The sequence below is a fragment of the Leopardus geoffroyi genome, chromosome A1 (assembly GCF_018350155.1).
Source record: "Leopardus geoffroyi isolate Oge1 chromosome A1, O.geoffroyi_Oge1_pat1.0, whole genome shotgun sequence".
Taxonomy (NCBI): Eukaryota; Metazoa; Chordata; class Mammalia; order Carnivora; family Felidae; genus Leopardus; species Leopardus geoffroyi.
In genome coordinates, this window is record NC_059326.1 from 187,710,739 (window position 1) to 187,854,224 (window position 143,486).

General features: G+C 43.2%; 4 protein-coding genes, 1 long non-coding RNA gene and 1 pseudogene across 17 annotated transcripts; 3 read left to right on the forward strand and 3 right to left on the reverse strand.

Moving 5' to 3' along the window:
* Window positions 1-16,448: 16,448 nt before the first annotated feature.
* LOC123604661 lies at window positions 16,449-18,039 on the reverse strand. Its single transcript, XR_006715439.1, has 3 exons — window positions 17,682-18,039; window positions 16,999-17,069; window positions 16,449-16,599 (listed from the first exon to the last, which is right to left on the reverse strand). It is a non-coding gene; the product is annotated as an uncharacterized LOC123604661 (long non-coding RNA).
* Window positions 18,040-38,038: 19,999 nt separating this feature from the next.
* PTTG1 (PTTG1 regulator of sister chromatid separation, securin) lies at window positions 38,039-45,898 on the reverse strand. Of its 6 annotated transcripts, none has more exons than XM_045502875.1 (6): window positions 45,773-45,898; window positions 45,274-45,374; window positions 44,712-44,893; window positions 42,962-43,055; window positions 38,946-39,104; window positions 38,039-38,179 (listed from the first exon to the last, which is right to left on the reverse strand). In XM_045502875.1, exons 2-6 carry the CDS (start codon window positions 45,362-45,364, stop codon window positions 38,103-38,105), a joined length of 603 nt encoding a protein of 200 aa, XP_045358831.1. In that variant the 5' UTR covers window positions 45,365-45,374; window positions 45,773-45,898; the 3' UTR covers window positions 38,039-38,102. The 6 variants fall into 6 exon arrangements, with proteins under 6 accessions (XP_045358831.1, XP_045358804.1, XP_045358822.1 ...); XM_045502848.1 differs by having other exon boundaries at window positions 44,712-44,896; window positions 45,773-45,897; XM_045502866.1 differs by having other exon boundaries at window positions 44,712-44,896; window positions 45,274-45,401; window positions 45,773-45,880.
* Window positions 45,899-49,199: 3,301 nt separating this feature from the next.
* On the forward strand, window positions 49,200-65,983 carry SLU7 (SLU7 homolog, splicing factor). Its single transcript, XM_045502897.1, has 16 exons — window positions 49,200-49,329; window positions 51,217-51,402; window positions 52,790-52,943; window positions 53,285-53,365; window positions 53,658-53,822; window positions 54,714-54,782; window positions 59,262-59,309; window positions 59,495-59,626; window positions 59,883-59,980; window positions 60,403-60,470; window positions 60,604-60,743; window positions 61,631-61,792; window positions 63,091-63,195; window positions 63,353-63,424; window positions 63,745-63,861; window positions 64,471-65,983. Exons 2-16 carry the CDS (start codon window positions 51,233-51,235, stop codon window positions 64,648-64,650), a joined length of 1,761 nt encoding a protein of 586 aa, XP_045358853.1. The 5' UTR covers window positions 49,200-49,329; window positions 51,217-51,232; the 3' UTR covers window positions 64,651-65,983.
* Window positions 65,984-67,306: 1,323 nt separating this feature from the next.
* On the forward strand, window positions 67,307-73,663 carry ZBED8 (zinc finger BED-type containing 8). Its single transcript, XM_045502910.1, has 2 exons — window positions 67,307-67,759; window positions 71,225-73,663. The coding sequence occupies exon 2, from the start codon at window positions 71,274-71,276 to the stop codon at window positions 73,056-73,058; it is 1,785 nt and encodes a 594-aa protein (XP_045358866.1). The 5' UTR covers window positions 67,307-67,759; window positions 71,225-71,273; the 3' UTR covers window positions 73,059-73,663.
* Window positions 73,664-89,858: 16,195 nt separating this feature from the next.
* On the forward strand, window positions 89,859-111,435 carry C1QTNF2 (C1q and TNF related 2). 8 transcript variants are annotated; one of them, XM_045502926.1, is made up of 6 exons: window positions 89,868-90,002; window positions 90,327-90,470; window positions 99,301-99,376; window positions 100,146-100,225; window positions 106,710-106,962; window positions 110,664-111,435. In XM_045502926.1, the coding sequence occupies exons 4-6, from the start codon at window positions 100,181-100,183 to the stop codon at window positions 111,275-111,277; spliced, it is 912 nt and encodes a 303-aa protein (XP_045358882.1). In that variant the 5' UTR covers window positions 89,868-90,002; window positions 90,327-90,470; window positions 99,301-99,376; window positions 100,146-100,180; the 3' UTR covers window positions 111,278-111,435. The 8 variants fall into 8 exon arrangements, with proteins under 8 accessions (XP_045358876.1, XP_045358882.1, XP_045358907.1 ...); XM_045502944.1 differs by having other exon boundaries at window positions 89,886-90,002; window positions 90,372-90,470; XM_045502951.1 differs by lacking the exon at window positions 99,301-99,376.
* Window positions 90,027-94,190, reverse strand: LOC123580140 (annotated as a pseudogene).
* Window positions 111,436-143,486: the final 32,051 nt, after the last annotated feature.

Consider the following 143,486-nt stretch of genomic DNA (forward strand, 5'->3'; position numbering starts at 1 on the left):
AAAATGCCAACCATAATACATGGTTCATAGCAGGGTCCAGAAAATGACAGCATAAAATGATCACCTACTAAGTATCTTGGGATTTCTTGTGTGGCCTTTCTCCAAGCTGGACTCCAGACAGCTATCTCAATCAAACTTTGCACAACAGGGTAAAGAGAGCACACCACCCTGTTATATAAACAAGCAGAAGACAATGATGATGCAAATTTGCATTCCTGCATTCAGATGGTCTGCTCCTGAAATGAAAATGTGTGAGCAGAGAATCAAGACTTCCTGGAGGTGGGAATACCACAGTGGGCCCCGAAGACAAGCAGAGCATCCCCACCGCCAGCAGGGGACAGAAGCTGGAGCACTGACACACTGGGACCCAACAAATGAAGGAAGTCATCAATAACATAACAAAGATTTAGCCAAGCAATGCTCAGGAGTAAAGCTGTTTTAAAGTCAAAATACTGGCAACAAATCTAATCATCCCAAATAGGGAATTGATTAAATAAATTACAGTGCATCTACCAATTAAGCATATCTACTCTATTTTAAATGATGATGATAGGGGTGCTAGGGTAGCTCAGTCAGTTAAACATCCAACTTTGGCTCAGGTCATGATCTCACAGCTCATAGATTTAAGCCCCGCATTGGGCTCTGTGCTAACAGCTCAGAGCCTAGAGCCTGCTTTGGATTCTGTGTCTCCCTCTCTCTGCCCCTCCCCCCTGCTCATGTTCATTCCTTTTCTCTCTCTCTCTCTCTCTCTCTCTCTCTCAAAAGTATATAAACATAAAAAAATAAAATGATAAAGAATTCTTGATAACATTTTTTAAAAATCTTCCAGAGGTCTTTCAAGAGGGAAATAATCTATAAAATGCTTGTTGTCATGTAATTTCTGCAAGAAAAAGTGAAAGTGACACACCAAAAAGATAAGAGTAGTTATTTATAGAAGATGTGACTATGTGAGATCTTTCTGACATTCTCATCAATGCTTCTACTTATATAAAAAAAAAAAAATTCCAAGTGTACTACTTGTATAAAAAGGAGGGAAATGTCAGGGTGCTTGGGTGGCTCAGTCAGTTGAGCGTCCAACTTTGGCTTAGGTCATGATCTCACGGTTTGTGGGTTCAAGCCCCACGTCAGGCTTTGTGCTGACAGCTCAGAGCCTGGAGCCTGCTTCATATTCTGTGTCTCCCTCTCTCTCTGCCGTCCCCATGCTCACTCTCTGCCTCTCTGTGTCTCTCAAAAAGTAAATGGACATTAAAAAAAGGGGGGGGGGATGTTAGTTTGAGAGAGAAAAAGGAAGAAAGAAAAGGAGGAGGAGAAGGGGAAAGGGAAAGGAGGTCAGAAAGCAGGTCTGCATAAACATCTTCCCACCAAGCTGCTTCCCCTCTACAAACATTTCTGCTCTGCTTCCTTTAAAGCTTTGGCTGGGGAAAAACAACACTAGCCATGATGCTGGTGAAAGATTGTAGATAAAAGGCTAGCAAAACATATACAAAGCATTAACAGAGTAAATATTTATAGATCAAAGTAAAATTTAAGAGTAATTTTAAGCCAAAAGTACTTTGCCTTTCCCATGTACTCTTCCTAAAAGCATAAAAGGACCCTAAAACTACCCAACAGCTTTCAACCAAGTGGAATGATCCAGAGCAATATAGGAACATCATCTTCTTCAAAAAGCATCCCAAGACAAAATACCATTTACAGTAAATGGTATTAAGGAAATGATTTTGTAGAAAATTACTTTAAGTCCCAACATGGGTCTGGTAAAAACCATGGTATAATATTGAAGCAAAGGGTCTGAAGCTCAGGTTGAATTTCTTCACTTCTACTTACCTAGGGGGCAACTTACTTGATCTCGTTCCCCTCTGTTGCTTTATCAGGGATAGAAAAAAATTATAGTATCTCACAGGGTTTTCATTAGCACTAAATGAATTGGTATGTGTAAAATGTTTAGAACTATGGCCAACATATTGTAAGGTACTCCATAAATGAATGATTCATTATCCTCGTAGATGGTTATTATGGCTGCCAAGCATTCATTTCCCTTCCAAACACTATTCCAGAGTGGAATTGATCCTATACTCCCCTCCAAAGGTGGTCATTGACTGGTTTAAATCACAAAAAAATGATGATTGGCTCAGGAAAGGACACATGACCCATTCAGGCCAATGAGAGAGGAGCAATTCTGAGGCTTGAGAAGAGTCCCCAGAAGAAACCCTCTCTCACCTGCTAGACAATATAGTATACGGATGTGGAGCTGTAGCTGCCATAGCCATTTGGCTACCATAAGGAGAAGTCTGGGGCTGCCAGAAAGCCCCAGGCAGATAAGAGCTGAAAATGAAGCCATCACTAAAGAAAGCTCTTGATAATATCACTGGAATCCCTGGATCAGGCCCACCTGAGGCTAGCCTGCTGCTACACAATTCAGTTACATGAAGCAATAAACTGTTATTTAAGCCAATTTGGTCTGGACTTCTGTAACTTGCACATAAAAAGCTCTAATTGATTCACTTTTCTGAGATGAATAACCCTTTGCATTTCTTTCTCTTTGCATGTTCTAGACATTCTCTACATTAGAATTTGATTGAGTCTCAGACCCTCTTTCTCTGAAAAAATGAAAGAAAATAAGCCTTCAACTACTGTCACCCTTTCTTACCTCAACTATTTCAACCCACCCCAATTTCTAAGGTACCTTCCAAAACCATGACTTGAAAAATGGTCCAGGTATTTAGACTAAGAAAAGCACAGAAACTAAATCGAATGAGTAAAACTCTATGTTGTGTGTATATGTCTTTTAATGCAGTAACTACTCAAGAAGAGAAAACAAGAAATATGATTTGCAACAATATATTTAACCATTTTGATAAAATTGCAGTATGAAATTGATGTCTCTGGGATTCTATGATGAGCTACTTGAAGGACAGGGCACGTTATCACACAACTTTAAAGCACCACAGCACCTAAGCCAGTGTTTCCCAACTAATAGACACCAACCCTCACTTGCCCATGAAATGCCCATCCTTTAGGCTACACCCTGCTCAGACCACAACTGCAGCCATTTAGTGAGCATCGACTGTCCACCAGGCACTTTGCCGGGCAATTCACACATGTTCTCTTAGATAATTTACCTCAAAGCACATCTGCATGGTAAATACTAAACTCCCATTCCTATTTATAGAGGAGGAAACAGGGCCAAATTGCCCCAGGGACACACAGGTAGTAAATGATAGCACTAAGATTAGAACCCTGACCTAATATGTAAAAGACACATTGACTGTGAAACACACATCACATGAGTATCAGGAGAAGAACAAAAGATCATGTGGTTGCAAGATGTAAAGGTCAAGGGTATTTGAGGTGAGAGGCAGTGTGATGTAGAGGAAAAACGACTCGAGCTCACATCACTCTGCTATGATAGAGCTTCGTGACCTTAAATAAGAAAAAGAATCATTCATCTGTTTGTTCAACAAATGTTCGTTAAAGGTCTACTATGGTGCTTAATATTGAAGAAACAATAGTGAATAAAACAAACATGGTTCCCTTCTCCCTGTGGAACTTGCAATCCCATGAAGATCCTAGAAAGGGAAAGCCCTTTCAGGTTCACCCACTCCAATTCTCCCTTTGACAGTTGGAAAGACTGAGACCCGAGCAAGGGAAAGACTTGCTCAAAGTTACACAATGAGTTGGTGAGTGGCAGAGCTGGATGAAAGCCCAGCTTTTCATATGACCTACTGCAAAGTTTCACAAGTGGGAAGAAGGTTAACTGGCTGCCCCCGTCTCATAGGACTCCCCAAACAGCCGAGATGGAGTATCTGAAAGCAGCTGAAAGGTATAAAGATGTTCATGGCACACACAAGCACACACATACAAAGCACCTTATATGTACTCCAGTTAGAGATTGTTAAGTAAACTATGGCACATTCACATGATGAATGTTTTTGCTACTACAACAAGTAATGACAAATGTTAGTTTTGTTGGCTAGGTCTGGAGAATGGCCATGGGGTTTTGTGAAGCAGGGGGGCAGGCAAGTTGCATAATGAACATAACATAATCCCATTTCTTGTTAGCTTTTTCATTTCAAGAAGAAAACAAAGATGTGTTTCATATATTCATATTTGAAGATAAGAAATATGTGAAAAAATACACATCATTGGTTTTCTCAGGGGGTAGCACTGGAAGAGAGGAGTAATTCTTAACTTCTTTACATACAAACTTTACTTCTGATCATTCTTTTTTGAATAGGTAATATATTGGCATGGCTCAAAATTCAAAAGAGAGAAAACTATGTAAGGTAAGAAGTGTCATACTCATTCTCCAGAGGCTCTAAGTTCCCATGGACTGCCAGTTTCCTATGTATTTTTTAAGAGATATTTAATTCAAACACAGTGATCTCTGTATTAATGCAGGATACAAAACACTGCACCTTGCATTTGTTCACTTGACAACAAACACATCTTAGATATCATACTGTCTCAGTCGATTTGGGCTGCTGTAACACAATACCATAGACTTGGTGGCTTCAATAACATTTATTTGTCACAGTTCTGGATGCTGGAAATCCAAGATCAGGGTACAAGCACTGTCAGGTTCTTGATAAGGACCCTCTTCTTGGTTTCCAAATGGATGCCTCATATGATAGAGAACAGAGTCTCTTCTCCTAAGGGCACTAATCTCATCACAAGGGTTCTACCACCATGACCTAATTACCTCCTTAAAGGCCTCATCTCTCAATGCCATCACATTGGATATTAGGCTTTCAACATGCACATTTGAGGGCAGAGGGGATACAAATATTGAGCCCATACCACAGATCCCATTCATGCAAAACAAACTTTCTTTTCTACAGCTGGATTTATGTGACCAATGCCTTACTCATGGTCATCTAAGTTGCTTCCTAGTTTTGTCTCAATGACCAATGCTGAAAAGAGTAAATTTTTTAAATTACTGTTTTAAAATTACATCAGATTATGTCACTCTTCAGTCAAACTATGTCAAAAATCTTCAGTGGAACCTGGTTTCATTCAGAGCAAAAGTGAAAACCCTTCCAGTGGCCTGTATGACCCAGTGAGATCTGCACCTACCCCGCCTCTCAGCTCTGGGAGCTTATTTTCTACCATCACCCCTGCCCTCTTCAGTGAGTGACAAAGGCCTCTGTGCTGTTCCTGAGAACTTTCTTCCATCTCCACTGCTCACTCCATCATAGTTCTGAGCAAACCTCACCTTCGCAAGGAGGTGCCCCACAGTTTGCATAGCACACACACCCCAGGACCTCCTATCTCCTGTATCCACATGCCACCATGTTTCCACAGTATTTATCACCTTCTAACATATCATATAACTTTCTGGTTTGTCATGGTAGCTGTCATCTGAACAATGGCATACAGGACACACTTAATGGATATGAGTGAATCACACATAGGTGTGAGCATATTTATTACACATCTTTTTAACAATTAAAGGATTTTAGAGTATAGAAAAAAGGAAAGACATACTGTATTTGGAGAAAGGAGCAGGGGAGTTAGAGATACAGTCACTTTTCAAAACAAGACCTTTACCTATAACCATAGGGCACATTGCATGTGATTTGTTTGAATCACCTTGCACACATCTCAGGCCATCCTCATTATAATCTGTGAGTTAAGTGAGTACAATTGTTACTTATTCCCTTGTAGGACTGAGGGACTTGGGCTCAGAGCAGTTCAGTGATCACACAGTGATCACACAGTGGGAGAGGGGAGAGTCCACAGCATGGATTCAAATACAGTCACCCTCGGGGCGCCTGGGTGGCGCAGTCGGTTAAGCGTCCGACTTCAGCCAGGTCACGATCTCGCGGTCTGTGAGTTCGAGCCCCGCGTTGGGCTCTGGGCGATGGCTCAGAGCCTAGAGCCTGTTTCCAATTCTGTGTCTCCCTCTCTCTCTGCCCCTCCCCCGTTCATGCTCTCTCTCTGTCCCAAAAATAAATAAACGTTGAAAAAAAAATTTTTAAAAAAAAAAAAAACAAATACAGTCACCCTCGTTCTAGAACCATGCTTTTACCTACTAAGCTTCAACTAAGATTTCCATTCAGGTCAGTGGCCTCTTGAATGCATTTGGGATTCACTAGCACTTAGTGAAATCCTAGAAAGTCACTAATAAATCACTACAATACGAAATCTTTAGCTTTATTTTCACATGAGCACACAATGTCCAGAGAATCACGAGCCTGCTCCAGGCTGAGAAGTAACTCCCTGAAGGTCACACACCAGAGTGCGATGCAGGTACCATTTGAATCCAGATATTTTTCAGTTTTGGGCTTACCCTTAAGTACCATATCACGCTGTCTGCACATGGGCCACAATGAAAAAAAATAAATAGGTGGGTCATGTGCTCATAAAGTCCAAAGAGCTCCCAGGAGGCTCTTTGTCCCCAAGGACTCACAGCAGCCACTCAAGCTGCCATGCATGATCTCTGGCAAGCTTTGACTTGTAAGGTTCTTTCAACAGGAAGCATTGCCAGCTCAGATCTTACCTTGATCGGTACAGAGGCTGGGAACTCTTAAAGCCACGTCAACAGGCATGAGAGAGATAATACCATAGCCAGCCTCGAAATGTTATCTGAGAGGCAACAGATGGTCATCCTCCAGGCCATCAGAGTGCCTGAGTGACGGGCAGTGTCAGCACACACCAGGCCCCGGGGGACCGAGTGACTGTCGCTCTCCACATCTCCCAACAGGACAACGTAAATCATACATCCCTCTTGGGTAATGCATCCTTTCAGGGCAGAGGGCAGCCAACATTTAACATGTCATCGACCTAGAGCAGGCTCATGAGGCTCTTGATGCTGTTTGCTCTTGTGAAATAAAAATAAAGCATTAGGGCTACACTTCTATATGGGTGGTTGCCTAGGGTTTCACATACTTAGAAATGCCACCAGCCCAGGAGTTGGGAGGCCTGTGTTAACACAGTATCAATTATTTTCTGACAGCCACATGACATCTGAGTCTCAGTTTGTTCATCTGTAGAGTAAGCAGCTGGCCAAGGGCTGTGAATTTAGGCTCAGTTCCACCCTGAGCCCTGGCCCTGGTTGATCCCAGTGCCTAGGACCCACTGTTCTCCTGCTGCATCATCCCTCACTCTAGCCAGTGCTGGAGGCAAGCTAAGCCCCTAATTAGGGTCTCAGAAAAAGCATTCCAAACAAGGAATGCTTTAAAAACAATAGATGCTTGAACAAAAGCAATCAGGTGGTCCCTGTGGGGAAATATCTGAACTTTTTTTGTTATATTCATTTGTGATTTTTTACAAATGGGGGGGGGAGGGGGTAACCATAATCATTCCATGTTAATAACCTTATCTGACCCTGTTCTGAAACCTAGAGGCTTCTGACCTCCTCCCTTCCTTCATTGGAGAAGATCTTTTAAAACCTTTGTGCCCTTGGGGCACCTGGGTGGCTCAGTCAGTTAAGCGGCTGACTTCAGCTCAGGTCATGATCTCACAGTTTGTGGGTTCAAGCCCCACATCAGGCTCTGTGCTGACAGCTCAGAGCCTGGAGCCTGCTTTGGATTCTGTGTCTCCCTCTCTCTCTGCCCCTCTCCCACTTGCACTCTGTCTCTCTCAAAAATAAACAAACATTAATTTTTTTTTAAATAAAATATAAAAAAATAAATAAAACCTCTGTGCCTTGGTCTCCTATTTTTAAAAGGGGAACAATTGCCCAGAGTTACCCCATAATGGTACATATTTATAGGTGAGGAGATATAGATCACTCACCATAAGGTAAGAAGGGTGTGACAGGGTATTCTTTACAGCACTGTTTATAATAGTGCAATAGGGAAAACAAGATAAATGTCCATCACCACAGGGTTCATTAACTTGATCATGAGCACATTCATTCTCTAGAGTCCTAGGTGCCCTTAAAGTGAATACAGATCTGTACGTGCAGAATAGAACATTCTCGAGAACCCATTTCTAAATGAAAAAATCAAGATGCAGAGCAGTGCATAGTAGACTCCCACTTGTGTTTCTTTTAAAGAAATCTATATTCACATATGCTGATTTATACATGGAATATTTCCAGAAGGATAAACAAGAAACTGTTACCAGAGGTTGGCTCTGGGGATTAGACAAGGCGGCCTGAATGAGAGGGAACAAAGCCTCATTTCCATTCTATATACTCTTGTACTGTTTAATTTTTCTATTACTCACATGCAGAACTTCTATTTAAATAAACAAAAGGGCCACATCTATGTACCATATTGCTATCAATATTAATGATGGAAGATAATGAAAGATCATATTCTGTCAATACTAATTAGAGAGAACTCCCTCATTTCAAAGACTGTGGATCATTGACTGTGCAATGACTATGGGCTAGCCATGTGGAGAGGCCTGGGGCTGGCTCCTTCCTTACTAGGGCATGGTAGTTACCAGCTCACACATTGGAGGGAAGTGGGGTAGACTTGAGGTGTGCCAAGCATCTACCACTGGGAAACTGTGGGGAAATCAGGTCACCTCCCTGAACCACTGTTTCTTTATCTGTGAAATGAGGATAAAGAGCCTGCTCCCCAGCCTCACTCCAAACTGCTGTGGTGAAGAATGAAGGAGATAAGGCAGGTGAAGTGCCCAGCCCTGCTTCTTAGCAAATGGCAATGAGCACAGGCCACCGCTATGACAGGTATCTTTCTCTATTTGAACTCTAGCTACTCGTTCTTCCAAAATCAGGAACCTCATAGTTTATGGTAATCCATACCCCTTCCTATCCAAACTTGCTATCTGAATTCAGGAACAAAACAGATATGGAGAGGAAGGATTATTCTCACTCTTAGGAAGCTTAGAAGAGAAATCTAAGCTAAGACTTGCAAGATAGGTTGGCAGGTTCAGTTGGAATGAGAGGGGAGACCTCCTTGCTGAGGAAGCAGTATGCATTAAGAGAATGCAGCACCAAGAGCCTGAAGAATGGCCAAGAGCCCAGTGTTGGTACCCTCATCCCATGAGACCAGTGGACCCATCAGGGTAAGACTTCAAATGCTGTGAGGAGGAGCTTCCAAAATATACTGATTCTGAAAGTTGAGGAGCAATGGAATTTCTTGATCTAACAAAGCGTGATGAGGGCAGTGGCAGTGTGAATGGAAAAGGGAAGATGAAGCCTGAGAGAGCCCAGGATGTGGACTAGCTAAGGTTTGGATGTTTTGCTGGGGAAAGTGAGGAGGAAGCTGAAGACAAACTCCAGATTTCTAGTTAATGCAATAAATCTGAGTTTTCCATACTAGGTGGAGGGAACAGTGGGGGTACATGTGAATATAATGTTGCCAAACACAATCCACTCCTTCTGTTTTAACTTCCAAACCATCAGGAGATCTGAGCAAGCTTCTCTTTAATTCATCCCATAAATATTTATCGAGCACTTACTGTGCATCAAGTGCTATGCCATGAGCCAGAAAGGTAACAGTTAAGAAAATACAGTGATTCCGGGTGATGTATGGAATTGTTGAATCACTATACTGTACACCTGAAACTAGCATAACACTGTATGTTAACTAACTGGAATTGAAACAAAATTTTTAAAAAGGGGGAAAAAAAACGAAAACCCAGTGCTTGATCTTATAGTCCTTAAAATCTACTGTGGACTCCAGGCAGGTTAACAATCACAATCGTGCTGGGACAGGAGAATTCACGGGAGATTGAGATTTCAAGTAGGGGCACCTTCTCCAAACTTGCGTGTTGGTGAAGCCTTAGGAAAGGACTTCAAAGCTGAGAAGAGAAACAGAAGGATTTAAGAGGACAAAGAGTGAGAAAAGAATATTCCAGAGTAGACAGCAAACATAATGGTCAGCAGATGTGGAGGAGGCAAAGAGGCACGATTTGGGGGGATGGAGATGGGGCAGTGAGGAATGAGAAGAAAGGAGGCCACAGTGGGACCAGGTCATGCTGGAAGGTGCTAGGACTTTGCATACAGGCATCAGTCTCTGGGCATTTTTCATGCACCAGCATGACCTAGTAAAGACCTTACCCTTGCAGCTCCAGTTTGTACACTCAGAAGGATCGCCTCTGGGCACATGGCCCTGGGAGATGCTCCACCATGTGCAGAAGCAATAGTCAGGCCAATGAGTTGGAACCAAGTTTGGATTTGAAAACAACGACTTTGCTTTTGTATCAGATTTCTGACTAGGGATTTTTTTTTTTTTTTTTAGCCCCATCAAAGTCATGTGCACTGAGTTCCTTCTTTCACTCCCTCTAAAAACAAAACAAAATAAAACAGTAATGCAAAATCCACGTGAAGGTGGATATCTTGTTGTGACAAGGTGGGACATTCGTAAGTTACAGAACCTTTTCTACAGACTTCTCCCATCCCTTCCTTGGACAATAATAGCTCCCAAAATTCTTATAATCATTCTCTCACCCTCAAGACCTAGAAAGTTAAGAGCTGGTTTTATTCCAATGTTGGTTCTGATGCTTGAAAATATTTTGTAACTTGCCCAAGGTCATCTAGCATTTTGTGGGTCTACAGGCAGGGCAGCTTGACTTACTCTCTTTTTCTACTTCTCTCTCCTACTCTCTTCCTTTCATTTTCTCTTCTCCTTCCCCACTCTCAGTTGCACATAATGGAGACTCACTTGTTTGCCTTTAACGTGGAGGTGGGGGAGAAAGTGCAAGGGAATTAATAAGGCTGGTCATGACCTGCAGTGGGAGCAGCAGGAGGAGCTGGAGCCTTCCACAGACACTGGCCCTGGATCCAAGGAGGCTGCAAAAATAGCAGAGCAGGAGGTGGTCCTCGCCCTCAGGTCTCTACCCTGCCATTGCTGTGACTCAGCTCTTTTAAGGGAATTTCACTCTCTCTCCTCCCCCTACCAACACTTCTCACAGCAGTGTTTTGCAAAATTTGATCCCTGGGACATTAAAGAGACATGACAATTAAGTGGAATTCATGACCCTGGTTGGGCTCCTGGGCTGGATAAAGAAGACACTATTCAAGAATACTGATGAGATTGGAAGAACGACTCAAGAGGAAAGAAGAGTACTTTATCAGTGTGAGAGCTCCTGAATCAGGGCACTCTACCATGGTTGTTTAAGAGAATAGCCTTCTTCTTAGGAAACACATTCTGAAGGTTCTAGGAATAAAGGGGCTTGATGTATACAAACTACTTTCAGTTCAGGGAAAAAAAAAACTTTTTGTGCATCTTATATGTGGAAAGGGTGAGAGAGAGAGAGGCAAATGTGGTAAAATGTTTACAGCCAGTCAATCTGGTGAAAGGTACACAGAATTTCTTACAACTATTCTTGCAACTTTCCTTTAAGTTTGAAAATGGTTTTTTAAGTTAAGAAATAAAGCTATGGGAAACAAATTAGTTTTTAAAGGAACAAAAACGTGGTCCTGGACCAGACAAACACATCAGAATCTCCCAGGGGGTGGTTTAAAATACCATACAGTTCCCAAGTCCCAACCCAGAGCCATGGAATCTGCAATTCCAGGGCTGAGCTCTGCGAACAGGCATGTCAAATAAGCTATCTCAAGTGACTCAGTATGCACTAAAAAGGGTAACTTACATCTGCTACATCAGGACCAGTCTGGGTTCCTCTCATATATTTCTTACATCAAAACTCTCAGTAAAGAGAAACTCCATTGGCTTTCCCCATCTTTTCACACCAGGCTCCATTACAAACTGCTACAAACCTATCAATTGGCTACTTTGGGGTCAAATGTCTGGTCCAACATCATTGACTAAGGACCAGGGTACCATTGTCCTCTTTAGGATACCTTTTTTGACCAAACTAGATTTATCCTTTAAAAGATGTGCTGACAGCTCAGAGCCTGGAGCCTGCTTTGGATTCTGTGTCTCCCTCTCTCACTGCCCCTCCCCTGCTCATGTTCTGTCTCTGTCTCTCTCAAAAATAAACCTTTTTTTCTAAGTTTAAAAAAAATACAAAGATTAAAAAAAAGGTGATGAGGGGGCACCTGGCTGGCTCAGCTGGTGGAGCATGGGAGTCTTGATCTTGGGGTTATAAGTTCAAGCCCCACATTGACTGTAGAGATTACTTAAAAATAATTTTAAAAATCTTTAAAAAATGAAAAATAAATAAAAGGTGATGAGAAGAAAAGACCTGTTATTGACTCATCTAGTACAACTTTAATAATGACCCAGGGCAAAGCCTTTTTCAACAGATGCCATATGTGTCCTTTTGCAAAAGAATATTGGCTTGGTTGGTGGGGGGTGGGAGGGAGGGGAAAGTGGGTGATGGGCATTGAGGGGGGCACCTGTTGGGATGAGCACTGGGTATTGTATGAAAACCAATTTGACAATAAGTTATATATAAAAAAATTAAAATTAAAATAAAATAAAATACAAATAAATTTAAAAAAAAAGAATATTGGCTCTGGAAACTGCAGGTAATAGGGAAGAGGTTTTAACCAATCTAATTGTAACCTTTGAAAAGCAGAAACTTGAGAAGTCTATACAACTTTAGAACAAATATTTTCCCCAAGTACCAATGATTTTATTCTGTATTCATTGACCATGTTATGCATTTGAGTGAATGAAGTACAAAGTGGCCAACAAGCTTATCAAGGCTTCGTGAACATCCAGCTTTCCAATGAGGAAATACTACCTGGATGATGCCATTTGGCTTTAGGAACTATTTCCTTTCTTTTTTTTTTTTTTTTAAGCTTATTTATTTTGAGAGGGGGGTGGAGGAAAGAGAGAAAGGAAAGAGAGAGAATCCCAAGCAGGCTCCATACTGTCAGTGCAGAGCCCAATAGGGGGCTCAAACTCACAAACTATGAGATCATGACCTGAGCTGAAATCAAGAGTCAGATGCTTAACTGACTGAGCCACCCAGGCACCCCTCGGAACTATATTCTTGAAATACTATATTGCTGGCTTAAATCAAGAGGTTGGTTTAAACCCCAGGAGGCAACAGGTCAAGAAGGAGAGATGAGAAGACCATCCTAATTCCTTTGTTTCCTCTCCCACCGAAACTCACACCCATTCCTGCCCATCTAATCCACCAGCCAGTCATGTAAATTCTACTTATGAAACAAATTGCCAAGGCAACTGCTTTTCTCCAATTTCACTGTCACCAGCCAATTCCAAATGACCATTCTTTCTCCCTCAACCATATGTCTCCTGCTTCTATTCTTTCCACACATACAGCAACTACATTTTTTTTTTAACTTTTTATTTTAAATAATGCCAAACCAACAGAAGAACATCTACTTCTGGCCACAATGGAGTAACTGGAACTAGATTTACTCTCCCACATGAAACAACTGAAAAACCAAACAAAATATATGAAACAAAGGTTTTCAAGACCCTGGGCATGACGTGATGAAAGTCAGTGATACCTTAGAGATGGGAAACAGTTGAGGGAAGTCCCACAGTTGCCCCAGCTCACTCCCTTTCTAAACTTTCCAGGCCATGACATGGGAAGGAACAACCCAGCAAACTTCTCACCTCCAGCTGAGAAAACAGATCTGAGAGTGCTTTAAGTCCATAGTGGCTAGAGGTCACAAGAGACACCAGAGAGAAAGAGGTACACAGAGCGAGCCCCAGAGCTCTACACAGCATCCCGCTTGACTGTTCAGGAGAGTACTGATCGTGGCAGGCAAGTGAGAAAGCTATTCAAGGCTGGGGGAAGAACTACCAGAAAGGAGTCAATTGAACAATAGCTGTCATTCATTCGGCATCAGCGTAACTAGTGCCTGCCCGCCCCACCAATCAGGCTGGGAAACATCATAATTCATGGGGCATTGGTAAAATAAAAAGAAGGGTCTTACCTTAGTAGAGACCTATAATTAGCACTAGACTAGATGCTGCCCTGGTCCTAACAACTCTTAAAAGCTCTGAGAGGATTAAACTATTTCCAAGTAACTGCATCCCAGAGCCAAGCTCAAGACATTTCCTATAGGAAAAGAAAACTATCCAGCACCCAAAAAGTTAAAACTCACAATATCTGGCATCCAATAACAAATTACCAGGCATGCAAACAAGCAGGAAAATGCGACTCATACAGAGGAGAAAGAACAATCAGTTGAAACTCGTGCAGAATGGACAAATACATTAGAATTAACAAAGATGAAGACAGCTACTATAACTATGGTCTATATATTCAGAGTTAAGTTGAGTCAGAGAATGTATTTTTAAGACTCAAATCGAACTTCTAGATTTAAAAACTATATATGAAAATTATACTGGATGGGATTAGGAGCAGATTAGAAAAAATGAATACTTCTTCTGGATAATCATATTTGTCTGTAGATATTTCTTTTTTCCTCTATTCTTTCTCCACAGTCCTTCCCTTTCTAAAAAAAGTAATCAAGACATATTTTTAAAATTCATTGTCTTAAACGAGTGCAAAGAAGTCAAAAGAGGCTAATGGATTCCCTCAAAGTTTCATAACTATTTAATAATAGGATCCAAACTAGAATCAAGGAATACTGGCATTCAGAGATATTTCCCTGTTATATAAAAGTGCTTCTTCTTAGGATTAGTTATGTAATAATAAAGCAGTAATGAAATATTTTGATACAAATTATTAGATAAAACAGTTCAGGTATTGCTCTTAGAAATGGACCTCAATTAACACCAGATGAAGCTGTTAAAGATCTAAGAAACTGTGTGCTAAAATTAAAACATAATGATCATCCAAAAGGGCTCTTAGAACTATTTTTCCTCCTGAAATCTTTAAAAGAAGGATATTTTTTATTCCAATTTTGAGGAATAGTTTAGGCAAAATCATGCTTATGGGCACATTGTTTCTGCTTTGTTGTTAAAGAGAAATAAAAATGATATTTTCTAATATTATTTATTTATTTATTTATTTATTTATTTATTTAAAGAGAGTGCACGCACATGCGCGCACAAGTTGGGGAAGGGCAGAGAGAGAGAGAGAGGGAGACACAGAATCCGAAGCAGGCTCCAGGCTCTGAGCTGTCAGCACAGAGCCCAATTCGGGGCTCAAAGAACAAACTGTGAGATCATGACCTGAGCCAAAGCTGGACACTTAACTGACTGAGCCACCCAGGCGCCCCTTGAATATTATTTATATGGCAAATTTTATCATGATAATTTCTGGCAGTTTCAAAAAGACACTTTTAAAAAATCTTCATTATAATTCTCCACCCTTCCAGGCGCCTGGGTGGCTCAGTCACTTAAGCGTCCAACTTTGGCTCCAGTCATGATCTTGAGGTTTGTGTGTTTGAGCCCTGTATCGGGCTCTGTGCTGACAGCTCTGAGCCTGGAGCCTGCTTGGGATCCTGTGTCTCCCTCTCTCTTTGCTCCTCCCTGACTCGTTCTCTCTCTTTCAAAAATAAACAAACATAAAAAAAAAATAAAACGAATTCTCCACACTTCCATATGGTTTGTTCTAACGAAGAGTTAATACTAATGATTTTGGAAAGATATAAAATCATGTGTCCAAAAAAGGGGGAGAGATTAAAAATTCTGGAAAAAATATTAGTAAAACAGAAGACACAGTAATAGAAATCATACGAAATGGAAATGCACAAAGTAAAAAGCTGGGAAAAATGAAAAGAGCATCAGTGGACTATGAGACAGCTTCAGAGACCTAAAATACATGTAATTGGAGCTCCAAAGAAGGGGGGGGGGGTCACAGAAAGAAAAGACTATTTGAAAAAAATGGATGAAAACTTTCCAAACTTGTTAAAAACGATAAACCCAGAGACATGAGAAGCTAGAAAACCCCAAACAGGAGAAATATGAAGAAAACACCATAATCTAATTGTTCAATATCAGTGACATGGGGGTGGTTGGGGGCAGGGAGAAGTAGCTATTGAAAGAAAAAGCCATTAGGCACAGAGCAAGGATAAGAATAATAGCAGATTTCTCCTCATTGAAAAACATGCAAGATGAGAAGCAGTGGAATTTCATCTTTAACGTATTGAAAGAAAGAGGAAAAAAAAGCTGTCAACCTAGAATCCTACAATAAAGACTTTTTCAGACGTACAAAAGCTGAAGGGATTCATTACCAGCAGATCCACACTTCAAGAATTATGTTGAAGAAGTTCTGCCAGCAGAAGAGAAGAGACCCCAGATGGTCATCTGGAACTCACAAAGGAGTGAATAACACTGGAGGAGGGGTGGGGGGGTAAGGGGGCAGGGGAGGGCATGTTTTCTGATGTAAATCTCTTTAAGAGGTGACTGTTTAAACAAAACTAATGACATTGTAATATGGGGTTTATAACATATTAGAAGTACAAATGTATGACAGTAATAGCACAAAAGGCTGGAAGGGGAAGAAACACAAGTACACTATCCGAGGTTCTTACACCATACATGAAGTATCAAGTGATATAATACCTCAAAGTGGAGTGCAATGAGCTAAACGTGTATACTATAAATTCTAAAGCAAACACTAAAAAAGAAGAAAAACACATACACAAACACACATACGGTTATAGCTAATAAGCCAACAAAGAAGTTCATTAAAAAAAAAGAAAAAATACTGGTCCAGGACCACACAATGTGCTCCACTGCCACAGCTCTTTAATGTGCAACCTCTTCCTCAGTCCTTCTTTGTCTTTCGTGACCTTGACATTTTTGAAGACTACAGGCCAGTTGGGTTGTCTTTGTTGTTTACTTTTGTTTGGTTGTAGAATGTCCCTCAGTTTGTGGTTCTCTGATAAAAACAATGTTCTTTTACTGTAAGTCAGATCACAACGGGGCCCTACTGAAATGGCTCCCATGGCTTCCCCACCCCTTGCACTTAGATCAAGCACGTTGTTACAGAGCCTTTCCTGATGTGGCCTCAGCCTTCCCTCCACTTTTATCTCCCATCACACTTACCCTGCCATGCTCCAACCACATGCTGTTTCTTTCTTTCTTTCCTTCTTTCCTTCCTTCCTTCCTTCCAGCTTGTTCTCACCTCAGGGTTGTTCCCCACGCTCTTCCCTCTAGTCCTTCCTATCTCAGTTCCTAACCACCACCCCAGAGGCATCTTCCCTAATCACCACTTCAAAGCAGCCCTCCCCCATAAACAGCCCCTGCCACTTCCGTTTAGTTCCTTCCGAGCACTTACCACCATCAGAAAGCATCTTGTTTGCTTGCTTTCTACCGAAATGAAAGCCTTGGCCAGAGAGTTCTCAGCACCTACAATGGTACCAGGCACACAGAAGGCCTTCAGTACATATTTCTGGGGAAAAAAATGAACGAAGAAGGGACAGGGGGAGCCAAGAAAGAGAAAGAAAAAAAGAGGAAAGAAATACACTTTGGAAGAAAGGAGATCCCAGGGACATAACCAATATCTGTTGAAAGGCTTCCAAACGCTGAGGCCTCTCCTAAGCACTGTACATGTACCAACTCATTCATGGGACAGTCAGAATCTGAAGTCACTGAACTTCTGAGACCCCAGACCCTCCACCAGTAGTATGAGGAAGTCCTCTAACTGCAGCCTCAGAGAGACGTAAGGAGGGATGCTCAGGCTCCCTAAAGCGATCTCCACAGTGGGTGAAAACCATGTAGAACAACAGAGACCCATCCTGAGTGGCCAGAATGAAGGTGTAAGGGGATTGCGAGCTGCCTCTTGTGCCTAGCTCTCCTTCCTGGGAGGGACCCTGAGAGTTCCAAAGACCCCATTTTTTTTACCACAAGATTTTGCCTCCTAAACTGAAAAATGTCGAAATGCAGAGAGAGAAAATGAAGGAGCAGCACAGAGATGCAGAGATGAGATCTGGGGAAAGAGTTCTGCTGATTTTCAAGTACCTGGTTCCAGGCCATTCCAGAAGTCTGGCTTCCCTCCTGCCCTTGGTGCCATGAAACACACTGTAGCCTCTAAGAGTCCTTTTTACTGAAGCTAGCTCTGGCTGGTTTCTGTTTCTGCAGAATGTCTGTTGATTTCAGAGAGCTGCCTTCAATTACTTGGAGGGGACCTCTCCCCCTTCAGGGTCTTGGTGGGAGGCAGAGAGCACACCCTCTACAGACTGGGAAATGTCAGTCATTCACTTTTCCAGTGTACCTTGCAGCTGGGAGGGTTAAACACGTGACCCAGGTTCACCAATTATATGTGCATATGCAGTGAAACAAGGCCCTAGAGAATCCATTTTAGCTGGAGTGGTGACATCTTTCACTCCATCATCCCTATGGCAGCAGCATAAGCCTGGTATCTATGCCAGACTGGGGCTGTGTCATCACACAGACTGCTGTTGTGACGGACACCTGATCTCCCTTGTCACTGCCCTTTATCTTGTGCCTGGGCTGTAGCTTTGCTGACATTTCTGTGACCCACCTGACATGCTTTCAATAAATTCCTTTTCTGCTCAAGTCAGCGAATTGGTTTCCATTACCTGCAACTGAGAATTCCAATGAATCCAGTTACTTTCCACAAGAGTCGTAATTCAATTTTTTTTTTTCAACGTTTATTTATTTTTGGGACAGAGAGAGACAGAGTATGAACGGGGGAGGGGCAGAGAGAGAGGGAGACACAGAATCGGAAACAGGCTCCAGGCTCTGAGCCATCAGCCCAGAGCCTGACGCGGGGCTCGAACTCACGGACCGCGAGATCGTGACCTGGCTGAAGTCAGACGCTTAACCGACTGCGCCACCCAGGCGCCCCAAGAGTCGTAATTCAAGGAGCTCAGTCTTGCCTGAGTTTTCTTTAAGTTTATATTGGGCTAGCCTTCTTTCCAGCCGCTAATTAATACTGTCTACTGAGCCCACAAAGGGAGAGCAAGCCCTGAGGTGGAAAGTCCCCTGCTGCATCTTATATTTTGGTGCACAATTACACGTTGCATAATCTGCTGCTGGCCCATGTCCCACTTTTGTGTGAATTAGGAAAAGGCTTGGCCATCAGCTGGGGACACCTTGTGCAGGGGATAACCTGCATAGCATGTGCAAAGGACCTGGTGGCACATCTCTCCACAGCCCTGCTGAGCTGCGGCTGGCTGGACTGGAGGGGAGAATGTGCTAAGCACTTGTTTACAAATGGACAGATTCTACATTTGCTTTGGGCTCAGTAGGGAAATCAACTTGGAAGGCATGGGCTTCACAGAAGCTTGTAAGATGAATGAAGCACAAAATGGTTTGCAAGCTGGAATCCAAGGGTGGGTTTCCAGGGGAGTCTTAAAACATCCTGAATTTTATATAAAATGTGTGGGGACATACATTCTTTGTAGAGAAAGTCTAATTATCAGCTTGTCTAAGTGTTCTGTGACCTACCTACCACACACACACATAAATTATAACTCTAAAACCACTGGTATGACCTGATCTTTCATTTTACAAATAAAAAAAGGAAGAAACAGAAATGTTCAGAAAGGTCACAGAACTCATTAGTGGTCAAGTCAGAATGAAAATCCAGGTCCACAGCTTAAATAACAGAAATCTCTCTTTAGGTAGCATTTAGGTAGCATTCACATGGTCATGCCAACGAGGTGTCTTCAGTAAGAGAATTCCACCTGGTCTGGAATGTACCAGAAGTGGCAGGAAGCATGAGCAATGCTGGTGTTCCAGACACCAGGCTCCCAGTGCCCCAGTCACCTTGCCCACCCCAACCTGGCCTAGAACAGGCCTGCCTTGGTGGTAGGGCACATCAAGGGCCACCAGGGATAAATCGTGCCCCACTACTGTTCCCCCGACTCTCCTGTTCACACACTTGCATGTACCTACACCCAGGGGCCAGAGACATAGGAAACCTGTCGGCTGGAAAGTCACAAGTCACCCAGCTAGTGCTTCAAAACAAGGAAAAATAATGTTTTTAATTTTTTTTTAAATCCTAAACCCACACAGATATACTTGGCCCCCACATTACCATCAAGGCCATGTGTGGGTGGGACAACCTCGTACATTCACATTCACCTTTCTCAGACAAGGCCTTCCTTTCTTGGGTGCCTATGATATTCATTTATCAGCTTAAAAATATTGGGAACAGGGCTCCCAAACAGCAACCCCCAATGGCTTGTTTCTAGAGTTTACTGATTCCTTTTTCACAAAATCGTAGGAATTACCCCAACAAACACGACTAACTGCTAACATATGGGCCAGGTACTGTACTAAGTACCTGACATACATATTATAATTTCATCTTCACACTAAGGATAAATACTATTACCATCCCTATTTTATAGATACAGAAGTAAAGCCAAAGAGGTAACTTGGTTAAAGTCACAAAACCAGGAAGAGGCAAAGCAAGGATTTATATCCAGGTCTCGTGGACTCCAGAGTCTCAGCTCTTAGCTGCTCTGCTATGTTAGGCTAAATTGCCTCTCAGGAGAGGGGGTGCTGGTTGGGGTTTGTGAGAATCCTTGACTTTCTCCAGGGCCCTTCATCAAAAGTTCTAAACACAAAATGGAAGGATGCCTTCCTTAAGTCCTAGGTCTTCCAGTGAAAATAGGGCTTCAGAGAGTCTTCAACTATTGGTCCTGAAGAACTTCAGAGGTTTCTTCTAATCTTCTTATATTACAGGTGAGGACATAAAGAATCAGAGGGAATAAGTGACATGTGTGGGACACACAACTAGCAGGTGGTCCCTTGACCTGCCAAACCAGGGCCCCAGAGTGGGAGACATTTTGTCCACTGTTGTATTGGGGGGGGGGGGTGATTTTAGGGGCACACAGACAAAGCTTTAACTAATGTGGATTCTCAGGGCAGCTGGGTGGCTCAGTCAGTTGAATGTCTGACTTTGGCTCAGGTCATGATCTCATGGTTCATGAGTTAGAGCTCCACCTCGGGCTCTGCACTGCCCTCTCTCCATCAAAGTAAATGATGAATGAATGAATGAATGAATGAATGCAGTGGGTTCTCTTACTGAGAAAAATATCCCTAGACTCCTCTGTTAGTCCTGATTAAGGAGAATCTGTCCATTCAGTGTGTGAATATGTCTGCAACAGTTCTTGAAAACTTGTTAAACTCCCTTTTTACAGAGAGAAAGGCCTTTGGTGGGAAACAGTATAAGAATCAGCAAGAATGTGGCAACATTGTTGTATTTGGTTTTTTATAGGTTACCCTATAATTATGCTAGGTGATACAAGTTTTCCATTTATACCTTAATTTAAAGTTTCCATTTAAATATATGTACCTAGGTTAAAGAAAAATTAAGTCAATTTAAGAAAAACATTAAATGAATATTGGCCGCTTGCTATGATGCAAAGTAACCTCGAAAATTTAAAAGAAAGTGCACATTACTTCATCATCACTTTTTAAGCAAATGACAATAACTACAATTTTAAAGCAGACGAGGACTCTAATCATGGTGTGTTCACGGGACCAGAAATCACGCTACGTTGGGCTTCAGCTCCATACTCTGACTTCCTGTCTTTATAACCCCGCCCTCATCACTCACGGGCCTTCAGGGAAACTATTAGGCCACCTTGGGAGGAGTCTCGAGGACAGGGACGGAGCTGTTTACAGCAACAAAGAGGTGTGCCGCCCCCTGGTGGACAGCTTGGAAAGCTGGGTCGCCAGCTTTAGTGCGTATGCGCATAGGTAGGCCTGACACTGAATTGTTATGCGGTCCTTTCCTGTGTATTATACGTAAGCACATATGTAAACATAAATCTGTAACTGTCTTTGAATTTCACTTCAGGACAGTAAAAGGGGTTTTATGTCTGCTACGACTGAGAACTACTGTCCTAGAAAACTAAGACTTGCTCCCTACTTTGAGGGCTTACTTACAGCCAAGGCTGAGGAGCCCCTAAGGCAGATTTCATTGTACCAAGTGTTATTCCCTTGCCTAACCAAATGCTCTCTGGTCTTCTGTCCAAATCCTGCCTCCCACGAGGCCCAGGCCTCCCTCCCTCCAGCTCACAGCTCTGGCCCTCCTCTGCAATCAGCACACACTTCTCCATAGAATTAATCAACCCCACCTCTGGAGCCTCTTCATCCAGGATCACTGTAAACACTCCCTTTTCCAGAATACCAGGACTTGAACTAGATCCACCACAATGAACTTTGTACAAGTTACCTAACCAATCAGAGCCTGGTTCCCCAGCTATTAAAAATACCCCTTGGTGCTGCTCTGAGATTCCACTAGACGATTCACATGAAGCACTTAGCATGGTCCTGGCAGGGAGTAGATGCTCGGAGATATCAGGGGATGGTGGAGGTAACCGACAGCATCCCTTCCACCAACCCCTTTCCCCCAGTTTTATTTCAAGACGTGTCAGTAAATGTGTACTGACTGATAAAAACAGTGTCAGGATTTGCAGATAGAACTTACACATTCACCAAGCTGACACAGTATCTGCTCTTGCCATCCAATTCAGCTAAAAGATTTTCAAATTAGAGAAAGCAGCAAATGAATAAATAAGAAGGCATGGGGTGCCCTCTAGTGGCATAGGAGGAAAAGTGCACTCTGGAAATGGAAAACAGAGAAAGATTTAGCATAATTATTAAGGAGAAGGACAAGTGTTAAACTGAGCCACACAGTAATGCCTGAGAGATACAAGTGGGAACTTACTCTCTCCTCAGTGGACCATTGTGGATGACTTTATTACCTGACTTTACCCCATACGAAGTGGTTCACTCAAGGTCAGGTCATTAGTCAAGGGTAGAGCTGGAAATTTAAACCAAAGATGCCAACCACAAATCTGGAAATCTCTCCCCTATTGGGGGGCAACCGCTCCAGAGTCAGAGCCAAAACTTAGGCATTTTACATCCTTCACAGGACTTAACACAGTCATGCATAAAATAGATAGTTGATCAGTTATATAATGAAATAGAAAACACTTACGAAATCATTCTGTGCCCAACACTGTGCAAAGTGTTGTTAATAGATTACTCTATTTGTTGTTCATAATAACTGTATGAGATAGCCTACTTTACAGATAAGAAAACCAACTCTGTAACTTGCCTAAGATCACAAAACCTGGGCTCACACCCAACCACACTAACTCCAGAGCCTGGTCTCTTATCTACTAAACCACTAGTTTTCAAACTGTTTGGTCTCAGGATTCCTGTATGCTTAAAAAGTAATAAGGACCGCAAGGAGCTTTTGTTTATAAGGACTATGCCTATCAATATTTATTGCCTTAGAAAGTAAAATGGGAATTTCAAAAATATTTACTAATTGATTTAAACACTGCAATAGCCCTCCTAATGTTAATATATTTTTGTGAAAAATAACTCTATTTTCCAAGATTTAAAAAAACCATCTAGTGAGAAGACTGACATTGTTTTACATTCTTATGGATTTCTTTACTATCTGGCCCTAAAAGGACAGCTAGTTTCTCTCTATCTGCTTCTGTGTTCAGTCTGCTGGGATATCGCACTTCAATTAGCTTCTGCAAAACTCCACTGTTCACTTGTGAGAGAAGAGAATACAAAGGGCAATAACATCTTAGTATTATTACTGAAATACTCTTGACCTCTCATGCACCCCTGAAAGGGCTCCAGGGACCCCTGGGATCTCCAGACGCTCTTGCAGAACACTGCCATCTATAGGGCAAATGAACGAAGGGCCCTGCCTTCCTGAGAGTCACTTCTGCAGGGAGTTCATTCCATCTGAAACACTCCTATTGACTTTTCACATGCTTTTTCTTCCTTTTTCCTTTTTTTCCTCCATTCTTGTTCTTTTCCTGGTAAGTGCATGCATTCTAAGTCAACTTTTTCTTCCTCTATGCTCTGGATGCAGACCATCAGGGGGATGATGAACCTTGACACAGCATCCTACAAGCAGTAAAGACGGGCTTTGTTTTAACCCTAGATGCCTCTAAAGACCTAGTATAAACTTTTAATTCCTATTATTCCACGTCTAGGCAAAAGAACTTCTGAAATATCCTCACTCAACTTCATCCAGACTAAGAAACCTAGTACTGAGCAGTGATACTTCCAGTCAGGTTTCACTAAGAGAAATAGTTCTTAGCAGCAGAAGACAACCATACCTCACACCTAGAGGGAATCTTGGCTCCCAGTTGCCAACCCTCCCCCAGCCCCCCATCAGCATCAGGGCAGAGGGTGCCCCCCTCCACCTCCACTGCCTCCAGTGATCCTCACTGCTGCTTCCAGACTACACTCCATTTCTCTGTCCTAAAACCCAGCTCAGAATGTCACATCCAGACTACATAATCCATGTGTCTGTCTTGTTGCAAAGACTGGGGTCACTTCCTTCCGCTCTTGGAGATTTTGGCTCCCAGCTCAGTGCCATTCTAATACCACTCTGTTTATTCCTTCCAGGACCCTGCTCTCAAAATTACTGGACCATTCTCCCATGAGCTTGTCCCCCATCTGCCTGCCACTCATTCCTGTGGTCATCTGTTAAGACATTATCACTACCAGTAACTTCAAATTCTCCACAACCTGACCTGCAAGCACCCCAGTCTCCACCTCCCCAGCTCAACACTACACTATTCTCAACAATCTTTTGGTCCCCCAGGGATCTGCACTTAAAATCCAAACTCATTTTTATGGCCTGTAATGTCCTACATGATTTGGTGCCTGCCTACCTCTCTGGCATTGTCTCCTAACCTTCTCTCTACTACTCACCATGCTCCAGCCCCACTGACCATTCTGCAGTTCCTCAAACATGCCAAATCCATTCCTACCTCAGGGCCTTTGCACTACTCCTCCTGGAGAGTCCTAGCCCTGGATGTTCTTTGCCCTCCTTTCTCACCTGCTTCAAATCTTTTTCAAAAGTAACTTCTTAGTGAGGACCTCCATAACCTATTTAAAACTTCAGCCCATCCATCCATCCGCTCACCCACAGAACATTCCCTCTTCCCTACTTTATCTTTTCCATGGCACCTATCACTTTCCAGCATATGGTATAGCTTACTATTATTTTGCAGATAGTTGGTTTCTTCCAGCTAGGATGAGGGCAGAGATTTTTATCTGTTTCGTTCAGTGCCATATCCTTGGTACCTAGAACATGCCTGGCACATAGTGACCGCTCAATATTTTCTGCACAAATGAAGGGAACTGGGCTGTGCAGATTTGAAATAACAAAAATAAGAGCTTGTTAAGTCATCTTATACACAAAATTTTAAACAAAGTACCCACTCTCCCTCTTTACCCAACTGTCCCCTTCAGCATCTCTCCACACCATCTTCAGCCCTCTGCCTCCACCTACAATGCCAGACTGAAGGACGATTTGTTTTACTAGTTACATGCCCAGTTTTCAACCTAGGAATGCAAAACACTGTGCTCAACTAGCTTTTGATCTTTCTAGGAAGATGAAGCTGCCTCTTAGGCACATCTCTGCTGGATACCTCCAGGTTGGTCTCCCATAGAGCCTCCGACAGGCTGTCCCTTCCAGTGTCAGTGCAAGTGTGCAGGAAACCAAAGGCCAGCTGTGGCCTGGTCTCTGAACTGCATACCAATGGCAGGAAGCTCCCACCTCCGCAGTGGCCCTGCAAGATGGAGGGGAGGGATGACACGTGCCATCACCATAGAAACCCCTCCCACTCCTCAGGCACCAGAGGAAGGCTGGGCCTGCAGTCTGTTCCACTGTGTGCTCAGAGAAGTGGCTCGTCAATCTGGCCTCTTCTTACAGGAAAAGAGGCCTCTTCATAAGGAGTGTAGTCACAGATCCTCCTGGGAGCCTGCGCATACAGGGAAACAAGCAGCCACTTTGCTGCCATACTTCCTGTTGTAATTCAATCCCATGAACTGTCTGTCCCAGGCAAGGCTGTGAACTTGAAGACTACAAAGATAAACATCCCCTTGGCCAATGCTTACTCTGTCTGGAGGAGAGGAATGGAAGATCTGTTGCTTGAGCGCTTGTGGCTAAGGTCTCCAAAAGTCACCAGATACAGCATGTCCTAAAGGTAGTTCTGTGCTTGCTGAGAGATGCAGAACCAGCCATCAGGAGACAAATGAGGCCTAAGAGAGGAGGTGGTCAGCTTTGTGTGTGCAGGGAAAAGCCATGTCCACCATGGGAGAGAGGGGTTCCTCCCCCTCCTACAGCCAAGAGTAGCTCCAAATGAACCACACCTGAGGACTGGGACCTCCAAGACAGGGAGAATGGCATTTTGTCCCCCAGATGTGTGCCTATTGTAGGCCAACCTGGTGCCATCCACAGAGCCAAGCAGGGCTCTTAGGGGAGCAGTCTGGGAGCCTGAGAATCTGGTTCCTTTTCAGCGCTCTTACCAAAAAAAAAAAAAAAAAAAAATGGAAAGGGGGGATCACTGGCATGTGGGGACTTGATCTTAAACACTGTTGCCTGCTCCTGGTACAGAGATTTCTCACCTGCTAGAATAGTCCAGGACTGTAGGGCCTGAAGATCCTCAGATGTAGTATGTCCAGGAAACCACCCCATCCTGTCCTCTGTGGCCCTCAAAGGGTATGGAAAGAACTCTGGTGGTTATTAAGGGAGGGAGCCCTGGACAAAGCAATAGGAGGCCCCACCCAGGAAAGCCATAGAAGAGGCAGGGCTGCCAATCTTCTCAGAGGGCCAGAAGCTCCCCCGCCATATGGAAACATGTGGTCACACACGCCTGTACACAGAGTGGATGCCACCAACATTGCACAGAGCTCCACGCCTAGACCGAAGCCAGGACACTGACCATAACCAACATGCAACCTGTCGCATGAACAGAATCTCTTCTCCCCCCAGATGGCCTCCCTGGCACTGGGCTGCAGGAGGCCCACATGTGCCCAACATGTGCAGGGAAGAGGGGAGGAGTGTTCACCACCCACGTTTCAGTCCCAGCTCTAGCCCGTGCAGGAGGAGAGAAGAGCCTGCAGTGAGTTTGAGACTGAAGTTTTATTTGGTTTTGTTTTAATGTTTATTTATTTTTTGAGAGAGAGATAGTGAGCGGGGCTGGAGCAGAGAGAAGGGGGTACAGAGAATCCCTAGCAGGCTCCGTGCAGTCAGCGCACAGCCCAATGCGGGGCTCAAACTCACAAACCGTGAGATCACAACCTGGGCTGAAATCAAGAGTTGGACACTTAACTGACTAAGCCAATCAGACGTCCCGAGACTGAAGTTTTAAAATGATCAGGACTGAGGCTTACATTCAAAGTCAAAAATTAATTTTAACAAGAAGTAACCTAATTTTAACAAGAAGTAACCTTCTAACAAGAAGAAAGCTATGGAATCCAGTAAGATGCTGTTAAGCATCACCCACCACCCAGCAGGGAGGAGAAACCAACAAAATACGGTCAGTAGCAGTAAAAAAGGAAAACCAGTTCTCACACCCACCCTGTCTACACAGACCTTCAGAAGAACACAAATAGGACTGGAGCTGCCTATCAGGTCAGGGGGCAGGAAGCTGGTCCCCTGGGCTTGTGCTCTGCTCCCACCACCCCTCCCCCCTACCCGGGGAAACCTGGAATAAAGGCAAACTCCCTGGCCCTGACTCTGCAAGATGCTAACAGTGGGCGTAGTGTCATCATTGGGCTTCTAGAACCTGGGTCTCCAGGTACGGATGACATATTCATTAATTTCAGCAAATACCTGAGCACCCAGCATACGCCAGGCACAAGAATGTAAGAGCAAACAGGGCAGACCCGAGCCAGCTCCCAGTGTAGAAGGCAAGCCAGACAAATGGACAGACACAGCCTAGCATGTGAAGTATGAGGAGCAGTTTATGTGTCTGCAGCTTAACTGAGCAAACAAGAGGGAACCTAGCCTAATCTGGGGGTGTCAGGAAAGGCTTCCCGTCAGAAAAGTAGCTCAGTAGCGAGCAAACAGATGGGTAAGTGTGAGCCAGCAAATCAGAAGAAGACTCATACTTGTCTCCCTCAGAACCACCATGCAGCCTTGGGAGTCATGCGGGCTTTATCTGGAGGGCAGTTGGGCATCATTTAAGAATGCAATGAGGAATGACTGCTTAATGGGTACAGGCTTCTTTTTTTTTTTTTTTTTTTTTTAAGTTTATTTATTTTTGAGAGAGAGACAGAGCATGAGTGGGGGCGGGGGCAGAGAGAGGGAGACACAGAATCTGAAGCAGGGTCCAAGCTCTGAGCTGTCAGCACAGACCCCAATGCGGGGCTTGAACTCATGGACCGCGAGATTGTGACCTGAGCCAAAGTCGGACACTTAACCGACTGAGCCACCCAGGCGCCCCATTGAGTACAGGCTTCTTTTGGGGAAGGATGGAAATGTTCTGAAAATAGGTAGTGGCCATGGTTGTATAACACTGAATGTATTAGAAGCCACTGAATTGTGCACTTCAAAATGGTTGAAATTTTTAAATGGTGAATTGTGTCATATGAATTTTACCTCAACTAAAAACAAAACGTAAATGATGCCTGCAGGGAATTTTCAATTCCAACCAAAATGGAGTAACAAGAACCAATTTACCTTCCTGTCAGTCACTGAAAACAATACATGGGAGATGGTTTCCAAGAGAATACATATCAAGCAACAAACGACAGCAGTCCCTGAGGAATGGGAAATAAATGAAGTGAGCCCCACCCCTGATTGCCCAGGTCACTGGTTTGAGAGTTTCTAGGCCAGAGTGGGGAAGAAAAAGAGCCAAGCCAACCCCTTGAGCTGGAGACACAGCAAGTGAGGGAAGACCACGGCAGCTAGTCAGTGGGCCAGAGCACTAGAGAGGAGAGCACTGCTCAGAGAGAACCCTGGAACTGAGTTCCCTCTAGGACTTCTGTGCTTGTTCGTGAGAAAACCTCCCAAGGGTTAGAGGGAAAAGCACCAGAGCTCACACAGAGCTGGGAAGCATGTCCGTTCCCAACAGCCAGGCTGGAAATTCTCACAATCCAGGAACTGTGGACAGAGTTTTAAGAGTCTTACCTCATTCCTCAAAACATTTAAAATAGAACTACCATATGATCTAGCAATCCCACTTTTGAGTATATAACACCCAAGGAACATGAACACAGCATCTGGAAGAGATACCTGCACTCCTGTGTTTATTGCAACACTATTCACAACAGCCAAGATGTGGAAACAATTTAGGTGCTCATCTACAGACAAATGGACAAAGAAAATATGGTACAGTATGTGTGTGTGTGTGTGTGTGCATGTATGTACACACACACGTATATATACATATACGTATACATATACCTATACACACACACACACACACACACACACACACTGTAACACTATGAAGGCATGAGAAAGAAGGAAATCCTACCATGTGCATCAACACAGACAAAGCTTGAGGGCATTAGGCTAAGTGAAACAAATCAGACAGAGAAAAACAAATATAATCTCCATTACATATGGAATCTAAAAAAAGCCGAATTCATAGAAACAGAAAATAGAGTGGTGGTTGTGAGGGACTGTGGGATGAAGGAAACAGGGAACTGCTGGTCAAAAGGGGACAAACTTCCAATTAGAAGATGAACAAGTTCTGGGGATCTAATGTATAGCATGGTGATTATGGTTAATAATATTGTATTATAGGGGCGCCTGGGTGGCTTGGTCAGTTGGGCGTCCGACTTCGGCTCAGGTCATGATCTCACGGTCCGTGAGTTCAAGCCCCGCGTCGGGCTCTGTGCTGACAGCTCGGAGCCTGGAGCCTGTTTTGGATTCTGTGTCTCCCTCTCTCTCTGCCCCTCCCCTGTTCATGCTCTGTTTCTCTCTGTCTCAAAAATAAATAAACGTTAAAAAAATAATAGTAATAATAATATTGTATTATATAATTGTAAGTTGCTTAGATCTTACCACAAAAAATGGTAATCATATGATATAATGAAAGTGTTAGCTACATATATACATGTCTCAAATCAGCACCTTATACACGGGTGTATGTCAATTGTATCTCAAAGCTGCGGGGGAGGAAAAAGCATGGATATTGGGGCTAGACAGACATGAGTTTGATTCCAGACTCCAACAACCTATCAGCTGTGTCACTTAAATTTTGAGAGCCTCAGTTTCCTCGTCTCTAAGATAGGGATTCATTTGGTACGCCTGGGTGGCTCAGTCAGTTAAGCATCTGACTTTGGCTCAGGTCATGATCTCATGATTCGTGGGTTTGAGCCCTGCATCAAGCTCTATGCTGACAGCACAGAGCCTGGAGCCTGCTTCGGATTCTATATCTCCTCCTCTCTCTGCTTCTCCCCAGCTTGTGCTCTGTCTCTGTCTCTCTCTGTCTCTCTCAAACACTTAAAAACAAAGAAAAAAAGATAGGGATTCATTTAACAGTTGTAAAGATAAATGGAAGAATATATGTTTGTTTGCTTTTTTTAAAAAAAAAGTATTATCTCAGTAGTAGGGGAAAATTAGCCCTAGTGTTGCCTAACAAACTTAAAAGCAAGTTAAGCCTGCTTAAGACTCTCTCTCTCTCTCCCTCTGCTCCTCTCCGCCATTTGCACATGTTCTCTAAAATAAAAAAAAAATAAAAAAAAATTTAAATAGTAAACAAACTGTTTAAAAAAAAAAAAGAGGGGCGCCTGGGTGGGTCAGTAGGTTGAGCGTCTGACTTTGGCTCAGGTCATGATCTCACTGTCTCTGAGTTTGAGCCCCGCGTCGGGCTCTGTGCCGACAGCTCAGAGCCTGGAGCCTGCTTCCGATTCTGTGTCTCCCTCTCTCTCTGCCCCTCCCCTGTTCACACTCTGTCTCTCAATAATAAATAAATGTTAAAAACATTTTTAAAAATAAAATAAAATAAAATAAAATTTTACACAAAAATAAAAATACCCAGCGCGCGTGCGCACGCGCACGCGCACACACTCACACACACACAAACACACACACACACAAAGGTAAAATTCATGTCTGGCATCCAAGAAAAATTTCCAAGCATAGGGGTGCCTGGGAGGCTCAAGTCAGTGAAACATTGGACTTCAGCCCAGGTCATGATCTCATGGTTCATGAGTTTGAGCCCCACATCAAGTTGTCTGCTGTCAGTGCAGAGCCTACTTTGGATCCTCTGTCTCCCTCTCTGCCCCTCCCCTGCTTGCTTGCACACATGTGCTCTCTCTCAAAAATAAACATTTAAAAAATAAATAAACAAAAATTAAATTTAAAAAACCCATTCATGGGGCGCCTGGGTGGCTCAGTCGGTTAAGCGTCTGAGATCAGGTCATGATCTCACGGTTCATGAGTTCAAGCCCCTCATCGGGCTCTGTGCTGACAGCTCAGAGCCTGGAGCCTGCTTCAGATTCTGTGTCTCCCTCTCTCTCTGCCCCTCCCCTGCTCACAGTCTGTCTCTGTCTCTCAATCATAAATAAACGTGAAAAAAAAATTTTATAACAAATAATTCATTAAAAACCCATTCATAGTAGCAACTAAAAATATTTTTCAAAAATTGCCAGGCATAGTAAGCCATAGGAAAACACAACCTGTAATGGGGTGGGGGTGCAGGGCAGGGACCAAAACAACTGAAACTGAAACTGACCCAAACTGACACAGATGTGAGAATGAGCAGACAAGGACATTAAAACAGAGATAACTGTATTCCATATGTCCAACAAGTTAGGCAGAAACATGGATTTAAACACACACACACACACACACACACACACACACACACACAAAATCAAGCTTCTAGAGTTGAAAACTACATCCGAAATTAAAAGGAAACGATACCATCACATTTGCTGAATGGGAAAACTCACCCTGGCTACCGCCGGAGAATGGCTTTGGGGAAATCATATTAAAATGGGTATAAAAAGCTGTTAGAACATCCCAGGGGAGAAACGGTGGCCTGAAAAGGAAGAACACCAGCATTGGAAAGACCTGAGCCTTTTTGGAATATTTAGGCCGTGGAAGTGGCAGGACTGGGTGACTGCTCAGGTGATCAGTCGGGGTGAGGAAGTCAGGAGGACCATGGGACACAGCAAGCAGTTCCTCAACTCCAGAGCACCAACTGTGCCTCAGGTGGGATCAGCAATGGGCAGAGCAGATGCAATTCAGGAGGCAACAAGGACTCATGCTACCTGCAGGGGCCATGCCAGGGGCAGGAATGGTTCCTGAAGAGCTGAAGGGCAGGGGAGGAAGCCTGAACAGGGAACAAGCACCGGGAGGGGCCCAGATCATGCAAAGCCTCACAGGCCAAGGAGGTAAGTTCACATGTCCCCCAACGTACAGTGAGAACCTACTAAAAGACTTTAAGTGAGGGACGATTATAGTTGCATTTAAAACATCACTCTGGCAATGGTGGAGAACAGGTAAGAAGGGGCGTGAGCAGAAGCAGAATGGCCAGTTAGAGGGCTGTGGTCATCACAAGAAATCATAGTTTGGGTTGATGGGGGGTGGGAGGGAGGGGAGGGTGGGTGATGGGTATTGAGGAGGGCACCTTTTGGGATGAGCACTGGGTGTTGTATGGAAACCAATTTGACAATAAATTTCATATACTGAAAAAAAAAAAAAAGAAATCATAGTTTGCATTTAAGGGGTGGAAAGAAATGAACTAACTAGGAATATAAACTAGAAGCAGAAACCTCAGGCTGGTTGTGGGGATGGATGTGGGAAGAGAAGGAAGTAACAAAGACAGCTCCCAGGTTTGTAACAGGAGTAAACACGCCATTTACTGAGGTAGAGAAGGCCAGCAAGGGACAGATCGCAGAGGGAGAAAACTAGAGCTCCAGTTTAGACATGTTAGATTTGAGATCTAGTAAGCAACTAGAGAGAGTTCAGGGGAGAGACCTGGGTTAGAGATACCAATGCAGCACAGAGGTGGGATTTCAAACCACGGGAATACAGAAGATCATACAGAGTTTGTGAAGAAGTGAGGCCAAGACTGAGCCCTTAGGGTCGGACACTGAAGAAAGATGTGGCAAGGAAGAAGGGTCTTTAGGTACAGAAGGAAGACTATAGAGTCTGGAGGCCCCACCAAAAAGCAAACACATGCAAGAAAAGGCGGGAGGAGATAACCAAAGAGGGGAGGTGACCCAGGGCAGATGTCAAGGGATGACAGGGCGAACACCTCTGTTGCAAGATGCAGGTGGCTTGTAAAACAAACGGCAGCAAGAAGAGGACATTCCTGACTGTGGGCTCCCACATGCTCTACGAGGGGAGAGGTTCAGCACTTGAGAGACAGGGGTGGAAGCAGAAACAAATAAGTTTAAAGAGCAGAGCAGTAGGAATACAGCAGACTCACAAAGGAAGAATGGAGATTAGGTAAACCTGCCAGGCAACGCTGCATGCCCAGGTCAACACACAAAGTTGGTTGATCCTGAACCCGTACAGATGCCCACTGACCCCACTGGGTCATTTTCCCCAGGAATGATCTTCAGCTCTCTAAAGGCTCCCATGCCAAAGCATCATATCCCACCCCAGCCTCCTTTCAGGCTGTTTCAAGGTTTATTTATTTTTGGGACAGAGAGAGACAGAGCATGAACGGGGGAGGGGCAGAGAGAGAGGGAGACACAGAATCGGAAACAGGCTCCAGGCTCCGAGCCATCAGCCCAGAGCCTGACGCGGGGCTCGAACTCACGGACCGCGAGATCGTGACCTGGCTGAAGTCGGACGCTTCACCGACTGCGCCACCCAGGCGCCCCAGGCTGTTTCAAAATCAGCTCCACCAGCCCAACCCAAGTCACAAACTGGGTGTTCAGGCTTCCCAGAACCTTAGGGGCTCTAGGTAAGGCTCAAACCTGATGCACCCAACCCCACAATGAAGCCTGTGGGGAAGAAGATAGGGATTCATTTGACCATTATAAAGACAAATGGAACAATAGATATTTTTCTTTAAAAAAAAAAAAAAAAGTATTACCTCAACCTCTCCAGCCTCCAGAGAAAATAGCGCTTTTTCTTTTTTTCTTTAAGTATTTATTTTTGAGAGCAAGAAACCGTGAGTCAATGAAGGGCAGAGAGTGGGGGACATTGGACCCTAAGCAGGCTCTACACTGACAGCAGTGAGCCCAATGTGGGGCTCAAATGAACAGTGAGATCATGACCTGAGCCAGTCAGATGCCCAAGCAACTGAGCCACCCAGGCACCCCACATTTTCTCTTTAGGTGGTATAATCCTATTAATATATAAATTTTTATAAGTTTAAACAATGCTAGTCTTCCATAGACACATGCAAGATTAACTCTGGTAAGGAATGAATGGATAGCTTTATGGATATTTTTACACTCACAAATAAACCTAACCAGAATAATAACTAAGAGGTCAAGCCCATTTTGAGTGTTCGTGCATTAGCTCATGTACTCCTAACAACCTTTCAAGATAAATTCTATCATGGGTCTCATGAATGAAGAAAAAACAGAAGTTCAAGGAGATTAAAGGACATGCTCAAGGTCGCAAACAAAGTTGCCGAGCCAGGATCTCACTTTTTACTCCTTATCACTATGCTTTTCTGTCTCAAACATATTTAAATAAAAGGGATCCCAGGCATCAAAGTAGCTCAGTCAGTCAGACATCCAGCTCTTGATTTCAGTCCAGGTCATGAACTCATGATTTGTGGGATCAAGCCCTGCATCAGGCTGGGATTCTGTGTGTGTCTCTCTCTCTCTGCCCCTTCCCCGCTATGCATAAGCACATTCTCTCTCTCTCTCAAAATAAACTAAAAAAAAAAAAAAAGTCATCCTAAATATAACTCACTTGGGATACTGAAAAAGTTCCATGGTTATCTCTCCACGTCCACATACATAGTTCCTTTTTAATGAATACATTCCATCCCAGTGTACCGTCTGTATCATATTTACCCATTATAAACTAAGCAGCAATAAACATCTTTGTGAACACATCTGAGCACCCTCATGTGAGGGGTATCCCCATGCATTGTTGATGCTTTCCTGTGCCTTCTCTCCACCATTTGCCACCCTGTCAATGCCAATTCCTCTTGAAGCCTTACTGTTCTCTGCCATCACTTCTTCAAGGCCATTTCATCATCTACGGCAGACTCCAAAATTGGTCTCCCCGCCTCCAGAGTGAAGTTCTGAAACACAAAGCTGGCCCTGTCCCTTCCCTATTTAAAACTTTTTCATGGCACCCAACACCCCTAGGACAGACGCTAAACCCCCTTCCATAGTTTACAAAGCCACGTGGCCCTAGTTTAACTCTCCAGACTTTTTTGTTACCAACTATGCTCCTTGCCCAAATCTCAAGTAGAAAAAGGGGGAAAAAAAAGGGGGGGGTCATCTAATAGGCTGTGTTCTCTTGCCTCCTGGCACTTGCAAAAGCTGTTCCCTCAGCCCAGAACACTTCTCTTCCATCAAGTGTTCATCCATATGTTCCTCCTCAGGAAGCCTTCCCTGCCCTTCCCTAAACTGGGCTGGCAAGCACTCACCAGCAACTGGTTCTTCCTGCCCCTACATTCATCTTCCTATATCATGATAGCATTTCATGCCATTCTCCCCCACTGGACAACAAGCCCCTGAGGGCAAGGGCAACGTGTTACTTAACCATCACAGTCTTGGTCCCTAGCACAAAAGGGCCTGAGTAAATGATTGGTTAAAGTAATGGCAAGAACAAAGTCAACTTGGGAATTTCCATGGTTGTACCAACTCTTTTGTGACTTGATAATGTTGCTCAGAATTAGTATGATAGACAATATTAACATTAATATATTTAAAAAGCTTTGTGTTCCTATTGAAGGTTAATTGGAACTTGAAACCTGAAAAATGCCAGTAGAAGAGTATGCTAGGTATGGGTGAACTTTATGTAGGTCAGAGCACCTTTAAGATCCAGTGTGGTACAACTGTCCAACTTGACAATAATGAACTTTAATCTTAGAGCATCATCAGTTAGACAGACTGGAATTGCAAACAGGGCTTCTCATAAGCCTTTTTTTTAATTTTTTTAACATTTATTCATTTTTGAGAGACAGAGACAGAGCATGAGCGGGGGAGGGGCAGAGAGAGGGAGACACAGAATCCAAAGCAGGGTCCAGGCTCTGAGCTGTCAGCACCGAGCCCAACGTGGGGCTCAAACCCACGAACAATGACATCATGACCTGAGCAGAAGATGGACACTAAATGAACTGAGCCACCTAGGCACCCCAAGCCTTTTCAAGTAATAAAGCCAAACACCTTATATTTAGGAAACTGTATACAAAACAGCAACAAACCCCACAAAATAAAAATTATATTAACGAAGAAGCATCTGTTTAAAGTTCAAGTTTCAACCAACATTAAGTGCTTTGTATTCTGATGGACAGCAGATGAAGAGAGATTACTCTATGTTCAGTCTGACCAAGGACAGTTAACTAGCTGGGAAAGGATTGACTAGCTGCCATGCTCTCAGTCCTTTGCTCACTCCACCACAAGAGATCCTTTCCCAAAGTTTCTGAGTTTATTGTGGAGTATGAAAACCACTCAATCATGCTCTGCTTTTCACATGGCCCTGCTATATCTGAGGATGCTAGATCTAATACTCTTCCTTAAAGCCATGTGTCCTAGTAGCCCTATTTTATGTTCTTTTAAAAGTCTTTTTAGGAGCACCTGGGGGGCTCAGTTGGTTAAGTGTCCAATTTCGGCTCAGGTCAAGATCTCACAGTTTATGGATTTGAGCTCATCATCGGCCTCTGTGCTGACAGTTCACAGTCTGGAGCCTGCTTCAGATTCTGTGTCTTCCTCTCTCTCTGCCCCTCCCCAACTTGTGCTTTCTCAAAAACAAACATTTTAAAAATTAAGAAAAAAAATTAAAAAATTAAATTAAAAAAATGTCTCTAATTCGAGTCAGACTGATTCAATTATATTTAAAAGATAAAAGTTTTAATCATAGGTTTAAAATTTGTTTATATTTGAGACAGACAGAGCTTGAGCAGGGGGAGGATCAGAGAGAGCGAGAGAGAGAGAAAAGCAGAATACAAAGCAGGCTCCAGGTTCTGAGCTGTCAGCACAGAGGCCAACACGGGGCTCAAACTCACAGGCTGTGAGATCACAACCTGAGCCAAAGCCAGATGCTTAACTGACTGAGCCACCCAGGCGCCCCTAAAAGGTAAAAGTTTTAAATTCAGCATCAGTGTCTATATGCGTTCCTGGTATTTCATGTCTATCTTGCCACTTCCTGGTTTGCTTCCTAATAATGAAGACAATAAAGTACATGCTGAGAGGTGTAGGTTTCAGGGAAAAGTGGCAGCTTCTAAAATAAATTGTTAAAACAAACTGAAGGGTTTTAAGGTAACTTTTTCAATCAAATAAACTATTATCAGATTACAGACCTTTGTTAAACACTCCCACTAGTTTTCAGTTTCAAGCAAATTGCATAGGATACCAGCAATGATGGAAAAGAAAGGTTCAAATTTTAACTTGACTATGTATGTTACAGACCTCTCAGGGGAAAGACTTCCTATATAGGTTGGTATTAAGCAAGGATCAATTTAATTGCCTACATGGACCAAGCAAGTAAAGTGATCAGAGAAGAGACAGAAGCAACACTTGAGTTCTCCTTTCAGGCCATCTCGCAAAGGGTCTGTAGGACAGAAAGCCCACACTCCACCTGCAAGGTAGCCCACACTCCACCTGCAAGGTAGCCCACACTCCACTGCCAGTCTCAGTATTGGAAACAAGGGCCAAACTATTACCAAATCTGCTTTTCCAAGAGAAGCTCCAAAACCAAAAGGTATGTGAAATTTTGGAATTTTAAATGGGGGCAACATTTGTTTTTTTTTTGGGGGGGGGGATCATCCCTCTCATCCCCCCCAAAAAGAAAATCCATGAGCAACTGTTTGTAATGTAATATTTTGATTCCAATCACAGATTTGGAATCAAAGTAATAACTCTTCATGTCTCTAGCCTATCAATGAACTTCTAAGCTTCACTGTCCTCAACTGAAAAATAAGTATTATTGTGTTTATGACCCTATTATAAACACTTCAACCAGGTCACAATATAGTGTAAACAACTAAACGGAGTTTCCTACAGGTGAAGAGTGGATATTACCATCCGTAAATTATCTGCTGCAATCTTTAAAGCACCTAATTGAAGATCTCAGAAGATTTAGAGCCTTTCAAATTCTGATTACTGAATACTGAGATTTAAAGTCATTAGAAACCAAACAGAACCAGCAATAAAGAATGCTTAGCAATAGATATTTAACGAGCTGGAAGTGGCTCTTCTAATTAAGAGATCTAATAACTGTCACTAGTTAATAGCCACAGAAAGGCAATAAAGTACACATTTAGGGATGTATGTTTCAGGGAAAACGGCTTCTGAAGGGAAGCAGTTGCTAAATTCACGATTAAAACAAACCAAAAGGTTTTAAGGTAAGCTTTTCAAGTCAGATACACTTCCATTGTCCGATGACAGGCCCTTATCAAACACTTCCACTAATTTTCATACTGTTTTAAGTAAATTCCACAGAAAACCAACTACAATATTATGAAGAGTCTATTAAAGAATTTCTTTATTAATACAAAACATACAAACTATTAAGTGCTAAGAAATTTAAATATCTAAGTCATAGCAAACAGGTGGCAATTCAACATCCAGGGTCGACAGAACGCTTGGAGACTGCAACAGATCTAGAAAACAGGAATTTCTTATTCAATATCTGCAAACCCTTAGGTCATCGTCCATCTCAACATAGACATTAGTTGTCAATTTTATCTTCTTATTTTCCCCTTTGCATATTGAATCCCTACCCCACCCCAGTTAGACATTGCATGCATGCATGCATACACATACACACTCACACCCACACACTGCTTTGAATGTGGCTAAGATCCCAGAATTAATCTTCATTAGGAAATGAATCTTAGACATGCCTGAAACTATTGTTTTTAAGGACCCACACAAGAGCCAACAATATCACTAACTTATAAAATAGAATACGCTATCCCATCAGAACAAATAGAAAACACACTGATGGTTTTTGATCACCAGTTTGAACCAAGGCCTCAAACCTTGGCCATAAGGTTTTGTCATTCTATGCTACTGTGCTCAGGGGTCTTGGTTCTAGATTAGCTTTAGATAGAACTTGGAACTCTCATTCCAAGCAAGTTTGTTATACTTCAAAATTATAACCTAAGAAGCCATAGGCTAAACTTAATCTTGTTTTCTGTATCTAAGACTGTCTATATTCCAGAAGGACTTAATTTTGGCTGGGCATTTGAGACTGAAAACAGTACCAATTGAGAGTGTTCATTACTCTGAAACCCTATCCCTGAAGTTTGAAAGACAGAAATTACCTGTAGGCTAACCTTCCATACAACTCTGCCCCCCACGATAATGAAAGTATTATGACACAAGTAATTTGCAGCTCTTCTAGAAGGACACTTGTTCACTTACTAGACTCCCATGGTTGAGAGGGCATCTTCAGAGGTGAAGGGGGGCCCAGGTGTAACAGCTTTTCAAGTTCCCTCTCCTCATCAAGGATCATGAGAGGCACTCCATTCAAGGGGAGGTGTGCAATCTGGTGCTCTTCAGGCAGGTCAAAACTCTCAAAATCTGCCACAAAGACAAAGCACTTTATCAGAGCAGTGGTTCTCAGGGTGGTCAGTGGACCCCTGGGGATCTGAGACCCTTTCAGTGGGTGCATGAGGTCAAAATATGTTGTTAATAACATTAACACCTTCTTCCACTGTGCTGACATTTGCAATGATGGTACAAAAGCAGTAATGGATGGAATTGCTTGCTGTGCCTTAGCACAAATCAAGGCAGCAGCAATAAACTGTATTTTGTAGTCCTTATATTCCTCAATACCACTGGCTTGCAGTAAAAAATGCCAGCTTCACATATCACTTTACCACATGCAGTAAAAAGTATTAATTTTGTCAGCTCTCGACCCTTAAGAACATGTCTTTTTAGTATTCTGTATGATGAAATGAGAAGTACTCCATAAAGCACTTCTGCTGCATACTCAAGTACCACGGTGAGCTCAAAGAAAAAAGATTTGTGCCATTATTTGGTTTTCAAGCTAAACTAGAGGCCTTTATCCTGAAACACTGTTTAGTTGAAATAACAATGGAAAGACAAACTGTAGTTGCTTAGACTTGGGTATTTGTAGCACATTTCCTTAGAGGAATAAAGAAGTCCATCACCTCAAGGAAAACAGTATCTGTTGCCAACGACAAAATACACAATTTCAAGGAAAAAAAAAAAAAAACACTAGAATTTTGAAAAACTTATCTGTAATCATTAGCTTGACAACTTCCTAATATTACACTTTTCCAATGAGATCAGTGGTGACATTAATGAGTGCATATCTGACATTGCATAATGAAACACTTCAACATTTGGATGATCTACATTTCCCCGTGAATCATCATTTCTAAATGATCAATGTGTGATTAAATGTATCTTTTATTTTTGCATTTAAATGCAGAACAGCCCAATGGATTTTATTTTCGGAGTACAAAATGTTCACTGACAGGGTTTCAGATTACACATTTCAACCATACATTCAGAAATTGCCACTTGTTAGGTGTTAGTGTTGTAGGAAAGAACTCTCCACACTTATCTAAAAAGACTATTAAAATGCTCCTCCCATGGGGCGCCTGGGTGGCTCAGTCGGTTGAGCGTCCGACTTCAGCTCAGGTCACGATCTCGCGGTCTGTGAGTTCGAGCCCCGCGTCGGGCTCTGGGCTGATGGCTCAGAGCCTGGAGCCTGCTTCCATTCTGTGTCTCCCCCTCTCTCTGCCCCTCCCCCGTTCATGCTCTGTCTCTCTCTGTCTCAAAAATAAATAAAACGTTAAAAAAAAAATTTTTTTTTTAAAATGCTCCTCCCTGTCCTAACTACATATCTTCAGGAGGCCAAATTTTTTTCCATGTACTTCAACCAAAACAAGAGATGCAATGGATTGAATGCAGACTTACAATACAGATGTTTTATGTTAAGCTAAATTAACCAAGTTTTCAAAAATATAAAACCAAAAAAAAAAAACCAAAAAAAATGTGTATGTATACACACACACACACACACACATATATACATATATATAAAACCATGTCATTCTTCTAGATGTTTTAGAAATGTTTAAAAAAAAAGTTACGTAATGGGGTTTTTTTTTGAGGGTTTGTTTGTTTTTTTTTAATCAGTGTTAATTCCCAATACAGGAAATTTAAACAACACACAAAAGGTCTTTGGGGTCTTCACTAACTTTTAAGAGTGGTCACAGACGTAAAAAAAAAAAAAAAAAAAAAAAAAAAAGATGAGAACCATTTTGCTAAGTAACTCTCTTTATAATCCAAGTGTCTTACTTCTTACTTCTTAGAATTATTTCAAAAAGATTTTCTTAGGGCACCTGGCTGGCTCAGTTGGTAGAGCATGCAATTCTTGATCTCAGGGTCATTAGTACGACCCCTATGTTGGGCATGGAGATCAAAAAAATTAAAAATTTTAAAGTAATTTTGAAAGAGAGGGGGGAGAGAGAGAGAGAAAGCACACACGAGTGAGGGAGGGGCAGAGGGAGAGGGAGGGACAGAATCCCAAGCCAATTCCATGCTGGACTGACCATGGAGGCTCAATCCCAGGACAGACCATGAGATCATAACCCAAGGCAAAAATCAAGAGTCAGATGCTTAACCAACTGAGCCACCCAGGTGCCCCTAAAAAATTTTAATTAAAAAAATACAATAGATTTTTCTTGACAGTAACAAAACTAGAATTTAAATATTGAGTCTTTCCTTTTTTCAAGGGGGTTATCATTTCCTCAAAAGAACAAAGATGGGGGAGAACCATTATTTTCTCTAGTCTGAAACTTCTCTAACGCCTAAATACTAGGAATTACCCTACTCTTTCCAAGACTGCTAAAACCCAGAAGTTAAAAAGGAACTGCGGGATGGTGACTACTTAATCTGAAACCAATGAATTATAAAGGAAACCATAAACAGACAAAAGACTCCAGAAGACAAAGTCTGCAACCTAATAAAGCTAATCTCCTTTATCCACAAAAGCTGCTGAAAAAGTCATTATCAAAGGAAAACAAAGATACAAACAGGAAGTTAAAAAAACTATAGAAGGCCAATGATCAAATATGCTCACTACATGGACATGCACCCCAATTTAAAACCATGAGATACCCACTGCCTTTTTGATAAGGTTAAGAGTTTTTAAACATTTGCCGTTAGAGACTGTAGGGGAAGCAGGCATCCTCATCCACTGCAGGTGGGTTCAGTAATTTATGCTATTTTGGGGGGCAACTTAGTAGCTCTTTCCTCAAACACAGCATATTGTAGTCATCCTTCTTGATCAATATGCATAAATCTACCTCACCATTTTCCTTAATGGCTGAATTGCAATCATTAGCATGGAAGCACTCCATTGTATCAAAACTTAATCACCTCCCCTTTGAGATGACTCAGCAATCCTTCAAGTCCACTCTCCAGCTATCCTCACAAACTCACAGTACAATTTCGAGGACACTAACTGCAGAATTGTATTATATAAAAGCCAGGGACAAGCTGGATGTGTACAGGATGACTAAATGCCTTTGGATGAAAGGCCGAAAGTTCCAGTTCAGAAATGTAGAAGGCTCTGTGTGACCTTCCCGAGTTTGATCCGTATTGTCCTTCTCTTTGCCTTCATTTCCCAGAACCCCTCCAGTCCTCGGCTCTACCTCAGCATCTCTGCACACACTTCTGTGCTGTGTTCTTGCCCTGCCCCTCCCCTTTTTCACCTGGCTATCCCCAGATAGCCTTTAAAACTCAACTTCTGTCACTTCCTAAAAGAAACCTTCCCCACTCTTCCAGGTGAGGTTCAGTTCCCCCTAAGGGACCAGTTTTTCTCCTTGCTCACTTACAGTGAGAGGATTCGTTTGGTGTTTTCCTCCCAATCATGGGCTCCCTCAGGGCGGGACCTTTCTTTGTTAACCACTGCACCCAAAGCCTGGATACAGTAGCCTCTCCTCAAATGGGAAAAGCTTGAAAAGGTGGTTCTGTAACAGAAAATACTTGATTCACATAGCAGGTTGAAGGAGTAGAAACACGTTTTCACAGACTATGTGGATTTTTTCAGACATTGTTCAACTCGACATAAAACCCATTTTCAAAAACCCTTGCCAGGAATAATGTCCACTTTACACTTGTTCACTATTAGTGAACATATCTTATCTCCCTTATGTGGGAAGTTTTTGAGGTCGGGAACAATGTTCTCCACACCTTCACACCAATTCCCCTTCAGACCTCAGAGGTTCCTTACAAAGAAATCCACCACCAAATACATTTGTGCAAAGACCAGATTCAGAGAGTCTTATTACAATTTGGGGTCAGAGGTCTATTCATATCAAATTAGAGCTGAATAGGATCCTAAGAGAAACTCAAGACTAAAGCATTTTTGTAATACAAAAAAAAAAAAAAAATACTACCTAAAGGATTGAAGGGAATGAATTTTTCTATTTCAGGATAGGTGTCATCCGAGGCTGGAACAGTGCTTTTTGCTTTGACAGTCTTCTCAGTTACCTAAAACCACCCAAGAAAATATGAATGAGAGTGGAAACCTTGTCAATAGATTAGTACAAGAGATCATAAGTCTTCCAGACATGTGACTGCTTCACCACTTTCACACGGACTTCTAAGCAACTGTAATCCTTAGTTCTCATTAATTACATACAAATACAATTCAGCAAGCAATTCTAGTAGCACGGCTAAAGAGTTTAGTCTGTTATTTAAGTATCAGCAACTCTCAGCCTAAGTTACCAAGAATACAGAGTTAATTCAGAGCTAATCAACTCAATCACTCAACCTGACACAGAAAATGGGCAGGAGTCACCCAAATAGAAACTAATCCTAGAAGCCATTTTTGGCTTTTGGAAGTGTGCTTTCCATTTGTGTTTCCATCAGTGTCACCTGATTTATTTGCTTAGTTAATATTAAGTTGAAATACACACTGAGTAAGAGCCAACAAAAGACAGTCAAGGACTTTAGTAGCCTGGATAATTCTCTAGCCTAAATTGGGCAGGTAGGCAGTCTACAATAGGCCAAAGCAGAAACCTACGTATTATTGATTTAATCTTACATCATATGTGTATACTAAATATTTTCTTTAATTTATTTAGAGAGAGACGGGGGGAAGGAGGGGTAGAGAGAACCAGGCTGCCAGAGTAGAGCCCAATGAGGGGCTTGAACCCAAGAAGCCCCGAGATCATGACTGGAGCCAAAACCAAGAGTCAGATGCTTAACCGACTGAGCCACCCAGGCACCCCTAGAGAAAATCTCTAAAGTAGGGTTTCCCACACTTCAGTGCTACGTCACATTCTCATTATTTTTGTCATAGCCTTGCAATACTTGAATTTAACATTTCTTACTCAACTTAGTTTTTAAAAAAGACATCTTGGCGGCGCCTGGGTGGCTCAGTCGGTTAAGCATCACCTGACTCTTGATTTCGGCTCAGGTCATGATCTCATGGTTCGTGGGTGCAAGCCCCACATCAGGCTGTCTTGGCAGCACAGAGCCTGCTTGGGATTCTCTGTTTCCCTCTCACTGTGTGCCCCTCTCCTTCTCTCTCTCTCAAAAATAAACATTTAAAAAAAATAAAAATAAAAAACATATCTTGTCCTAAACCACATTATAAGTTTTATTTTGATCTAAATTATTAGTGTTCTTCCTAATATACATTAAGACAATTATTCAAATAAAATGTTAATCTACATGCTGAAGTCATCTTTCACAGCAAAGTCTTCTTAGTCTGGGATGCACTGACCTGCTACTCATGCACACACACAAAAGGTCAACATGTTTGCAAAGTAGAGTACCTGGTGCTCACTCTAGGAGACTGGGAGGAGGGTGGCAGCACATGAGCTATTATATTAGCTATGTGACCTCTTGCAAAGTACCCTCCCTCTCAGTACTTTCTGTATCTGTAAGTAGATACCACCAACCAATCTGCTTCAACGCTAGTTAAGAGCAGGTGAGGCAACAACATTCACCAGCTGCTTGTGAGACTTCTAATCTTGAGGCACAGAGGAAGTCCACAAAGAGAACAGGATTCCCTCCTGCTAATTGGTGTTTGGTAGCCTGTATTTCCTTCTACTCACAAGAAAGGTAGGGTGCCTATAGTCATTTTAAGAGTCAAAAGTGCTAAAGTGTTTAGACAACCAGTTTGCAGCCAACACTTACCTTTTTGGCAGAGAAGTTTGGCTGCTTCTGTTTGAGAGGTCCATTGTTCTTTACTGAATTTTCGGTGGCTCTGTTGACAGTTCCCAAAGCCTTTCTGGTAACTTTAGGCAAGGTTGCTTGAGCATCAAACATTTTGCCTACACGTGGTGTTGAAACCTGAGATCTCCCATCTAAAGTTTTGACTGCTGAAGAAAAAGTCTTACCATAAGATTATTCAGGCAGTAAAACCTGCCCAACTTGAAGACTGATTGTGTGTATAAACTTGGCCTAATTCTCATCCCCAGACTCAATCCCAATTTTTGACAGTGGCTTGGCCATATGCCTAACAGTACTTCAGTTTTGTACGCTCTTAAATAATCGCTTAAGATACTTAATTAAGATACTCTTTCACGTAAAGAGTTAAAAATAAATAAATAAAAGAAACCCAACATAAGCAAATCGCAATAGGAGCATTCCCCAATACTTGATGCCTCCCCTCTGCTCCCGACTCCAAGGCACGCCCACAATTGATTCCGGTGACTCTGGACTCAACGGTGACTCCGACTGCAGCCCGTTTACTTACGAGGTTTAGACCGCAGCTTCTGCCCGTCCTTGGGAGCCACACGGGTGCCCGGTTCTCCATTTTCCTTATCAACAAAGATCAGGGTAGCCATTCTGGATCAGCTGCGGGTGCGAAATACATATTAGACCCTGGGGGTTAGGAAGATGAGAGAAGCGATGATGTAGGTAGCAAAAACCAAACTTTCTACCCTGGGCACGCCACTCAAAAACTAGAACTAAGGAGACAGCGAAGCCCGTTCTTCAGGCAATAGGCATTTAATCCAGCTCTTAACTCCTGAAGCCTGGGTCAGAGGCTCTAAGTTCCAGAAGAGTCGGCGGTTTAGGGCTGGCACAGGTCCTAGTACTCATCAGAATCGAACTGCCGAGGGCTGCGTCTGCGGTCCCAGTCCGCGGCTCAACCTAGCTCGGCGCTATTGACGATCCCGGGAAGCCCCAGGTCCTCCCACCTCCAGCTCCCAGCCCACCTCCTTCCTCGCGGGCCTCGCGCGCCCAACACTCACGACCACTCGGTTCGCCCACGTAAGAGCCAACAGCCAAACTCTTCCAAGACAGCCTGCCGCGGTCGCGCCAGACCCGGCGTTTAAACCACAACTCACGCCCCTATTGGTTCATCCGCCCAGGAGGCGGGACCGTGGGTGGGGCTCCAGGAAGAACCAATGGGAGGAATCTAAGCTCCTCGCTCACCGCCTGGAAAGCTTTTTCCGGGAAGTTAGTAGCTTGCTTCCTGGGAATAAAAAAATCAAACCTGCTGACACTTTTACTTGTAGGTGTTTTTAACATGCTCCTCACAGAGATAGAAAGGGAGTGAATATGGTCTTCTATTCCAGTAAGTAAATGATTATCATGATATCAAGATACAGAGATTTGGGGTTTTTTTCCTGAGACTCTAGGACAGCCAGGAAGTTCGTAAATGATTGTGAGGTTCAAAAAATCAAGGCAAAGTGGCAACAGAAGTATTTTCCTAAAGTCTTCAATTAACTATTTGTCCAAAGAGTAAATTGACCAGATCAAATAAAAAAGAAGAGGCAGCACTGGAGGAAAGGCATTGCAGTCATTAGAAAAATAACTGAAGAACTATGGATACATACAGTTGTATTTCAACAGATGTATGAAAAAAGAAAAAAACAAACATATAGTCGAGTGGGAAAACAACTTATTCCCTCTAAGGAACACCAGAAGAGCAGAATTAAAAATTAAGAAGCAGTGTAAATACAGATAAATCAAACAGCAATGTTTGTGTCATTCCTTTAGGTTTGTGATTAAGAATAGACTGATTATTCCCTAATTGCAGAATAACCCTTAACATTTCAGGCTAGGATGCCGCGTCAGGAATCTGGCTCATGAACAAAATGATGATCCTCATGAATACATAATTCAGGTTTCCTTTCAAATTCTATTTTTAATAGGATTATTTTAAACTTCTGACATCTCAACAATACAGTCATCAAAGCTACCTAGAAGGGCCTGGTGGGAGAGGGAAGAAAGATGAGAAAAAGATCTTGGGAATAATAAAAATACAGAAAAGGAATTCTAATTTCCAAGTTGAGAGAAATTATGCTTGGAAAAATTAATGACCTTTTCCTATTTCTATAGTAAATGGAAACAGATTGAACAAATACAAGGTAAAGGAATAAATTCAAAAGACCAAAGTTGACCAGTGTCATCCAATCCCTACTCCCCACAGGTCACCAGATACATTCTAACTTGGAGGTAAGTTGGGAGAGAGCAGTTGAGCCTACATTATTTCACAAAAGGTTTCACACTACACTTGGCATAGATGCAGTTCTCAATATATGTCAGTTCATTGGCCCTTTTTCCCTAGCATTTCAGGACCAGAATTGAAGGATTAATTCGTTCAATAAATATTTATTGAATGTTAACTAAATGCTAGACACTGAGCTAGGCATCAAGGAAAAAAGATCCTAACTCAAGAAGGTAAAGAGGACAAAAAAACATTTATACCTTTATTGCCCCTTCCCTGTCCTTGTTCTTTGATTCCTACTCCTCCCCTTATTTTCACCCTGTATCTCCTCCTAAATGTTTCAGCTCCATATTACATCATCAGCACACAAATGTGTTCATTTTGAAACCAATCTGTACAGTACTAAAGCTTCAAAGTGGGGATTCTCTATCTCCTTAGGTCTTTGGGTGCAAGATTTGTATCTCCCCAGGGTCAGTCTTCCCCTACAACAGGAAGCATGGTCTCCAAAGGTCATGCAGTAAATGTAAAATGCTATAAACCACTCTCTGTGTGATCACTGCTTTCTCACCAGTGATGCCCCAGACTCTCTACTATTATTGGAATTACCCAATTAGTAAATCACCCTCACCTTATAACAGCACCTAGATCCTAATCAATCCCAGTTAATTCTAATTGAGATTTACAAACAGCAACCCATCTAGTACTGACCCTTGCTTCCCTACAACTCTCCTCAAAATCCTCCAGAAGGAACCCAAACCTTACAAAATACTCTTCCTTCTTGTCCAGCATATTTCACAATTCCTCTAGAAGATATGCTTCCTGGATTGTGCCTGTTTGTTTGTTTTTGTTTTTGTTTTTTGGGTTTTTTTTTTTTTAAGATTTCATTTTTAAGTAACCTCTACACCCAACATGGGGCTCAAAATCACAACCCCAAGATCAAGAGTTGCATGCTCCACCTACTGAGCCAGCCTCATGCCTTGTGCCTGGTGGTTTTAAACAGGCCTCAAACCTTCCAAGCAAATTGCAATAATTGTTTTAAAAGATAAAAATAAAACATAGGTGATTCAGAGACTACTCGCTTTCAGGCCATTCTCTGATCTTTTCTATCCCTTCACCACTGCCCTGTAAAATCAAAATTAGTATTTACGTTCTTCAACTCTAGGCACTGCAAAGTTTTAATAAGAAAAAAATAGATTACGATTGGCTCCTATTGAGGCAAGGATGTTAACTATTTTCACTTTTACTGTTAAAAGCAATACATGTTGAGGCGCCTGGGTGGCTCAGTGGGTTATGCTTCCCACTGCAGCTCAGGTCATGATCTCAGGTCATGATCTCCCTGTTGATGGGTTCCAACCCCCATGGAGCTCTGTACTGACAGCTCAGAGCCTGGAGCCTCTTTTAGATTCTCTCATTCTCTCTCCTCTCTCTCTCTCTCTCTCTCTCTCTCTGCCCCTCCTGTACTGGTGCTCTCTCTCAAAAATAAATAGGCATTTAAGAAAAATTAAAAAAATAAAAGCAATACATGTTACTTTGAGGAAGAAAAGATAACAGCACAAAGAAAACACAAGAAATTCCTCCAAAATGACTGCTTATTTTCCAGTATTTTATCTTACTTCATATGTGCACTTTGAAAGGAGGGTTGGGATATCAGATACTATTGGTTTCCTTAAATAGAAATTGTTTTATAGTGGTTTTTTTTAATGGTAAAACACAAGATCACTTGGGTGCAGAAAGTCACAATTACCTATTATTAGTCCCTTATGTTCTCATAGCACCTGGTATTCCTTTCACAGCGACTTTTTACAACCGTAAATTATTTGAAATTATTTTAAGTGTCTTTTCACTCTGCATGACTAAATTCGAGGACATAAAGTCACTTTTTCTTCACCACGTCCCCAACGTGTTACACAATACGCGGCTACTAATTAATACTAATTGTAACTGCCTTTTTTTTTCCCTTAATACGTCACGAACTTCCCCATTCATTTTACAGTTCTGTAGAAAAACTTAAGCTATTGCCTTTCCTACGGACTTTTTTTTTTAACATCCTAAGATTCTGCGATTCTAAAAGAAACAATAATTCAAAAGCAGGCAACAGGAAAACAACTGCTGAAACTAACTCCCTTCACAGTCCTGGGGAGGGTGGGGGTGGCAGGAACCTCGAGATCTCGCGATTTCAACGTCGCGTGGGAGCCTGAGTTCCCTCCCCTCCACAAGATGTTAATGCGCATGTTGCCGCTCGTCCGGAAACTACCGAAGTGGCTGCCGGGAGAGGGCGGAACAATAGGAAGTAAACATTGACGGACTGATCTCGTCTCTGTCGGAAGCCTTTGGGGTCCGCTGTGGCCGGACTGGGTGAGGAAATGTGGGAATTTGGGGATCGAGAAGAAGTGAAGCTAGAAAACTCTGGAAAATAGGCTGAAGGCTCCTAATTCTTAGATATATCCTTACGGAAGTGATGAACGCCAGGTCGAGGGGGAAACGGGGATTGGGGACCGAGAAAGAAGCCGCCGTTCTAGGCCTCAGACACTTTACTTGTGCCCAGCCAGACCAGGAGTGCGTCTTCAGTGGTTTTTAGAGTATGAATTATCAGATGTTGGAGGTGCACTGTCCAGCTGTTAGGGGACAGTGTTGTTGGCGATTAGTCTGAATACCTATAAAATCTGTCAGATTTTAAAGACTTAACTTAGTTTCTCTTATATTAAGAGAAACTGCTCTTTTTTTACTGTCTTAATATGACTACTGGAATGCTTAAAATGATGTATGAGGCTGGCATTATATTTTTCTTGGACAGTGCCACATTGAAGGATTTTAAGCTTGTGCAGTAGTAGGACATGGTATGATTAAATACGTGTTTTGAAAAAATAACACTGCAGTGTGGAGAACTGATTGGAGAGACTGACAGAAGACCCATAAGAAAGGAAAGTAATAACTTACACTGAAATGGTAGCATTGAGAATAGAGAGAAGTAGATAAATTTGAGTGCTATTCAGAAGGTGAAAATAACAATACTTAGTGATGAAATAGATGTGGAGATTAGCTGGGACACATATGTAAAGGAATGAGTGGTATTTTTCATTAAGAGAGGAAACAGGGGCGCCTGGGTGGCTCAGTCGGTTAAGCGTCCGACTTCAGCTCAGGTCACGATCTCGCGGTCCGTGAGTTCGAGCCCCGCGTGGGGCTCTGGGCTGATGGCTCAGAGCCTGGAGCCTGCTTCCGATTCTATGTCTCCTTCTCTGTGTGTCCCTCCCCCGTTCATGCTCTGTCTCTCTCTGTCTCAAAAATAAATAAACGTTAAAAAAAAATTAAATAGAGAGGAAACAGTGAATAGAGATGAGATTTCATGGAGGAGATAATGAGTTTCAATTAAGATTTGTTGAGTTTAGGTATCACTAAGACCTCTAAGTGAAGATGCTATGAAGTAAGCAATTGGAATATATGTATATGAAACTCAGATAAAAGATCTGGAGAGGAGATGTAAGTTGGAGAGCCAACAGTGATATATTGTGGCTATGAAGCCTTAGAAATAGATGACCTAGTCCACTGATGGAGTCCTGAGTAATGAAAGAGACTCTAGCACTGAGCCCTGTAGAATGCGAAATCAAATAACTAGGCAGACCTAGATGAACCTGCAAAGGAGCCAGGAGCAGCAAGAGAGAGTCAAGAGAAAACAGGAGAGTATAGTGTTACTTACGCCAAGGGATAAGAATATTTCAAGAGGGAAGGAACAGAACTGAAAAATGTATAGTGGATTTAGTACATTGATCATTGATAACTTAGTGGTAATTCTTTAGAGAGGTAGGGGATGGAAGCTAAATTAGAGTGGTTGAGGAGAGAAGTAGAAGATGAGGAAATAGAGTCAGCGGATATAGATAATTCTTAAGGCATTTCGTCTTTAAGGAAAACAGGACATTGTTTACTCATGTAAGGTAATGTGTTGGTAAAGTCTGAGACACACATAGAAAGAAATTCAGGAATGTTAATGAAAGAGTCTTATGAAATTTTGAGTACATGTCTATATATTTCTCTGCATTTATAAATTAGAGTTGAGGGAGGAACTACAGATGGTAAATAGAGACTTTGTGGAGGGGAACGAGACCCTTCCCTTACAGATACTATAAGAACTTATGAAATATATAAGCCAGACTGTAGTATATGTTATTAGGATGTACTTTTAATAGTTCTACTGATGAATTCATGAAGGCCTACTTTATACTAATATGTATTTCATTCTTTTCATAGAGGGGTCCAGATAACCATGTCAGCTGCAGCTGTAGATGCAGTTAATGCGGCCCCCCTGTCGGGGTCCAAAGAAATGAGTCTGGAGGAACCAAAGAAGATGACCAGAGAGGACTGGAGAAAGAAGAAGGAGTTAGAAGAGCAGCGGAAACTGGGTAATGCTCCTGCAGAAGTTGATGAAGAAGGAAAGTAAGTTCTTTCATTATTTGCATGATCTGTTCATTCAGAATTCAGATTTATGGGGCGCCTGGGTGACTCAGTCGGTTAAGCGTCTAACTCCTGGTTTCCATTCAGGTTATGGTCTCAAGGTTTGTGAGATCGAGCCCCATGTCTGACTCTGCGCTGACCCCACGTAGAGCCTGCTTGGGATTCTCTCTTTCCCTTTCTGTTTCTGCCTTTCCCTCGTGCACATGTGCACGTGCTCTCTCTCTCTCCCTCTCTCTCAAAGTAAATAAATAAACATTTTTTAAAAATTCAAATTTATGTCCACGTAGTTGAGTAATTTTTTATCCTTTGCTTTGACAGGAAGCTATCTTTACCATTTACCTTCTTTTTGTTTTTATTATTTTATCAAATTCATATATGTAAGGTTTAATAAAAAAACATTGAAGGACTTACAATGAACAGCAGTCATCCCTTTCAACCCCTCCCACTCCTTGTTCCACCTCTGCAAATCTTACTTCTAAATCTTTCTGTTTTGAGTTTTTCTGGTTGATACTTCCACATCTCTAAATAATGTACGTACATCATTGTTTTAATCAACTCTAGACATTATTAGCTAGCTTCTTACTCTTTTATAAGACATTATTTACTAACATACATCCGTGTCTTCCATATCTATCTCCTCACTTCAGTTCTATCACTATTCTTAGTTTCTATATTGGAATTTTTTTCAATCTAAAATAAAGTATAAATTACTTTGCTTATTTTTCTTTTTTTTTTTTTCTATATTATAGAGATACCAAGCATATTCTCTTCCCTTTCCCTCCCACTGCATTATCTCTGGCCTTAGAGTCTATAAAGGCTACCTTTGTAATTGTAATATCAACTATTTTCAAACTTTTTTCCTTTTTTACATGTTTATTTATTTTTGAGAGAGAGAGGGAGACAGCATGAGTAAGCACAAGTGGGAAGAAGTGGAGAGAGAAGGAGAGAATCCCAAGCAAGGTCCACATTGTTAGCACAGAGCCCTGTGCAAGGCTCGATCTCATGAACTGTGAGATCATGACCTGAGCCAAAATCAAGAGTCAGACGCTTAACCAACTGAGCCACCCAAGCACCCCTCAAACTTTATTCTTTTTTTTTTTTTTTTTTTTTAACATTTATTTATTTTTGAGACGGATAGAGACAGAGCATGAACAGGGGAGGGTCAGAGAGAGAGGGAGACACAGAATCCGAAACAGTCTCCAGGCTCTGAGCTGTCAGCCCAGACCCCAATGTGGGGCTCGAACTCACGGACCGTGAGATCATGACCTGAGCCGAAGTTGGACGCCCAACCGACTGAGCCACCCAGGCGCCCCCAAACTTTATTCTTTAAAAATATATATATATATTTTTTTTTTTTTTTTAATTACAGAGACATCAACCCTCATATACCTCAGTATATTTCTTCAGTGCCATGGTATATTGATCCATCAAAAAGACCTACTTTAAAGCACCAGAGACCACAACCAGAGAAACAGAAGCAATACAGCTCATCTGGAGAATGGTACAAGAGGGGTGTAAAAGAGGTATGTGGGCAACTTTTATATATATCCTTTTGGAAATGGAGATTTTATTTTAAGAACTTCATATCAGAACCTTCGATACTATGTTAAATTGAAACAGATTATATAATCTTTTACCTGGGATTAAAATTCACAATACATACTATTTTAGTCTGTGTTTTCTTTTATAAATTTTGTGTTGCTAAAGTACTTAATTTTCTCATTTATAAAGTATGGAGACTCTAACTCGTTTTTCTCTTAATGAGTCAGTCACTTCATTAGATAATATAGTAGTGAGAGCCAAAATTATTTCTAATTTATTCAGATAATTAGAATATTTTGTTTTTCTTTATATCCATTTATAGAATTCCATAACTACTAAGTACCGCAAGGGAGCATGTGAAAATTGTGGGGCCATGACACACAAAAAGAAAGACTGCTTTGAGGTAAGCTCACCTTTGAGAATTTTAGAAACTTGTCAGAGTCTCTTTTATTCTTCCTTGTCAGATTAATTCTATTTTTCTAAAATTACCTAAATTTTGGTACAAGTTAAAAAAAAAATTAATTTGAGTGAAATTAGATTAGCACCATCAGAATTTACTGCTGGGAGAGTAACTGATAACTGAACAGACCATAAACTCCCATGGTGTGTTTATGCTTGCTTTGTAAAGGTCATCTGAAATTTTCCTCTGGGCTACAGGAACTTAGGGAAAGACTTTATTTTATTTTATTTCCCAGAGACCTAGGCGAGTTGGAGCAAAATTTACAGGTACTAATATAGCTCCAGATGAGCATGTCCAGCCCCAGCTGATGTTTGATTATGATGGGAAGAGGGACCGGTGGAATGGCTACAATCCAGAGGAACACATGAAAATTGTAGAAGAATACGCCAAAGTTGATCTGGTGAGCAAAGTTCCCTGCTTTCCCACACTCCTTAAAGAATGTACATTTTGCTGTATCACTGGTTTAGCAACTCTATTTTTTGTCTTCAAGCAATATAAAAATGGTAGCATTTTTATAATAGTAGTAGTAGGCCTAATGGAATAGTGAAGATGAAGTGGGCTAGCCCTATTGGCAGCAGTGTCTTATTTGATTCTTATATTGTTTTTTGATTCCTGAGGTTGCAGAAGATATTGGAAGCATGAGAACAGATTAGTATCTAAAGCTTTTGGCTTTTTAAGGTTATAAACTCTTGCCCCCCCCGTACACACACACACTGCATCTTGCCCATGGACCTATTTTTACCGTTGTCTCGCATAGCATTTGAGAGAGGTGAGAGGGGAATAGGATAACTCATTTCAGAAAATCGAATTTTATTTTAATTCAACTTCAGTTTTTTTCTGTTATGATTTTACCTACACATCCCCATTCCTTAAAATCCATAGTCATACTGCCTTTTTCTTTTTTTTAAGTAGAGTTTACATTTAAAAATCATGGGATTTCGTATAATGTAAGTTTCATCTATTCTTGAACAATGATATGGTAATCCTGGGTCTGCCTGGCAAGAGTCAGTCATCTGGAGTCAGGTGACAGCTGCTCCTTCTGGACTTAGCTTGTTCTCTGCAGTTTAATCACTGCTGCTGTTTGGCTCAGTTTATATTAATGCCTGGTTCAAACAGGAGTTTGTAACTCCTGTTTAGAAACCATATATCTGGAGCTACAAGAAATCCCAAAGAGACGACCTTGTTTAGTGAACTTCCTGAATGCAATAAATTTGTTGACTTTAAATATAAAAAAACTAAATGTTCATTTGAATGTTGTAAAGTTAATTTCAAATGTTTCCTTTTTTATTAGGCAAAACGAACACTGAAAGCCCAGAAACTCCAAGAAGAATTAGCCTCAGGGAAATTAGTGGAACAAGCTGTAAGTAATAAAAATGATCAATAAAAAAATTCAAACTCTTAGTAAACAAAAACGAAAATTGAAACAAGAATTCATTTTATCTCTCCAGTTAGAAAAGATTTTAGCAGGGGCGCCAGAGTGGCTCAGTCAGTTAAGCATCCAACTTCAGCTCAGGTCGTGATCTCTCACGGTTCATGATTTCGAGCCCCACATTCAACTATCTGCTGTCAGCACAAAGCCCACTTCAGATACTCTGGCTCCCTCTCCCCTGTGTGCACATGCTCGCTCTCTCTCTCTCTCTCTCTTCTCTCCTCTCCTCTCCTCTCTCTTCTCTCTTCTCTCTTCTCTCTCTCTGTCTCTCGCAAAAACAAAATAAACATTAAAAAAAAAAAACAACAAGATTTTAGGGACAGAGAAGTGCTATTGAGAGGAAAGAGTAAAACTGGCACTCATACCATTCATGAGAATATACCTTGACACAATCATTTTGTAAAGAATGTTGCCATAAAATATTTATATACGTTTTCTGGAATTAAATTAGTAGATCTTTCAATCCTAAAGAATTTTCTAGTAATCAGGAGAAAATCATATATGCAAAGATGTTCATTGTAGCACTTTTTAAGATAGCAAGAAATTGAAATAGCTTAAATAGGAATGGGGAATTGGTGAAGTAAACTGTCCTGCATCTGCATGATAGAATGGGGCATGGCTCTTTTTTTAAAATTTTTTTTAATGTTTATTTTTGAGAGAGACAAAGCGTGAGCAGGCAAGGGGCAGAGAGAGAGAGAGACACAGAATCTGAAACAGGCTCCAGGCTCTGAGCTGTCGGCACAGAGCCCGACGTGAGGCTTGAACTTATGAACCACGGGATCATGACCTGAGTCGAAGTCAGATGCTCAACCGACTGAGCCACCCAGGCGCCCCTGGGGCATAGCTCTTAAAATCTTTATAACAACAGTGGGTAACACTTACATTTAAATAACACATGAAAAAATATTGTAATACCACATAGGAAAAAAGATAAGAATACTAATTCTCATCCGGTGTAGAATTAGTAAATTTTTCTTTGTATTTTTACTATTGCTTTCTACATTTTCCATAATGACTATAATAATTTTATAGGTGAATAAAACAAAATTTTTGACTAAAAAAATTTTATAGTAAAAAGATGTATTGTAGCCAATTTTTTATTCATGACAACTTAATAGTTAATGTATATTATGCTTATTAAAAGTTTTTTTTTTTTTTTTAACAAATTTATGGCACACACAAAAAACATTTGGAGTTTAAATTTCTAAAAGGAATTCTTGCCAAGTATGAATTAGAAACAGACCTAAGTAAGCACCAAGCGAACAGTCCCTGAGGCCACTTAGCGAACAGTCCCTGAGGCTCACAGCACAGGTTAACAGATAGATGCTAAAATCCAGCTCTGTCCTTGGCTAGCTAGGTGATTGTAGAAAAATTAATTTGCTTCTCTGAGCCTCAGTTTGTCATCTCTCAAACAGAGATAACATGTACCCTTCAGGAGGTTTAGCATTCATATCACATAGTAAGTAAACATTTGGTAATTCATAACTGTTGTTACCACCAATTCTGGAAAAAGGAAAATGGCCTGTTTCTTTTGTTCTGATATATTCTCTGTTGTTTATCGTAAACATAGTATAATTTAGTTCCCCAGTAAGCATACTTAAATGTATACAGGGAACTGATGATTTTTGACCACTTCAGTACTTGGATATTAACTACATACATAGGAGAAAAGTCTACTGTAGAGATTGAACTTTCTGTACAGCATTATAAATTTTTTTGTTATTGAACTCGCAACTTGTGGGAATTCCAAAAAACAATTATTTTTTTTAAAAAACAGAAGTGCCTGGATGTCTTAGTTGGTTAAGCATCCAACTCTTGACTTTGGCTCAGGTCATGATCTCACAGATCATGAGATCAAGTCCTGTGTCAGGCTCTGTGCTAATAACACAGAGCCTACTTGGTATTCTTTCTTTCTCTCTCTCTCTCTCTCTCTCTCTGCCCCATCCCTGCTCATGTACACTCTCTTCTCTCTCTCTCTCTCAAAATAAATAAATAAACTTAAAAAATAAAACAAAAAATGGGCACCTAGGCAGCTCAGTTGGTTAAGTGTCTGACTCTTGATTTCAGCTGAGGTCATAATCCCAGGGTCATGGGATCGAGCCCGACACCAGGCTCCACACTCCACACTGAGTGTAGAGCCTGCTTAAGATTCTCTCTGTCTCTCTGCCCCTCTCCTCCTCTCTTATTCTCTAAACCAAAAATAAAAATCACTGAAGAACATTTAAAAGAACACATAATTCTGGGACGCCTGGCTGCCTCAGTCATTAAGGCTTGTGACTCTTTATCTCAGGCTTGTGAGTTCGAACCCCATGTTGGGTGTAGAAGTTACTTAAAAAATGAAATCTTTATTTAAAAAAAAGATTCTGAAAGTAACACATATGCAGTGAAAGAAATTTTAGAAAAATTATAAGGAAGAAAGTCAGTATCTCCTATTTTAACTATTAACATTTTGAGGTAGGCCTTTCTAGGTCCCACTCCACCTACCCCCATATATCTATATATGTGTGTAATGATAATACAACTTGTTTTTTATGTGGATTTCATCTTTGCATACTTAATTATCACCTCTTTCAGTTAAACGATAGAGGCAATGAGATCATGTTTTCTGTGTAATTTAATAAATATAGACCTATTTATTTTTATATAAATTCACATGGTATTATATAAAACTCAAAGTAATTTAAGAAGATATGCAGTAAAAAGTCTCCCATCCTTGCCACCATTCATCCTATCTCAAAACCTCACCACCCCCCCATAATCTGTTTTTCTTGTGGATACTTTCAGAGTTTCTTACGTAAATACAAACAAAAACAAATATATAATGTTATTCCCATCTCTTTCTCCCTTTTTAACAGCAAAAAAAAATAACAGCAAAAAAGAAAGGAGGGTAGCAAATTATATGTTTTTTTCCTGCAGATTGAATAGAATCACTTCCACGGTTTTTTGGGGGAGGGGGGAGAGTTCAAGCATGAGCAGGGGAAGGGCAGAGGAAAAGAGAGAGAGAGAGAGAGAGAGAGAGAGAGAGAAAATCCTAGGTAGGCTCCATACCCAGTGTGGAGCCAGGAATGGGCTCAGTCTCATGACTGTGAGATTATGACCTCAGCTGAAACCAAGAGTTGGACACCTAACTGACTGAGTCACCGAGGTGCCCCAGATAGAATCACCTTAATGGATGTTCAGTGTTCATCAAGTACAGTAATGTATATAACCAATTATCTATTATTAAGTTGATTTTCTTCCCAAATTTTTGATACTATATACGACACTATAAATCACATTCTTGTACATCTCTCTTTATATAATTGATGTATTATTCCCTTAGAGTAAATTCCTTAATGTGTAGTTGTTGACACAGTGTTTTATTTAATATTTTGGTGTCATATCACTTAGATACCATTCAGGAGAGCTGCTCAAATTTATGCTCTCACCAATATATTGTATATGTATCTATATCTATCATTCTATTTATATAGGGAGAATAGATAGATAGATAGATAGATAGATAGATAGATAGATAGATAGATTCACACACACATATATTTCCATATTCCCCCACTATACTATAAGGTACTCTTTAACCTTTGAAGATTTTTAAAGGGACATGATAAAATACTGATTACTTTGGTATAGGCATTTTGTAGAATTAGAGAAAATCCTGACCAGTTGCTAATGAAGAAAGAGTATCTTTGTGCCAAGGATCTCACCCTTCTTAAATTACAGTATGGTGTCATCTGAGTAGATTCCTTCATTGCCTAAATTTTACATAAGCTGTTCTGGTTCTAAAGATACTTATTACATGATCCTGTAACATTTTCTTTTTGGACTTGATAGAAAACTAGTAAGGTTTAGCAAAAATGGTGTCTAAAGGTTAACATATAAGAAATGAATATATATTGATTACATTGGTCATCTTGATGTTCCTTCTACCCTTGTGTGATTATAATCCTGTATCATTGAAAATTCTCTAGAAATGTACTGGCTTTGTAGACAGTCTGATAAAATTATTCATAAGTACATACTTGTATTCAGAACTTATGTGTTCATTACAATGAGAAATAGGAAGATTTGTTCAGTTAGATTTAAGTTATATTATTTTACCTAAGTATTTAACATGTGAATCAATAGGGGCTTCTGGGTGGCTCAGTCAGTTAAGCATCCAACTTCAGCTCAGGTCATGATCTCACACTTCATGAGTGTGAGCCCTGCATCAGGCTCTGTGCTGACAGCTTGGAGCCTGGAGCCTGCTTTGGATTCTCTGTCTCCCTCTCTGCCCCTCCCCTGCTTGTGCTTGCTGTAACTCTCTCTCTCTGAAAACTAAACATTAAAAAAATGATAATAAAAAAATAAAGTGTGAATCAGTAGATTCAGTGGAATAAAATTACAAATTCTTTTTCTTCTTGCATAATGCAGAATTCTCCAAAACACCAGTGGGGAGAAGAGGAACCAAATTCTCAAACGGTAATAAATACTTGCCTTGTCTGGCAAATTTTTCAATTTCTGATGGCTAATGGCTAATAACAATAACTAATAATAATAGCTTTAAGGAATATAACTGAATAAGAGTTGGATTAAAGGAAAGGAAGAACTAGATGCTGCTCTTTTTTTTCTTATAATTTGTTTTTCCCTCTTTCCACTTCCTTCAGGAAAAAGATCATAATAGTGAAGATGAGGATGAAGATAAATACGCAGATGACATTGACATGCCTGGACAGAACTTTGACTCTAAGAGGCGAATTACTGTCCGGAATCTCAGGATTCGAGAAGATATTGCAAAAGTAAGCCTTGCCAACTTAACATACACACTCAAAAAATATTTGTCTTCCCACCCCAAGTTTTGTCTACTCATCTGGTATCTGGACAGTATATAGGTAATATAGTCATTCCAAGATTAGGTATCATTCTGTATTTTATCTTCTGTACCCGGAAATGTATACACACAATTGATCGTGATTGACTCATCTGCCTAGTGTGCTGAAATCTTTTTTGACAGAAGTAAACATTAATGCAGTCTTAAACCATTTTCCCTTCTAGTATTTGCGGAATTTAGATCCAAATTCTGCTTACTATGATCCCAAAACTAGAGCGATGAGAGAGAATCCCTATGCCAATGCAGGAAAGAATCCAGATGAGTAAGTATCAAGTTAAATGTATAGATTTTGGGGTGCCTGGGTGGCTCAGTCAGTTAAGCATCCAACTTCAGCTCAGGTCATGACCTCACGGTCTCTGGGTTTGAGCCCGGCATCAGGCTCTGTGCTGACAGCTCAGCTCAGAGCCTGGAGTCTGCTTCATATTCTGTGTCTCCCTCTCTCTGTTCCTCCCATGCTTGCACTCTGTCTCTCTCTGTCTCTCTCTCTCTCTCTCTCTCAAAAATAAGTAAACATTAAAAAATAGAGAGATTTCAAGGTAGGGTGGGGGTGAGGGGAGAGTTTTTAATCATAAAACTGAATCTGAGTTAAAATAAACATCATCTATGGTTGGGTCAGAAAAGAATGAACTTTCCTTAAAGAAAGCAATTTCTGAAACAACTTGTTTTTTAAATTTGCATTTACAGAGTGAGCTATGCAGGGGATAACTTCGTTAGATACACAGGAGATACCATTTCAATGGCTCAGACACAGTGTAAGTGTTTGCTCTAAGTCAAGGTATTTTTATAAGCTCAAAAGAAATTTGGGGGCATTTTTAAAAGTTTGTTTTTAACAAGCATGCAATAAACGTAGCTGACAAGTCATTAAAATGTCTTTGATTATTGTAGTGTTTGCTTGGGAAGCCTATGACAAGGGATCTGAAGTGCATCTGCAGGCTGATCCTACAAAACTAGAGCTGTTGTACAAGTCCTTCAAAGTCAAAAAAGAGGACTTCAAGGAACAGCAGAAAGAAAGCATCCTGGAAAAGGTAATTTTGACCAAAATGCTTAAAAAAAGAATGTTCGTTAAAGAGAAATGACTAGTTAATGATCATTCAATTTACATTTGGAATACAATGCACACAAAGTCCCTTTTAGTTTGTTAGGAACAGTCCTACCCTCACATTGACTTGAAATCAAGTGTATACATTATCAGTTTAGCTGTATCAGGAAGCTTTTGCAGGAAAACAACAACAACAACAAAAACATAGCAGTTTAAAAGAAACATTGGTTATTTCTGACGATTTTGTATGTCAGCTGGGTCTCCTGGTCTGGGCCTGCCCATCTGAAGCTGGATGATCTAGAATGGCTTCATTCTGGTCTCTAGCAGTTAGTAGGCTAATTGTCCTAAGAGACCTCATCTGGAACAGCTCATGTCTGCCCAGGGTGGGCTCTCCTCCTTTGGTAGGCTAGTCCAGCCTCATATGGCATTCTTGGGGTACCAGAGACTAGCAACAAAAATATGCCCCACTGCACAAGTGCTTTCCAGGCCTTTGCTTGCATCACATTTGCCCAGTTTCCCACAGGCCTGAACAAGTAACATGGCCAGGCCCAGATTCAGAGTTGGAGAAACAGACTGTCATTCTCTTGAGGGGAAGAGTAGCAAAGTCATGTGGCAAACGGGCACACATACAAGGTTAAGAGGAATTGATGGCCATTTGGTAATCTGCCACGCTCAACGCATAAATAACAACTGAAACATCTTTTATTTGCCTATAAAAATCATGTGGCTTTTTCTTTTTCACTGTACTTTGTATAACAGAGCCCATAAAAAATATTCCTTTCATGTTTCTGATTAGAAACAAACTCATCAATAGAGATTTGAATGCAAACCTTTGCTGTAAAATGTATTTAATAATGTTCAATGTTCTTTTAGTATGGTGGCCAAGAACACTTGGATGCCCCTCCAGCTGAATTGCTTTTAGCTCAGACTGAAGACTATGTGGAGTACTCAAGACATGGGACAGTCATCAAAGGACAGGAGAGGGCTGTCGCCTGCTCTAAGTATGAGGAGGATGTGAAGATCCACAATCACACAGTATGTGTTAAACTAGAACCATCTGGTGTCCTTGTTAGCATTTTTCTCTGAGTTATATTTTCTTTTTACAGCTTCATAGCGAATCATTGTTGGGCTTGTTTTCCTTTTTTTTTTTTTACATTTTAATTTTATTTTATGAAATTTTTCTAAAAATACAAAAACTTTAGAATACTATTATGTTCACCCACATACCCACCACCTAGACTCAGAAATATTTTGCATGTTGCCATATATGTTTTGTCTGGACAGAGGGAGGGGTATATGCATGCTGGTATATACATATACCCACATATATATATTTGTATCTTTTTTTTTTTTTACTAAAATACTTGAAAATTACAGATATTATGATATTTCACTGATAGACACTATATCATGTATTTCCTAAAATTAAGGATATTCTCCTACATTATCACACTTTAGAAAATTAACATGGACTCCTTAATATCCTCTAATCTGTAATTCTTAATCACATTACCAAAATATACACAAAAATGCCTTTAAATAGGTGGTTTGTTTTTGCTTTTGTTTTTGTTTTGAGTCAGAATCCAATCAAAGTTTATTTTGGTTGTTATGTCTCTTTTTCTCTATCTCCCTCTATCGAAACTCCCCTTTTTCAGGACAGTGACTCCTAAACAGATCAGGACAGTTATTTTGTAAACTCACATTCTATTTTGACTGGTTCAGTTACTTGTATGATATCATACGAGTTATTCCTCTATCCTCTGTATTTCCTATAAACAAATTCAGATCTAAAGACTTGACTAAAGTTAAATATTTTAACAAGAACATAAGTGATACAGTGTAATTCATACTGTATCACATTATAAAACACGTGTACCCAAACTACAATTGTCTAAGTTGGATCAAAAACAGAACTACCTATAGGAGCCAGGCTACTAAATCATATATGAGTGAAGTGACTCAGGCAAATTATACAAACTAGAGAACACAAACCCTGTCTGAAAGGGGCATCCACTGGTCAGCAGCAGCCAGTTCTTGCCAAGTAGGAATGTGGGCCCAGAATTTCCCAGTCCTTCTTAATTTTTAAAGAGAAGTCAGATATCCTAATTTTTTTTTAAAGTTTTAGGAATAAAATGTAAGACCATTATAATTTAATGCCTGCTTGTCACACTTGAGAGCAGGCCACCTTGTCCCTATTAGCTAGCCCTGGAATCCCCATAAGTTTCCTCCCAAGTTAACCTTTCAAAGGACTGTATTATTTTATGCTCATATCAACAGTATATGAGAGTCCCTAGTTTCAGGTTCCTTTTTAAGTAACAGCTCTCTCTCTGCAGCATATCTGGGGATCTTACTGGAAAGAAGGCCGATGGGGATACAAATGCTGTCACTCCTTTTTCAAGTATTCCTATTGCACTGGAGAAGCTGGGAAGGAGATTGCTGTAAGTAATTGTGCTCTAGTTATTGCAAGTGGAAAACAACAAAAGTTCTTAAGTCAGAATCTGTATGAAACATATTTCTCATGTTTCAAATTTTAACTTTTTCTTCAATGATCGGTAACTATGATTACTCAAGTCAAATGACTATATTTTCCCACAGAATTCAGAGGAATGTATTATAAATGATATAACTGGAGAAGAATCTGTAAAAAAACCTCAAACACTCATGGAGGTAAGTCTATAATCATTTGTCCTGAATTTTTTTTTAATGTTTATTTATTTTTGAGAGAATGTGCGCATGCACGGGGAGAGGGAGAGAGGGGAACAGAGGATCCGAAACGGGCTTTGTGCTATCAGCAGAGATCCCAATGCAGGGCTCAAACTCATGAACTGTGAGATCATGATCTGAGGCTGAAGTGAGACACTTAACTGACTGAGCCACCCAGCACCCCATGTGTCCAAAAATTTTAAGTGCTGGAGGGCAGACTTCAAAATTTGCACCAGAACTTTGTTTTTGCATTAATAACCCTATATTTCAATCCTCCCTATCAGATGCATCAGGAAAAACTAAAAGAAGATAAAAAGAAGAAAAAGAAGAAGAAGAAGAAGCATCGAAAGAGCAGTTCAGATAGTGATGATGAAGAAAAGAAACATGAAAAATTGAAAAAGGTACTTTATGAAGTCAGAGCAATGACAGTATTCTTTATTTGTAGGGACCTTAATAAATTATCTAGTCCTGTCTCCAAGCTCATTTTAAAAATCCCAAGTCCGGGTGATTTGCTCAGGTCACCTTGTATCAGGCCTAGAATGCAAATGGAGATTTTTTTGTCTTAGTATTGCCTGCTTCTCAGAATGTTTGATAAAAATCACTAATGTACAGAAGAAATGTTCTTTGTAAAGCTGTTCTTTAGAGTTACTGACATATGTCCAGAAAGAATTGCCTTCTAGCTCTAAAATTTGTGTCAGCAAGTCCTTGGGAAAAGTCAGAGTTGTAGTTTCCACCAGAAGTATCAGTTTTGGACTTAGGTTAGTAAAGTGAATCTCATTGAATCTTTGTTATTAAGTAAAAATTTTTTAACATTGAAAACGTGGTAGACTATTTCCTGCTGTATGAAAATATTGTATCAGCCATACAGTGATTGTAGCTTGAAGGTAGTCTGGCTGACTCTCAAGCTCTTTCAGATAATCTAGGTTTTTCATATAGCAGTTTACATTTCAGTGGGGTCTTTTGGTACTCTGCTACTATTGGTGGTACTCATGTTTTTTCTTTCACTGTAGGCCCTGAATGCAGAGGAAGCCCGCCTTCTTCACGTCAAGGAGATTATGCAGATTGATGAGAGGAAGCGGCCTTACAATAGCATATATGAAACTCGGGAACCCACTGAAGAGGAAATGGAGGCCTATAGAATGAAACGTCAGAGGCCGGATGACCCCATGGCCTCCTTCCTTGGACAGTAGTAGCTAGTTATAGACAGTCACCCAAGATAGACACATAGATACATTCTTTTCAGCTTCTTGCTGATAATTGTAGGTGGAAAACCCCTTGACTACTCTTTTTGCTGCCTGACTTTAATAAAGCTTCCAGAAGTCCTTTAGTAAATTCATTTCTTTGTACACCGAAGAAACAAGAAAAACAAAGAGCAATTCATTAAGTGTAAAGATTTTTTTTCCAATTTTATATTAGGTGATGTGGAAAGAGGCCTTGGCTCTTTACCTAGCAAGAATGTCTTCTACTCAACATTATTAAGGCTTAAACTTTATCTCCACAATTCATATGGCCCCTTACCTAGTTAACACACATTTTGAAGGCAGATTACTCTTTCTCAAAATCAGGGTTTCATTTTTTCAAATTATTAGTAACTATAATGATAGTTATTTGAGAATCCTTTGTTTTTGCCTTCTAAGGTTTCCCTGGTCTGAAACTAAAAAAATTATTCTATCTTGGGTTTTGGGTTACTGAAAGGAAACCTGTAGAACATATGAGTAACTTTATCTCCCATGTCAATCTGTATAGTAATAATTCTGTTTTCTACTTGGTTATAAAATTTTTATTTTTAAAATATTTCCTTGTACCTTACATCCAGAATAACAGAAAAATAATATTTTGTCATCTTTGAGCCAGTGTTGTGATGGTCTTTTATCATTCTGGACTTGAGCCTTTAAACACAGAAATCCTTTCCTCTATCATAGAAAATACAGTTTGTGATACTATTTGTTGCTTTAATTGTGATTGCTTTTATGTAAAAATCATGAATATTAAATTTTAAAAGATTGTAGAATATCCATTATACCTAATATCTATAGTAAGCAGGTGTCTGTAAAATTTGCAAAAAGCAAAACCTGAAGTTGAAGGTTTCTTCAAAGAATTATAAGGATAGCTTGTAGGGCTATTAATAACTGAGACCGCCATGATCCTCAGGCCTCTTCTAAGACCATCATGAAAATAATACTGACAGAGTGGGCTCAATGAAAACAGCCTGTTTCAAACCCCTGATAGAAGTACATTGGCTTTTTAACAGCTCACCAAAACTGATTAGGATACAGCTTTAAGTTACCATCTCAGAGATAGTAACAATCGAATCGTCAAGTACTATGAATATAGTGTGTAGATGCAGACTACTGTGCAATTAAAAAAGCAATGCAAATGGAGGTAATTCTTAACCTATTTCAAGAAAGTCAATGACTTATGTGTTCATATTCCTATCTTACTATGGGGTGGCTCCATAAAGTGACAATGTCTATTTTGTATTTTATTTATCTTTTGGTAATAAAGATACATAATTAGAATACTTAACTGAGTGGTTTGTAGCATTATTTCAAATATTTAACAGAAAAGCAGTTTATGGGACTGTCAGGGGGCTTAGCTTCTTTAATTTTGAATTAAAAAATTTCAGGATCTTTTTAAGTCAAAAAATGTGTCACCTGACTTTTCTGGGTCTCTGTTCCCTCTTCCATGAAACCTAATTTACTGATTTTAGGAAGAATTCTATAATATCTGAACTCACATCTTATTTCTTCATTTTGGAAAAAAGATAACACCTGGAACATGATTCATTATGTGAACTTTGATTTTATTTCCCTAATAGCTGCCTGTTGAGTGTTGGAACTGTGTACTGTAATTTTTGTATATTATCTCTGCAAAAGAACTTCATGGACTAATGGATAATCTCTCTATTTTATAATAAGCACAAGGGCTTAATTAGTCCAGGTAGCTTGCTCAGGTCCTGATAAGTAAAAGTGTTAGGGCCAGGACATAAAGCCAAGTATCTATTGACTCTAAAGCCTACTCCTTTCTCTAGTACTTAAAGCCCTGCTTTCTGGACCAGAAAGACTGGTCTTTTGCAGTTTCTTCTGTTGACAGAAACCTCAAGCAGGCTTCAGTCTACCAGGTTCACCCTGAACACCTGAAAATGACGCCATCTATCCCACATTCTCTGATACTATCCCTTTCCCCAGCCTTAATGGGATGCTTCTAACAAGACTGACTATAGAAAGATTATTAAATTGTTCTTTAAGTTTGTCACAATTCTGGAAGGAAATATCCCCCAAATAGGAAGGTCTTTCTTTCTGCAGTTTTCTAGTTTCTACTTTGGAATTTTTCCTCTAAAAATCTAATATGGGTTCATAACTTTAATATCATGTTAAAACGAATTTTAAATAAAATTGAAGATCTTTTCTCCAAATGAGTTTTTCTGAGGAAATTCATCCACATGCTCTAATTTATGGGAAGGGGTGACCTTCATGGGCAAATAAGACGCAAGCTCTAGAAGTTCATCTCCACTGTGAGTATCTTAATGAATTTACAGCCTCGCATTTGCCCGAATGTTTAACATGGGGTACAAGGAGTTTCCTTCCCTTTCCCCCTTGCTCACACAGAAAATGCTAATTATTGAATGTTACAATCCAAACCCAAAGCTTGACGCACACAAAATCTTATTTTAATTCTCTGAAGAACTATGTGGACTTTACCATACTTTCCATTCCTTAGATTCTACATTCATCCTCTCAGGCAGACACAAAAAATCCCCCCAACCGCGTACACAATTTACAAAAAAAAAAAAAAAAGGAGAGAGGGCCACGCGCATGCTCCCTACTCAGGTCAGCCGAGCCCTCCGCCGGTGGCTCAACGCGCCTGCGTGCAGAGAGACACCTCGCTCTGTCTGCAGGCGGGAACCCACAAGGAGAACCCGGATGGAACCCTGGCGCGACAGGGGTGGAGGTCGCTGCGGACGCTTCTGTCTCATCGCGCCTCGTAGCTTCCTGCTCGGGGACCCGACCAGAGGAGTCGCCGCCCTGCCCGGTTCCGGCGCCCACAGGCTGGATCCCAGCCCTAGCGGAGAGCGACCTGGAGCCGGAGACGGGCGCCTAAAAGAAGCCCGAGCATCCCTTGGGCCTGCGCCCAGGCTCGAAGACGGGCGGGTGGAGACCGAGCGGAGTCTTCTTTTCTCGCCCGGGCCGCTTCCCAAGCGCGCCGTCCTTAATAATGCACCAACAGGTCCTACCAGTTAGGAGCTGCGTGTGCTTTACATGCACGCTTAATCATTAAAGCTCCCAACAACCCTGTAAGGTAGGTACTATTGTCATCCCCACTTGAGGAATCGAGGCTTGGAAGGGACCCAGCCACCAGGTGACAAAGCCAGTATCCTAGGCGTTTGCCTCTGGAGCGCGTTTGCTCAGCTACTATATTTCCGCCCCCTTTCTCCGGGCTGTTGCCTTTAACTGGAAAGTGTACTGATGAATCCCGTCCCCCGGACACCCCCACCTCCCTTGGACTGGCATGGGCGATGGCTAGAGAGAAGTTGAGTCACGTTTGGTTTGGAGTTACAGGTTTACCGTTGCACTTGGGTTGTTGTCACTGCTGAAATATATATTTTAGCATTTCCCAAAGATTTCTGTTACATGAATGTTCACTTTTAACTGTTGTGATACCTTTTCATATATACCCTTGTGCCTCATGAACTTGCAAAAACATTTTTGTTATATCACATCTTTCACTCTGCATCTTGAGATAACTCCCAAACTCTCAAAAGAATCATTCTAAAAACGAAGTATGTCTATTTGTATAAGATAATGCTCTTTTTGTTTACTTTACTGTTATTGAAAATTCCCCACATAACATAAAAATAGAATAGTGTAGTGATGCGAACCCATCATTCAACTCCAACAGTTACCAACTCAAGGCCAATCTTATGCCTTCTGTCTCCACCCCACTCTGTGTGTGTGTGTGTGTGTGTGTGTGTGTGCGCGTGCGCGCGCGCGCGCACGCGCGCGCTGAAGTAGGGTATTTCAAAGGAGATCCCAGATGTCTTTTCATTTGTAAACCAGTAAGTCTGTATCTCCAATAAATGAGGTTTTTTTTTTTCACACAAGCATACCATTATCACATCTATTTAAATGAACAATAATTTCTTACCATGATGATGCCTTTTTAACGTTTACATATTTTAGGATATTGTGATTACTAAATACCATAGAGGAGCAAATGAAAATTGTGAGGTTCTAAAATGCAAGAAAGCCTCTTGGGCGGTAAATTAATCTTTAAGGATCTTGAAAATTCCTGCTACCCATTCTCCCTTTTTGAGGGGGATACGTGGCATGCTGCAAATGAATTTCTCTAAAAATTCTTTTGTTCAAAACAGGTACATTGTCAGTCAAAACATACTTGGTAGCATAGTCAGGGTGGATTGGAATAGACCCTTAACTGGACCTGTAATAATTTCTAACGAGACTGAAGCAAAGCTTTTCCATTCACTTCCTCTGTTCCCCAAAACACACATAGCAAATATACATAAGAGAATATAGAAAGATAAGCATTTTTATGCTGATGTCATAATTTTATTGTCAATTAGGAGAGTTTCTAAACAGACTTGTCCCTCTAGTCTTCATCACTTGACAAAAGAAAGTTTAAGATCAACCTTTAAACTTCAAATCGTCTGTATTGAGTGGCAGACATCTTCTGATTTTTAATTGACTCAACAGACAGCTATATGGCATGTCAACTTATTAGTTTACATAGAAGTACATTTTAAAGCTAGTTAATTGTGGCACAGCCACTAGAAAGTGTTTTAAGTTAATATTCTTGGCTTATTGTGAGGTTTTTTTATGGCCAAAATGGGCATTTGGATTTAAATGTGTCCCTGTTAAGTTATTTCAGCCACATTCTGTAGTGTAGGACTTTGGACACTTGAGGGTCACTTGTTTATCTGGGAGATAAAACTATTTTCTTTTTTATATATTTATTTTATTACTTTATTGATAGAACCCACAAGTGGGGGACAGAGGTAGAGGGGGAGAGAGAGAGAGAGAAAGAGAAAGAGAGAAAGAAAGAAAGAATCCTAAGCAGGCTCCATGCTCAGTTCAGAGTCCAATGCAGGGCTTGATTGCACACCCCTAGGATCATGACCTGAGCTGAAATCAAGAGTTGGATGCTCAACCCACTGAGCCACCCACATGTCCCAGAACTATTTTTCTAAGGTATATTTGAGCCTATCTGTGGATTATACCTTTGCTCATTGCTAAGGAGGGAGAAAAAGAGAAAAGGCCTGGCTTTCTTTCTTTTTAGGTCCTTTGACTTTCTTAGGAGGCTGTCATCAACTCAGAAACTTAAATGCCTATTAAAGCATTTAGACTTTACTTAGCAACCTAGAATATCTGCAAGGTAGGGGTTGGCCCAAAGGATATGTCTTTATTCCTCTAAATATGACTATTTACTATGATATGTATTCGCATCACCAGGACAAGATTTACAGTCTTTTCTTTTTTAAGTAATCTTTATGGCCAACATGGGGCTCAAACTCACAACCCTGAGATCAAGAATCACATACTGTACCAGCTGAGCCAGCCAGGTGCCCCAAGATTTAGAGTCTTTTGTTCTTCTGGAGAAGCTGATTTATTAGTTCTAAAATAGGCAGGGAGATACATAATTTCAAAGGAGTTCCCAGTGATTATGATGAGTATCTCTTATTAAAGATTACTGTTCTAGTTACTATTTGTAAAATTATCTAAAATGTTTATGTAGAATACAGATTTTGGGCCCCTACTGTAGAGCTAGGAAATCAGAATCTCTGGGGGTGGGGTCACAAATTTGCATGTTAACAAAAAACTTTGCTGATTCCTCCATTTACTAAGGAGGAACCACTACTTTCTAGTTCTTGTCCTCAGATTGAAACAAATCTTAATCTTGGGAATACTGCTTATTTTCATTCCATTGTTTCAGCTTCTTTCTTGACTGCTTTTACTGATGGGTAGTTCTATGAAAAAGCATCATGAAATTCCTATTGTAAAAAGGGTGTCCTTCTATGAGACATTTTTCTGAAGTCTCAGTAACAAGAATAGTTGTGTTTCTCTTGAGCAACTTGTTTTCCTTTTGTGCATGGACAATATGAATCATGGACTGGTAGTGTGTTACACTTTGGAAGCAAGGAAGCTCTGAGCCAAATCTGTGTCAAAGGCTGCTTAATCAGACCCATTTGAAATTCTCTACTTAAGTTGGAGTCAAAGCCACTCAAGCATCAAATAGTTTTACAGACTTGTCTAATCCTTAACTACGAAAAAGAACTAGTCACTGTGTCAAAATATGCCCTTACAGCGCTTAGTGAATGATTCCCTTCTCTATATCCTTATTCATAACTGCTGGTGTCGTATGTCCTTGGTGTAGAATGAAAGGAGGGGGTGGTAGTGAAATGCCATTTCAGGGAATACAAAATGTAGCAACTTTGTTTGGAACATACATCATTGAGAACAAATTAAGCCATAACTGCAGTTCACCAATAGAGGATTTATGAGTATTGACAAATTACGTGAGTCCACATCTCCCATACGTAGCTTGCTGGCAAGTCATTTATTCCAGGGTATTAGCTGTGAGTTGATAGCTTTAAGTTGGACTGCCATGCTGTCATGGTTCACTTTGAATGGACATGTTATAGGATATTTCTTGACATTGTACACATGACAGGATGGCATGTGATGTGGCTTTGTTTTAATTCAGTTAGCCACTGATTTTTAATGTGTGGGTTATATTTTACTCCCAAAGCAAAATTCTGCAGCATCTCTGGAATACTACCTGAGAATTTTGGGGTGCCATGTCGAAGAAGCGAAAATGGGATGATGACTATGTTCGTTACTGGTTCACCTGTACAACGGAGGTTGATGGAACTCAACGCCCACAATGTGTATTGTGTAACTCGATATTTTCAAATGCTGACCTCAGACCATCGAAATTGTCTGACCATTTTAACAGACAGCATGGTGGTGTAGGTGGGCATGATCTCAATAGCCTGAAGCATATGCCAGCACCATCGGATCAGAGAGAAACCTTGAAAGCATTTGGAGTTGCGTCTCATGAGGATGCCTTATTACAAGCATCATATCAGTTTGCGTATTTATGTGCCAAGGAGAAGAATCCTCATACAATAGCTGAAAAATTAGTGAAACCATGTGCATTGGAAATAGCACAAATAGTTTTGGGACCAGATGCACAAAAGAAGCTTCAGCAGGTACCTTTATCAGACGATGTGATCCATTCTAGAATTGATGAAATGAGCCAGGATATCTTACAGCAAGTTCTAGAAGACATCAAAGCCAGTCCTCTCAAAGTGGGTGTTCAACTTGCTGAGACAACTGACATGGATGACTGCAGTCAGCTAATGGCGTTTGTACGATACATAAAAGAAAGAGAGATCATAGAAGAATTTCTCTTCTGTGAACCATTGCAGTTAACAATGAAAGGAAAAGATGCGTTCAATCTCTTCAGAGACTTCTTTTTGAAGCATAAGATAGCACTTGATGTATGCGGCTCTGTTTGTACTGATGGTGCCTCTTCTATGCTAGGAGAAAATTCAGAATTTGTTGCTTGTGTGAAAAAAGAGGTACCTCATATCGTGATCACACATTGCTTGTTGAATCCCCATGAACTTGTCACAAAGACCTTGCCTACAAAACTGAGAGATGCTCTGTTTACTGTGGTGAGGGTAATAAATTTCATCAAAGGACGAGCTCCAAATCATCGCCTCTTTCAGGCTTTTTTTGAAGAAATTGGAATAGAGTATAGTGTCCTCCTTTTCCATACTGAAATGAGGTGGCTTTCCCGAGGTCAAATACTTACTCATATTTTTGAAATGTATGAAGAAATAAATCAGTTCCTTCACCACCAAAGTAGTAATTTAGTTGATGGCTTTGAAAATAAAGAGTTTAAAGTTCACTTAGCATACCTTGCAGATTTATTCAAACACCTCAATGAACTTAGTGCATCTATGCAAAGGACTGGGATGAACACAGTATCAGCTAGAGAAAAGTTATCTGCTTTTGTTAGGAAGTTTCCATTTTGGCTAAAGCGAATTGAGAAAAGAAATTTTACCAACTTTCCTTTTCTTGAAGAAATAATTGTTTCAGATAATGAAGCAGCCAGCATTGGAGCAGAAATAACCCTGCATCTGCAACAGTTGAACAGCTTCTTCCATGGATATTTTTCTGTTGGAGATCTTGATGAGGCAAGTAAATGGATACTGGATCCATTTCTTTTTAATCTGGATTTTGTTGATGATGGTTATCTGATGAAAAATGATCTTGCTGAATTACGAGCTAGTGGCCAAATCCTCATGGAATTTGAGACCATGAAGCTTGAGGATTTCTGGTGTGCTCAATTCACAGTGTTTCCAAGCCTGGCAAAGACAGCTCTACAAATCCTTGTACCATTTGCAACCACATACCTTTGTGAGTTGGGATTTTCATCACTTTTACATTTTAAAACAAAGTCCAGAAGCTGCTTTAATATGAATGATGACATCCGTGTGGCTATTTCAAAAAAAGTTCCTCGTTTCTCAGACATCATTGAACAAAAGCTACAGCTACAACAGAAGTCACTATAAGCTGATACATTTTTTAATGTATAATTTTTAATATATTCTTAATTGCATTGTAAAATTAAACTGCAATGCTGATTCTTTTCTATTTATGGTATACCAGATCCCATGGAAAAGTTCGGCTTGTTTAACTTTTCACTTTCACGTGAGGCATGTGAAACTGTTCTGAGAATAAAAACACAAGCAGCAGTAAAGACTAAGTACCACCACCTAGTTGATACATAGAATTCTTCTAATTCTAAGTGTGTGTTTAACCTGATGATGTGATACATAAAGACTCACAAGCACTAGACTATCCAGCTAAATGGTACACTAGCCTAGAAATGGAGCCAGAGAAAAGAGAAGATTTTCCAGAACATGCCTCTTCATCTTAAGAGTAAAAGTTGAAGGACCAAATGACAGACTGAGGCCTTGCATCTCTGTGAGTGTTGTTATGGGGAGGTTAATGGGATCAGAAGAGGATTATGAAATGTTATAGTGGGAGAATGGATGAGTCTAGTTTACATAAGATTTACTTTTAAATGTCTTCTTTGGAGTTAGTCTTACAATGTCCATTCCTCTAGCTCCCGTGCTCTAAATATCATGACATTAATAAATATCCTAATATCCTATTAGTCACTCTTTGTCTTCTTTTAAATTGTATCAGGACCCCAAGTCATTGAGGCTGTTAAAAAGAAGATACCAGAGCCTCACCCTAGAGATTCTGATTTAGCAGGCCTGGGATAAGCTCAGGGCCTTCATTCTTAACCAGCTTTCTAGATGGTTCTGATGGATTCTTTGGACCTCTGGCCTCATCTTATTTTTCCTTTACCCCAGTTTTCTCACTTACATCTCATGCTGTGTGTATTGTTCTAACATAGTTCAAAACTTCTGAATAGACCAGAATATAAATAATAAATAAATTGGTATGAAATCACTGTAGTAATTCAGGGCCATCAAAAAAATCCCTATGGGAATTTAAGTTAATACACTCCTGGATAATAATTTGGTAAAATATGCTTTTTAATTTTAATAAACTTACATTTTTATTTCAAAACTTTATTATCTTATCAAAGTAGCATGCTAAAAAATGGGTCTTATAATGAAAAGCCACAGTTCCTTGCCTGCCCAATTACTGTAACCGTCTCTGCTTTAATTTTTTGTGGTTCCACCCTTCTGTGTTAGTAACATGTTTATAACAAACACATATGCCAGTTTTGTGTTTTGTTTTGTTTTGTTTTTTATTAAGTAAACTCTAACATGAGGCTCAAACTCACAACGCTGAGACCAAGAGTTGTGTGCTCCACTAACTGAGCCAGCCAGGTGCCCCAACATATGCCAGTTTTGATTTATCAGCTTTAACTTTTTTAAGTTTATTTATTTTGAGAGAGAGAGAGAGAGAGAGAGCACAAATGGAGAGGGGCAGAGAGAGAGGAAGAGAGAGAATCCCAAGCGGGCTCTGTGCTCAGGGATCCATCTCACAAACCCTGAGATCATGACCTGAGCCCAAATCAAGAGTCAGACACTTAACCAACTGAGCCATACAGGGGCCCCAATTTATCAGCTCCTCTAGATAATAGGTAATTATTGAATTTATAATATGTTCATCTCTCCTATTCCCAATGTTTTATTATTGTAGTATTAATTTTAGTTCCCTTCTTGATTACTCATTACCCTTTGGGGATTTTTTTCCCTCTGGGAATTTACCTCCTAGAAAGAATTGGGGATATTCGCAAAGTTTTATTTATGACAGGTAGTTACAACATTTTTGTAATAGTGAAAAATAGGGAGAAAAGGTCCTGAAGGGGAATGGAATCTGACTTAGGTGCCACCTGCAAATTGAAGTTTGTATTTTCTACCCAAAACTCGACTTCATCGCTATCCATCAAAATACTTTTATCAATAAACATACATATATGCTTTTCATCTAAAAACGTAGTTGCATAATATCAATCCTATTTTTTTTCTAGTATAATCTAACATCAAGAGCAGTGGGAAGAATTTCCAAAGCTAATATAGGAATAAATCTGGAAGAGAATGTATAAAGTTTCATACGTATGTGTATCTAAGGATAGGAAGGAAGAAGGATGGGAGCAAGTGCATGTAATGAAGCGTGGAAACTAGCAATACAAAAAAGCAGGACTAGAACACAAAGCCAGAAGCAAGTGACCTTTGGTGGCCAGTATTTCATTAAGTCCACTAGAATTCTGTCTTCAACTAAATTCATTAATTTCTGCTCTGAAACAAAAACCGAAAGGATTTTTTTAAAGTTTATTTATCTATTTTGAGAGAGAGAAGAGTGAGCGGTACAGAGAGAATTTCAAGCAGGCTCTGCACCATTAGCTCAGAGCCCGATGCAGGACTCAAAACCATGAACCGCGAGATCGTGAGCTGCACCAAAATCAAGAGTCTGACGCTTAACTGACTGAACCACCCACGTGCTCCAACTAAAAGGATATTTTAAAGGGAATAGCTGAGCTTTTAATTCATTTTTGAATTCAACAGTTTTATTTCCTCCTGATCAAATTAAAGAAACTAGTGTCTGCTAAATGGAGAAGAAACTTGGATTTTTTTTTAATTAAAAAAAAATCTCCCACAAAGATACATGTGTTGGCACTTATAAGTCATGTGTTGGTTTCTTTTTCTCCCAAGAAAGAGATAATTTTATTTTTACTATACAATTAAAGTCATTGGAAAATTGCAAAAGGAATCAGGATGAAGACGTAATCTTTATGACCAGCAGATGTCACTCTCTGTACATTATGGGTTGAGAGTAAATGTAACTGCATCATAGATTTTGCCAAATATCTGATCTTAAACATCTCTAGAAAAAGGATTAGTAGCTCAAATTAAAAATGTCCCCTGTGCCTCTCCTGGCTCAAAATTGGCAGACAGAACAATGGTGGGGCATTGAGAAACGGGTAGGAAAAAGAACATATAAATGGCTTTTTCTCTAAAACTGACTTGAGCATATGAATCTTTTGACATCTTAGCTACTTTTCTAAGCCATCAAAAGCTACCTGAAGTGGGTGGATAGGTCAGCACGTACTCCTTTGCTATTCCATGACAGTTAATAAGGCTAACAGAAGTACCAAAGGCAAAGCCATACCCAGATAATGTGTCTTTTCCAGTGAGAGTAAATTGCTGTCGCTTCCATGATAGAAGAGATCTAATGTAATACACCTGCCACTAAGTGCCCATATCAGGGCTCATTGTTGGTCTCTGGTCTCTGCTGTTGGCAGGTCAGGCACTCAGTAGGTCAGTCTTGGTGAGGGGACGTCCATGTTGCTGATCCTGTGTATAAGCCAACAACCTTGCCAACATGGCCACTCTTGTACTTGGGCCCATTGAGCTGTCATTAGGATGACTGGAAAAAGAGGCTAATAGATACATCTTGTCCTAATTATTGAGAGCCTCCTTTGTATTTATATAGGTTCAGCTAGGCCTTTGAGAAGCCCTCAAGCCAAGGTCAGCTGTCATAAGAGACCCATATATACTTTAGTATTCCTGCTATTCTCAGTCATTTGCTGGAAGCAGCACAGGGAAGTGTGAACCAGCCCAGGTGTGGTGATGAATTTCAGAGTACAACAGCTGGGGCTCTTAATTATGTCTCCCTGTAGTTGTGTGTCTAGAAAGTACATTCTTATGGATGTACAGTGTCCTTTGGTGAACATTCACTGGAGCACAATAATCTTCAATTCTCTGCTTATTCTAAGAGGTCCATCCATATACTTCAACCCCAGATCTTGTCACTTGTCTTATAAATCTGTTCTTTCCAAGTCCTGAACAGTCATCAAACCCTTAGTAACTGCCGTGGGATACTAGAGTTTAGATCATACTTATGGACAGTGCTCGGTTCAGAAATAGTAGACAACCAATTGTACTGCTCAGAATTCTCCTTAGGGTATTTCAGAAACGTACCCGATTGAGGTGGTAATGCACCAGCCTATTGGGCAAAAATAAACTATAAACCAGACCTAAAATTCTTGTTAGTCAGCTGGTCATAAGTAACTGGTCATGTAGCCAAAGTTAAAGACTGAGGAAAAGGAAACCTTGTAACAGGAGTAAGTGTCCAAGGAGTTGACCCTTGCTTTGTGCACTTGCTTGTGCTTTCTAGACCTGCTTGATCTCTCTGCCTTGTATGCCATTTCTCCTTGATGATTGATGGCTTCTGTGCACAGTCCAGTTAATGGCTTGCTGGATCACACAGCTCCCACGGAGCTGGTTCTCAAAAGGGAAACCAGCTATCTTCAAAAGAGGGTGTGGATTTGCTCCCAAACCCTAGAGGTATATGCTTTGATTCTCCTGTTGGCATTTGCCCAAGGCTCCACACAGAATCCTGATTTGCCACATTATGTGTCATTGGATCTGCTGATCTTAAGTTTCAAGTGACAGAGTAGCTAGCACTACCACATGGACTTTCTACAGAGCCTTTTCCAATCCACCCAAAACGGTCAATGTTACGGTAAATTGGTCAGAGTGATACACTCAAATATGGTATATATTGCCTATAAAAGCCAAAAGGCCCACCAAGCATCATGCCTCTGTTGCAGTGGTAGGTGATAGAGGATACAGCCACTTGGGTTTCAGCTCGAAAGATCTATTGCAACATGCTCCAGACCATTAGCACACCAGAAACTTCACCAAGCCACATGAGTCCCTGGATTTTTACAGGGTTTACCTCTCATTCTCCAAACTCACATGCATTTTACTAAGGCATCTCAAGTACTGTTTACTACCTTCGTGTCAGATCCAGTCTGCATTTCATCAGTGAAGTGAACCACTGTGATATACTGAAATGTCAGGATGACCCCAGTCTCTGCAGATTATATTGTTAACAGACAGTCGGTTAAGGTAGCCCTAAGGGAAGACGGTAGAGGTGGTCTCTTGGTTCTGCAAGGTAAAAACAAGCTGCTTCTGGTCATCATTGCAAATTGATATGGGGGGGGGGGGCATTTGCCAGATCACTAATGGTATATGAAGGGCCATAAGGGTTATGTTGATTTTCTCTCACAAAGATAGCACACCTGAAACAGCAGCTGTAATTGGAGTCCTCACCTGTTTAAGTTTACAGTAATCCATAGTAAGTCTCAGGTCCATCAACCTTTGGCACAGGACAAACAGATGAATTTAAGTGGAGACATGATAGATACCAAGCCTGTGGTGCATGAATCTCTTCAATTTCCTATAAGGATGTGCTGTTTCTTTTGGCTTGCTGCCTTGGTAAGGAGAGGACTTTCTAGGGTCTTCTACTGGACCGTTTTTACAACAATAACCCTCAGTACATGGATCAGAGAGGAAATTTGGGGATTCTGCCAGTTATGATGTATGTGTAATGTAATTAACATGTTCAAGAACTGGAGATACAACCACTGGGTTCACAGACCTACTAGGCTTTCTTTAATTTTAAGTTGGGCCAATATGCCGTTCATTACCTGACCACCATTAGCCCCCATGTTGGCTGGTGGACCATCGTAGTGTTTTGAGGTCCCAGAAATTAGTGCCATTTCAGGACTAGTGCTTATTAATCCCCAACAGATCTGAGGATTTTTTTTTTTTTTTTTTTGCAGTATACAGTCACCCCATTCAAGACTGCAACTCTCTGAGGAAGTATTGAAAGAAGGTTTATAGTATCTATTGTGGCAGTTTTGAGTTCTTAAGAGAACTCAGCATGTCCTTCAGTCAAGGGGCTCTGGGTCTGACAGCTGGTTTACATCTGCAAGCAGGAGAAGAGGCTATGACTCTCTGTCTAGTGACTTTAGTCAGACTTCTGAGCACCAGACCTAGAGTTTTTCCTATTGTATGAATCAAGTAATATTTAGTAGACTTCCCATCTATTTCATTCCTAGGTCCCTATACCAACTACCTACTGCATTAGAGTTCTCCAGAGAAACAGAAAGAATAGGATGTATGTATATATACATAGGAAGAGATTTATTATAAAAAACCGACTCACATAATTACAGAAGCTGGCAAGTCCAAAATTGGCAGGGTGGGCTAGTAGGCCAGACAGGCAGGAAAGGGATCCAGTCTGAAGACAGTCTGCTAGAGATTGCATTCTTGATTGGGAAAGTTGGTCTTTTTATTCTATTCAGGACTTCAACTAATTGGGTGAGGCACACTCATCTTTTGGAGGGCAATCTGCTTTACTCCAAGTCCACCAATTTAAATGTTAATCTTATCCAAATATACCCTTGCAGACACACCCAGAATAACATTTGCTCAGCCAAATTGACACATAAAAGTAACCATCAACAGCTACTATCAATGATCCCTGGTGGTCAAAACATTCTGAGGGCTGTTTTGTCCCTGCTGTGTATTATGTTAAGTGCATCCACCTTATTTCTAGCAACTGAACACTGCCATTTGGCCTCTGCTACTCTACATCCCTTCAAACCCAATGAAATTAATGAACAGCATTGAATCAATGACAGCGTCTTCTACCATTATACCCACTAACAGAGAACAACCACCACAGAGACTTTCAAGAATATGGATGATCTCTTTAATGTATTGCTCAATACCTTAGTGAAGGAGTGTCCGCTGGGTCCTCTCGAACCATACCGTAGGGGGCAGTAGTGGGTGAGGGAATTTGAAGGTCACACACAGTGTATTTACCCCAACATTTCTCTCTCCCTAAATCTTTTAATTTCTTTCTCTACATTATGCCAAGGAAGTTCTGGGATTTGAAACTCCTGATATTCAGGTCACTGTTGAGTCCAAATAAGCAAACTCTTAGTACAAGTTAGCACATTACAGAACCCCTGATAAGTACACCCATATCAGTCATTTGGCTGTTATATTCTGCTTTCTTGGGTCTAATGCTCTTAGACTCCCATTCCACACATATTCACTGGGTTTCTGCCTATATAAGTTAGAAAAATCTTGCCGTTATCTTGGATGATAAAATCTTTCCTTCAGGATCAGACTCTGAACTTGTTTCCTTGTAATATGCTAGATCTGACTCTAGTTATGGGCCTAGTGGCAACAAGGAGCAGTGGCATAGATCTTAAAGAGCAAAAGCGACTCCTTGAAAAGCACCTGCCTCAGGTGAGGTTGTTACACAGACTTTAAGCAAAGGAAGCCTAATCTCAGACACGGAAGGTGAAGACAAGGAAGGTTCAGAGTGACTTAGGGGTTAAGATTTTCAACTTCCTCTAAGCCTGTGCAGATGTCCTCATCCCAAGTCATGGAATCAGACACTGTCCCAATTCTCATCCAAGCTTTCAGTGGAAGACATAGACTGTGAATTCAATTTACATTTAAATTCTGCAACCCTCACAATTAAATATTGTGTCTGAGTTTGCAGCTACAAAAGATTTGAGGTACTTCTAGGGCTACCATGGACTCTCCCTAACCAGGACTTGAGCTGAGACTTTGAAGACCCGAATATGTCGTTTTCTTTGTGTAAGCACTCCTGCATTCTTAGAAGAAAGCATCCCACCCCACAGAACTCGAAGTCCTCATTATTCCCAGCAGCCACTTGATCTCCCAAGGCACCTGCTTCAGGAAGTTGTTCGTCACAATAATCTGCAGCCAATAATTTGATTAATCAGTACCGCTCTGTGCCACGGGTTACCAGCATCCCATTGCCATGACAAGAAGCTCAATATCACATTCAAGTCTAAAGACGTATCCAAACACCTGCAAAAATTGCATCTTTGGGCATCTGTTTCCTGAGAATTCTGGTACCAATTTCTGTATCAGTCAGGAGACACAAACTCTACTGATTACTCTCACAGAGAGAATTTAATATAAAGAATTGTTACCCAGGTATTAGAAAACTGGAAAAGCAAAAGTAATACTGTAGTAAAAACATAGAAAGCAGTTACCAACCTGACGGCCGGAAGAAAGAAGAGCTTGGGATTAATAAAATTTGGTAGCTTGGATAAAGGGTCCCATGGAGCTGGGACAGGAAAAGCATCTTCAGGCTGTTACCAGTATGTCTGAAGAAGCATAATGAGGCTGGTTCTGAAATTGTGAGGAAAAATGTAAACTTGAACCAGCTGCTCCCATAGGAAATAATTCTGTCATTGCCAGAGTGAGGAACTGTTGTTTGGGCGACAGTGACTGTAACAGGAAGCAAAAGAGAAAAGAGCAAGATCCTTGCCACTCCTCTAGAGTTCCAGTCTCCCTCTAGTGCCTCCTGTTGGCAGACAACAGAAGGCCAGCTGGCAAAGAAGAAACCATTTGTGGAGTCCCAGCCTAGGCATCATAGAGCAGCAGCATTTGAAGCTAAGAAACTATAGCTTAGTAGCTGTGTGTGTGTGTGTATGTGTGTGTGTGTGTGTGTGTGTGTGTGTGTGTGTGTGTTTGTGTGTGTGTGTCATACTTCAGCATGCATCTCTGGACGATAACTCCCTAATACTAATACTCAGGTCAGGGGCGCCTGGGTGGTGCAGTCGGTTAAGCGTCCGACTTCAGCCAGGTCACGATCTCGCGGTCCGGGAGTTCGAGCCCCGCGTCAGGCTCTGGGCTGATGGCTCAGAGCCTGGAGCCTGTTTCCGATTCTGTGTCTCCCTCTCTCTCTGCCCCTCCCCCGTTCATGCTCTGTCTCTCTCTGTCCCAAAAATAAATAAACGTTGAAAAAAAAATTAATACTCAGGTCATATTCAAAGTTCCTCCAATTGCCCCCCAAATATCTTTTTAATTTTTTGAAACACCTTTTAGTTTTTTTAATGACATTAACGTTTCAAAGAATGTTCCATTCTCTGAATTGTTTTCTCTTATATCATTTAACCAGTTCCTCTGTTCTCTATTTTCTGCTAATCAGAATTTAGCTATGAAGGCTTGATTATATTCAAGTTAAAATCCTTAATGCATCATATAATGTCAGACTGTTATATCCTTGGTAATATTGAATTTCCTTACATGTTAACAGAGCATTCCCCAAATGTCTCCATTTCTTAAGAGTGTGTTTTATTTCTAATACAGAATACAGGCATGTGGGAAATGGAAAAAGCACAGTGAAGGCCGTGCCCCCCACCTCATTTCTCAGCCCCACATATCCTCTCCAGAGGCAGCTGCTGTTACCAGACTATCTTTAAAGAGATAGTTACACATAAACTGTGTGTGTGTGTGTGTGTGTGTGTGTGTGTGAGAGAGAGAGAGAAAGAGAGAGAGAGAGAGAAGCTTTATTCTTCATAAGCAATAGCACACATAAGGATTTTTTATTTTATTAAAAATTTATTATTTTTTATTTTTATTAAGTGAATAAGACATGTAGAGCTAAGTGTCTTCTGAGTGTTGTTTCAAAGCAATCTGTAGAAGTCTTTTGAAATACAAGATTTAGAGAAATTAGTCTCCTTTCACTGCACAATAGCAGATAGATTAAAAAAGAACTTCCTATCCACTAGCTAAATTTCACCTATGCAGTTAAATTATGCCTTGTTTCCTCAGTCTGGGAGTTCTGCTTTTCTTTCCATTATTTCTCATAATCCCCCCTTAAATTGTGCAGGCAAAACGTGGCAAGGCCTTGGTTTCTTTACTCATTCCCATGCTGCTCTCTCTCAGAGCTTGATTCTGCAAATCCTTAGACTTTCCTAGCAGGGCATGTCCCTGAAATCAAATGTCTGTTCATTTCTGGTCCCCACACTGACTTGAAAAACGTCATCAAGAGCTTTTTGCATTAGACTCCAAAATGTCTCTCCAACTGAAGTCCCTCGAGTTACATCTGGAAAGTGGTTGGATCTTTTCTGGGTCATTTCCTGTTGAACATAAGTGGTATCTATTTTGGTCTGACTTCATTTGTGCTGGGACTCTTGCAGGCCCGGGGCTTTAAGTCTCCTGAAACCTTAGGCCAAAGGAGCCTCTCTGAATTCTCTTGTATTTTTCCTTCCTGCAAAGACTGATTGAAGTCTTCCTGCGAAGACTTTGTGGAAGCCCTTGTCCCGCTGACTGTGGCCCCAGTAGAAGAACTTAGGGCTGGACAAGGGATGTGCTCTCATCGCACCTCTGGCCCCCGCTCACTGTGTAACCTTGGGAAGATGGGCTGCTTCTGTGCCTCCATTCCTTCAGCTGTATGATGGGAGAAATACTAGTCCCAAACTTGGAAGAATAGAACAGAATACTCTGTGAAATGTTTTTTATTAACAGAAATTATATAATTGTAGGGGGGGGTCACTATTATTAACTCTCTCAGCTCTCTGCCACATCCCCAGATCCAACTCATCTATCAGAGCAAAAGAAGAATTTCCAAGAACTGCAACACAGTATATTCTGTATTTTTTTTTTAATTTTATTGAGGGGAAGGGTATACAATAAATACTAGATTCCCATGGTTTAAAAGTCAAATTATTCCCAGGCGCCTGGGTGGCTCAGTTGGTTAAGCGTCTGACTTTGGCTCAGGTCATGATCTCATGGTTCATGGGTTCGAGCCCCACATTGGGCTCTGTGCTGAGAGCTCAGAGCCTGGAGCCTGCTTTGGATTCTGTGTCTCCCTCTCTCTCTGCCTCTCCCTTGCTCACATTCTGTCTCTCTCTCATAAATAAACATTAAAAAAAATTTTTTTTAAGTCAAATTATTCGAGGAGTGCCTGGGTGGCTCATTCGGCTAAGTGTCCAACTCTTGGTTTCAGCTCAGGTCATGATCTCACGGTTCATGAGTTTGAGCCCTGCATCTGGCTCCATGCTGACAGTGCAGAATCTGCTTGGGACTCTCTCTCGCCCTCTCTCTCTGCCCCTCCCCCACTCTCTCTCTCTCCCCAAATAAATAAATAAACTTTGGGGGAAAAAAAAGATTGGGACCCACCTTACATTTATTTAAAAAAAAAAAAGCCAAATTTTCCCATACTGTGAAAAATAACTCTTCCTCTTAACAGTGTTTTCCAGTTCCCCTCCCCAGAGACAGCTTCTTGGGTCACAATGTTTTGTCTATCTTTCTTGAGACAGATTATGCTTATACATCCTTGTGTGTTTGTGTGCATTTTCCTCACCTCTTTTTCTTTTAACTTGGATGATAGCAAACTATACACACTGTTCTGCTCCTTGTTTTTCCCCCTAAACAACGTACATTGCAGATAATTCCATAGTAGTACATAGAGCTCTGCCTCTAGGTACGTATACATAATGATTAATTATTTAATTAGCTTATTTAATTAGTTCCTTATGGCTATTTAGATTGTTTAAGTCTTTTATTAGTTCAAACACAGTTGCAATGAACAACTTCATGCACACTTCCAGGATGAGTTGTGGAAATAAAACAGCTGTGTCAAAAATAAACTGTATTTTCAATTTTTACAGATCTACAAACATTCCTTGCAGTTCAGCTATCATCTTGTCTGATTCTAAGTGACATAGTACCCAGGGCAGCCAACACTCACTCCAACGTCACGATCTTTCTGTGGAATGGCAGCAAGTTCTCTCTTTCAGCAGCTGTCTCCCCAGTGCTGCCACATTAGCAAGACCCCATCTGGAATTATCTCATCCTGGAGAACTCCACAGCCCCAAAGCCCCTTGTTGAAAGTAAACATTGACAATCTGGGTCTTGGCCATTAGCTATTTGGAATGATTCATTAATCATTTTTAACCCTCTTTTGTACCAAAATTGGAGAAAGGAAAGGGTGGAAGAAAAGGTAAAAAGAAAGGCCAGGAATGCCTACATTTTAATCATGGATGGAAGTCAAAAGATTGTGGACTTTCTTTGTCTTGATTCCACAACTCACTACCACAAGTCACTGAAGGACTCTGCCCTCTTTGTCTGCATGAAGACATGAAATGAAATGAAAACCAAAGACCAAATTATTCCTCAGGACCTTCTCTCCTTTGAAGATTCAGATGCAGTGTAGCTCAGGGGCACTTGTTCTCCCAAGTTCGCCATATTGGAAAGGCAAGAGATTTCACAAATCTGTACGTGATTAATGTCCAAATGGGTGGTACAGTTGAGAAGGCATTTAGACAGTGGTGTGCTGGTAATCAGGCTGCAGGCTGGGTTGAAGGAAGAGTGTCTTGATTTCTAGCCTTTGCTGATTTCTGTCTTGTAATTATTCCCATTATGACAATTACAAACTTAAGATACGTCACTTAACTCAGAATTGGAAAGGGAAGCACGGAATTGGCTGCTGTCTCCAGCTAACCACTAGTTAGGAATTCAAAGAAAGCATTTTCTTCAGACTGTTCTGTGTTGAGAGGCCCTTCATGAAAGAGAAGAGATTTGGGGATGCCTGGGTGGCTCAGTTGGTTGGGCATCCAACTTTGGCTCAGGTCATGATCTTGGGGTTTGTGAGTTTGAGCCCCGTGTTGGGCTCTGTGCTGACAGCTCAGACCCTGGAGCCTGCTTCAGATTCTGTGTCTCCCTCTCTCTCTGCACCTCCCCCACTTGTGTTCTGTCTCTCTCAAAAATAACATTTAAAAAAATTAAGAAAGAGAAGAGATTTGAAGTAGGCACTGAAGGATAGTGCTGTAGGAGTCTTCCCATGGTAAGTGACAGGAACAATTCACACCAGCTTAAAGAAAGAGAATGTGAGAATGTGAATGTTGTAGCACAATATCTGCACAAAGGTTTTCAATAATGTAGTCAGAGCACTCCTCCCATCTTTCAGTTCTTACATCTGCTTCTATTTGTATATTGATGTCATTGACTCCTCCTTCAAGCAGGCTCCCTCCAAATGGCAGAAAAAATGGCTAGTGCAGCCCAGGGCTGTATCCTTACAATTAACAATTAAAAAGAAAAGCAGCGGGGCGCCTGGGTGGCTCAGTCGGTTAAGCATCCGACTTCTGCTCAGGTCACGATCTCACGGTCTGTGAGTTCGAGCCCTGCGTCGGGCTCTGTGCTGACAGCTCAGAGCCTGGAGCCTGCTTCCGATTCTGTGTCTCCCTCTCTCTCTGACCCTCCCCCGTTCATGCTCTGTCTCTCTCTGTCTCAAAAGTAAATAAACATTAAAAAAAATTAAAAAAAAAAAAAAAGCAGTACTCCTTTATAGAAATCACATGGAAATACTGATTATCTCTGCTTGAGTCTCATACCCACCATTTGGACTTTTAACTGGGCACAAAAGGAAGGGGTACCTGGTCCACATGCCCCTGCCCCTGCAGCTAGAGGTCAGGGAGAGTACTAAGATGGACCACTTTTTCTCTACTGCCCAATACACATGAGAATCACCCAAATAGAATTCCCCAATGGACAGAGGAATAATGGGCAGGTAAAAGCCATGAATCTCTAGTAGACATATGGGTAAGGTTGTGGAGAGGCAGAAGAGGGGTGCTAGTTAGAGGGAATTGCATAAATGGAGGTACAGACACATAAAACTTGAAGGAGTAGTTGGGAGTCTGCAAAAAGATGACTCTGACCAAAGCAGAGCTACCCATAGGGCAGTAGTTCTCAATGGAGGGCGATTTTACGCACCTTGGGATATTTGGCAATGTCTGGAGATATTTTTGGCTGTCACAACTGGAGGTGGAAGGATTGCTGCTATCATCTGTAGAGTAGAAGACAAAGATCCTGCTAAACATCCTACAATGCACAGGATAGTCCCCCCAGTGAAGACTTACTGAGCCTCAGATGTAAGTAGTGCAGAGATTAAGAGATCCTGACACAGGAAAAATAGAAGTGTCCAGGAAGATGTCAAACCACAGAGGCTTCCAGTTAGTGAGGCTACAGAAAGGCTGACGGGTTGAGGATTTATCCTATGACCATTGCACAGGGAAGTATTATAAAGGTGTTGGGAACAGCTAGTGTAGCTCTTACATACAGGTCCTTCTGCCCTGTGCCTCTCTCACTCCTCCTTTGCCAACTTTGCATGGCTGGCTCGTTTTCATCCTTCATAACTCAGCTTAGATGTCACCTATTCATGAGATCTTCCCAGACCCCCCAGTGAAGTAAATTCTCTCACGGGACTCTACACCACTGTTCTCTCCCATGGTTCATGGTTCCCTCTTCTTTTCCTTCATAACTCTTTTTTTTAATGTTTATTTATTTATTTTGAGAGGAGAGAAAAAGTGGAGGAGGGGGAGAGGGGGCACTCATGTGCCTTCTCTGACACTCTCAGCACCTGTGGTTCACAGCATGACGTATCAGGGCTCTTGTGAAGGCACACAACTGTAGCTATTTTAAGAAAACACACAGGAATAAAGAGAATCAAGTAAATTCAGAATCCCTGCAGAGCAAGTTCTGGCCTGGTGCTCTGAGAACGATTCCCAGAACACTACACAGTACTGACCCCCAAGGAAGCTACTATTCCTACCACAATCTGGAAGCTGGCATTCAGGGAGTCGCCAGCCCAGTCTCTAGCTACAGGAATACACAGTTTGGGGTGTAATCTGGGACCAGGAGTTACTGCCCACACTCCAGGGCCATAATACATATGCTAGCTCACCACCAGCACAATGGATCCCTCTCAGACTGATGCCTCCTTTCCCCCAGACTCAATTGTTTTTCTTAACTGAATTTTGAATTCAGGTTTACACAAGTGCACAGGACTGGCTAAACATAAATTACAATGGGAACCCCAGCAGTAGAAACATCGGGAAGTGAGTTTTTAGCTTTCCAGCCTCTGTAGTATAGGAAGACACACCAAGAAAGGTTTGGACAGATGTGGAACAAGCCAATCTCCCACCTGGCACATGGCTGCCCCTGCTGGTTTGTAAGCACTCTATGGCCATAAATGTCACAATGTCACTCATCTTCTCAATATGCTGAGCATGTTCTCCAAACATGAATAGTGTTATGGAATGAATTGAACTGAACCAAACAGGAAAATCCTCATTTTGTACACTGTATGTTTCCTGCAGCGCTTGTTGCATTATGCCTCTTAGACCAATTTGTGTTGATTCATTTTCCCTATAGACCAGAAGTTCACTTCTTTGTCCCCACACTCATAATAGGTAACAAAGTTTGCCGACTGAATTAAAGGCAGAAACAGGCTAGAGGAGGAAGTTCTGAGCGCCATTTCAGCTTCAGGCAGCTCCTGCAGCTCCTGGAACAACCATTTCATGAACTTTTTGGATTTCCTGCCACATGAAGTCATCACCACTAGGCTCCTAGGTTTCAGGTCTCCTCCATAAGTTGGAAGAACATCACTCAGCCAGGAAACATCCATTAAGTGCTTCCCTGGTACTGAGTGTGGCACCACTGCCTCTTCCTGTGCTTCTCTCTAACCATTTCCTTACCGACGAGAGCGTGTCAGGAATTTCAACCTCTGTGGCAGTGGAGCCCCATGGGTAACACATGGAGATTCCTACTCTACCCTAGAGTCTTTTAGGTTGAGAATGGCATCCATGCATCATTCAAAGGAGGGTTTCCTTACCTTTTCTGATTCCTGAAATATGTAGAAACAAACCAAGGTACCCAGAGGGAGTGGTGGACAGAGGTCCCCTCTCCAGCCATCTATGAATCAACACACTAAACCCTATTTCATAGGTCATCTTTCCTTTGTTTGGACCTCATACTTCCCCTACTCCCAGACAAGTCTCAGTTCTCCTTCAGGGCTCAACCCAGGCCTTCCTCTAAACACCCAGGTTTATATTCAGTGTTTTCCTTTTCTGTAACACTCATTTCACTTGTAGCCACTTGTGTCACCCCTACTAGACTCTAAGCTCCATGAGGACAGGCACCAAACCTATTTGGTTTATCTCCACATCTCCAGCACCTAACTCATAACACATAACCGATATTATCAACTGTTGAATGAATATCTGTTGAGCCCACTAACTTTCATCCTCAGACAATATTTATGTAATGTTAGTAATAATTCTCTACATAGTTCAGTGGCTTATCAAACACCTTTATGGGTGAGTGTCCCAACTTCGGGAGGAAAGAGAATACAATAATATAATCATTACTCTCTACTTTTCAGAAAATAAAACACCATCCATCAAGTACTGACTTGACTTAGGTGGTGGAATCTGCAGAGGTCAAATGCATACCTGCATTAAAATTCTGAATGTGGGTCATGTATCATCTGCTAACCAGATGCTCTGACAGCTGAGTGAAATAGTGGTAGCTTGTAGAAAAGAACAGTGGAAAGAACAGGAAAAAGTTAAAGCCAGACCTCTATGATTTTTCTTTCCTCCGGTATCTGCTTGCAACCTAAACAGATCACTCTGTCTATTCTGAGACACTCAGCAATTTGACTCCAGGCCAGAGAGTTTGTGGAGCCAGTGAGCCTTTGCTTCTAAGAGGAGGGAGATGAGGGCTGGAACACAGGGGCACTATTATGTACATGCACACTCACATCTGGACAAATCTACACCAAGGCATGTGTACATATACAAAGTGAGCCACTGCACAAACAGGTGCCACACAGAAAATCATGCACATACACACTGATATGTGGTTGTGCACACTCATACACACATTTAAACATGTACCCAACACACAGATATCCAGCCACTGATGTGTACACCCAGCAAATGAAGTACACTTCAGTTATACACGGAGCTGCAATCTTGGACATGTGCTTATAAACGCACATACAGGAGCCTTGATGCACGTTTGGACACATGTGCTTATGAATGCACACACATACAACTAAACATGCACACACGATTCATAATCACTCTCAACTCGGCACACTCTCCTCGGTACACCGAGGAATTTACGCTGCTATAAGCTGTAACGCCCACAAGCATCCTCTGATCCACAGCCAGATGAATGCTCACGTGAAATCAATGCAGATGTCTCTTGAGACACAGGCACAAGTACCCACACCCTTGCAATCGCCTGAGTAGCAATCACTCTCGTGCATGTAAACCTTCTAATACACTGACAAGCTCTACACACAGACATGCATTGACACACTCAAGTTGTCACCAGCGCTGAAATTTTTTCCAAACCGATGCGGCTGCCAGAAGGAGAGCTCCGAGCTGCGGGCTGGCCCACGTGACCGGGAACCAAATGCTCCCGCCCATGACGGGATGGGAAAAGTATGCCTGGGGCGGGCGCTGGCCGAGCTGCTGCGGCAGGAGGCGGGGACGCGGAGCAGCGCCGATAGCTTCGTGGCTCCGGAAGCCTCTGGACGTGGCCGAGACTGCTAGGGTGAGTATCGGCGAGCTACCCGAGCTACCCGCGCCCGCACCTCCGACGCCCTCCCGCGGGGTCGGAAAGCGCTGGTGGGAGGGGAAGGATCCGGTGCTGGAGAGGGGACATGGGTGTGTCCGCGGGAGGGAGGTGGAGAGCTGCAAACGTCCCCTCTTTGCAGGCCGGGCAGCCCCGGGATTCCCAGCTCCTGACCTCTGCCTTATGAATTATAACATGAATTAACATGTGCTGAGCGCTTACTGTATGCCAGGCTCTGTGCTCAATGGCTTACCTGTTGATAGTAATACCTCTACCATTGATTGAGCGCCTATTTTGTGCCAGGCTCTGCCAGCCCTCTGGTGTGCTGTTTCATTTCCATGACGACAGGTTATCCCCAGCTGCAAAAGAGGAACCAGGCTCAGGGACGTTAATGACTTACTCAAGACTGCACAGCTAGTAACTGGTGGTAAAGGGGATTGAACCCTGGTAAGTCTCAGTCCAACGCCCCAAGCTAACCATCATAGTTGTTATTTATGGAGTGCGTGATCTCATTTATATTAATTAAATATGTATGTAGATGGGCAAACTGAGTTCAAAAGGTACTAAATGGCAAGCTGAGGTTTGCACCCAATTCTTTACAACTCTCTTCACCCTCCCTCTTCCCTCAAACTACTTGTCTCCAAGCCTTGTCTTACTGTGTTCTTATTTCTCCAACCCACTGACGCAGTCCTGTTCCAGGACTGTATCTCTCAGCTGAAGGACTGCAATGGCCCCCAGTGGTCTCTCAGTCCGCTTCTCTCCCCCAGCACCACAAAGCCTTTGCACAATTTCAGCGTCCTCTACTCTTTGGCCACAAGACTCTCCTACCTGAACCCTTCAAAATTTCCCCATCTTAGACCCGCCATCTCCCAGAGACCTTGTTGACCCTACCCAGACCTGTTCCTACCCCCACCCAACCGGCAGCAATAGCAACAAATCCTGCATATATCAGCCCATGGCTGATGCTCAGTTAGCATTGTTCAAAGTCTGTCCTCTCCTCTCCCCACCGCCTTCTGCCCCCTCCCCCGTCTGCACAGTTCTTTCCTGATTTACTCTGTTATCTGGTAATTGTATCCCATTAAGTCCACTTTCAACTGCTAACTCCTCAGACCCCCCACACCTCTCAGAACATCACTACTACCTTCATTCTGACGCATCAAGTGTGCCACTGAGTTTGCTTCTTCCCAAATGTCTGATTTCTCCCCATCTCCTAGCAGGGACACCAAACTTGCCTACCTTCTGATCCTTAAATGTTAGGGTTACATTTTGTTTTAAATGACATAAAACTAACAACGCTCATCACAATTCAGACAGTACAACAAAGGGGGGGGGGAGTGAAAAGTAAAAGCCCACACACCTGCTCCTAATTCTGAGAGGTAACCTGTTTATCAAGAAGCTGTGTCCTTTCACAAATTCTGTGTGTGTGTGTGTCCCCCCCTCCTTTTTTTTTTAGCTCGAGAAGAATCATCCTTTACAGTCCATGCTGCAACTTGCCTTTTTCACTTTGTGTATGTTGGCCGTCTTTCCATCTGCACGTCTGGACTTACTTTGTTCTCATAAAGGCATCACAGTGTGTCATTGTACGAGTAAATTGAGGTCTCTTCCACAAGTCTGGGGTCATCTCTGAAGCTATTCTGCCTCCATCAGATAGTCAGCAGGTTCCCCCAGGAAGTGACTGCTTTCTGGCAAATCCCTCTTCTTCCCTATCTTGCTCCTCCTCATCCATTGATTGGACATAGGGGACTGAACCTTCCTTCCTACAGTACCAGGCTCTAGTGCTGTCTGCTCCTGAATGTTCAGCATAGGCTGATAGTCCATGTACGCGCTCACGGCTTCCCTCACCCTTCCCCCCATCAGAGGCTTGCCAGCCGGATTTGCCTCTGTGAGATGAACTCCTGCATAAAGCAGATTTCGGCTCAAATTCTATTCTAGGTTTACTTTTGAAAGGAATTCTATGCCAAGTCTTTTTCCAAGGAAATAATCCTCCTTCGATTTGTGCATTGCTGTGAATGGCTTACCTCTATTAACACACACGTGCACGTGCGCACACACACACACGTACACACACATAGCTGCCCTGTTAGTTAAGGCTTTATGCTCATGGGTCCTGTGCCCAGTGCATGGTAGAGGGACATGAGCCTGGTCCCTGAGTCAGCAGGCTTGGGTCCCCTCCCAGCTTTAACTGGGAAAAAATGACTTCACTTTTCTGAGCCCTGTTTTCTCTTCTGCCAAGTGAGGATGATAGTATTAGCCTTACTGAAGTGTAAAGAGAGTAAAAGGAAAAAAGGAACATCAAAGCTTTGAAATCAGAACACATAACATACATGGAGAACACTCTTTTCCTCTAGGCCACAGGTTGCCAGCTCAGATGCCAGCAGGGGCCGCGCGTGACACCGAAGTAAGCAGAATGCATGTCGTTTGGGAGTGGCAAGGACTGTGGGCACAGAATGTATGTCCTATGTAGTGGTCTGCTAGGACGGCCATCACAATACCACAGACAGGTGACTTAACAGAAAGTTATTCTCAGAGTTCCAGAGGCTAGAAGTCCACAATCAAGGTGAGGGCCAGTCTGGTTCCTTCTGAGGCCTCTCCCCTTGACTCGCAGATGGCCACCTTCTCTCTGTCCCTCACATGGTCAGACCTCTGTGTGCTGTGTCCTAATCTCCTTATAAGGATGCCAGTCATAGTGGATTAGGGCCCATCCGTAGGACTTTATTTTCCTTTACCTCTTTAAAGGCCCAACCCCCAAATATATAGCCCCATTCTGAGGTTCTGGGGGCTAGGACTTCAACATATGAATTTGGGGGAGCACATTTCAGCCCGTAACACTTCATCTCAAAGGGCAGTCAATTGGTGCCCTGCCAAATGTTTTTCAAGGAAATAATCCAGATTCTCAAGAACACCTGGAAATCTTGATTTATTTTTTATTTTTTGCTTTCTCCAACAACCTTTCATTAACCTGTTTAAAAGTGCTGAAGCTCTTAGGTTTATGGTGATGACTTTTTAAATATTTTTTTAATGTTTAATTATTTTTGAGAGAGACAGAGAGACAGAGAGAGAGAGAGAGAGAACAAGTGGGGGGGGGGCAGAGAGAGAGGGGGACAAAGATCCGAAGCAGGCTCCATGCTGACAGCACAGAGCCTGATGTGGGGCTCAAACTCATGAACTGTGAGATCGTGACCTGAGCCAATGTTGGGGAGGCTCAACCAACCGAGCCACCCCAGGTGCCCCAAGTTTATGGTGATGACTTTTGAACTTCCGTGAGCCCATTGAGCTTCCATTGAGCTCTTCTCCCAGTGCTTGAGAACCCTGTCCCTGTCTACTTCCATCTCTTCTCTGGCCCCAGGGCTCTTCTCCCCTGGATTCCTTGGCTGCTCACCCTCCTCCTCTGGCAAAAAGTCGTCGGTGCTTTCCCCATGCTCAGTCCCTCCCAGGTCCTTTCTGGTGAACAACTCAGGCAGGTGCAGGTGTGTCATGCTGTCCTCGCTGTCGCTCACAGCTGCTCCGTGATCGCTGGACATGGGTTCCCAGAAGGCTTCTCTCGGACGGGGTGGCCCGGAGCTATGCATCTGGTCTCCCTCCTTTTCCTTTTGTGCAAGAGGCAGGCAGACGGGCACACATTCCATGCGCTGCTCCTGGCACTCTTCGCACAGCTCTCTGGTACCGCTGGCACTGTGTAGGCCTGAACGGGTGCTCCAGGGACTTGTTGATGTGCTGCAGGGTGAGTTTGCAGAACAGCTGGGGTGGATTCTTGGTGCTGGGCACGATATGCAGTTCGGGGAGGTGCAGGCCAGCTGCCCGTATTTCTTGCCACAGGTGTAGATCTGGTGCTCAGGCAGAAGGCAGGGCAGCTCGTGCCGGTGAGAGAGCATTCCCTTGCAGGCACCAGGCTCCAGCCAGACTCTGATGCCCTTGCCCAGAAATCTTGATTTTAAGATAAGACCTCCCACGGTTTACACTGACAACAATTTCAAATGAAAAACAAAACCAAAAAAGCATCAGTCAGTGGTTTACCTAAGGCCACCGATAAGCCTCAGGTCTAGATTATCATTCCCTCAGTGGCAGGGCCATCCTCCCTAGCTTTTTTATGTTTACTTTTTTAAGTTTTATGTATCCATTTTGAAAGGGGGTGGGGAGGGGCAGAGAGAGAAAGAGAGAGAAACCTAAGCAGGCCCTGGGATCATGACCTGAGCCGAAACCATAACCTGAGCCACTCACTAGCTTTTTAATGCCTTTCAACCAGAGGTCAGTGCACACTGCAGTGTTAATAAAGAGCTGTTTGCTGAGTGAATAAATTCGAAGTTTGTAATCCTGTTTAAAGTAGGTTACGCATAGGGGCAGCTGGGTGGCTCAGTGGGTTGTGTCCGACTTCAGCTCAGGTCATGATCTCATGGTTCGTGGGTTTGAGCCCTGTGTCGAGCTCTATGCTGACAGCTCAGACCCTGGAGCCTCCTTCGGAATCTGTGTGTGTCTCTCTCTGCCCCTCCTTCACTTGTGTGCCTGTGCTCTCTCGCTCTCACTCTTGCTCTCTCTCTCTCTTAAAATAAATAAATAAACTTTAAAGTAGGTCACACATACAGAAATCCTGGACCTTTGCATTTGTGCTTTGTTGTAAAATCATATCAGCTGTTATGACTGCCTTCCAGCTGTTTACCCCAAAGTTCCCAATAGTTCAACTCCCCATGCTCACACTTTACAGAGGAGGAAGCAGAAGACCCAGGTCTGCTCAGTTAGCCTCCCACAATATCGTTATATCGTATCTCACATTGTTTTCACTTATTATCATTGTATCAGAATAATGCTACCATTAAGGAGTGCTTACTGTCGCCTGGTTACTGCATTATCTCATTTGATGTTCACAATTATTCTACCAGAGAGGTATGAGAGATCTAATAACTCAGGGAGACATGCCTAAAGACCTCAAACAATTCAAACTTGTGTAACTCAAAATGCAGATATTTCTGTTTACCTATTAGAATAATGCTGTCATGTGGCTCTGGCATAAGCGTGGTTTACAATTTACAATTTACAATTCACACTGCCTTCCAGGGTTCTTGACAAACTTTTAATTTGGGGATTTTGAATTATTTCAGATTTTACACATAAAATGAAACAATAAATATTTTTCTATCATGCTTTTTCAAATTCAAATGGTTTAAACAAGACCATGCAGTATGTTTTTTTCCACTTTACACAAAAGGAAACTGAGGCCCAGAGGGGTTAAAAAACAAAGGTCAAACATCTATAACATGACTCCTAAGCACCAGACCAGCTCTGTGCTTCTTGAAGGCCAGCCCCATGTCAGGTCTTTAGAGTTACTGTGAATACCTGTCAGGGCCTGACTGGGACTAACTCCATGGAGACAGAAAGCCCAGAGAAGTCAAGGACAACTTGGCCTTTCCTCCCTAGCCCTTCAGAGTTCAGAATTTGTTCCTCTCCCTCAGCTCCTGGGTCTTCAATTGTGGTGCCTTCCATTCTATTCCAAGGGATCATCTAGCCCCCAAATTTCCTTCCCTTGCCTTCTGCATGGTTCTGGATGCCCTTTGGAGAGATAGCTTGTTTTAAAGACAATGGAGGTTCAAGGCTTGCTTTCCAAATGATCACGCAGGTGTGCCAGGCTGGACCCTCAGTATAACCAGACCATGTGCCCTATGAGAGTGACAGTCACATCTTTTCATCTCCGGAACCTCAGTGTCTGGCCTCGTAGGTGATAAGAGTAAGTGACACCATTTACTGAGCATCCATGTGCCAAGCCATGGTACCAAGCACATGATACCCCATTTGGCCTCCTGTCACTTGATGAGCTGAGCACTATCCCATCGATTCACCTCTTTGTATTACGGAGCATGAACACACCAGGTAGCTCAGTGATATGGGGCCAAGGCAGACAGCCCCATCCCTCCCTCAGGACGCAATGCCAGGGCGGGAGCAAAGGTCAAGCCTCCTCTCTTTTGGTGGCAACTGACAGAAACACAACACAAACCACCTTAAATGAAAATGGAGAAATAGAAGAAGGCAGGGGCTCCGCCTGAAATGCCACAGGACTCAGAGGTCAGGACTGTTTTTCTTCATGAGTTCAGTTGCAGTTGGTGACAATTACAATTTTAAACAAGGTCTTAATTTTTGAGTCATGCTTTATTTTCAATACCCATTATCTTGTTTGATCTTCAGAAGGAGAAGAAATAACAATAATAGCTAATGCTCTTGTATCCCTTATCACATGCCAAGCGTTGTTCTAGGAACATTCTAACCTCATAACAACCTTCTAAGGTAGGTACTATTATTATTGTCCCCATTTTGGAGAGGAGGAGGCTGAGAGAGATAGAAGAAGTAATTTGTAACAGGTCCCACAGCTGGTTCATGGGATCTCAACTCAAGCGGCTGTGTGTTGAGCTGATACAGTAGCCACCACGTGGCAGGTGAGCACTTGAAATGTGGCCAGTCTGAATTCAGATGTGCTGCAAGTGTAAAATACACACCGGGACTCCAACACTGTGTGCTAGTTTACAAATATGAAATGCCTCATTAATAATTTTTACACTGATTACATGTTGAGATGATATTTGAGATCTATTAGGCTACATAAAATATTAAAATTAATTTCACTGCTGCTTTTTACCTTTTGAACATGGCAATGAGACCCATTCTGAACGGTGGCCGCACATCATATTCCTACTGGATAGCGCTGCTCAAACACGCTCCCCGGCACTCCGGCCTGCCACTTGAAGGCTGGCCCTCAGGACAAGCTGGATACAGGGCTCGGAACACCCTCAGGCCTCCTTCCCTCCCCTCACATCTGGCACATCAGCTGCATTCTTCTAGCTCACTGGAGTCCTTGGTCTCCATGGCAGAAAACAACTGTGGGCAGCTCCAAAGTTGATGGCTTTGTGCCCTCATCACACAGGCAGCTGAGGCCCAATGTGAAGCAGCCGGGGGCCTGGGGTCACGGACGGGCCCCTTGCCCCCCACGTCACATCACATGCCATGTTGGTTGGTTTGCAAGGGTTTGGGTGTGTATAGCAGAAGGTCTACCTCTGGTGTGAGCACAGTGGTCGCCAGGCTGACTTCCCGTGTGCCTTCGGCAAGGCAAGCCCTGCGAGATCCTGGCTCCTGGGATCTCATTAGGTCGCGCTTTGTCCTCGGATCTCTTTTTCTACACTGAGCCAGAAGCGGGGAGTGGAGGAGGAAGAAAACAGCAGATAAAATAGTTTCTGGGGCTTCTTGGCAAGTGGACCCCATACCTTTTAACCTTCTGCATTAGGCTCTGGCTGCTGGAGTGCTTCCAAATCCCAGGAAAGGGGCCTTTTCCGTGAGCACTGTGTGCAGAGCTGACGCCAGCCCCTCTCCTCCAGGCCGTCTGTCAGCTTTTCGGAGAAGCTGGAGAGGGCTGTTTGCAATTTGCTTCCTGGAATTCAGGGAGGGCATGGGGTGTTTTTCATTATAGAATTCTCACTCCCATCAAAGGGAAGTTTCAGGGAGCTTCAGCCTCAAGCAAGCCCCACCCCATTGCAGCCCTTCCCTTTTAACCCCAGAGTCTAGAATTGCTAGCTGGGTGGGATTCACATACCCTCCCCGGCCCAGAACTCCCCCAAACACTCCAGGGGCTCCTAGTGGGAGGTCGGAACTGCTTGCTCTTAGTTCAGAGACAGGCGGTGGCAATTACAACTTCGGGCTCTAACTTTGGTATCATGTTTGCTTTCAACATTCGCTATCTTGTTTGATTCTCAGAACAGCGCTGTAAGGTAGACAGTGTGAGTGTTACTACCTCCATTTTATAGGTGAGGAAATGGAAGCTCAAATACAAGGACATGACTTCCTATGGTCACATAACCAGTAAGTTATAAGACTAGGACTGGGACCCACATCTTCCAATCCAAAACCGGTCATCTCTCCCTATTTCCTTCACTGGCCAAGTGTGGCTTTGTCATCTGCACAAAGCAAATGACAGTTGTGATCCTGTTGCCCTTGATTAGGAGTGTTTTGTTCAGGCTGTGGAACAACTCTGGGCTGAGCACGTCCTATGTGCGAGGCAGGCACAGTGCTGGGCTCTGGTAACATAATAAAGAGCAAGACAAGCCTGGTCTTGCTTTCCTGGACCTTCCACACCAGCGGGAAGACACAGTTAGTGGGTCGAGAAACCAATATAATCACAACTTGATCCACGTGCTTTTGAAGGAAAAGCAAACCAGAGGTGGGTGAGATACTTTCATTCCGTGACCAGGCAGGTCTCTCTGAGGAGACAGTAGTACAACTGAACCTTGAAGGATGAGGCAGGCAACTGTCTGTGGACTTCACAGGGAGGAGGTTAGGGTTGGGGCAGAGCTCACAGGGAGGAGGTTAGGGTTGGGGCAGAGCTCACAGGGAGGAGGTTAGGGTTGGGGCAGAGCTCACAGGGAGGAGGTTAGGGTTGGGGCAGAGCTCACAGGGAGGAAGTTAGGGTTGGGGCAAAGTTCTCTCCAACTGCTGAACAGTTAGGGTCTGCACACTGGGCTCGAAGATTTGAGTACGGCACCTCATTGTTCCTATAAAACTCCAGGAGTTGGATATATTATTACTTCCATTAGATAGTTGAAGAACTAAGTGGGTGGGTTTCCCATGGCTTGTTTTTTAATGTCTATTCAGAGAGGGAGACAGACAGAGACAAAGACAGAGAGAGATGATCCACAGCTCGCTCTTTGCTGAGAACAGAGAGCCTGATACAGGGCTGGAACCTATGAACCATGAAATAATGACCTGAGCCAAACTTGGAAACTTAACCGACTGAGCCACCCAGTTGCCCCTGGTTTCCCGTTGCTCTTAATTGCGGAGTGTATTACTACCACTACCTGTCAGTATGTCAAACCTGATAACCAACAGACCCCATTTATTTAAGCCTAATATGTATCTTCCTGTCTCCCAGGCAAGATGACTCAGAATTCAGCAGCCTCTCTAAACGCTCAGGACAGTGTCCCACTCCGGTGTGGTCAGCAGGACACCGATGTCCCCACTTGTGGCCCTTTTCTCGGCACAGTCTGGGCTGAGGGCCCTTGGAAGTGAACCAAGGGCTGATGTCCTGGGGGCCAAGGGCAGAAAAAAGGAGGAAGGCTCATCCCCCTACATTAGCTCCTAGTGTTTTCCTAGAACATGTGTATCTGAATCTTTGGCGACTTAACTGAGAGATGAGAAGCCCAGGGACTGAGCAAATTAAAACCAGACTGAAGAACTTCATCCAAGTTTAGTACCTCATGATTTCATTCTGGGAGGTTGACCTACTAATGTATCTTTTTTTCTACGACAGGAAGACTGTCATGCAGCCTTCTTACTCAGCTCCCACCAGAAAGGAGAATTTAGGAACTAAGATAGCTTTTAAAAAGGTGAGGAAGAACCAATACTTTTTTTCTCTCTGATCAATTGAACAGATACTTATGGAACACCTGCTGTGTGTAAAATGTTCTGCAAGCTCTCTCCCCAGAGTGAGGGTGGGGGCCCCCTGTGCTCTAGGAGGTCAGGAGGAACAAGGGATTAGAATTAGATCTGGTTTGGGTTGGAAAAACTGAGAAAGGGAGAAAACGTTTTTGAATCCAAGGACTCCTTTTGGATTTAGTCCATCGCCTTGTCTTCTCCTTGCTGTGGATTTTCTTGAGGGTAGAGCGTGGATCTCACTCATTAATCAGGAAAAGATTTCTCCAACACTCCCTGTGTGCAAGGAAGTTGGAAGACCTGGGGATATAGCAGGACAAGCTGGGGTCCCTGCTCCCATGGGGTTTCCACTTTACTAAGAGAGAAAACAGGCCCAGTAAGCAGGTTAGCAAGCAAACACAACGAATACACATGCGTTGTTGTAAGGGCTAGAAAGACACAGATGAGCTGAAGTCCAGAGGGAGAGCTGTCTGAGAGGGCATGTCAGGGAAGGCCTTGGAGGAAGTGACATTTGAGCTGAAACATGAGGAATAAAGAGCCAGGGAGCCAACAGGGTGCGGCTCCTAGGCTGGCAGAACAGAGGTTGGCCTAAAGGAGTGGGGTGGCTAGGCAAGGGGGAGAAGGAGAGGCAGGGGGAGCTGGGACTGGGGCGGTGACAGCAAGGGCCAGGTCATTTAGGGCCTTGTGGGCCACGTCAGGGTTTCCAATGTTTGCTATTTGCAGCCGGCAACAACTGGAGTAAGACCCTCCAGGAAGTGATGTGGCTGAGTTATGGTTTTGAACAGTCCTTCTGGCTTCACATGGTGAGTACGTTTTTTGGGGGGGAGGGCGTGGAGGGAAGCAAGAGACCAGCGAGGAGGCTCCTGCTGGGATTAAGCAAGGAGTGAGCCGCTGGGGCTGGGGCTGTGCTTTGTGCTGGTTTTTTGGTTCAGCTCATGGGAACACCCTATTAACACTCCAGAGGGACTGGTTGACGTCAGGGCCAAGGACCCCCCAACCCCCACCCCATCACCTTGACTAAGCCACGTGTGGGCCTCTCAAAGGACAGGAGGTTTTTCCCAAGCATCGATTTCCTCAAGTATCCTGAGGAGAAAAAGCATCACTTCTACGTTTTCAGTCATGTATTACATATACACAGGTGTATGTGTGCATGTGTGTATTTACACGTGTGTGTGTGTGTGTGTGTGTGTGTGTGTGTGTAAACTGATATGAAAGAAATCTCTCCATTGCTATGTGTGGCTTTGGCAAATGCTTCAAGGTCTCCTCTGTGATTCGGAATATTTAGGAGGAAAATCTAAGAAATGCTGACATAATGGAAAGCATTTGGGCATTAGGGTCAGCCAAACCCAAGTTCAAATATAACTTCTGCCATGAACTAGTTGTGTAAATATGAGCAAATTAGCCTCTCTGAGTTTCAGTTTCCTCTTATATAAAACACAAAAATAGCAGGGGGAAGGGAGAGAGGTGTAATAGATGAAGTGTAGTCTTCAGAATCCCTCAGACATGGGTTTGAACGTAGTCCCCATCGCTCCAATTGTGTGACTTTGGGTAAATCGTTTCACTTCTCGAAGCCTCTGTTTCTTCCTCTGAAAAATGGGACAATAAGTTTATCACCCTCATAGAATTTATTATAAATGCCAAATAAAATAATTCATGCAAAGAGCCTCACACAGTGCCTGGAACATTGTAGGTGTCTAATAAAGTCAGTTTACCTCTGCCTCAGTTTCCCTGTCTGTAACTAAAGGGGTTGGTCCGTTGGGGCCCTCCTCAAGTTTCTAAATTTATTTAAAAGAGCTTGGAAGAGGTAACCTATCTGGATTCTTTGGGGGGCTCTGGCTCCCCTCCAAGCATCTAGCCCCCAGGTTTGCTTACCACCATAGTGTGGAGAGTAGGCATGGGAGCCAGACTCAGGAGGGTGAGGGCACTGTCTGGGAGCAGGACTTTTTGGAGCCTTGTTTTTCTTGGAGGTGTGCTAGAGGCAAAGAGTCTCTCCTCTCCCTCCAGAATCTAGTCTCCCGCCTTCATTTCCAAAACAGTTCCTGGCTCAGACTGCGGGAACCACCAGCCTCCAGCTCTGAGAAATCCCTTCCTCCCTGCCTGTTCCAGAGCCCTGCTGCTCCACCCAGCCACTGGGGCCTGCTCTGGGCCAGCTGTCATTGAGCGAGATCCCCTGTTGTCCAAAGAGGCAGAGGTAGGCAGGACAGCAGACCCTGCTCCCTCTTTCTGGGCTTGTATGGCTGAGAGTGATCATCAGAAGAGAGAAGGGGGCTGCAAACTGAAACAGATGCTTCCTCTCTCTCCTTCCTCTCTCATCTAGCTGTCTCTCCTTCCTGCCTTTCTTCATCTAGCTGTTTGCACGACTCTCATCTGCCTGGGAGACTCACTCCCACCCACTTCCTTCCTCCCTGTCCCTGGTCCAAAATGTTTGCAGTTGCAACTTTTCCAAACCATTACAAACCTGCTTTGAGAATTGAGTTTCTCTTGTGGGCGCCCAGATGTGTCACAGCTCACAAGTAACAATGACAGTTTTCCAAGACTCTCATCAAGCAGACCAGGAGAGGAGATGGAGATACCTGGGGCCTGGGAGCATTGGGGACACGGTTCTCTGAAAGTACATCATGCATATGACACTTCCAGCATGTTCACCAGGTCTGCCAACCTCCTCTACTGGCATTTAGGCCAACCATGTTGAGTACATGTGACACCAGAGGCACATCAAACTGTAACTTGATTTTTGTCTCCTCTGCCCCTTTGTGATGAAGCCAGGGAAGCCAAGCCCTGGCAATCCACTCCCATCAAATCCAATCTTCGATCTTTATTCAAAGGTGATACTTCCTCAGCAAAGATGTGAAGCTGGCAGGGCTATCCGCTCCCTTTCTCAGCTCACCCCTTTCCAGGCTGAAGGAAGGAGAGATAAGGGGACAGGAAGCAGGAAGGCTCTTCATGCTTCTTGGCAGAGACAGGGACTGAAATGCTCTGCCTCTCGGGCCTGGCAGACATTGAAGCCGCGTCTTTCGGGGGTGCCTTTTGCTGGCTCCCTGGGGTTGCCATATTGGACTCTGACTGTAACAGCCCTGAAGCGGGCACGCACATTCTCTGTTTGTTGGCAAGTCCAGGCCTCGCCCTTGGCCTCCGGCTTTCTGGTGTCTGCCCTGCATGGTTATCACTGCTGGGGCCCCTCACTTTCTGTCCAGACCCCTCTGGCCCAGGCTGGCTCCCACTGGGGAATGTCTACTGCCTTCCATCTCCTGGAGAGGCGAGAAGGCAATTGGCCCCCTTCCCATGCTCTCTTTCCCCTTTTGCCCAGCCAGTCTCTCACCTTCCAGCTTTCTCACACAGGCCTCAGAGGCACGGCCACTCTCCCTCCCCCTCCCAGGGACACAGGTCATATTTTAAAATCCTTGATCTGCCAAGAGCGCCAGGAGTCATGGAGTGGGCTCACACTGTTCCTTTGTCGATTCTTTGCTTTGGCCTGACCACTCCATTTAGCATACAGCCTCTCATGAGTCCTGGTGCCCAGGTGGACGTTTCGATTGTAACACTCTCTTACACTCGCTCTCTAAATCTTGCTTTTCCCCCTTCTTGGAGACAAGTTGCCCAGAGCTCACCTGTGTCCCAGTCCAGTTCTCCTTCTCCATGTGGGGCCTCAGGCCTTCCCTCCATTCCAGCAGATGCCCTTCTCCGGGGTCCTTGGTGCTGTGCTCCTGTCTGGGGCTTTCCAAGGTCTCTGTGCATATTTGGGGGGGCAGGGAGGGCCTGCCCAAGAGTCTTTAAGAACGGGTGCGCAATGCCACAGGTAACAGTGCTCTTGATTAAAAAGGGTTACTAGAAAGGGCTAGGGAGGCATTAAAGATACTGAAACAATTTACCAGACTGAAATAATTTTCTTGACTTAATCAGGATTAAAGAAATTTTAAAGACAATAACTTTGTTATTATATGACATAATGTTATTGAAAACAGCATCTAGTACTAAATCACCTCTACCTGGCCAGGGCACCATTATGACACCTATCTAGAGAAACCATCTGAGGTCCAAACAAGGTGAGCCTTGGCTGGAACTAGAACAGCCCCTGCATCTGGAGCAGTACAGCACTGTGATCTCCCCTCCTCTCCCTGGCAGAAGAGGCCTGGTTTTCTCTCCCCTTCATCTGTCCCCAGGGTTAAGGATTCTGGAGGGGCCAGGAGGACAGGTAGAGTCAGCCTGTTTCCAGAGGCAGCCTGAAGTCTGGACAGGCTCCTAGGACCAGGGCAAAGTAAGGTTGGAAGGAAAGGGAGGTTGAGGGCCCAGGAGGAGAGGGGGCCTGCCAGCACCACAGCACCTGTTGTTGAAGGCCCTGGTTAGGTAGCCCAAAGCAGTGCAGTCACAGTGGAGCCAGCAAGGGTTACATATCTGCAAGAGGGCAGGTTGAAGTCTGAAAGACTCAGCACCAGAGGTGAAGAGACCTGAGAGACCATCTAGTCTAGTGATTCTCAAAGTGGGTCCCTGAACTACCAGCAGCAGCAGCACTCAGATACTCATTTATAATGCAAATCCTCCAGCCCCAGCCCAGACCTACTGAATCATAAACCCTGGGGGCGAGGCCCAGCAAGCCAGGTTTAAACAAGCCCTCCAGGTGAGTCTGACCCACGCAGAAGTGTGGGAACCACTGACCTAGTTCAAACCCCTTATTGCTCAGGTGGGAAAACAGACCCAGAGAGGGAAGAGGTCTTGCCTAAGGTGACAAAGCAAGCTACACTTTGGAGCTCATCCCCACGGGAAGAAATCATGCCTAGAAAGTTCGTTCTTGAGAGAGAGGCTGTTGATTGCAAAGTGACCGAGCCAATTTATTGAGAGATCTTGGTCAAGTTGCTTATTCCTGCTCTGGACCAAAGCATCTGCGTCTTTACGTGTGGGGCTGGGAGTGCATCATTTCCAAGCATATAACACTCTGGCTTCTGGTGATCATGCTACTGCAGCCACCAGCCTTGAGGACACAGTGCAAAATCAAAATACATTGAGACTTGCAACATTTCTTTAAAGATGACTTCCCATACCACTTTTCCAGGAAGCTCTTACAGGATGGGTGCCACCAAACTGAGGGATTTTTTTAAAATTGTTTTTAATTAAACAAAGAGAGAAAGACCTAGGATTCCTAAAACAGGAGATATAACCCAGGAGAGAGGCAAAGACGATCGCCACAATGATCATAAAGAAGAAGCTAGGATGGCAACTGGTTAGCATGTGTGGGGATCCAAACAGGAGGATGGGGGGCTCCGGGACTTCTATCATCAGGAAAATAAATGGAACAAATTATCTGATATATTTGATAGTGTGGAAAATAGTGACTTATGGAACTAAGCCAAAGAAAAAATTAAGTTAATATCTCCAGTAAGGAAAAAATGTACAAGAAAGGACATATAATTATAGTACAGTGCTTAGCTTAGCAATAAACAATACTCATAATAATCCAGAGTGTAAATTTTGATTTTATCACAAATTATATTTTAACTACATGAGGGAGAAGAAATAGGGGCTAGGGTGTTGGAAGGGGGCATATTCTTCATCTATCATAAATGAAATTCAGAAGATAATGTCTAAAATTGATAAATAAGGGGCATCTGACTGGCTCAGTCGATAAAGCATGCAACTCTTGATCTCAGGGTTGTGAGTTCAAGCCCCATGTTGGGCGTGCTGCCTACTTAATTAAAAACTTTTGGGGGGGGGGTGCCTGGATGGCTCAGTCACTTAAGCAACCGATTCTTAATTTTGGCTCAGGTTCGTGATTTCGAGCCCCACATTGGGGGCTGGCAGCACAGAGCTTGCTTGGAATCTCTCTCTCTCCCTCCTCTCTCTGCCTCTCCCCTGCTCATGCTCGCTTGCTCGCTCTCTCAAAATAAATAAACATTTAAAAATTTAAAATAGTCTTCAAATAAAAATAAAAACTTTTTTTGATAAATAAAAAACCATGTACACAAGAAGAAATAGCTGAAAGGATTTGGGGTAGGGTGTGAGGTTAAGGATAGGTAGGACTGGAGATCACAGTTTTATGCTGTGTGTGACTTATGATATTATTTGACTTCACAAACAATGTAAGTGTATTATTTCACTTAATTCTTTTTTTAATTTTTTTAATGTTTATTTTTGAGAGAGAGACAGACAGAGCACAGGCTGGGGAGGGGTAGAGAAAGAGGGAGACACAGAATCCAAAGCAGGCTCCAGGCTCTGAGCTGTCAGCACAGAGCCCGAGGTGGAGCTCGAACTCACAAACCACGAGATCATGACCTGAGTCAAAGTTGGACGTTTGACTGAGCCACCCAGGTGTCCCTTCATTTAATTCTTTTTTTTTTTTTTTTTTTATTTTTTTTTTCAACGTTTATTTATTTTTGGGACAGAGAGAGACAGAGCATGAACGGGGGAGGGTCAGAGAGAGAGGGAGACACAGAATCGGAAACAGGCTCCAGGCTCCGAGCCATCAGCCCAGAGCCCGACGCGGGGCTCAAACTCACGGACCGCGAGATCGTGACCTGGCTGAAGTCGGACGCTTAACCGACTGCGCCACCCAGGCGCCCCTCTTCATTTAATTCTTAAAAAAAAAAAAAAAAAGTATGCATTGTAGCCTGCAGCAGAGGGGCACACACTATGAATCTGGCCCGTCTGGCTCAAACCCCAGCCCTGTCACCTGCTAATTGCAGGAGTTAGGCTTGTTAAAATTTCTGGGCATCCACTGCCTCACCTGTGTCTCTCTGGCAAGGATGCTCTGAGGTAAGTAACGTACAGAAAGCACTTAGCCCATGCCTGGTGCACAGGAAGCACTTAGAAGAGAGGCTGCTACCATGACCTGCCGTGCTGCTCGGGTCTGGGGCACCTTGACTCAGAACCAGAGCCTCAGTGCTCACCCGGCCATGTGCTACCCTGAGTCCCCCTGGAGAAGCAGCATAGTTGCAAATCATCACCTACAATTCAAAGTATTTCTACTTGTGCCACGGATTCGAATGAAATCCTAGCTTGTTTCTTTCCGCCCACTGCTCCTCCCAATCGGCCTGACTGGGCCATTAGGTCCTGCCTCTGTTTCAGCTACACTGAAGGACAGCAGTGCGATGATGAGTGCCTCACCCCCAAGACTTCTCCAAAGTGTATTCTGCGTCCATGACTCGGTTCATCCAAATATGTCCTCAAGACATGAGAACACTGTCCAGCCACTTGTATATGATGGAGGAGAGAGTCTCTTCCGGCCACCTCCCCTCCTCCTCTGGTTTCCTTTCTGACTGACCACCAATCAGCTCACAGCTCTTTTGCCTTCCACAGGTGACCACCATGATCCCTTGGGTATTCTTGGCCTGTGCCCTCCCTTGTGCAGCTGACCCGCTGCTTGGTGCCTTCGCCCGCAGGGACTTCCAAAAGGGCTCCCCTCAACTTGTCTGCAGCCTGCCTGGCCCCCAAGGCCCGCCTGGCCCCCCGGGAGCCCCAGGGCCCTCAGGAATGGTGGGAAGAATGGGCTTTCCTGGAAAAGATGGCCAGGATGGCCAGGATGGGGACCGGGGGGACAGCGGAGAGGAAGGTAAGAGGCCCAGTGCCTGTCTCTCCTATTCCTGCCTGGGGTTGACATCCTCTGGCACAGAGGGAGTTTAGTTATGAAAACCGGTATGAATCCCATTTCATTATAAACCAAATTAATGTCTTTTTAAAAAACAGAGCAGTGTATTCTCCTGAAAGGAACAGTAGGTATCAGATCTTGTGTTCCTTCACCAGCTGCACCATTGACTTGCTGAGTTGCTTTAAGCAAGTCTCCTGATATATATTCAGAACACCTTTGGCTGCAAGTGACAGAACTCAATTCATAGCCTTGAATGGAATTTATTGGCTCATGCAACCTGGAAGTTCAGGAGCCAAGCTTCAGCAATGGCTGGGTCTGGGAGCTCAAAGCTGTTGTCAAGGCTCTGCTTATCTGTGTGTGTGGGTTTTGCTTTCACAAAGGCTGGAAGTTTTGAAATGGCTACCAATGGGCTCGAGTCTAACTCTTCATGGTTTGATCCACAGAGCAAATCTCAGCATGACTAATCCTTCTAAATCATATAGGTATCCTGGACCACCAATCCTTTTGGCCATGGAGGTGAGGTACTACGATCTGCCAGGACTGGGTCATGTGCCCACCCCTGGTGTGTGTGAGAGTGGGTGGTGAGTTGGTCATTGTGGTTGACAGCCTTGCTGGGACCACACGAAGTCATGAAGGAGGAGATGCCAGGCAGCCAGCAGACTGGACAGTCTCTACAGGCCCTTTCAGCCTTGACATTCTTTGTCTCAGAACTTTTAATGTCAGCAACATCCCTAAATGTATGTTTTAAGCAGTAGGGGAATCATAAGAACTTTTATTTGTATGGCATTTTAACGTTGACAAAGCACTTTTGAGTATGCTGCTCCACTGATTGTCCATACCATGCTATGAAGGAGGTATTCTTACTATCCCCATGTTACAGATGAGGAAACTGAGGGTCAAGGGTGATTAAGTTGAGAACAGCACGTCATGGCTGCGAGACCTGAACTCTGGAAACAAACTTGGGGACCTGTTTTGATGAATTAGTTAACCTTTCTTCATTCCTCAGCTGCTTCATCTCTAAAATAGAGATGATAACAGCACCTACCCCACAGGAGTCTGATGATGATAAAATATGACGTGTGAGGCATCAGCCTCAAGTAGATGTACAATAAATGGTCATCTCCCCTTAATTGATGTGCTGAGATCATGTAATAGGCTGGTACCTGACTCCAAATCTAGACCTTCTCCTACCATACTAAATTAACTCCTCCAAAGCACCTCCTTCCCCACAGAATAACTATATAAATAATGGTAATGGCTTTGACTTGGGGAGGTATCACAGTGTGTCAAGCACTCATGTCATGGTATCCCATTCCATGGGATACCCCAGTGGTAGCTTCAGTCTGGACTAGTGCTCCAAGCAGGGCCAGACCGAGTTTTCCCTGACATTCATTTTACAGGTCCCAGAGGTGAGAGGGTATCTCTGCTATTGACTTTTTCTCCTTGATCAAGAGCCATGAGGATATAGGCTTGGCCATCTCTCCTGCCCATGCAGAGAGTCTCTGCTGAGAATTAAGGCAACACACCAAGGAAGGTGGTGTTAAGAGACAGAGAGTCCTGACCTGCAAAGCTGGGCCACTCTGGGACAAGTACAGGATATCATCCAACCACCTCTCCCTGACATACACATACAAATCCATCTCCAAAAAGGTCTTAAAAAGTAAAACCAGCTTTTCTTGAAGTTTCTGGAAAAGGTATCAAGAAGGAGGTACACCACATAACACACTGTAGAACTTCCTGATAAGCTTTCTTATCTATTTGTCTCACCCCAAAATCTCCAATTCAAAATGACTCAGTCTTTATTCCTCCTCACCTTTCTCCCTCTATTAAAGCAATAAGTTTTGCTTATTTTTATTTTTTCATGGGACAGTTTTATAATCTGACTTTTTCCCCATGTAAAATTTTTTTTAATTACAAGTAATACACAAATAAATTCTTATTGTAATATATCCAAACAATACAAATAAAGCAAGAGAGCTCCTTAATTCCTACCCTTCTCTTCTTCTTCTCACTTTCCAGAGGTAATTACTATTAATTGGATAGATGTATATCCTTCCTGGCCGTTTTCTACATAATTTATATATGTGCATAGTAATACCAGGCATTCATTGCCAGGCCCTTAACATAAGCAATCTGCTCCTGAAAATTAAATGAGAAATTTCAGTGAGAAAATGCTCTTTGAGAATCTATTTCCCAATTACTTAAAATAGGAAAAATTTAAATGCATTACATGTTAACTCAAAAGTTTAAGACACAGTAAAATGCCTACATATATGCATATAAGAAGCAAAGTACCTTTTTAGAATGAAAAATGCCTACAGCATTGCTTTTTGATCACCCAGTTCGTTTGGTGGTTACAAACAGTCACCTGCGTACAATAATACTAGGATAACTTCTGGCACCAGCAAACTTCAGAAGCAGGCCCTCGATTAACATTCAGCAAACTTTTCAAACACCTACACCCAATTCTGCCAGTCTACCAATTGTACCAATTATACAATTGTATTTAGATATGACTCAAATCTTTACCCACTTTTGTTTTGTTTAAAATGATGTATTGAATTTAGGGGACATAAATAGACATGTTTCCTGTATAATCATTAGCCAAAAATACTGTATTGAGAGAAATGCACCTGTTATGAAATCTGGGTATAAAAAACCAAGGGTCATTCTACAGGGAAACATTACTTGGGGAATGTTCTTCAGGATATGCCAACTATATTCTGTGAGTGTTTACTATGGGCCAGCAACTCTCCTATGCACTTAAATGGTTGTAGAACTAGTTCGTGTTGTGGTTTCCTTTCAACAAAAAAGTTTCAGTCACCTGCTTTTTCCTCTCAACAGTGTACTTTAGAGAAGTTTTCAAATAGTACACATAAATCGCCTCACTTTTTTAAAACTGCTGTATAGAATTGCACAGTATGGGTAGACCATAATTTTGGAATCATTTCTCTTTGAATGTTTATTTATTTTGGGGGAAGAGAGAGCACTTACAAGCCGGGGAAGGGCAGAGAGACAGGGACTGAAGATCTGAAGCAAGCTCTGTGCTGACAGCAGAGAACCTGATGTGGGGCTCAGACTCACGAACTGTGAGATCATGACCTGAACCGAAGTCGGATGCTTAACCAACTGAGCCACCCAGGTGCCCCATGAATCATTTCTCTTTGGACAGGCATTTAGTTGTCCCTAGTTTTGCTATTATAAACAGTGCTGCACTTAAACTCTTGCACTATGGACAGGGACCTTGTGTACTAGGCAGGGCTCTTACTAAGATTGATATGTTGAAGTCAAGAGGCTTCTTCCAATTCTTTTGTCAACCCATTACCAGCACAGCCCATTGAAGGACTGGTCTGGCAGGCAAACCAGACTCTTCCCTAGAAGGCAGGGAGAAGGAAAGGGGTGAACTGTTATAAGTTATTCTTTTTTGCCCTGATCCACAGTGGTTCTGGAGGGTAAGTATCACCATTCCCATTTTCCAGATAAGACTGGGAGAAGTGCCCCAGGTTATACCAGCAGGATTTGCATCCATTTCTATGTGACTCCAAAGCCTTCTTGCTCTTTCCATTACCCAAAGGCTCCTGCTCCAAGGATGGAAAGCCAAGGCCCACAGCCTCTGCCTAGTTCTGTGAAGGCCCCTCCATAACACCAGATGCTCTGTCTTCCAGGTCCACCTGGCCGGACAGGTAACCGGGGAAAGCCAGGACCAAAGGGCAAAGCCGGGGCCATTGGGCGGGCCGGTCCTCGCGGCCCCAAGGGGGTCAGTGGTGCCCCGGGGAAGCACGGCACACCAGGAAAGAAGGGGCCTAAGGGCAGGAAGGGGGAGCCGGGCCTCCCAGGCCCCTGCAGCTGCGGCAGTGGCCACGCCAAGTCTGCCTTCTCAGTGGCAGTGACCAAGAGCTACCCAAGGGAGAGGCTGCCCATCAAGTTTGACAAGATCCTGATGAACGAGGGCGGCCACTACAACGCATCCAGTGGCAAGTTCGTCTGTGGCGTGCCGGGGATCTACTACTTCACCTACGATATCACCCTGGCCAACAAGCACCTGGCCATCGGCCTGGTGCACAATGGCCAGTACCGCATCCGGACCTTCGATGCCAACACAGGCAACCATGATGTGGCCTCGGGCTCCACCATCCTGGCGCTGAAGCAGGGTGATGAGGTCTGGCTGCAGATCTTCTACTCAGAGCAGAATGGGCTTTTCTACGACCCTTACTGGACCGATAGCCTCTTCACAGGCTTCCTCATCTATGCCGACCAGGACAACCCCAATGAGGTATAGACAGGCAGGTGTTGGGTCTCCAGGGAGGTAACCAGATCGTGGACTTCCAGAATAAGACCCCTCAACTCTCTTCTGAGTGGGAGTGGGACCTCCCAGCCTCGGACATTCCTCCTCTGCCCTTTGTTTCCTCCATCATTAAATCCAAGCTTTTTTATTCATCCTCCCACCTCTCCATTCACTAAATTTTTTTAGTGTCCACTGTGTGACAGGCACTATGATATGCTCTGGAAGGTGCCTCTGTGAACAAGATAGACAGAGGCTCTGTCATTGTGAGGCTTACGTTCTAGTAGGAGATACAACTTACAAATAAACAATCAAAGAATATAATTATTGTTCCAGGATGGAGACACACATGCCATGGTCAAGAGTAACAGGAATTACTACTATAGTAATGAGACAAGGAAGAAGTTGAAACTGTTTTTAGATTTTACTTTTTTAGGTTTACTTACATAAGGTCTATAAATCTTAAGTGGACAGCTCAATGAGTTTTTACACATGCACACAGCTTGTAACTTCCATGTAGGTCACGAACAGAATATTTCCCCCTCTTCCACTCCCCAAGGCTCTCTTAAGTGCCCTCCCAGTCAGCACCAGGAAGAAGTTATTTGTTTTCAAGTTTACTTATTTAGTTTGAGAGAGAGAGAGAAGAAGAAGAAGAGAGAGAGAATCCCAAGCAGTCTCCACGCTGTTAGTGCAGAGCCCAACTCGGGGCTTAATCTCACGAACCGTGAGATCATGACCTGAGCCAAAACCAAAAGTCAGATGCTTAACTGACTGAGCCACCCAGGCACCCCAGGAAGAAGTTATTTTTAAGCTGAGTCCAGAAGCAGAAGACAGAGCAAGACGAAGGTCTGGGGGAAGGGGCCTCCTGGAAGAAGGAGCTGTGGTGCAAGGACCTTGCATCAGGAAAGAGTTGAAAATATCTCAGGGACTGACTGAAGGCCAGAGAGATGAGTGAAGTGAGAAAGGAGACAGGAGGCATGAGGTGTGAGGCTGGATATGATACAGAATCTCACAGACCATGGCAAAGAGTTCACTCTGCTCAGGAAATCTCATGGAAATGCAAGAGTGAGCTGACATTAATATGGGGATAACCTTGAATCTGCTCAATGCATGAGTAAGCCAGTCTCACACTTAAGCACTTTATTGTTAGTTACAAATCACCTACAGGCTCACTTCTCAATCAGGCGGGTACACCAGGATATGCAAGTGTGCGTGAGAAGATGGCAGGAAGGAGTAACGTGTAAGTGAATCTTGCCCCCTCCTCAGGGGTTTCCAAAGTACAGGGGTCTGAGGGACAGAAAAAGCTACAATATGAAGTGGCTGGTGCTGAGAGAGCCCCACAGGTCAATTGCTGAAGAGAGGTTTCCGATGGAGCTGGCAGGTTGCTCTGACTGACCTCTAGCTGGAAAGGTGGGACCAGCAGGGCTGCCTGGGGTGGTCCTGGAAATGGGTGGCCCCTCCTTAAATAAAATGAGGGTTACTTAAAATAACTCCATTCTCTCTGGGCCACAAAAAGTAGGGGATTGGGATGGGTTTAAGAAACGCAGGAAGGGATTTGGGGCCCGAGTGGATTAGTGTATGGGTTGTGGTCCTGCCCATCACCCCCGTAGGAAGGAAGGTGGAAGGTTATCTTTGTCTGTGAAGAGTTCTTTTTTCTTTTCCTTTATTAAAAAAAAAAAAAAAAAAAACTTTTTAGGAGCATCTTTAGCCACTTCCTCTTCCTTCCCCCAGGGATTTAGTCATTTGAAGGCAGTTGACTTAACCCTTCATAGTCTAAGTAATAAATCCAGCCTGAGCAAGATGGGCAGGATCCCAAAGCCCTGTGGTTGCCCCTTCTGGGCCTGACCTAACCCATGTCCCATTGGCACCCTGCCAGGGAAATCCCCAGGGAGGGCCGTGGAGATGGTGACGGGGGAACGGTGAGGGGAGATCTTAGCATTCTTTGTGGGGGGTGGGGCAGATAGAGGCAGAGACCTTCCTTAGATGTGGTCCAGGGGCTGCTGGAGATGGTGTGATAGGAGCACCAGGTTTGTGGCATGTGGGACAGGAGCAGGTGACACGGTTGAGAGAGTTGCTGGCAGCCTGCTGATGGTGAGGTTGAGGGTGAGGGCTGGCTTATCCACTCCCAGTTCTGAGGTGGCTGCCTCTGTGGGGGGCCGCTTGAAGTCCTTAGGCAGATGATGCAGGATGGAGGCCCAAGTGAGGAAGGCGTTCCAAGTAGGTGGCCTTCCCAGGCACGCTGGGGTAGCAGCCCCTCCTCCTGCCTCTGGCTGCTCGTTGTGGGCCTCAGCAAACAGGACCTGTCTTTACGCCTTCACGTTTGTAGGCATTGATGAAGACCCAGAACCCGGTGCATCTTAATGCAATAAAATTGCCCTTGAACCCCAGTTCTTTTCTCATAATAGGCACATTTTGAAAGGCAGCCACTATTAAAGATAAAGAAAGCCGACCCTAGTTAAAGTGGTAAAGACAGATTTTAATCAGTAATATAATCTTACAATAGGGAAAAGTGTCCCACGTGAACTGAACCCAACTTGCATTTGTACAGAGGTGACTAAGTGTTTTAAAGGGGGATGGAAGGAATAGGGATGGGGGGCTCTGTGGGGTCAGGGAAGTGGAAAACTACAAAATAGAGGAAGGGAGCTGGTCCATGTGACACCCACCTTGGTCTGCTAAGTGGTGTTTATTGAAATTGGGTTCCTACCCTCCCACAGAGACTGGGAGACACAGGGTGCCATCTTCACATGTTGGCTGGAATAAATAGCACATTCCTTTGGCTTCCTAGAGTTTTCTCAATCAGCCACTTTAAGGGAGGCTTAGGGTCATCCTAGGGACCTGAACCTGAGTTATTAGAAACTGTGTTAATGTTCGTTCAAGTCTTTATAGGCTGAGCTTGACAGGCCTAGTCAAGAAGAGGGCTCCGAGTAGTGTGAGTGGTGTTTGGGCCAAGAAAGAGTCTTTGTCACCATCTCCTTTGGAGAAAGCCTGGACGATCTGCAGCTCCGATTATCAGGAGCAAAGAGCACCAGGCCCACGCCGCCCTGACTAGCCAGCCTTGGCCCTGGCTGGACCTCACGGCTCCTCTGACAAGTGAGGGTGGTTGCATGTCATGTGTCTGCGGGGTCTCCCAGGGCTGACATCCGAATTAGGACTATGGCTAGGGGCGGGTGGCAAATGAGACACTTACCTCAGACACAAAATTTAAGGGGGTGCCAAAAACCTCAGTAACAAATACGAATAGTATTTTAAGGTAATATTTTAATAAATCAAAATTTATGCAAAAAAAAAAAAACTCTACAATGAACAAAATATCAGAATTTTAAGTAAAGCTGGGATCTGACGGTGCTGTGATTACAGTGAGGTGAGGGAGGCCACAGACCCTGGCAGCATCAGACGCCTGGCAGCCAGGCCCTGGAAGGGGAAACTCTCTTTTCTTCCACTTCCGGCCTGTCATCTTCGCTTATTCCACTAGGGGGAGAACGTCTACCACACAAACCTCCAGTCCTGAGGCTTAGAGGCTTGAAGAGCCTCTCTCGTCTTTCTCTAGGCTGTTTTCTAGATTCAGAGCCAAAGGGAAAAAAGAGAGATTCTGGCCATTGGTATTATGCAGCCATGACCTTCCACTGGGGAAAAGAAAAGGAATAAAACACAAGAGCCGCGTGCCTTCCTAACACTTTCAGTTAAAGGATTTCACATACACTCAAAATTGCAGAGATAGCAGGCATAGTGCAGGAATACAGCAGTTGTCTGGGAAACAAGAAATCTGGGTTCCAGTCCTAGCTCCGCCTTGATTTCTTGAGTGGCTTTGGCCAAGTCATTTCCCATCTGGTGGCCTCAGTTTTATCATCTGTACAAGGAAGGGTTGGATCAGATGGTCTCAGAATCCATTTTGGCACTGAACATCTATGTTTCTGTCTCTGAAGCAGAGCTAGGAGAAGAGTTCATGAAACATAAATTAAAACAGCTGGATGAATCAGGCCAGCATGTTCTGAAAGGCTGAACTTCTATATTCAGTCTTCTTCCACTGAAGAGTTCCAACCAACTGCTGGTACTAGGTTTCCTGAGCTGGAAGACAAGTCACTGTCTCTCACATTAGCCTTAGGCTGGCTTTTTCCATGTATTGTATTTTTTCAGCTTCTCAACACCCCAGTGAGCAGCTATGAGGATCATCATCCCCACTTTACAGATGGAGAATTTTGAGCCCTTAGAAAGGTTAGGTCAGTGCCAAGGTCGCCTAGCTGGTAAATGCAAGGCCGGGACTACAAGGGCATCTGAATCCAGAGGGTGTGCTTTCAGCGATACTGGCTGCCAGCAGACCCATGTGTGGGCCCTCCCTGCCACCTGTGTGTCCCCTGGGAGAAGGAGAGCCAGGGAATGAGAAGTGCCCTGATCTGGTGACTGGTGAGGGGGCTGGGCCCCAGACACTGCCCTCTACAAAGCAGGATTGAGTCTACGATGGATTCAGCAGACATCTCCTGAGGACTTGCCAGGTAGAGGCACCAGTGGTCCCCTGGTCAGGCAGGGAGTCAGACCTGGGAAGTCAGAACCCACCAGGGCAGGTGGGGGCATGGGAGGGGCTGAGACAGCTGTACCTCCTCCAGCCTCCTTGCAGTTTCCTTGGTGGGGCCTGCAGGGCCCAGGGAGGGGAGGAGTTGTCTGGCCTGTTAACAGGCCAGTTAGCTGGCCCTATGGCACAGCCAGTTTTGCCAATCCCAGACCCCTGGCTGAGGGAAAAACTAAAACAGGAAGGCTCCAATTCTGCTCTTTAATGGGGGGTGTTCATTTTTCATTATCCCCTTTCTTGGTGCCACTCCCACAGCTGTCCTTAGGCCCAGATGGACAAAGAATATAAAGCTCTGAGGATGAGTTGGAAGGTGTAACTCTTCAACCACAGTGCCTGAGGGCAATGCTATGCTCCCTGGTTCCTAAGAACCTTGGAGAAATTTCTGGCCTGGTCCCTCCCACTCTCCCGGCTTCAGAGACAGAGCTTAGAAAAAAATTTCTCAGAAAAAACACAAAGACGGCTCTGGCCAAATCGCTTTTTTAAAGCCATTCTTCATCTACTTCATAATTTTTTTCCTCAGATTGGCCCTGATTAAAAACAAAAAGGAAGAATTATCTCTGGGATTTATTTTCACTGATGCCCTTGTAAATTAGCAAGGCTATTTTACCTATTCATGCCCTATCCCATGTGGTCTTTGATCTCTTCAAGTTGAGGCTGACAGTTTTCCAAAATGGCCTCCTCGTATAAAAAGTCCGTATTCCACTTGGGGCTCTCCTATCAAATAAAACTCATTTAATGTATGAGCTTAATAACAATGGAGACCAAGGGCCCTGGAGGTGAAAGGCTAAGGAGGGCATTAAATCTGGAACCACTTCTCACCGCCTCATCACTTGGTAGAACTGTATGGGCGAATCACTCTTGAAAGGCTCCCCATCCCCTAGTTGTTGTCCCATTCAGGCACCGTACAACCAGAACTCGCCCAGGGCAGGGTGTGGAGTGTCTGGAAGAGCCACCTTCTATGAGGAATAGAGAGGAGAGGGCAACAGGAGTCCTGACAGTGTCTGCCCACCTCTGCAAAGGGGCCTGGGGTCAAGGGTGCTTTGAGAAGCTCTAGAAGGCAGACTTAAACAACTATTGCACTTTATCTTGTGACTGTTTTTAGCCAGTTTATTTATTCAACATATAATTATTGACCCTCAGCTATGTGCCAAGCACTGAGTTAGGCATTGGGGATACTAGGATGAGCAAAACACAGATATGGTCTTTGTCTTCTTGGAGCTTAGAGTCTAGCACAGATGACAGATGTTGGACAAATGACCACCAAACAAATGTGAAATGTCAGTTGTGACATGGTCCCATGAGAATGGCAGTGAGGATTTGTTCTGATAAGAGAGGTCAGGGAGAACTTGAACTGGTAGAAAGAAGACAAAGATGAGAGCTACAGGGTGAATTAGCCGTGGGCAGCCAAGAGGAGAAGGCATTCCAGGGCAGAGGATCACATGCAAAGGCACTTGGTGTGACAAAACCTGGCAGCTGGAGGCAATCAAAAAAGTCCCCTCCCTCAGGCCACGGGGCGGGGGAAAGGTGTAAGAGGAGGAGATGACTGGAAGAGCCCAGATCTTGAAGACTGGTGGGTCAAACTGAAGACTTCTGTCTTGACCCCGAGAATAACGGAAAACCACAGAATGATTTTAAGTGGGCGGGTAATAGAAGCAAACTTGGGTTTGAGAACTTGTTTGAGATCACTCTTGCAGCCATAAGAATAACATTTGAAGTTAACCTAAAGAAGAGCTTTCTAATGGAATGCTTGACTTTGGGAAAGTAATGACAATGAACACATTTGTTGGCCTTTTACAAGGAATGAAGCACTGTGCCATGTGCTTTTCATGGATTAATACATTTAGCCTTGAGAACAGCACATCAGATAGGTGTGTTACTATGATGCACTTTTTACAGATGAGGAAATAGAGGCACAGAAAGTTGGTTGTGGTCACTCAGTGGAACAAGTTGCAGAGCAGGAGCTCAAATCCAAGTCTGTCTGACCACAGAGACCCCACTTATAATGACTGCAGCACCAGAGGGCATCAAGTGACCAGAGCCCTGGTCCCCAACCTTGGTTGCACATTGGAATCACCTGGGTGAGGTGTTAAAAATGTGAATCCTCTTCCCAGAGAGATTCTGTTACAATCAATCTGGAGTGCAGCCTGGGAATTGGGAATTCTTGTGAACTCCCCAGATGGGTTTACAGATTGTGTGGCTTGGTTGAGCCCCACTGCCTACAGCCTGGTAAGACACTTGGGAGACTGTTGTAACTTACAGCCATCTCTCCGGCTCTACTCAGTGACCTCCGAGTTCCCTTCCAGTTTGGATATTCTGCGATTTTATGATATACCAGTTGTGCTGCCAGAAGCCTTTCTCCCAAGGTGAATGGGTTTCTGGAACTGACAAATAGAGGCCAAGGGACCTAGGTAACGCAGCATTGGCTCTAATGGGTAGGCATCAAAAGCCAAGTCTTAAAGGCTGCATCTTGAGTCCTGCCAGCCACCTTCCCTCTGGCCCAGCCCCATCCTGCAGACAACTGGAGAGGAGGAAGAGCTCTCGGAGCACAGCCAGAGCTGGATGTTGCTGGCTATTGGAGAGTATCTGGGACCTTGGAAGATAGGAGGATCCCTCCCAAGGCCAATGCCTCCCAGACCATGCCTGAGAGCTGGGTGGTGAAAAGAACTGGAGAACATCCCTCACCTGGCCCCCTGGAGGCTCCTTGGCTTCTTGTAAGTGTGGCTGCCTAGAGCAGGTTATGACCTCTTCCCCTTTGTCTCTCCAGCCAGGCTGGTTTGCTACCACTTGAACCTGCCAAATTTATTCCCCCATCTAGGCCCTGCATTTGCTGGTCCTTGGGCTTAGAATGCCCTCCTCCAGCTATTCCCTTGGCAACTCTGGGCCCAGCACCCAGGCCTGACCACTTGGCAGAGCTCTGAGCAGACCCTGAGTTGAGGGGCCCAGAGGCAGCTCATGCCTGAGCCCCCACACACTCCCCACTCCCACCCCCCTCATCTCCCCCATCCATGCTCCTTCCAGATGCCTCCTCCCTAACATCTGGGGTAAGCTTTCATCTGCCCCTAAGGAGGCCAGCCCCACATGAACTACATCACTGGCAGTCTGAAGATTCAAATCACAAATGCTCACATGACCCTCTCTGAGCTCAGAGGCTGCACAACCACAGGAAGCTGAAAACAGGTAAGACATGGGGCACCCAGGTGGCTTGGTCAGTTAAGCATCCAAATCTTTGTGATCTCATGGTCACGATCTCAGGTCGTGGTCTCAGGTCGTGATCTCATGGTCATGAGATTGAGCCCGTGGCGACATGGAGCCTACTTGGGATTGGGGTACTCTCCCTGCCTCTCTCTCTGCCCTACCCCTCCTCAAAATAAATAAATGAACTTAAAAATAAAAGCAGTGGGGCAGTGGAAAATAAAACCACTACCTCACATTTGAGAGCTGCTTTCTGGCTTTTCCAGGCCCTCCTGGAACTATTATCTCATTTATAGACTTAGAATCTGACAGCCTCATAGCAACCACATGTGCCCCCCTCACAATATAAATAAGAAATTTAGGGGACCAGAGATTTTATGGCTGGTACAAAGTCATGAAGCCTAAGCTCCAAGCCCAGCCAATTTGGATGCATCTTTGATTTTCAGGATAATTGTGCAAGATTGGCAGAACAGTATCAATAGCCCATTTGACAGATCAGGAAACAGAGGTGCAGAGACGAATCAATCTGCCCAAGGTTACACCGGACCTCACTGGCAAATAAACACCAGAAATCTGCACTCTTGGCCCTGCCACCATTACACCCCAGAGCGCTGCTTCTATGAAGGGCAGCGAGAAGGCAGGGGCAATGCAAATAATGCCAGTTGAAGTGAGCTCTGAGTGGAAAAGCTGCTTTTAGGACTGTGAATTTGCAACTCCTCAGAACTAGAGTTTGCCAGAAAAGGTCAGTCCCAGCCCAGTATTTTTCCTTCACCCCTGGGAGTTTTGTTTTTTTCGTTTAGTAAATGACAATAAGTGACCATTCTTACTCCATAGGGCCATCATGAAGATTAAATGAGATAAAACCCCAAAATGTATGACCTAAACTTAACAGCCAATAAAGAATAGTTGCTATTTTTACTTTAATTACCATTATTATAATTTCCATGATAATCATAACCATTCTGGAAAACAAAACGAAACAAAATATGAAAACAGCTTCCTCCAGTGATGGGGCCTCATGTCCAGCCTTCTGGGCTCCTAGCTGGTAAAACCAACCCAGAGGGAATCTGTCCTTTCTTCCCTTTCCTTTTTTCTTCCTCAAAACACATTTGTGTGCTGGGGCCAAATATAGTACTGGCTTCTGAGGGCCTATTGTTAAATTTTCAGGAATTTTGTGAGCTGGTAAACCCAGCCATTATTAAAATTAAATTATGTAAACCATTGGGAGCCAATTCTTCATGGTTCTCTCTCATTTTAGCTGGAGGCATTGACTCTTCATTCCGGGTGGTCTTTTCAGAGTTGTTTAGTATTTACCTCCAGAAGAAAGGGCAGGTTTGCTTATCATTCAGAATAATAAAAATGATGTTTACCTCTGAGCATTACAAAAGATGATAAGTTATCATAAAAGATTCAAGTCCCTAAGCTCAGGCTTCTTCTCCCATGTTCAACCCACATCAAGCGTAAGTAGCAGCTGGCCCACTTTGCATCCCCCCATGGGAATCGGGGCTCAGGGAACTAGTGCAAGATAATGCTGATTACTGATTACTGCAGCTGCTGTGAGTAATAAAGGCCTTTGTTTCTGACCTGGGAGTCTCATGTATTTTGCTGGCATCCATGAAACTGACAATTTGTTAGCTTACAAGTAGGATAAACTCTTAGAACTTTCCAAAGTCGTGATATAAAATTAAATAAATTATGCTAAAACAAACAAAACAAAACAAAGGTAATAAATATTTCCTACTACATTTTATTATTACCTGTATCTGTTGTAAGTTTGGAAATACTACATATTAGTGTGCTTCTGAGCTTCCTGACTTTGTGTTCAGTGGCGTAGTACTGGTAGCTTGAAGTCAGCTATGAAGGCTGTATTTGTACCACAGAAATTTCCCCTCCCCATCTGGAGCCTGTTGTGCAACATTTACCTTCACATCACTATTGAAATCCTACAAATTTCTCCCCAGCAGTTCTCAATGAGGAGCTTGTTAAAATGCAGACTCTACATTATACAAAAATTAACACAAACCTGATCACAGATTTAAGTGTAAAACTTTAAACTTTCAAACTTTTAGAGAAAAGCTTAGGAGAAAATATTTAGGATACGGCTGGTCAGAGAATCCTTAGAATTGACTCCAAACTGACCTATATAAGGAAAAATTGAAAACTAAACACTAAAAGCTTTTACTCTGTGAAATACCCCATTAAGAGGATGGGAAAACAACCTATAGAGTGGGAGACAGTATTGCAAAGCACAATTACGACAAAGGACTAGTACTCTGACTATATTGAAGAAACTCTTAAAACTCAATACTAAAAAGCAAGCTATCCAATTAGACCATGGGCAGAGGACATTAAGAGACATTTCAGCGAAGATAAAGAAATGGCAACTAAACATACAAAAACAAGATGTTCAAGATCATTAGCTATTAGAGAAGGTACAAATTAAACCTACAGTATCACTAGGCATCAAAATGGCTAAAATTAAAAATAGTGATGATAACCAAATTCTGGCAAAGATGCAGAAAAACCGGATCACTCTTACATTGTTGGTAGAGATGTAAAATGGCAGTCCCTCTAGAAAACATCTTGGCAGTGTCTTTTGAAAAGTAAATATATGGGGCTCCTGGGGGGCTCAGTCGGTTAAGCATCCAATACTTTTTTTTTGTTTTGTTCTGAGAGAGAGAAAGAGAGCAAACACACTCACAGTGGTGGGGCAGAGGGAGACAGAGACTCTCAAGCAGGCTCCACACCCAACGCAGAGCCGGTTTCTGGGCTCAATCTCAAAACCATGAGATCACAGCAGAAAACAATCTTGAGCATTTTGCTGAAGTTTACTCTGAGCCAGACAAATACTTTGTTGGGTACTTTTTATGGCTGTCTCCCTCAATCCTCACAACACTATATATTGCTGACTGTACTATCTTTGGACTCATTCTTAAAGCTGAAGAAATGATACAAAACGAAGTCACAAGGAACTGCTGATAGGTGCTGGAGCCAACACAAAAACCCAGACAGCTTGAGTCTGGAACTGTGCATAACACTGTGACAAGTAGTATGTTGGATGCTTTAGAAGTATCTTGTCTAGGAGTGCCTGGGTGGCTCAGTGGGTTAAACATCCAACTCTTGATTTTGACTCAGGTCATGATCCCATGGTGGTGGGATCAAGCCCGATGTCAGGCTCTGTGCTCAGTGTGTGGAGCCTGCTTAAGATTCTCTCTCCCTCTCTCTCTCTGCCCCTGTCCCCTGCTCATGTTCTCTTTCTTAAAAAAAAAAAAAAAAAAAAAAAGTAAATATACAACTACCATACAAGCCAGCAATTGTGCTCATAGGCATTTGTCCCAGAGAAATGAAGACTTGTGTTCACACAAAAACCCGTACACAATTATTTATGGCAACTTCATTCGTAATAGCCCCCAAATGGAAACAGCCCAGATGTCCTTCAATGAGTGAATGGTCGAACAAATCATGATATACCCATACCATGGAATACTACTCAATGATAAAAAGAAACACACCATTGATAGACACAACAACTGAGGTGAAGAACTATAAAGAAAAAAATTCATCCCTTTGGCCCAGTAGTCCTACCTTGAAGAAGAGGGAGATGCTAAACACAGAAAGATTAGTTATTTAAATAAATACTTACTAAGCACCTGTATGTTCCAGGCTCTGTTGTAGGCACAGTGGGTAAATCAACAAACACAATAAAGATTGCTGCCTTTATGGAATTTATGTTCTAATAGAGAGATAGGCAATAAATCAGGTAAATAGGTAAAATAGTATGCTGGTTGTCCCTATCTACTATGGAGAGAAAGTAAAGTGGAGGAGGAAATAGGAAGCTGGTTGGGGGTGGGTTGCGATTTTGGCAAGGTGTTCAGAAAAGGTGTTATTGCAAAGGTGACACTTGAGTAATGACCTTTTAGAAGATGATATGCGAATATCTAAGGGTGTTGTGAGGGGGGAGGGGAACAGTTAAGGAGGAGGGAACAATAAATACAAAGACCTGAGACAGCAGCGTTCACGGTATGATGGCCAAGAAGCCACTGTGACGGGAGCAGAGGGTCAGGGAAATAACGGTGCAGCAGATCACGTATGACATCATGGACCACTGACCTGACACTGGCTTTCACACAGTGATGGAGAGCCACCTGCAACATTTTTAACAAAGGTGTTACATAAATGATGGACATGTAAACAAATAAATGCAGGTCCCAGGTCCTCCAGCAGAGTGCTGATTGGGCGAGCCAAATCTGGCAGTGTTCTCAAGTAGGTTTCCTAGCGATCCACAAAAGAAAGGGAGTGGGGTAGGAATCAGCTCCAGAGAAATGCCATCCTTGAACCTAGTTACACCAAATTATAGATAAATAACCCCACGGAGCAGGGAAGAGATGTTTTCCCTCTCCTTTTTCTAGCTGTGCTCTGCCAGGCTTTGATTCTGTGGAAGGCTACATGAAATCCTAGCAGCACATTGGCCTGGGCAGTGGGACATTGGTCTGGGAGTGGGACATTGGCCTGAGCAGTGGGACATTGGCAGGCTGCAGCTGCCCCTCCTCCCCACCCCATCTTGACCCCAGGGTCCAGTCACTCCTTAATGCCTCATATACAACTTCTTGTTTCCACTTACTTTATTTAAAGCTTTTATTTGGGGGACAGGGATGCCTGGGTGGCTCAGTCAGTTGAGCGAGCCACTCTTGATCTCCGCTCAGGTCATGATCTCATGGTTTGTGGGATCCAGCCCTGCATCTGGCTCTGTGCTGACAGTGTGGAGCCTGCTTGCGATTCTCTCTCTCCCTCTTTCTTTGCCCCTCCCCACCACCCATCCCTGTGTTCATGCCCACACACACTCTCTCTTTCTAAATAAATAAATAAACATTAAAAAATGAAATGAATGATAGAATTGAGAAAAATTCAGTTATCACACCCATTCTGCAGATAATAAAGTTCAGGCTCCTACATTTAGAAGTATAAAATCAAAGACTTGAACACATAACTATTGTTTCTGGCCCAGCTCCCTTATTTTAGTAACTGGAAACCCCATCCATCTGCATGCTTAGCTTAAAATCTTGGGATCAGAGGCACCTGGCTGGCTCAGTTAGTGGAGCATGAGACTCTTGATCTCAGGGTAGTAAGTTCGAGCCCCACATTGGGTGTAGAGATTACTTAAAAATAAAATCTTAAAAAAAAAAAAAAAGGTTGGGACCATTCCCTCTATCGCAGTGTTGACAAAGAGAGTTCATCTTAATCCTAAATTAGCAGGACCTTGGTTTGGCAGATGGAGCCTCCTACCACAACTACCATCTGTTGATTTTTTTGCTCCGTGGCCCAGCTCCTGAATTTTGCTGATATGCTTTAACCTTTAAAATATATGACTTTGACATTCTACTTATTAACATCTCTGTCTATTGTGAACATAGAAATAAAATGTATTCTTAGCCAAATTTTTGAATAATAGTGAAACTTGAAGGAAAATGGGCTGTGGCCTTGGGCACCCAGAGCACATTGATAACATTATTCCATTTAGTTGTGTGTTTCCAATTAGTCAACCACAGCTTGCACTTGGCAGATATGGGTAACAGATGAAAAGCACTCTCTGTGTCAGCATTAATGTCTCGCTGAAAGCAAGTCAGTAACGATTTGTAAGATGAGGCATACATCAAAGAGAAAACCACCATAGCATCAGGCTGAACCATTTCAGGGTAAGCAAGGCTTTATGTATTTACAGTGAAGGATGTGTTTGTTTGGATGTGCTTTTGGCATGCTGCTTCTTATAAATTCTTAGTGTTGAAAGCAATTACGACTTTTCGCTCTGGCAGTGGTGAACTCAAAAATATGCTTTTTATTTGTTTATACCTAAAATACATATATATTTGTTAATTATTATCTTTGTCTTGGATTTTATTGTTCTATCTTCAAAGCCATCTCTTATTTGTGGGATTGAGGCTTAATCACAAGTACTTGGGCAGAGTATAGTACTGTAGTTAATTTTGCCAGGTATTTTTCAGGTTTTAGTATACTTAGGATGAATGCTTGTGCTAATACTAGCTCTTGCTGGGATGCCTGAGTGGCTCAGTCAATTAAGTGTCTGACTTTTGATCTCGGGTCTTGAGCTCAGGGTTCAAGCCCTACGTTGGGTTCCATGCTGGTTATGAAGCCTACTTAAAAAAAAAAAAAAAAAAAAAAGACTAGCTCTTGCTTACTGAGCCCTTACAATGTGCCAGGACCCCTAGTAAGTGTTTCCTCTGCATTATCTAATGTAATTCCTTCCTATCCAGTGTAGATTTCATGGTCCAACATTATAATCACTCCCTTACATAAACGACCTTAATGTCCTTATCTTCTCTTCCTATTATTCTTCCCTAGAAAAACTTTGATCTGGCCACACCCAAACCTCTTCTTTCTCCATTCACTTATTCCCAATTGAATGTTGAAGAGAACAAACTGTACCAATTGGCCTCACTTTATTATTATTATTTTTTTAATTGGTCTCACTTTATTTTTTTTAATATTTTTTAAAGTGTATTTATTTATTTATTTTGAGAGAGAGGAAGTGCAAGTGAGGAAGGAGCAGAGACAGAGGGATAAATAGAGAGAATCCCAGGCAGGCTCCACACCACCAGTGCAGAGCCTGATGCGGGGCTCGAACTCACAAAGCATGAGATCATGACCTAGGCTGAAGTCAAACGCTTAATCTACTGAGCCACCCAGGCACCCCAATTTGGTCTCACCTTAAATTCATGTCTTCAAATCTCTAACGGCACAAAATGTACCCTGGAAATTTTATCAGCTTCCCTCCTAGACTCCCAGCATTCTCGGTGAAAATTTCCTGAAGTGGCAAGCAAATGGTTTGTCCAAGGAGCTGAGTGATGAGGTAGGGGGAGAGTAGCGGGGGGGAGTGACAGAGAGGTTACAGGAACCCAGATCATGTAGGCCCTTGTAAGGCCTTGTAAGGACTTGGCTTTTATGTTGAGTGAGCTGGAGGACATTTGGACAGTTCTGAGCAAAGGAGTGGCAAAGTCCAACTTAGATTTTTACAGCATCACTTCAGCTACTGTTTTGAGAATAGACTGTAAGGAGCAAGGACAAAATCAGGGAGACAGAAGATGGTTGCAAAAACCTGAGCAAGAGATGATCTTGGCTTGGCCCCAGGTGGTTGCAAGGAAGGAGGTCAGAAGTGACCTGATTGGTGCTATCTTTGAAGGTAGAGCCAACAGGGTTTGCTGATGATTTGGACATGGGGTGTGACAGAAAGTAAAGAGTTTGGCCTGAGCAACTATGAGGCTGGGAATTGTCCTTTCCTGAAATGGCAGTGGGAGGAGCAGGTTCAGAGGGTAAGGGCTCAGGGAAGGAAGTAACCGAAGACCTTGTTCTGGACACATCAGTTTGGAGTTGTCTGTTAGATGTCCTATTAGTTTCCTAGGGCTGCTGTACAAATTACCACAATCTTGGTGGCTCAAAAGAACAGAAATTGGTTCTCTCACAGTTCTGGAACTCAGAAGTCTGAATGCTAAGTGTCAACAGAACCATGTTCTCTCTGAAGGCTCTGGGAGGACCTGCTCTTTGCCTCTTCTAGCCTCTGTGGCTGGTGGCATTCTTTGGCTTGTGGCCATATTGCCTGTCTCCCACAGAGGCAGGAGAGAACCAAGGGACTGTGGTGTGGGAAGCCAAGTGTCTTAGTCCATTTGGACAACTATGACCAAGTATCATACATTGATTGTGTCATAAACAATAGAAATGCATATCTCATAGTTCTGGAAGCTGGAAACTCCAAGATCAAGGTGCCAGAAGACTTGGTATCTGGTGAGAGCCCACTTCTTGGTTCATAGACAGACATCTTTCTGCTGTGTTCTCACATGGTAGAAGGGACAAGGAACTCCCTGAGGTCTCTTTCAGAAGGGCAACAGTCTAAAGTTCATGAGGGTCCCATGCTCATGACCTAATCACATTCCAAAGGCCCCACCTCCAAATACCATCACATTGGGGATTAGGTTTCAACACATGAACACAAATATTCAGTCCACAGCACCAAGTGAAGACACTGTTGCAAAAAGGAAGAAATGATCAACCATGTCATGATACAGCAGGAAAGGTAGGATGAGGACCAAGCGTTGACTGTTGGCTTTAGCAAAATGGAGCTCAGAGGAAATTTTGGAAAGAGCCATTTAGGAGGAGAAATAGAGGTAAAACGTGGTTGGGGAAGATTCAAGAGACAACAGGAGGCTGTACCTTTTCTGAATCTGTTCATTAGCTCCAGTAGCTTTCTTGTGACTTTGGGATTTCCTATACATAGGAAAAAAATTGGAAACAGTGATGATGGTTGCCCAGCAGTGTGGATGTGATTAACACCCCTGGATCATACACTAACAATCTTTTAAAGGGCATATTCTGGGTGGCTTTGTCCAACTAATTTAAGTGGCCGACTCTTGATTTCAGCTCAGGTCATGATCTCACAGTTCATGAGATTGAGCCCTGAGTCAGGCTCCACCTGCTGTGTGGGACTTGCACACACACTCTCTCTCTCTTCTCAAAAATACATACATACATATATACATACATACATACATAAATGTTTAAAAGGGGGCAATTTCTCTGTTATATATATTTTATCACAATAAAGCATTAAAAAATGAGAAGAGATGCTGGTGAAAAACTGTTTTGAGAAGTTCTGTTGAATGTTTGTTGAAAGCAGTGAGGTAGCAAAGAGGGAGATTTGAAGTCATTTTTGCCTAAGGGAATGTTGCAGCATGTTTCTATACTGATGGGGGCAACCTGGCAGAGAGACAGTTGGTCTGTGACAACAGGAGGGAAGGCAGCAGGAAGGTGAGGAAGAATGATGGGGGACTTGTGCAAATCCTCTTCTGAAGTCTTCTGTCTTCTCAGGGAGGTTGGAGGCCAGGGTATCCGTCAAGAGTGAAGATGGGGACAAGGTGTTGGAGGTTGAGCAAAGGTGTGAAACGGTGGCCAGGGTCCTCACCGGGGCCTTCACACCAGCACAGCAGCCTGACCTGGGCACTGTTAGAAATGCAAATGACCAGGCCCACCCCTTCTTATCAGGGATTCAGAACCCTGGGGAATGGGGCCAGCCATCTGTGTTTAACAAGCCCTCCTGGTTTGTCTGAGGTCGATCTAATGCCCTGTCTGGCCTGAGAAGGCCAGGCCTACAGGGAAATGTGCTGTACCTGCTGGGCGTTAGCAGCCCTGAGCGCTGGCGTAGAGGTTCTGATGTGGAGTCTGGAGCTGAACTGCCCAGGGTTCCATTAGAATTCTCCCACTTAGCTGTGTGATCCTGGGCCAGTCCCTGGACCTCTCCGTGCTTCAGTTTTCTCATCCTGAAAATGCAGATGATGATAATAATCCTCATGAGGATCAAATGACTTCTGCGGAGAGCACTTATAATGGTACCTTCCCATAGGGAACAAAATGCATGTAGCTATTATTAATAATTCAAAATGAGGCCTTCAGGGGCACCTGGGTGACTCAATCGGTTAAACATCCGGCTCTTGATTTGGGCTCAGGTCATGATCTCGCGGCCATAAGATCAAGCCCCAGGATGGGCCCTGCGCTGTGCGTGGAGCCTGCTTAAGATTCTCTCTTCTTCTCCCTTTGCCTCTCCCCCTCAAAAAATAAAAGTAAAAATAAAAAAATAAAGTGAGGTCTCCAGCATGGTTCTGTGTTTTTTATTGCAGCACCTAGTTGCCTAGGAGTAGAGCAAATGACTGTTACATTCTCCAGAAGGCTGGAATTTTGCCATGTAGAAGTCGTAAAATGAGAAAAGGTAGCTGAGGAGTTAACTTTTAAGTTAAGCTTAAAAGTTTACTGGTAAGCTGTGGAATCTGCTGTGGGCAGAAGCAAGTATGGGCCTGATAGCAGGTGCTTGGGACAGTGAAAAGGTGGAGATCAATGGATGGAGGGTGTAGTGAGATGGAATGGTTGTTGGACTTGAGGGGCCAGAGGGGTGAGTTGGAAAGATTGGTGGATGGTTATAACATGTAATGCCTGAAATGGATGGGTTAAAGCTATTAGTAATAACAAACTCTGTGTCTGGGCTGAGTTAGTGTGGAGGGCAACATCATTGAAGAAGACCTCAGGACCTGAGAGTCCTGGGTCTTGGAAAATGACTTAGGATAATAAAAATCAGCAAGAATTATGATGAGGCAGTGGTAGGGATAGTGACAGTGAGACAAGGCCTCAAGTTCTCAAGGAATGAGGGGAAATGCCCTGGGGCCACAGGACATTGTGACCAGATGGTCTAGTCTGAGGATATGAATTTCTAAGCAGTGGGGGTTTATGGAGGAAGGAGAGAGAATGGTTTGGGTGTGGCAATGAGGCGCAGGAGGTCACCCACCACTTCCCCTTCAGGCCCCTTGGTACAAGGGGAATGGAACAGAAAACAAACCCAACCTAAGGAAGCTATAATGGGAGAACATTCTCAGAAAGGAGCCAAATTTTAGGTAAAGAGAAAACAGGAAGCAAATAGTCAAAAAGACTGGTGGTCTTAGTCTCTTTCTATGCCAAACATTCAGCTGGGCACAAAAGAGTAAAATGTCCTGTCCTCAGAGACAGAGTAAACAAGATTGAAAAGTCAAATATATACTCTATTAGTGCTAAATATTAGGAGAAAAAATAAAGCACTGGAGAGAGATGGAAGTGTCAGTAATTGGGAATTAAAACTATAATAGATGGCCAAGAAAGGCTCCCTGAGAGGGTGACATCGGGTATTGACTTGAAGGATATGGAAAGCTGACCAGATATCTGGTAGCAAAAAGAACAGCAAGTGCAAAGGCCCTGAAGTGGGAGGATATGCAGAATATCTGAGGAAAACAGGGAGTCCAGTGTGGTGGTAGCAGGTGGAGGGAGGGGGCATCATGGCAGGAGATGAGGTCAAAGGGGGAAACAGAGGGGTGGGCAGATCATGTAGAGCCCTGTAGGTATAGGTAGAACTTGGCCTCTACTCTGAGAGAGATGGGGAGCCACTGAAGGGTTTGGGACAAAGGAGAGATGTGAATTGCATTTCGATGAGAAGATTCTGGCTGCTGTATGGAGGACAAAGTGGTGGGGCAAGGACTGATATAAGGAGACTCGTTAAGAAACTTTTGCCAAAATCCAGCCAAGATTTGGTGGTGGCTTGAACCAGGGCAGTCATTGGGCCATGGCCTCAGGAGCCCCGACAGCCAGTACATCCTTCCTAAGAGAGAGCAGGCAGTGTGTGAGGACCTGCGTGCAGTAAGAGGGGCACAGGTATGTTGTGGAAGTTCCTCTGATTTCTTCCAGTTCTTACTGAGTAAGGAAGCAAACTGCACGTGAGGTGGGAGAGAACATATCACGCCTTTGCAGGCACAAGAGGAGGGTGGGAGAGGAGACAGACTAGAGCATTGGCTCTTAAATCTGAGCACGCACATCAGGCTGGATGACTGCTAATGCAGACTGCTGCCCTGCCCCCCTCCATCCCCAGGTTTCTGATTCAGTAGGTGGGGGGTGGGGCCTAACAACTGCATTTCTGACGCTGTCCATCCAGGAACCACCTTTGAGAACCACCAGCCGATAGTACAGTGGGCTAACCTGGCAGAATGGAGCGCTCACTTGTGCTTAATGATGGTGGCTTCACTGAAGGCCACCAGCACAGCTGTTTTCTTGTCCAGTCACGCTCAGCTGCACTGGAGCTGGCACGGAACAGACAGGTGGGTTTAACCGGGGTTGAGGTTTAGCCAAGCGGATGCTACGAATCATAAGAAAGGCAATGGGGTTAAGGGTAGATGCAATGGAGTGGCTTGACAGATTGAGCTTGGGGCTGAAGGTGGACAATGTGGAAAGAGAGGACATGAGTCATTGGAGAAGGGGCAGGATCCCGGCCTTCAAGGATCACCGGGGGCTGAGTCCTAGAGGGAGTGAACTAGAAGCTGAGGTTATAGATGGAGCCAGACCCTAGCATGGGGTGGCCAAGGCAAGGTGATTGGAAGACAGAAGGCCATGGAATGAGAGTGTTGGAAAGTACATGTGTCTGTTGGGAATTGAAAACAGCAAGACTTAAAACAGGACCTGGTCAGAGAGCATGACGGGGAGCCAGGAGCTAATATCCTCAAGCAATGAGGTGGTGACCTGCTGGCCGGGAGGTGACTGAATGGGAGAGGTGACAAGAGCTGCGCTCCCATGACAGGAGGTTCAAAGCCAGAAGGTTTTACAGGAACAACGGTGGAGAAAGGTCTGGCAGTGACAAAGGGGAGCAAGGAGGAGCTCCCCACCTCCAGGACCATGGAGCAGAGGCAGGAATGGCAGCACCACCACTTGCGAGAGACAGCAGCTGGGGAAGCTGAGCGCTTGGCAGAACCGGGGTCTGGGTCCTGGTTCTGGAGGCACAAATTAGAAACAGCTGGGGAAGGGCGGCTGGGATGTTCAGTCAGTGAAGCACCCAACTTTGGCTCAGGTCATGATCTCACGGTTCCTGGGTTCGAGCCCCGCATTGGGCTCTGCACTGACAGTGCAGAGCCAGCTTCAGATCCTCTGTCCCTCCCTCTCTGCCCCAGCACCGCTCTCTTTGTCTCAAAAATAAATAAACATTCAAACTAAAAAACTGGAGGGGCGCCTGGGTGGTTCAGTCGGTTAAGCGTCTGACTTCGACTCAGGTCATGATCTCACGGTTTGTGGGTTCAGCCCCATGTCCGGCTCTGCTGACAGCTCAGAGCCTGGAGCCTGTTTCGGATTCTGTGTCTCCCTCTCCCTTCCCCTCCCCTGCTTGTGCTCTGTCTCTCTCTTTCAAAAACAAATAAACATTAAATTTTTTTTTATAAAATAATAAAAGTAATAATAACAAATAAGTAACTGGGGAACCAGGATACCATATTACTGCCTGCACCCCACCGTCAGAGATTTTAATTTAATTAGTCCGGTGGGGTGCCCGGACTCTGGTGTGTTTCCAAGCGCTGGAAGTGATTTGAATGTCCAGCCCAGGAATGACAGCCAGAAGGTGAAGGGGACACTAAGGAGTCTGATGATATGGGGGGCTTTGCCCATGGCTGGGTGGGGTCCCTGTGGGCGATGGGGAGAAAGTGAGGGGGCACTGCCAGCAGGATCTGAGTCTGGGGGAGGGAGGAAAGGCCTGGGCTGAAGAGGGCTCAAATCCCCAACATGGTCGTGAGGCAGATTGTGATGGCAGTGGTGAGGCTGTGAGTGGTAGGGACAGGTACGGATGGGCTCTTGCCTAGAGCCCAGCGATGTCAGTGGCCCCTTCTTCACCAGCAGTGGAGGCCTGGAGGCTGGGGGGACCGGCAGTTCTAACAGAACATCTGCAACTCTGGGGGCCTGCTTCCCTTCAGGCTTCCTCCTCCCCATATCCGATCCCTCAGTAGGCACTAGTGAGGCAGAGTATGCCTGTGGAGCCAGATGGTCTCAGTTCAAATCTCCTGCCCGGGTGACCTTAGGCAAATCACTCAATCTTTCTGTGCCTCAGTTTTCCTATCTATAAAATGGGACTAAGAATAATACCCATCTTCCTAGGATTTTGTGAACGTTTAGTTAATATATAGGGGGTTGTTAGAAGAATGTGGGACAAACAGTAGGCCCTATTTGTGTTTGCCATTGTTCTTTGTAAAACATATCCCAAATCTTCTATTTCTCTCTATCCCCATCATTACTACACTAGTCCGAGCCACCGTCATGGCTGGGCGTCCCATTTTTACTCCCTCCCCACCAACCTACTCTCTCACAAAACTGCAGATCAATCCACGTCACTCCTTTGCTTAAAACATTCCCATGACCTCTCCTCCATGGCATTTAGAATGATGTTCCTGGATTATGATGTCCCTCACCATCTGGCCTCCTCTCCACTCATTTCCTCACCCGCTAAATTCCTAGTTCACTCTCCTTTCTCTTCTTTTTTTTTTTTTTTTTAATTTTTTTTTTTTTTTCAACGTTTATTATTTTTGGGACAGAGAGAGACAGAGCATGAACGGGGGAGGGGCAGAGAGAGAGGGAGACACAGAATCGGAAACAGGCTCCAGGCTCTGAGCCATCAGCCCAGAGCCCGACGCGGGGCTCGAACCCACGGACCGCGAGATCGTGACCTGGCTGAAGTCGGACGCTTAACCGACTGCGCCACCCAGGCGCCCCTCCTTTCTCTTCTTTATCATGCCAACCACACTCCTGCTTCAGGCCTCTGCACCAGCTGTTCCCTCCATTCCAGATTATTCTTTCCCCTAGACCATGCATGGCTGAATTCTTCTTGTCCCCAGGTCTTAGCTGAGGCTTTCCATGCCTCTGATTACTTACTTTGTTCATGTCTATTTTAATTCTCTGCATGGCTCTCACTACCTTCTTGTATTTTTTCTTTCTTCTTTTTTAATGTCCATTCTACTTTGAGTTTCCTTTAAAGCAGAGTGAGACAAGGATTTGACTGTGGATTGGCTATTTTGTGGATTGGTTATTTGGAAGACATTGCCAGAGTAGGGGTGAGGGTGCAGGTTAAGTGTATATGCTGCTGAAGCGAGCACGGGGATGTGGGAAGAGACAGGAAGATGCAAAGTCAGCTAAGAGTGTTAGCCTTACTACTGTGGGGGAGGCACCTCTGGGAAGCTTGTAGAACACCTCACAGAGTTGTTCTGCTGAAACACGAGCGTGGGAGGTGGAAACCTTTATCCACTGGCTCCCATTTCCCATTGGCTGAGGGCTGCATTTGGGGCATTAATTCCCTGACTTCCAGGTTGGGTTTACCTAAGGGCCAAGCTAATTCTGGCTGCCTGGCTGCTTTGGAGAAGGGTGGCAGCCAGAGGCCAGTCAACACTTCCCAACACAGCTATGGCTAAATGCAGAGGTATCATGGGCTCTGGTATCTGCTGCCTGACCCATGTCCCCTTCTAGAGGGTAAGCTCTTAGTGAGGGGAGACTATCCTTTCTGTTCACTCTTGTATCCCAAGAGCCCAGCACGGTGCCAGACAGTCAGTATTTGTAAATACTAGTTGAAGGAATTTAATTCATCGTTTCTTCAATCCAGGGGTAGTTACTATTGTTATCTGCATGTTTTTAATTTTTTTTTTTTAAGTAAGCTCTATGCCCAACATGGGGCTTGAACTCACAACCCTGATATCAACAGTCACATGCTCTACAGACTGAGCCAGCCAGGCGCCCATCCCTTTTTTTTTTTTTTTTTTAAGACAGGATTCTTATGTATGTATGTATTTTTTTTTTATTTTCTTCATGTGTATTTATTTTTGAAAGAGAGAGAGAGAGAGAGACAGAGCACAAGTTGAGGAGGGGCAGAGAGAGAGAGGGAGACACAGAATCTGAAGTAGGCTCCAGGCTCTGAGTTGTCAGCACAGAGCCTGACACGGGGCTTGAATTCACCAACCATAAGATCATGACCTGAGCTGAAATTGAATGCTTAACCAACTGAGCCACCCAGGTGCCCCTGTATGTGTATATTTAAAGTAAGTTCTAGGCCCCAGCCATGTACCCCATTATCCGCATTTTTAGGTGAGAAAAGTAAAGGGCAATCTTGTATACTGGGGTCACTCAGTTTACCTGTGTTACAGCTGGAATCTCAACCCAGGCAAATCTGACTTTAGACCCTAAGGTTTGAACTGCAAGAACTTACTTCATCAGTAGTTACTTCATCTCCAGTTACTGAAGATTATTCTTAGTCTTCATCATCAAATTTCATATTGGCAGTATAATGTTATTAGGTACGTTTTACAGATTGCCTTGCTTATATGGTGGCATAATGGCTTTCATGTTGTGTGAGGGTGTGATTTAGAGGATTAATAAGAATGAAAAATGCAAATGATTCAAAGGCCTTGGAGGGTAAGAGAAATACTTGCAACTGGCCAGGTTTGATCTATGAGTGGGTGGGGGGTTTCCAGGCAGGAACTGGAGATGTGTGCTCCATTTAAAGGGAGCCTCTATGGTGGCCCACATTTGGTGCTTTACAGTAGGGCTCAGCAAACCTTTTGTGTAAAAGATCCAATAGTAAATAGGCTTTGTGAGCCATATAATCTCTGTGGCAGCTACCTACCTCTGCCATTGTGGCACAAAAATAGCCACAGAGAATATATAAACAAATGGGTATGGCTGTGTTCCAATAAAACTTTATTTACAAAAACAAGCAACAGGCCAGATTTGGCCCTTGGGCCATAGTTTCCTGAACCCTGCCTTGTAGGACTGTAATTCAAATCTTCTGATTTTTCAAGAGAAATGGAATTGGGAATTTACATGACATTTCCCAATTCTAAAAATATCATATAGACTGCCAGTTTGCACTCACTAATTTAGTGGCTTGCCATATTGCCTCAGAAGTTTGTGTACTTCTGTTCAGGAAATAAGACCTAATATCAACAATCATAACACATGTGGCACGTGAAAAATACTGTGACTCAAAAGAGAGAAAATTTCCTTTGGGTTGGGAAATGGTTGCTAAGACTTGAAGGAGGAGGTGGTGCTTAACCAGGGTTTAAAAGTTAGGTAATATTTTTCCATGTAAAATTTATACTGTGGGAGCATTCCCAGCAAAGGCAATGGTATGAGCAAAAATATTTGGAGCACCACAAATATTTGTTTTGACAGAGAGCAGTAGGCAACAAGGCTGGAGAGCAGGGGAGAGATCAAGGACTGCCAAGGAGGTGGGGGTCCAATCTATAGAGGTGGACCAGGAGGTGGGGGTCCAGTCTATAGACCTTGAGTAGAGTTCACAACTGCCTTCTGGGGAGGTTGACGTCACCAGTGCCCATTTAAGATTGGAGACTGAACACAAAAACAGACACTCAGATCAATGGAACAGAACAAGGAACCCAGAAATGGACCCACAAATGTATGGCCAACTAATCTTTGACAAAGCAGGAAAGAATATCCAATGGAGTAAAGACAGTCTCTTCAGCAAGTGTTGCCGGGAAAATTGGACAGTGACATGCAGAAGAATGAACCAGGACCACTTTCTTACACCATACACAAAAATAAACTCAAAATGGATGAAAGACCTAAACAGAAGACAGGAAGCCATCAAAATCCTCGAGGAGAAAGCAGGCAAAAACCTCTTTGACCTTGGCTTCAGCAACTTCTTACTCAACACGTCTCCAGAGGCAAAGGAAACAAAAGCAAAAATGAACTCTTGGGACCTCTCCAAAATAAAAAGCTTCTGCACAGCAAAGGAAACAATCAGCAAAACTAAAAGGCAACCAACAGAATAGGAGAAGATATTTGCAAACGACATATCAGATAAAGGGTTAGTATCCAAAATCTATAAAGAACTTATCAAAATCAACACCCATAAAACAAATAGTCCAGTGAAGAAATGGGCAAAATACATGAATAGACGCTTCTCCAAAGAAGACATCCAGATGGCCAACCGAAACATGAAAAAATGCTCAACATCACTCATCATCAGGGAAATACAAATCAAAACCACAATGAGATACCACCTCACACCTGTCAGAATGGCTAACATGAACAACTCAGGCAACAACAGATGGTGATGAGGATGCAGAGAGAGGATCTCTTTTGCACTGCTGGTAAGAATGCAAACTGGTGCAATCACTCTGGAAAACAGTAAGGAGGTTCCTCAAAAAATTAAAAATAGAACTACCCTACTACCCAGCAATTGCACTACTAAGTATTTATCCAAGGGCTACAGGCTTGCTGTTTCGAAGGGGCACATGCACCCCCATGTTTATAGTAGCACTATAAACAGTAGCCAAAGTATGGGAAGAGCCATCTTCCCAAAGATGGGAAGAGCCATCAATGGATGAATGGATAAAGAAGATGTGGTATATATACATAATGGAGTATTACTCGGCAATCAAAAAGAACGAGATCTTGCCATTTGCAACTTCGTGGATGGAACTAGAGGGCATCATGCTAAGAGAAATTAGTCAGTCAGAGAAAGACAAATATCATATATGAGTTCACTCATATGAGGGCTTTAAGATACAAAACAGATGAAATAAGGGAAGGGAAGCAAAAATAATATAAAAACAGGGAGGGGAACAAAACACAAGAGACTCTTAAATATGGAGAATGAACAGAGGGCTACTGGAGGGGTTGTGGAAGAGGGGATGGGCTAAATGGGTAAGGAGCATGAAGGAATCTACTCCTGAAATCATTGTTGCACTATAAGCTAACTAACTTGGATGTAAATTAAATTAATTAATTAAAAAAAAAAAAGATTGGAGCCTGAAGGATCAAAAATGGAAGACCAATTAAGACACTGCTGTAGGCTGAATGTTTGTATCTGCTTCCCCCGCACCCCCACCGCCCCACTGATATGTTAAAGTCCCAGTCCCCAACGTGATGCCTTTTGGATGTGGGGCCTTGGGGAAGTAACTGGGTCTATGAATGATGTCATAGAGATAGAGCCCCATGGTGGAACTGGTGCTCTTATAAGAGGATGAAAGAACCAGAGCTTTCTCTTTCCGCCAGGTGAGGATATAAAAAGAAAACGGCTGGGGGCGCCTGGGTGGCGCAGTCGGTTAAGCGTCCGACTTCAGCCAGGTCACGATCTCGCGGTCCGTGAGTTCGAGCCCCGCGTCAGGCTCTGGGCTGATGGCTCAGAGCCTGGAGCCTGTTTCCGATTCTGTGTCTCCCTCTCTCTCTGCCCCTCCCCCGTTCATGCTCTGTCTCTCTCTGTCCCAAAAATAAATAAACGTTGAAAAAAAATTAATAATAAAAAAGAAAACGGCTGTCTAAAAACCAGGAAGAGGACCCTCCTCAAGAACCCAACCATACTGGTACCTTGGCCTCAGACTTCCAGCCTCCAGAACTGTGAAAAATAAATGTCTGCTGTCTGAGTCACCAAGCCTATGGTAATGGTGTTAGAGCAGCCCAAGCTAAGACAGAGAGTGTCGTAACAAGCAGTAAAGGTTTCTTGCAATGAGCTCTGAGCTCACAACCAAATTTCTAGCTCTAAACCTAGAATCATAGAATGCCAGAGCTGGAAGGGAGCTCAGAGGTCTAACCACATCTATCCCCCATTGACAGGCAGGGAAGCTATGACCTGAGAGATGTCACCTGCTGATGGTCATGAATCAAGCTAGGGCAGAGGTTGGCCGTCAAGCTGGGAACCCAGGTGCATTTGAGCAGGTATGCCAAAACATTTTGGAAGCGTATCTCTCAGGAAGGGAAAAGAGGTCTGACTGTATATGTCCTGTAAGTTATAAAAACCCAGTATTGGGGCGCCTGGGTGGCGCAGTCGGTTAAGCGTCCGACTTCAGCCAGGTCACGATCTCGCGGTCCGTGAGTTCGAGCCCCGCGTCGGGCTCTGGGCTGACGGCTCAGAGCCTGGAGCCTGCTTCCGATTCTGTGTCTCCCTCTCTCTCTGCCCCTCCCCCGTTCATGCTCTGTCTCTTTCTGTCCCAAAAATAAATAAACGTTGAAAAAAAAAATTAAAAAATAAATAAATAAATAAATAAATAAATAAAAACCCAGTATAAAATTTAAAGACAGCAGGAAGAATATTTGCAACAAATTCAATAGACGAATTCTTGTTAGTTTTAATACACAGCTAGCTCTTCCTTTAGCAAAACTCGAGTATGCCAACAGAAAGAGGGCTAAAGGACAGTTTGCAGAAAAAATACAAATGACAGAGGCACTTAGATGGCTCCGTTGGTTGAATGTCTGACTTCAGCTCAGATCATGATCTCACAGTTCATGGGTTCCAGCCCCGCATTGAGCTCTGAGCAGCTCAGATTCTGTGTCTCCCTCTCTCTGTCTGCCCCTCCCTGGCTCGTGCTCTGTCTCTCTGAAAAATAAAAATAAACATTAAAAAAAATTTTTTAAAACTTAAAAAAATACAAATGACTGATAATCACATTTTTAAATTCCACTCTCATTGGAGAGCAGAGAGATGTGAACTAAAACAATGTATTCCATTTCATAATCAATTTGGGGGAAAATCTAATATATTCTTCTTTCCTTGTTTTGTTTGATTAATGGTGAGTCAGTTTTGGGGAAGGGCCAGGGAAACAGTCACTTTTTAACATTGTATTGACAGGAATGTATTTTGGTAGACTCTTCCTGGAGGTTAATTTATTATCTATTTCAGAAGCCATAAAACTTTTCATACTCTTTATCACAGCAATTTCACCTCTAGGAATATATCCTCAAGATACAATTGGAGAAGTATAAACAAAGTATGTTTTTAGAAAAAATTTTTAAGTAGGCTTCCCACCCAGTGTGGAGCCGACTGTGGGGCTTGAACTCACAACCCTGAGATCAAGACCTGAGCTGAGATCAATAGTCAGATGCTTCACTGACTGAGCCACCCAGGTGCCCCTGTTTTTAGGATTTTTACCTCAGTGTTGTTTATAATACACAGAGAAAAAACAGAAGCAGTGCAAAAGTTACCAATAGCTGTTAGTCATAATTTAAAATATCCAACAATAAAAAACTGGTTAAATAAATATTTACCTGTATGATAACATATCATGTAGCCAATACAAATATTTTTGAAAGATGTCTTTTTTTTTTATTTTTTTTTAACGTTTATTTATTTTTGAGACAGAGAGAGACAGAGCATGAACGGGAGATGGGCAGAGAGAGAGGGAGACACAGAATCGGAAGCAGGCTCCAGGCTCTGAGTCATCAGCCCAGAGCCCGACGCGGGGCTCGAACTCATGGACCACGAGATCGTGACCTGAGCTGAAGTCGGACGCTTAACCGACTGGGCCACCCAGGCGCCCCGAAAGATGTCTTTTTTAAATATTTATTTATTTTTGATAGGGAAAGAGAGAGGGAGAGTGTGAGTGAGGAGGGGCAGAGAGAGAGGGACAGAGGAGCCCAAGTAAGCCCCGCACTAACAGCAGAGAGCCGGATGTAGGGCTCAAACTCACAAACTGTGAGATCATGACCTGAGCCAAATTCGGACTCTTAACCAACTGAGCCACGCAGGCACCCCTGAAAGATTTTTTTAAGGTATCTCGTGAGAAATGCTAACAAGGTAACCTGGGGCACAGGAGCCGGTCACAAAACTATGTATACATACGATTACAACGTAATGACGATATGGGAATTTTGCCTCACACCCATTCAGTTCCCTGTACTCACCAGACATCGTATCATTTGATCTTCATATAACTCTGTAAAGGAGGTGCTGTTATTATCCCCGTTTTGCCAATAAGGAATTGGGATTAACTGGCTGAGAGCAGCAACTGTAAAGAAGCGAGGCCAAGATCGAAGTCTGAGGCGGTGTCACTCAGAAGCCAGCCTTAACCCAGCCGGCAGGAGGTGGAGCTAGGGTGGGGGGAGGGCAATACATCAGAAACATCCCTGGTGAGAAGATTCAGATCTTTGTATGAGTAAATGAGCACTTTCGGTCTTCAGGGGCTCAGAACGAAAATCTTGGAGGTCTTCCTGATGTCCCTCTTTCACATCCCACATCTGGTCCCTTAGCAGGGCTCCTAGTAGCCTTAACTTCAAAATATGCTCAGAATCTGGTCCCTTCTTACCTCCTCCAGCACTGCTACCTGGAGCCTCTGACCTGGTTTTCCTTGACCCCCATTGTCTATGTGCCCCCCACCACATGAAGAATGCCACTACGTTGATATCACATGGCTGCCTGGTTCTGGTAGGAGGGTGGCGTTCAGGATCTTTTTTTTTTTTTCTTAATGTTTTTATTTATTTTTGAGACAGAGGGAGACAGAGCATGAGCAGGGAAGGGGCAGAGAGAGAGGGAGACACAGAATCGGAAGCAGGCTCCAGGCTCTGAGCCATCAGCACAGAGCCCGATGCAGGGCTCGAACTCACAGACTGTGAGATCATGACCTGAGCCAAAGTCGGACGCTCAACAGACTGAGCCACCCAGGCGCCCCAGGATCTTAATTATATTTTAATCTCGTTTAGGAGGAGAGTGATACTTGTGTGATCAAAAACATTTCTAAATAGAAGATTGCCCAGCCCCCTCTCCCACCCCCTAGCCTCAGGGCCCCCAGACAGCGGCTGCTACCCTAATTCTTGGCCCTTCGGCTCAGGTCTCTGCACACCTGGAAGCTTCAGGAGCACCTCACAGAAGGTGACCTGCTGGCATCCCGCTGCTGGCAGTCAGGACCTTCCCATCTTGAAGGCCCCACCTGCAGGCCCCAACAAGCTTGTCTGGCTGCTTTTTACTGTCCCAGTCTCAGTTTCCTTCCTGTTCATTGTCTGTCAGAGGAGGGGGGTCTGGCAGGCTCAGGGGCTTTGAAGTCAATGGCTGCTTTTATTTCCTCCTGGAGACTGGCTTGTTCTTAGGGTCTTGCTCCATTGTCCCCCACAAACTCCTAGTCAGTCTGGGAAGCTCACACCTATCCCAGACACACCTATCCCAGAGTCCACAAACTAGGGCTGATGCTGGGTGTGGCCACGTGGCAATTTTTTTTTAAGCCAGTGTTTTAAAATTAAGCAATATCTCAATTTCTTCCTTCTTTTGAAAAATCTAACAGTCTAGCAATAATAGGCCCAAATTCTGAAGCTGGAACCATCAGAGGGTGTTGAAAGGGCTTCTTGTTCTGGATGTGCCACAGGCTGTTGCTTCACGGCTGTCCTACCACTCTATCCTGCTCCCCTGTACTTCCCTAGCACCTGGGCCTTTGACCCTCAAAGAGAGAAATACTTCCCTATCCCTATCTCTTTCAAAGTGGGGGTGGGGCTGAGGCTGGGGGTGGGGTGTAGACCAGGAGAGCTGTGAGGCTTTTCTTCACCTCAGCAAGCTTGTCTCGCTTAAACGTTGTCTTCTGGATCTCATTATGTCCCTGGGTCTGTGCGCCCCCCACGATTTCATTCCATCTCCTCCTTTGATAGAAGAAACTGAGGTCCACGGAAAAAGGCTGCTCGCCAAGTCCCCACAGTGAGTTTACACAGTGCTTGCTTCAGGCTCTAAAGAGCAACACCCTAGGAATGTTCTAGCCTGTTGGTTGTTATTCTAGGAAGGTTCTAGCCTGTTGGTTGTTATTCTGAAGGGGAAACGTTAGTGAGTAGTTTGTACTTCCCCGAATGTTTCTTCTTTTCAGTCACAACATCTTTTTTTTTAAGTTTATATTATTTATTTTGAGAGAGAGGCAGTGGGGGAGGGGCAGAGAGCGAGAGGGAGAGAGAATGAATCCCAAGCAGGCTCCAAGCTGTGAGCGCAAAGCACAACACGGGGCTGGATCTCGAACCGTGAGAACATGACCTGAGCCAAAACCAAGAGTCGAACTCCTAACCGACTGAGCCACCAGGCGCCCCACGTCACAGCAGTTTTAGGGAAAGAATAGTTCCTCCTTTTTACTAATAGGAACAATAAGGCTCAAAGAGCATACATGTCCACGGTCACACAGCTCTCTTGGTCTCGTATGAAAAATGGGGACAGTAACTCCTTACCAAATGAAGCCTGAGTCAGGTGATTCCTTCAGGCCCTGTTCGTGCTGCTATCCATACGCCCCTCATTTATAAATTAAATCAGCAAACCTGTATTGAGCACCTCCTTGAAATCAGGCACTGTGCTTGCTGTCCTCAAAAAGCCCACACTGTGTGAGGGCAAATAGTAATGTTGGGGAGAAAGAGGGAAAACTTTCCCCCACGTGTTGCCCGTGGAGCGAGAGGGGTGAGTTCAGATTAAGAGTGATATGGCACAGAGTATTTCAGGGAGGAAACATAAATGGGTGTCTTAGTCCATTTGGGGTGCTATAACAAAATACCACAGACTGAGCCACTGATAAGCAACAGGAATACATTTCTCACAAGTTCTGGAGGCTGGGAACCCAAAGATAAAGATGGCATCAGCGTGGTCACGTTCTGTTGGGGCCCTCTTCCTGGGTCATGGCCAGCTCCTTCTCGCTGTGTCTTCACACCGTGGAAGGGGCTAGGGATCTCCCTTGGGTCTCTCTCATAAAGCACAAATCCCACTCATGGGGGCTCCACCAACATGACCTAATCATCCCCAAAAACCCCTCACCTCCTGATGCCATCACTGTTGGGTGTTAGGGTTTCAACATACGAATTTGAGGGAGACACAAACATTCAGACCATAGCAGTAGGTTTCCTCTGAGTTCGACTTCAGAGGGGACAGAGGTGGGAACTGGGTCAACTATACAATTTGCAGGGCCCCATGAAAAATGAAAATGGGGGGTCCCCTGTTCAAAAAGCAGAGAAATGTGCTGTTAAAAGCGGTAAAATATAAAGGCTTTTCTTTTCTTCGTCCATCTCTCAACTTGTCATGGGTTTTCTTAGTTGCTATTTAATTTTCTAAATAAATAAATATTTTAAATATTAACATGAGTTTTACTGTTCATCTTTATATTGTGCGATGTCACTTTTCTTTTTTTAAAACAATTTTTTTTTTTTTTTGAGAGAAAGAGGGCACGAGTGAGCAAGGGGCAGAGAGATAGGGAGGGATAGAGAATTCCATGAGGGGCAGAGAGAAAGAGTGAGAGAGAGGGAGAGAGAAAGAACCCCAACCAGGCTCTGCAGTGTGGAGCCTGAAGTGGGGCTAGAGCTCACCAGATGTGGGGTTTGAACTCACAAATCATGAGA

What these genes read in the sequence shown, in the direction of transcription:
- ZBED8 (XM_045502910.1), top strand. Translation starts at nt 71,274, where the DNA reads ATGTCGAAGAAGCGAAAATGGGATGATGACTATGTTCGTTACTGGTTC.
- PTTG1 (XM_045502848.1), bottom strand. Translation starts at nt 45,364, where the DNA reads ATGGCTACCCTGATCTTTGTTGATAAGGAAAATGGAGAACCGGGCACC. An exon ending in CAAACTTCTCTGCCAAAAAG is followed by an intron (nt 43,056 to 44,711) that starts GTAAGTGTTGGC and finishes GGGTGGTTTTAG; the next exon opens with GTAACTGAGAAGACTGTCAA. An exon ending in CTCTCAACCATGGGAGTCTA is followed by an intron (nt 38,180 to 38,945) that starts GTAAGTGAACAA and finishes CCTGTTTTCTAG; the next exon opens with ATCTGTTGCAGTCTCCAAGC.
- SLU7 (XM_045502897.1), top strand. Translation starts at nt 51,233, where the DNA reads ATGTCAGCTGCAGCTGTAGATGCAGTTAATGCGGCCCCCCTGTCGGGG. An exon ending in GAAGTTGATGAAGAAGGAAA is followed by an intron (nt 51,403 to 52,789) that starts GTAAGTTCTTTC and finishes TTTTAATTACAG; the next exon opens with AGACATCAACCCTCATATAC. An exon ending in ACAAGAGGGGTGTAAAAGAG is followed by an intron (nt 52,944 to 53,284) that starts GTATGTGGGCAA and finishes ATCCATTTATAG; the next exon opens with AATTCCATAACTACTAAGTA.
- C1QTNF2 (XM_045502920.1), top strand. Translation starts at nt 89,862, where the DNA reads ATGCTCCCGCCCATGACGGGATGGGAAAAGTATGCCTGGGGCGGGCGC. An exon ending in ACGTGGCCGAGACTGCTAGG is followed by an intron (nt 90,003 to 106,709) that starts GTGAGTATCGGC and finishes TGCCTTCCACAG; the next exon opens with GTGACCACCATGATCCCTTG. An exon ending in GGGGGACAGCGGAGAGGAAG is followed by an intron (nt 106,963 to 110,663) that starts GTAAGAGGCCCA and finishes TCTGTCTTCCAG; the next exon opens with GTCCACCTGGCCGGACAGGT.